Below are 144,179 nucleotides of genomic sequence, written 5' to 3' on the forward strand. Positions count from 1 at the left end.
TCCACACAACCCCACACAAGAAATAGCTCTGTAAGGACTTCTGTATAGGGATGCTCTGTTGAGCCATCACCTAAAGCTTCCCATGATAAGCATCACTAGCAAGAATGGCCACTTCCAGATGTCAGTGCCATTCCTCATTGTTTTCTTTTAAACTTCCTCTTGCTTCACTCTTTCTGGATCCACCCTGAGTTGACCATAATGTGATCAAAAATAAATAAATAGCCATCCCCAAATTTCTCCTATTAATTATCGTATTGCTATGTCATGCATTATTCTTTGAGGAATATATATCTGTGCATAATGCATATGTGGTGCCCTCAGAGGCCAGAAGAAGGTGTCAGATTCCCTGGTACTGGAAATACAAAGAGTTGTGATCTGAAATGTGGGTGCTGGGAACCAAGCCAGCATTCCTTGGGGGAGCAACCAGCGCTCTTAACACTGAGTCATCTCTCCCGCCCCTTGCTCTGATGTTTAAAAGCTGATGCACCTAACCTAAGGTCAATGCATTATGTATATTTGCCTCATCTGCAATTCAAGAAACAAATAAAGTCTAGTAACCATAGGTCCCTGGCATCCCGATCCTACTTCATAACACAGTATGGCTCCTATTCTTCCCTGTTGTGGTGTAAGCTGTTCTGTCCCTCAGAGCTATGTTGAAATCTTACTCCGTGTGTGTGTGTGTGTGTGTGTGTGTGTGTGTGTGTGTGTGTGTGTATACATATAAGACCTCTTATAAAATAGGGTCTTTGCAGACATTGTATCCCTAAGATGACATACATACAAGATTGGAGTTGAACTTAATCCATAGCTGGTGCTCTAAGGAGAGAAAAGGCTGGGTTATGGCAGAAGCAGACAGCACAGTGATGCATCCACAAGCCATGGAATGACAGAGTCCTCAAGCCACAACAAACAGTAAGAGAAGAAGGGACACTAGAGGTGTCACACAGAGCACTGGATTACCACTTGATTCGGATGCTTTGGCCTTCCAGGGTTCTGTCAGCCATGGAGAACAAATATTGGTTGGCTTTCATTTCATCTTCCATTTTACTCATTTTAATCTCTGACATTTTCCACGTTTAACTTTTACAGTATTTTCCGTCAAGGTTTGAAGGCTGCACTTTTACTTTAAAAGTTTCTGAAAATTGCCATTTCCTTTGATGTATTTGGGGTGGAATGTGATAGAGGAAGGGAAAAGAGAGTGAGTGCTTGTTTACGTCTGTTAATAGATTGCTCCTGGCAAAAACCAAATGACGCTTGCCCGCCTGGTGACAGTGCAGCACAACCACAGCAGGACATGTGCAGGCTGAGCTCTCCTGCAGCAGCAGCACCACAGGGTGAATGGATCTGGCTCTAATGTATAGAACTGTCTGCCCACCTCCCCTCCATGAACCTCCTTGCCAGTGACTTATAGGAGGAACCCTGAGCATTTATATAGGTAGGTGCTGGTGCATTAATAAGGCAGAAGCCAGTAGACTTGAGACCTCCTCATAAACTGTCTTATCTCTTAGGGTTGCAGAGAGAATGAACGGTGTAATATAAGCTAAGGGTTTCCCAATAGAAGAAACTGTTATTCGCTGCAAAAAATTCTTTATGTTTACTTCTAACGCATTTTTTACTTCCTCGTGAAAAGGAGCAAACTTGAGAAATATACAGGAAGCATATCTGAAGGGGAAAGTTACTTTGTCCAGAACACTTAAAATCTCTCGATACTCTGTGCCCTGTCTACAGATCTGTGCCCCCATCCCCTGCCGCTGGGCGTGTGCTTCTCCTGATAAGTACCACCACTAGGTATCAAGTCTCTTCTTGGCAACCTGTTGTCCTTCCTCTGAGTGCCACCAGGTCTCCCCCTCCAGGGGACATGGTCAAATGTGAGGCACCAGAGTACGTGAGAAAGTCATATCCCACTCTCCACTCAACTGTGGAGAATGTTCTGACCATTGGCTAGATCTGGGTAGGGGTTTAAAGTTTACCGCCTGTATTGTCCTTGGCTGGTGCCTTAGTTTGAGTGGGACCCCTGGGCCCAAATCTGCCTATCATAATGTTCTACTTGTAGGTTTCTAGGACCCTCTGGATCCTTCTACTTTGCTGTTCTCCCATGCTTGATACCCTACGAGCATATACAGGGGGAGGTAATCCCCCTCACGAACAGTCATAGGGGAGGGGAATAATGGAAAAATGGGAGGGAGGGAAGAATGGGAGAATACAAGGGATGGGATAAACATTGAGATGTAACAAGAATAAATTAATTTTTAAAAAATTTTTTAAAGAAAAAAAAAGAAAATGACTAATCAAAAATTTTCCATTTTAAAATCACAATATTAGTATTTTTGGAATATTGTTATGCACATTAGATATTTTCCCTTTATTTGGTAGATGATGTGGCTATACTTTCTCCAATTCTATTGGTGGCCTTTCATTTTGTTTACTGTTGCGTCTGTCATGTAGACACTTTTCACTTCTTAGTTGGCTCATTTTTTATTTTAGATTTTATTTCTTTTACCTTTAATTATATCTAACAATCCATTCCCAAAACCAATCCCAAGAGCCTTAGAAAATGTAAAATAATTTAGGAGTCCACGTGTTCTTCAGATCAGTCCTGTAAGACTTCAGTGTTTTTGTTGTGATTAAAATTTTGTCTAAATATTAAAAAAAAAAAAAAAGTACCACCACTGTTCTTCCTGGCTTACATGGATGCTCCCAGCCTTAGCTGCCGGCCTACTGACGATGACCGGGATCCTGTGTCTGCCTCACAGAAACAAACAATTCAGAGAGCCTATCATCGCAAGCCATAGAAGCACACCAATATGAATTTTAGCTATGCACACTCTTTTTGGTCATCATATTAATGCTGATGCCTATAGAGGTTAAATTTTACTATAATCTGATGTCAAATTTAAAAAGGAAGTCACAAGACTAGTACAAACTATACCCAACATATCCTATGATTCATCACACTTCTCAATTCAATATAAGTTATCAATTACTTATTTTATCCTATTTGTATTCTTATAATTCTCTGCATGTGTGCAGGGGTGTGTATAACAACTCTTCCACATCTGTGGGTTCTACAGCTGTGGATTCAATCAAAGTCAGATCCAAGATATTGATTTTAAAGGTGTCATTATTAAACATTACAGACCTTTTGTGATCTTGCTATTGTTCTTGATATGACAACCTTTTCTGTGGCATTTACACTGTATACCATGTAATACAATACAAGCCATACAAAGGTGACTTAAATTATAAAGAAACATATATTTTGTATGCAATTGCTATACTGCTGTATCTAAGTGTGGTTGTTTAAATAGGAATGACCCCATATACTCATGGTTTGAATGCTTGGCCATAGGGAGTGGCACTATTAGAAGGGGTGGCCTTGTTGGAGCAAATGTGGCCTTGTGTGTCACATAGAGGTGAGCTTTGAAGTCTCATATGACCGAGCTACACTTGGTGTGGCACACAGTTGCCTTCTGCTGCCTACAGATCAAGACAGAGAGCTCTCAGCTCCTTCTCCAGGACCTGAGTGCCTGCATGCCGCTGTGACAATGATGGACTAAACCTCTGAAACTGTAAGGCAGCCCCAATTCAAGGTTTTCCTTTGTAAGAGTTGCCATGGTCATGGCATCTCTTCACAGCACTAAAACCCAAACTAAGGCAATAAGAATATATAAGGAACCTGAGCATCGCAGGTTTGGGTTTTGGTGGGGATAAGATGAAGCACGTAACCAATTTCCAGGGATGTCAAGGAATCATTCTATAAATTTCTCATGCATATGTACACACACATCCATATTTTTTTAACCATTTGAGAGGAACTATGCTTATTCTAGACCAACATGTACGTGTATGTGTGCCTGTGCATGTGTGTTTGTGTGTGCGTGTGTGTGCATGTGTGTGTTTGTTTGTTTTGTCACCTACTCCTTATTAAAGCATCTTGTATGTTCTATGTTACAAATTTATGATAACTTCTGTGCTCCTGCCCTCAGATTGGAATGAAAGAAGCAAGCTCATTAAAAAAAAAAAAAAGGAGTCAAGGGTCTTAAATAAGCAACTTCCAAATCTCAACTCTCAGCATCACAATGGCAGTACATTCAGAGTCTCCACACCAGGGAGCAGGAGAAAGAGTCAGCAAGAGACCAAAGGTGAGCTTCAGCAGCATTGTGATGCGGCTTGGGGAGATTCTCAGTCAACTCAGGGCACCATGGGATGGGAAGGACACAAGCCCTTAGGGAAATGTAGAAAGAAGTTGACACTTCTTCGCGCTTAAAACCTAAATTCCCATTCTCCTCTGGAAGCATTAAGTTGGTGAGATTTTTTTTTTCTCCACTCATTAAAACAAAGATGAAGAAGAAGAAGAAGAAGAAGAAGAAGAAGAAGAAGAAGAAGAAGAGGAGGAGGAGGAGGAGGAGGAGGAGGAGGAGGAGGAGGAGGAGGAGGAAGAAGAAAGAGAGGAAGAAGAGGAAGAGAAGAGGAGCGGAAGAAGAAGAAGAGGAAGAGAGAGAAAGAGGAAGAAGAGAAGAAGCGAAGAGGAAGAGGACAGAAGAAGAAGAAGAAGAAGAAGAAGAAGAAGAAGAAGAAGAAGAAGAAGAAGAAGAAGAAAAGTTAACAGATTTATTCTTAGCCTCTCATCCCCCCTTAGACTTTAAGGAAGAGTGATCCTGTGGATGAAGGATCTGGTTCTAGTGCAGTTCTTTTTCTCTTAGGATGGCAGTTCTTAGGAGCTTTCATGCCTACAGTATAGTATTTATCATAATACAGATAAATTACACCTCCATTATGTGTAGGCCTCAAAACAATTGGGAGCTTAGCCCTGCAAAGATAACCCATCTGTGAGTAATGACATAAAAAGGGGATAGTCAGGCCCCATTCAACGGAAAAATCCCAACACATTGCCTTGGGGACCTTGCAGATGGTCTTAAATCTAACTCTGCTGGGTATGGATCTTCCACCCGAACAAGGGGAAAACAGCACCCCACATTCACACACATGCTGACAGACTTGAAAGGGAAATCAATTATACTCATAATCACCTGGTTTAATCTTGGGGGCATGGTTAGACTGAACAGATAAGGGAGGCCAAACATTTCCTCACCTCCCTCGGAACAAAGCAAGCTCTCTCCTTTTTGCAAAAGACATTCATTTTATGCCTTGGTTAAGCACCATCACCCACATCTCTCCACTTACTAAAGAATTTCCCTTCTACTAAAATCAGAGTCAGGTAGAGGGCTTGGGGAGAGGCCGGCAGCCACACAAATCATATGGTCTAAACTCCCCACACATAACCTTGTGCTCTTTGGATATGTGGTGATTTTTAGAGCTAATTCAGAAATAAATGTGTTAGTAAGTGGAAATTTAGCCTTCATAGAATATACCTTAAAGGGGTCTCCCGGCACACAAAAGGAGTCTGATAAAGTGTGTTCCTGGCCAAAGCTTTAAATTAAGTATTTGAGAATGTCATCCAAAAGAAAGAAAGGAAACCAAATTGTTGACAAAAACGCAGCTGAATGGTGAAACCATACCCGAGCTGCCAAGTCTCAAAGACTACTCTTAGGTACAATTTACTAAACCAACTACATAAAGGGCAGCCATAAATTACAGATGAATGCCGGTGTTGGTGCTAGAGCTACCACTAAGCCTATTAAAACCTTAACCACTCCGATGCCTGATAACCCGAGAGGCTGAAAATACAGTGGCAGCGACCAGTGTGTGTGAGGGTATTTTGTGTGGTGTGTGTATGGGGGAACTGGGGGTGCAGGGAGATTCTTCCTGCTGCTGGGTGCAGACTCCATTGGGTGCCTACCTACTCCATTCTCCTGGCCCTACAACTACACCTCCAAAACCAAAATAAAATGCCTTTGGAAATCGTTGCATGGTGCCAGGAGAAAATGTAAACCTCCATAAGAGCGAAGTTGCCAACAGGGCTGCTCATGTCTCAATGCCTCCCCTGCCACTGTTGTGTTGGCAGCTTTCTTTAGATCCGATTCCTTTAAGCCAACGTGCATTTAACCTTCTGCTGAAGAATAGTCTCCGGAGTCAGGCAGAATTCCAACTCCACCGCTTACTGGTACCTTGAACCCTGTAATTGTTTAACCAATACTAGGTGATCAGCAACACCAAATGGACGCAGTGGGTTACATTTATATATTTATATGCATGTGTAAATGTAACGATAAGAATTAAATATAAAAAAATAAAAATAAAAAATAAATAAATAAAATAAATAAAAAGAATTAAATATAAAAAACAATAGAACTATAAAAAAATAGAGATAGACTAAATCGCAAAACAAACAGGCTGTAGTGAACAGAGAAGGGCCAAGTCATAAGCAGAAGAGAGCCATTCTAATCATGACAACAGTGAAGAGGAAAATCTACATGAAGCTAAGCACATGATAGGCTCTTGCTCAGGAGGGTGACAACTGCTTGAGGTAGATCCGTGGAAAGGGAAGGGTTGAATCAATGCAGAAAAGAGAGAACACTGAGAAGCGTTTTCTACAAGTAGCCTTTTCATTCAATTTTCCACATTGCCGTGTAGCTTATCTCTCACTTTAAATAAATCTACTGCTCTAGGTCTACACCATTAATAAATCAGGACAGTAATTTATTCTGCTCAGTCAAAAGTCTCAAACATAACACTGCATGGTAGACAGTGACAAATTATGTTATTGCAACCTAACTCCAGTAGACATTCATAATCCAAAAGCAAGAAAATTAAGTTATGAGGTCAGGGCACCAGTAAATCCTCCCATGTGGTATAGGTTAAGAGGGGGCACTGAGAACCAGGGATTAGAAGTGGGCTGCAAAAACACTGTGGATCAAGACCAGGAACCTCTTTCCAAGGATGCTGCATAAACCCCTTGTTTCTATAGGGGTGAGTGTGTGTGTGTGTGTGTGTGTGTGTGTGTGTGTGTGTGTGTGTGTGTGTGTGTGCTTTATTCAAGTGAGACTTTTTCCCTTGTGAAAGCCATTCACATCGTATAATGGACTTCATTTTAAAAAATAGAATTAATTTGAATTCATCATTCATTAATCTTTTCATCTCTACATCTTAAATAGTCCAGTGTTGGACGCTGGAGAGAGAGATCATTGAGTGACAGTAGTTTCCACCAAGCCTGATGACCTGAGCTCAATCCTTGGGATACACATGGTAGAAAGAGAGAACTGACTCCTGCAAGGTTTCCTTTTAATTCCATACAGATGCTGCAGTAAGCTCATACCCATACTCACACCCACAACCACCCCATCCGAAAATGAATAAATGCTATAATAACAACAATTTTTTAAAAACATGCTCTAGTCACAGGAAGAAATGTTTGTCTCTCTTAAGATCACCAAGACACATAACGAAGAGGATGACAAGTGAAAAAAAAGAAAAAAACTAATGACGTAGTATGAAAAGTAACAGGTTTTAATGCAATAATGGTTAGTATCACTTGTTCTGTCTTGCTCTTGAACTGTCTCTATAAAGCTACCTTAAAAATTCTAATTTGTCTGAGTAAAAGAGCAAAACTATAAGCTGAGATTCTTCATACTTTCCAAAAAACCAACCAAACAAACAAAAACTACAGCAAGTCCAAGTTGCTTCTATTCCACGAATACTTCTCAAGGCCATGGGTAATTTACTAAGTCCATAGGAATTTACCTACTATAAAATATCTATGTTGCTTTCAAGGTCTGTTCACTGAATGGTTCCAGTGGGCAACCCAGTTTTTCTTCACTGATTTAAGATGAAATTAGATCATTTACTTAAGGAAATGACTAGACTTTCCCCCCTTCTGTGGTTAAGAAACATGACACTTGTAGGTAGTCACAAGTCAGGCAATAGAAGGATCAGACAAGGTACATGAAAGGTGTAGGACCAGAGCGAGCTTTTCGCGGGCCTTCAAGACTTGAGTGGCTCTAGATTGGCAGAGAGTGAGGAAAAAAATGGCAGTTTGGATGTCAACAGTAAATGTGATGTGTTGGGTGGGATCTTTCCTTCCACACTAGCTGGGTACCAGCCTGCCTGAACAGTGCATGCATGGTAGAGAGCAATGCAGACACAAGTAGAGAGATGACAGTCACCACATACCAGATGGCTTTCTGGGATACCCCATACTTTTTTCTCTTGACAATATGAATCCTTCAAGCATCTCCCCATATTTGAATATCACATAAGGCCAGGAATATGAAGAAATGTATTGGAAAAAATGAGAGAGAATTTTCTGAAATAAGTACATTGTTTTCTCACTGGTGTTAAGATGTCTTGTGTGAGCAAGAACGGGCCTGGTTTGTACATAGGAAGACACATCACACGCAAAATCATGTCTGACAGTAAAACTACAAGAGAAATCATATCTAAGGGAGATAGATACAGAGTTGAATAGAGTAGCTAGCAAAGTTTCAGAAAACTCCCACAGTGCCACTCCAGGAGATGCTTCAGATTCAGCACCATTCTTGCCCCAGCCAAGGAGCTCCTGGAAGAATATCAAAAAAGGAACCTTTTACTCTGAGTTCTCCGAGAGCCCAGTGTGAAGCACCTTTCTCCCAACCCACATAGACATGTCTTACATGAAGAATAAAAGTGTATATTACACCACTGAGGCTTCAGAGTTATTAGTGCATCTAAACCTCATCTTTCCCAACTAAACCAAATGTGAAAAGTTTAAAAGCAAATACACACGAAGAATAAGACTCCTCAACACAGGTGCTGGAGAGATGGTTCAGGGGTTAAGAGCACTGGCTACTCCTCCAGAGGACCCAGGTTCCGTTCCCAGCACCCACACAACCACTCACAGTCTTTCATAACTCTATTTCTATCCTCTTTTAGCCTTGAAGGACACAACACACATATAGCAGTACATTTACATACATGCAAGCAAAATACCCACACAAATAAATTAAGAAAATAAATCTTACAAAATGAATCTTTGACATATGTGATAAGTATCTTAGTTCCTTTTTCTGTTAATTATAAAATACCCCAATGAAAGCAACTCCAGGGTTGACTTTGGTTTACAGTTCCTAGGGAAGAGAACGCAGCAGGGCTGAAGAGACTTTGCAACAAGCAAAGGAGGGATGACAGCAGGAGACTAGTTGGTCACATTGCATCCAATTTCAGGAAATGAAGAGTAAACAGGAAGTTGAGACCAGACTTTAAAGCCTCAAGGCCAGCCTCTAGTGATCTCTGCCTCCTAAAAGTTCTAGAACTTTCCTAACAGCCCACCAGTTGAACAGAGTATGTTTAAATGTGTGGGCCTGTGGAGGACATTTCTATTCAATCTGCAAGAAGAAAGGTTAAGCCCTACCATTTAAATCAATAATTTTCTTTATGTGGGAGACAATTGTGTACCACCATCTAGCTTATCCCCCCATCCCCCAACACACACACTCAAAATAACACATCAAACGAGGTAGGATACTGCTATCTTATAAGCAATGTATGGTACCCAGCCAATGGTGCTCTTTGAGGAAGTAAAGAACTTCTATAGTCATGGGGTGGCCTACTAGATGATGAGACAGGCTTTGAATGAAGTATTCCTCTCTATTTATCTGCTTGCTCTGTGCTTCAGATAGCCTCTCTGTCTCCCATTCCTGCCCAGGAGGAACAGCCTGCCATGGTGTGCTGAAATCCCTGAATCCGTGAGCTGGCATAAAACTTCCCTCCCTTTCCCATGGTCACGTGCTCTGTCTCAGCGACAACAAAGGTATCTAATAGGTAGGTTAGTCATGCGTGAGATAGAATTCTTCTCCAGACACTCCAGCAGCCTGTGGAGCTCATTAGCCACTACAACTCAGAGAGAATGACGTCACACGGCTGCTGAGTGATAGAGTTGAGATGAATATGGGGTACGGCTCAGAGTTCATTTGCCTGAGCAATAGTCTATTCTGCATGTCCTGTCCGCTTTTCCAAAGTAAAGAAATGTTACATGATTCTCCAGTAATCACAAAGCTATAATATTCAACAACTACTACCGGCTAGGTTTTTGTTCTTCTGTCTCCACGGCTCTGCTGTGCATCAGCCTCTCCCTTCGGTCTCTGGCTCTTGTCTGCAAAGCTCACCTTGCTCTGCCTCCATCCAGGACTCCTGTCAGTATCTGGAGAGAGGTATACAGAGTACCATCATGTCTGTGGTAGCAGCACTGATGGGCTGGCTGACTGAGAAGCTGGTTGTCCCCATGAGACATTTAGAGATTCCCGGACTGTGCTTGCCTTTGCCATTTAGGAATATGGCAATATGGCAATATGCTTTAGTTTCCCAGTGCTTCGGAAGGATGGCCAAAATCGAGGGCATCGCCCCCTCACCCCATCCCCTTGCCCCCACCCCTGCTGCCAAGTAAGTAAACCCTGAGGAGTAAAAGCTGGAACATCCTGTTCCCTAGACCCCCTCCAGTGTGGAGCCTTCACTCTTGACACCCATTGAGAAGGACACAGCTTGCTTTTACTGAGGAGAATTCACCTCAGGACCGTAGAGGGCTGTCCCGTGAAGAACTGACCATATCCTGCTCTCCTGTTTTTGCTGCTGGGTTATGTCCTCTCAGATTGGAATAGAAGTCTAAGCAGGCGGAGGGGGAAGATTGAAAATACACGTCTATTTGCAAGAGAAGCCAGAAGCCCTGAGAAAGCCAGATAGGGAGACATTTTGGTCCCCACACTTCTCTGCTCATACAGCCATCCTACCCCGGATGGATTCCTGCGTGGTCTTCCCCTACAGAGCTGTGCGGTGGCAAGGAGGTGCTGACTTCTCAAGAAGGAAAAAGAAAGATGGCAGGACTTGGCCTCAGGAGACTGGTGGAGACTTTACAGGCTGTTTGCAAAATGAGAGCTAAATTCATGACACTGATCTGGGAAGAACTGGTGAAAATAAGAAAAGTGGGAGGAGAGTGGCAGAAAGAAACAAGCATAGCTTTCTTTCTGTCTTTAGATTCCCTGCAGCTCTCTGCTACATGGTTCTCCCTCCTCCCTCCCCCACCCTTACCCCCTTCTCCTGTAATTTGTCTATCTGAGCCAAGCTTTCTCTCTTCCTTCCCTGGAGAGAACAAGAAAAAGGGTCTGTGTCCTGCATTTGAAAACATCTGGTGGGACCATCAGGAGAGAAATGCAAGAGCTATAATTTAACTTACCTTTTGGAATAGGTTTTATTGCATTTACTTTCTTGGATGCAAAAAAAAAAAAAAAAAAGTTTGGCATTTCCCCATTAGTTAATGAGTTCGGAATTTTATTAATCAATGTCGAAACGTTCATAAACTAGTGCCACCTTTTATAAGCGGGGGCAGGAACTGTTTCCAAATGCTTCCAGTCAGAAGGAGTAATATTAAAATGCAGGTTGCTTGTGTGCTAAAAACCAGTCTTCGGGGAGTGGAGCATAAGCTCTCAATTATCTCAATCACATCCAGAGTCACAGACCAGGGCCAGAAACACAGCCCAGACGAAAGAGAATCCCCAGGACTCAACCTAAAGGATTCTCACTGGAGCCCAGGCTGAACCCTTCACTTCCCTCCATCCCATATTACCATGAGTGGACCACTGTGCAGCCTTCGCACCTGCCCCCAGAGACTCCAGAGAAGATGACTACTCATCACACTTCTCTAGACAGGAGGCTCTAGGAACCCACGGTCCCTCTCGATGGATGCTGCATACTGTGGTACTGTCACCTGGATCTCAGTCTGAACTCCCCTGGGATTCCCTGGTGTTGTAATCTCCTGTAAATGAATTCAAGCAAGATGAACAAAGAGAGTGTGGAAGACAGGTAGTTTATTACAAAGAAGAGCAGAGAGCACTCTACAGAGGTAAAAGTGGACAACTGCCAAAAAGACCATTGTGTTAATTGACATTTTGGCACACTTTTTACTAGTTCTAAAACTAAAAAAAAAAAAAAAAGAAGAAGAAGAAAAGAAAGAGAAAAGAATAAAAGAGAAAAGAAAATATACAAATAACAACTGTTCTTGGGGCTCATTTTCCTATCCAGGCAATTGATGGAACCATTTGGATCGATTTAGGACAGGGGACAATGATACGTCCTTGTTCTTAGTCAGGAAGCCTCTGGTAGGTATCAACCTCCTAGGTGTAGATAGTTATCCACTATTGACTTACTGAGCATTCTAGAATTCCGTATCTCTACTCTGGGTCAGAAATGTGACTCAAATATAGGTCTTTTGAAGAATGTGAGTCCTGAGATTTCAGTTCTTAGTCTCATGGCTGTGACCCAGCATTCGCCCTTTCTTGCTTCCCAGCCTACCAAAACCCAAGCCAACGCCTTCATGGTCCTGTTCTTACAGACAAGAGCTATTCTGGCTGCCAACATGTCACTTCCATAGCAGACTGTATCCTTAACCCATGAGGCAAAACGAGCCCTTCTTCCCTTAGACTCCTTCTTGCCAGGTATTTGGACATGGGCATGCGAGGGGTAACCAGCACACTCGGCCCTCCCACTGCCAGGCAAACACGGAAGAGAAGGGAGTGTGTTCTCAACCTGTAAATATCATAACCACAAAGTTCATATCAGATCTGTTCATAGCAACTCCAAACTCTAAACACCCAAATGCTCACTAGAGCAGAGCAGATAAAGCAAAATATTTTTGTGCAGTAGATGCTAGACACACATACACACACACACACACACACACACACACACACACACACACACACACACATACACCAAAAGTGAAAACTGTATCCACTTAACAGAATATTAAGCAAAGAAAGCCGCCCCTTAAAAGTGTGACTACATTCACATGAAAGTTCAGAATAGACAGAACAAATTCAGAGTGGTGCAACTCCTCCAGGGAGATGGGTGGTAGCAACTGGGAGCAGACAGCAGGGTGCTGTTGACTGGAGTGGGTCCAAAACAGCTGGCGGCGGGATAGGGTGCACTAGAAACCTGTGTCCTGGGCTAGAATGCCACAGATACCCAATTGCTCCAAGAATGGCCACTGTGGGAAAATTACAGTTGAGGGTCAATTAACTGCCCTCTAGGAAGCAAGCCTCTTGGCAGCAATGGCGTCTCCTTGTTTACTCAACCCAAGACGCAACCCCCAGCAGCACCTTCTCACCCTCAGCCCTCATTCCTTACTCCCGAGACTTGTAACAGGCCCCCAGATTTTTAGCACAACTGACGTCATGTTACAAGCACCATTCTGACCTTAAAACCCACCACAGGGAACCCAACATCTGCCAAAACAGACCAAGTCCATCAAAGATTCACTCCAAAGTTCCAGGATTTGAGAAAGTTCCTTAAATGTATGAACCTTGCTTTTTGACCTTGTGTAGTTCTGCATCTTGCTAACTGGTCTTAATAACTAAAGAGCCTCAACCAGGTTGTCTGTTTGTGCATCAAAGACCAAGAACTGTGAGGGTCAGGCTGTATGTGGGCAGGTTCCCTGTGCAGTCGGCTTTAAGGGTGTTGGTGTGTGTTCTCTAGTGGATTTGCCTCATAACTCCTGAGGACAGCTGTTGCCTGATGAATGACTCACCTCCTTAGGCTACCTTCCCCTCAAGTCAGTTTCTTCTCTTTCTTTTCCATGCTCTCCCACATACCAGGACTTGATATTTCAGCCATATTTAACATCTCCCCTTCCTTCCACTATCTTCTCTACAAGCAAAAGCTCATCTGTTTCTCCTCATAACACTTACAAAATATCTGAGTGTTTCTCCCGACTGCAAGCACTATTCTTGCAAGCTATCCATCCCTCAGGTGGGTATCTGGAGAGTCAGTGTTCTGACATTGAAGCTCAGAAGTTGGCTCAAATCCCATAGATCAAAGGCTTAGCCTCACCAGACCAGCCTCATTTCAGCCACAAGTCAAAAGTCCAGGCTACCTCAGCTCCCCCCTCCTCCAGGTCAATAATTTGCTAGAATGGCTCATACAGATCAAGAAAACTTCAATACTACTGGTTTGTTACAAAAGTCACACTCCATGAGGAGTACAGTGGACAAGATACCTGGGGCAAGGCGTGAGATGGGAATTTGAGCCCTGTATCCCTTTAAGAGCCCTGCCATCACACTGATGCATTCGCTGACCTGGATGTCTGTGGAACCCTATTATTTGGGGCTTATAGAGATCGATTCCAAAGGTATCATTGACTCAATCACTGGCCAGTGGAGACTGACTCCACCATTAGGCCTTGTTCTTTCCCATGACTAGCCCCTATCCTGGAACTGCCTAGAGACCCAAGGAACCAATAATTTTATCCATAAACTCAGGTATGGCTGCAGGCACTTTCCAATATCAGGAACTGTTCTTTTTATCGCACCATTTAGGAAATCCCAAGGGGTTTTGGAACTGAGTCTGATCCTAAAAACAAGGTTGAAAATGAAAGATTACTTTTTTATGACATCACAGTTTCAACCCATCTTAGACATCTGTTCTCTCCTTACACTCTTATGAGCCTAGCTCATACCTAGTTTCCTCAGCCTGGAATATCCTCCAGAAATCTTCCAACTATCTTCCTTCCTAAAGTGCTTGTTGAGTCATGACTTTCGCTGATTTTCAACCATCAAAGGCCTTCCATTGCCTACTACATAAATATTATACTGGTTGGCCTGGCACTAAGGGTCTTCTGCAAACAGGCCCCCTAACAGCTCTTTACCTCCTATTCCCTCCCCCATACATCCTTCTCTTAGGCCAAACAAAGCATGGGAGTTTCCCTATTCTATGTCCATTTTCCACCCCCGCCTTACTTTCTCCTAGTGATGCTTTTTTTCTCTTGTCTCCCTGTATCCATGCTGTAACACTTTCTGCTGAGGTCCTAACTCTCCTTTTCCAAAGCCTCTGCTTGCACATGACCATCCTCATTGGGGAAACATCTCTTTCTGCTGTCAGTTTACTTTCTCCCTGTTTTGTATTATTCTTAGGGCATGTGGTCATGCCTCCTTATCGTGTCTTAAGTTCCCATTTAAATTGTAAGTCATTTAGGACGCAACACAGATCTTATTCCTTTTGGAATTCACCTTGCATCTACCTCAGATGTTCATAAAATGCATGTAGATTAAAAGAATAAATGCAGGAAGAAAAGGAAGCTAACTACTAGATAGTAGTTATATTGAATAAAACTAGATGAATTAATTCACATTCAAGTTAAGTTACAGAATAAGAGACTAACTATGTGGCTATTTTGATTATAACTGGGAAAAGCACATTTACCAAAAATTACTCTAAAATGATGAAACCTCACAAATATCATGTTGAACTTTCCTCCTCAGATCAGACTACCATTGGACCTCCATTTCTGTGGGCTCCATGGTCAAGGATTCAAGCAACCACAAATAAAAAAAGCATTCAACAAAATGTTATGTCACTACTAAGCATGCCCAGACTTCTCTTGCCACTATTCTCTAAACAATATGGTACAATAACTATTCTCACAGTATGTAGATTCCTTCAGGGGTTGTAGGGAGTCTGTAATTTAATACATCTGGAAAATATGTATGGGTCACACACAAACATTATGCCATTTAATATAAGGGACTTGGATGTTGGTGCTACCAGAGCAGAGTCTTGGAATTCCAAAAGAGGGCTCTACTCTTGTTTGACTAAAACCAGCCTGAAGAACTGGCTAAGCCTGACTCTCTGAATTCCCAGTACATATCTACTTCTTGTGCTGCCAGCCACAGCCTTTCAGTTCCATTCAGTTTACTCAAAACTAACTATAGCCAACTCTACCCTTCATGGCAATCCGTGGCACTTGGAGAAAGCAGCCAACTTCTCAGAGGCTCCATTGCTTCTTGAAGTGGGACCAACAGACCACTTTTGTAGGTCCTCCTGAGGGATAGTGACTATGAAAGCATAAGCAGGAGATGCTGACTTCAGCATGAAAATCTCTGCTGTGCTTTCTACCTTCCACCCAGGTATGCTCGGGCTTTTGTCTGGCTCCAGATGGCTCTGGCAGGAAAAAAAAAAAAAAAAAAGGACTGTGCCTCTCTTCCTCACTGGGCACTGAAGAGAGACGTTCTAATTATTCTTTCCAGGCTTTGTGGGAAGTTCTAACAGGAGGCAATTTGAGGGCGGCCCCTCACATTCATATGAATTCCTCCCACCTCTGAGTTAGCTAAGACCAAAGGAGCTTTTTTCCAGACAGGAGAGAAACATTCCAGTCTGTTAGCAGCGAGAGGCCCATGGGATCATCCAGGGGAGATCCTGAAGAGGATGAAGACTGGGGACTGCATGGCGGAGGCTTTGGGAGAACACAAGGTCTTGGGGTCGAGCATGTAAAGTTGGGAAGAGAAGCAAGTGCGCCTGCCAGCTCCTTTAGCTGGAGACACGCCTTGGTCGCTAAGCGCCAACACTCATGCATGCTCTTCTATCTTCCCAAAGGCAAAGGCAAAATTTTCCCTTGGAAAGAAAATTGCAGACACTGGCAGGCAATTCTGAAGGGAGATGTGAGGGACTGGGCCTGCCTGGTCCATTTATGATCAGACACTGTCTCTTTACACACGAACGCTACTGTTCATTGCTGGGCCAAGCCTTCGGATCTCTCTGCTTTTCCTAAGTGATGACCCACGTCGCTGCCAGTTGGCAGTGGATCTGAGCAAATCGCCAGGGTCCCACCTGCTTCTGATGAATGCACGTGCATCTCTCAGACTCAAGGCATATGCGTATTGGCCTGGCTCACGAAGAAGCTGAAGATGACCTGCTCGCTCACACCAATGGACCCTAAGTCTCAAGACCAGCCACTCTGAGAGGACCAAATAAAAGAGACCCCTCTCCCTCCCAATCCTCTGTGGAAAGACTCTACCCAAAGTATCAAAGGCATTTTTGTGGAGAGACGCTGGTAAGACTGAAAAGCGCCTCTGCCTCCAAAATCAACAACGGAACATAAATCTACGTCCTAAAGAACTTAGTCCTAAAGAACTTAGCCCCTAAAAGCTGTTAGTTAAATCTCTGAGACCATTATCAAGCACTTTCTGCTCAGGAGCCCCTGAGCCATAAGGAACAAGTCAGACCCAGCTGGAAAGGCTGAGGAAGGGAAACCCAAGACACCAGTTGGGAGATTGGTTCTATATTCATTCTTCTTTGCCTCCGTTTTCTCTCTCTCTCTCTCTCTCTCTCTCTCTCTCTCTCTCTCTCTCTCTCTCTCTCTCTCTCTCTCTCTCTCTCCCTCTCCCTTGACAAACTCCTGCTTTCTCACACTCTCTCCCAGATGCCATGTCATGCAAACTCTTCAAAATGATGGGTCTTCTATCTGGAAATAACATTCGTCCCCTCCAACTGTTAAAGATGTGATGGGCTGCTAATTGCTGTGTGAATATGTGTGAGTTGAGCCAGTCCGGGGGCAGCTCGGTAAGATATCAACAAATGTCTGAGGCAAGCCCTGCTCTGGAGCTGGGAAATGATAGCGCACAGAAACCAGCCTGCTTGTGCCCAGCGCTCATGAAGGGCCATCCATGTAAAGGAAATTGCTCTGGGGGACTGTGCAACTTTCTCCAGCCTCTATAAAAGCTCGTGTGGCTGAGGCTAAGCTGGACGGTCGAGGGGCCAGTGGGGCAAAGGAGACAGAGTCAGGCAGAAGACCCATTAGTTCCAAATGCAGTCAAGGAAGTGGTGGGAGAACAGAGAAAAACACGAAGGTCAAAGAACAGAGGACCGTCTGTAAATCCTACCTCAGATCTCACTTCCCTCGTGGGATCCCTGAACACAGCCACACGATGCCATCTGATGAGCCCACAGAGTCCGGGAGCCTTGTACCTGATCTTGTACCCATCTCTAGCTCAGCAGGCACCCCCCATTAGCATAACCCATTCAGCTTCTGCTCCGCAGCCCACAAGTTCTCTCCTCACTCCGTCCAGACATAGTGTCCTAGGGAGGAAGGAAGAAAGTCACAGCAGGCGCAGCTAGGCAGCGCCTGAAAGGAAGCCAGTGAAAGCAAGCTGTGGGTGCTTTGCTACCTTCCGTGAACCAGAACTCAGGCCACCAGATGAGAACCATAGGAAGCCAGTGAGGCAGCCAGAAAGATACCTGAAGCTCTCTCTGCTTCTCAACCCCCATCTCTTGGTCTGGAATAAGGAAGAGGAGGATACACAGAGACAGGCACCCAGGGCCCTGTTCTCTACATCCACTGTATCGGGCAGCAGTGCTGACCTTCCTATCAGTAACTCTAAGGTCCTGTGCGGTCAACAGTCACTTCCAATTCCAAGTGGGACAAGGTCAAGACAGGCGGTAGCCAATCCATGCCCCTCACATAGACTTTCTAAAGGTAAACAAAAGTGAAGCGTATCTTTGTTTTTGCTTTCTTCTTGTATCAAATTTTGAAGAGAAGCACATAGCACATCTGTAGGAAGTCTCCTCAGCCAGCTACACTCTAGAATCCTCTGCACTCCACTTCTAATCTAAATCTGACAGACAGTGAACAGAAACGGTCACCTTTAAAGCTGCTTGGGAGGAAAAATAGTAAGAGCCACTTGATGGAACAGGTCAGTGCTCACCCTGCATATGCCACAAGGCTACCTCTAAGGACCCATCCTACAGAGACGAGGAAAGATGGATGAGTAAAGGCAGAGATTGTTCAGCTTGTTTTTATACAAGAGCAGAGGGATTAAGTATTAAATAGTGAAACTGTACTTGAGTGAGTTACAGAAACAAGGACTACTCCTAAACCAAATAACTACATATGACATTTTATAGCCAAGCACTGTTTATAATATCTGATGGAAATCAAAAACAATTAAAATCCAGATGGTCCCATTTTCGTGAAATAAAAGGGGAGGAAGTAAAAACGGAAGGAAAGAAAAGAGAGCCTAAGAACATGCTAGCATGCTTACAGGGAGTCTCTGCACGGCAGCTTTACTGTGCTTCATGATTTTGACATTGCATGGGCTTTTCTCACCCTTTATATTACTTTTTAATCAAATGAAACATGACAGAAGGGAAAAAGAGGGGAGGGGGGAGGAAGAGTACAATTGATAAAGAGAGAGAGAGGGTCTCTAAGATGGGATTCCTGTTTACTAGGTGCCTGCTACACAGGGACCATGGTGGATGTGCCCCACCATTCTCGGCCTTGAAAAATGTCCTGTGGTCTTCCCAAGGTCCCAGGAAACCATAAGCACCCAGTAGGAACATAAGGAGAAGACATGAGGGGCAGAACAAGAGTATGCCTCATTCTGTACATCCTCCTGTTAACGCATCCAGCAAATGAATCAAACTAGAGCCCTTATTACAGCATAATTGTGTTTTCTGAGTCACAGACACTGATTCCACAGGAAAAGGAGGAAGCCCTGAGGAGCCAGGCTTCTCTGTGGGGGCTAGCTCAATCCATTTCCTTAAAGTCCTAGGTAGAGGAGTTTAAATGATTCTCCCTGTGAAGCACCAGGGAACATGTGCTGCCCAAATGGTGGCTGTGTCCTTAAGTATCTCAGGGCTGGCCAGCCGCTGAGAGGGCTGAGTGCAGGTCCTGTCCAGCGCTAGCTACCCCCGCTGCATTCCCCTTGCCCGTTTCCTCATCTATAAAGTGGGTAAAGGAGTACCTACTCACAGCCTGCATGTCACCCCATGCTTTTCACACGTCACTAGGGATGCTTCGTGGTTTGTGCTCGGAGTGTGGGAAGGCATCAAACAAGAGGCAAGGGAGATGCCAGATGAGCCCTGCCTTGGATCCTCACCCCAAGATAACAAGAGCAGCCCACATCTGTCTCTCCTATATACTGAAGGGACAGAGGTAACATCTGGAAAATGAACTCTTAAGTTAGAAGGTTGGGAACCAGCCAGCTGTGACTCTGGCTGCAGCATGCTCTGCAACACCATGTCATCTCTAAGCGTAGTAGACTTTTCCTGGTTTTTGTCACTCGAGGCAGGCATAGATGACCTGTACTCTTTTTCTGTTTTTCAGTGTGACTGTATTTGATTCACACAGAGCAAGGTTGTCATCCTGTACTGTCTCGGCAATATAAGTCACTAAAGATGTGTTATTAAGTCACCGTTCCAAAAAAAAAAAAAAAAAAAAAATTGAGAGACCCATGGAATTGGCCTGTCTACAAGGCACCTGGCACCAATTAGCCCTGGCACTGTCTGAGTGGCTCTATGCAAGAGGGGTTGAAAGTGAAGTGCAGCTATTTGGGGCTCTTTGCTTGGGTTCTGTTGGATTTTTTTTCCATATGAGGAAATGGATCACTGCTGTGTCTTTGGCAATGCCCACTATGTAGCTGTGTGAATCTGACACTCATGCGTCTGTGCCCTTTTGTAGCAGGCACCTGCATTTAGAAGTACACAGTGGTGAGAGGGTGCTATGTGGCTTCTCACTTAATAGCACCCTTGAGGAAATTCAAAGCTATCTGGTTAAACAAGACTGAAAATTCTCCCTATTCCTGGAAATAAGGAGAAAGAGGAGAGGGTAGCAGTAAGAGAAAGGGGGAAAGAAGACAGAAGAAAAATGAAAATTCACTCTATAGCAAGCTTTACACCCTGGGTATGAGAAATTCCCAGTCTGGCTGAGCTAAGGAATCCTTGGCCTGTGACATCATCATAAACTTGGTTCTACTCTTTGTTTCATTTTTATGTTTTGGGGCAGAATCTCACCATGTGGCCCAGGCTGACCTTGAACTTGAGATCCACTATTCCATCCTCCCTCATAGTAAGATTATATATACACCTGTGCCACCACATGGGGCTGGGTCCCCATGGGCTTGAAAAGCAAAACCGTCTACAGGAAAGGCTTCTACAGAGACCCACCCGGGTGCGCTGCAGACAGTGTGTGCTTCTCTCTTCTGTAGCCTTGGTGGGGCTCTCGAGAGGTAGGAAAGTCTTGTCGGCAGAATCCAGGGCAATCCAGCCAAAACCAATCAGAAAGAGGATGAGACACTAAGGTGGCTAACAGCTCACGTTCACGTGGAAGAACCTCATCTCCACGCCCTCCCCTCTCCTCACCCAGGCAGGTATCGGGGAAGCTCTGAGAGCCTTTAGTCACCATGAGATTATTTGGCCTTCAAAAGCACAGCACACAGACACCTGATCTCCAAGCCCCTGGGGGGAAAAATGTGGGTTAAAAAAAAAAAACCAGATGGGTCAACAGTCTTAAAGTTTCAGGCTGGGAAGTAAGATTTAGCTATCAGTGCACTGTGAACACTTAATAATGTATTGCAAATTCCAAAATTGATGTAGATTTTATGACAAGCTTACAACACAAAAACAATAAGCTAGGGAGGTGATGGATATGTTGATGATCCTGACTGGCTCCAATTTCACTCCATAAATATACACAATTATGGTGTATCAAAAAAAAATTAAACACAAGCATGTAATGAGACCAAGGCATTTCCCGCAGCCTACAGAAGACACACACTGGAATGTAAGTTGACTCGTCTGCATGTTGCCAATGGGGGAAAAAACTGAAATTCTTTCATTGTGAAGCATCTTAATGTGCACATAGAATGGCTTTGAAAGCTACCAGCAGATGTTATAACACCGTTTTTAAAAATGAAGAGGTGATTTGGGGATAGTTTGTACTTGTGTTTCAATAAACATAGGGAGACGATGTCTGTGGTTTCCACAAGGTACCTGATGTCAGTGACCATAAGCTAAGACATATCAATGACCCATACCTAAAAACATCTCTAAACTTTTTACATTAGCCAATGTGCTTCATTCTCACAGGCTCCCAGAGTGGTAGGTCCTGCTGTTAGCATCACTTGACCTGTGACATGGAGTGGACTGCCCAAGCACTCAGCCAGGAAATGAGAAGAAAGCTGTGAACAGAGCACTGTGGTGTCAGCACTTAGGATTCCAACCAGCACATGTTTAGAAAATGAATGCTCCAATTTGAAGAAGCACATGATCAGTTGGGGGATGGAAGGAATGAACCTACTTAGGGATGCTACTAGGTCAGTGTCCCAGCTGTGTGGCTCAGTGGAGCTGGCTCAGTGGAGCATCACAGAATATATGTTCAGTTAGTTCTTGGAACTGAACTACTTCACATGGCTGTCTTATTTAATTGATTAATTAATAGGCATATATGTATGTATATATTTAATAGAAATGAAATTATATAGATGATAGATAGATAGATGTCCAATAAAACATTCACATCTCCTATTATAAATGCATCAGAACTTGTCCTGACTTTCTAATAAGTGTTCCACCATAAGAGGTATCCATCAGAGAATATCTATAATGTGAAAACTCTTTTCCCTAATTTGGCTTTTACTTAGCCAAGACTACTCCTATTCCTGTGTTTTCAGCTGTCTGTATGACATTGGTGACATCATCCTGCCATTCTGGAAGAGACCCTGTACTTTGACTTCCATCTTCCATCAGAAAAATGATTAAACATCCGTCTGTTGTTCAATTGCGCAGCTGTAGAGGTCAATACGGTGCTTCATCTCAATACCATCCATTTTACTGTCCCAGGCTGGGTGGGACTCCGAAGGAAGCCAAGCAGGTCAGCTAAGACCTAGACTGAAAATTCTCTGAGTTGAATTGGAACTGAGTTAGTGGGAGAATGGGTGTGGAAAGTCTGAGAACAGGGTGGGAAGGGGAGGCCTAGGAAACAGGGCAAGTTTGTGGTACCCATTCGTCTGATGACTTAGTATTGGATACTTCTGCTCTTCAAGAACAATGAGATAAAACCATGAACAGACATGGGTGCCCTTGACATGCTATGGATTTATTTTCCTTTTGGAGGTGTCTTTGTTGGAAATAGCAGACGAACTAAGAAGATGGTTTCATTACAGAAAACATAACAGTTTCTAACTGCCACAGTGATTCATTCCTAGAAGAGGAGAAAAGGTTAAAATATGATTGCAGGGATGAATGTGACACAATTTAGCTTCATCTGCCTAAATGTGGATCTAGATTAGATAACAGAGTAAATGCGGCCCTCTGTGAATCACAGCAGGCTGCCACAGAATATTCAATCATGACCTTGATCCCAAGACCTACAGACAAGGTTAGAATTTACTGAATAGCAATAAATTCATAAGGTATAGTGGCTCCAATGTAGCCGTTTTCCAGATAATTCCATATGACTTGGTAATCTAGCTGAATTGAATGTGTTTTTATCCCAGTATTAATTATTAATATTAACTCTACTATCATCCATCACACAACAGCTCTCTTTCCATATGTGTGTGTGCACATGTGAGCGTGTGTGTGTGTGTGTGTGTGTGTGTGTGTGTGTGTGTGTGTGTGTACACACTACAGTAGAGTTCAAGAGGTTACAGCAGTAGGATGATAGAAATGCAAACAGGGTTTTTGCTGATAAAATGAGGAACCAAATTGTCCATAGAAAAGGAGCTATGAAAACAAAGTTATGGAGAGCCACAAAGACAGTGGGGTAAACACACCATGCCTATTTGGTACAGCACTGCAACAGAAAAGAAAATGAAGGTTGCCTTTCAACACATTTAAGTGTCAAAGAAATAAGCTATTAACAGCTATGGGGTCTTTCGATGAGAACTAGAAAGACTGCCTGCCATACAATGGCAGTACATCGGAAGTGTCCCTCAAAGGCTCGGGTGTTAAATGCTTGGTCACCAGCCTGCCCTGCTATTGGGAATGATGAGACATTTGGGATCTATGGATTCCAGGGAGGGAGTAAGGCCACTGGGACCTTTTGAAGGAGACACAAGGATCCTAACTCTTTCACGTCTTTCTCTTTGTTTCCCAAGCTGCCATGGACAGCAGACGCCCTCAGCAACTCACTTCCGCTCTGGCATAATGTGCCACAGAGGCTCAAACTACACAGCCAAGAAAGTAAAACACTGAAGGTAAGAGACAGGAAACTGACAAACACAAGGTCCTTGGCTACCATCACTAGAGACCACAGAGAAGCAGTGCTTATATAATAGCAGCCACCTTATGAAGAGAAAATTAAAAAGAATATTTCAGATATTTAAATGACGGGACACTTTCCCTATGCTGAGAAACTACATCTCAAAGAAAACGCTGTGGATTGGTCCTGTCTGACATAAGGGAAATGTGCTTGGTCTATGGATTCTAATTAGGTAACTACTGGCCATGTATGGCTTCAGGGCACTTAAAGGATGATTACAAAGCACTTTAAATGTACCTAAATCATTTAAATAATTTCACATGCCCAGTGACAACCCAAACAGACTATTCAGCTATGGAGTGTCATTAAAAAAAATCTTGTATTAGTTACTTTTCTGTCACTATGATAAAACACTATGACCAACAGAATCTTATGGAAGAAGGCATTTATTTTGGCCTACAGTTCTAAAGGGACAAGAATCCACATGGCAGGAAATCATGGCAGCATGTGGCAGGGATGGCAGCCGGACCAAGAAGCTGAGAGCACATAGCCTCACCTCCAAGCACAAGGCCGACTGGAAGTGGCTTGGGATTTTAAACTCTCAACAACCATGTCCAGTGACAGAGTACCCACAACAAGACCCACAAACAGTATTACTCTATGGGAAGCTAGTGTTCTCTGAACCTGCAGAGGACATTTCTCACTGAAACCAACACACACACACACACACACACACACACACACACACACACACACACACACAAAGTTCTCAGGCACAAAAGTCTTCACTAAAGAAAGGGTGAGAAAAACTCAGAGACACATCAAAAGCTAGAGCTACAGGGTTTACCGGGCAGCCTGCATGTGGGGTTCCCACTGATCACAAAGTAGTAGAGTCTAAAGTCCTCTGCTGTCATATCATCCCTAAATCACTTTAGTATCAATATTATAATCATTGAGGGGGAAAAAAAAAAAGAACAAACCCAACAATAGACGCCAATGCTGTATACAGGTTCTTATTTGTAATTTATGTGCTTTAGAGTTTATTGTTCAGTGTATACGTTTCCTGGGAATCAGATTGAATATTCAACATGACTCTCTCAGGCCTGATTCCCACACACTGAGTGATTGTTTTGGCTCCCGGGGGATGGCAGCATGAATACCTGGGTTTTACATCATCGTTGGAAGGCTCAGAAGGGAGTGAAGACCCATTCTTGCTCCTTACAGCTTCATTCTCCACCTTTCCTGCCCTTTAATAGCTGAGGTGGATGAAATGGACAGTGAGAAATAAACGCGTCAAGCTTTGCAGCAGCATTGAGCTTGACTCCATCTTTGTGCGTTTCACTCAAAAGACCCTTCATGGTAAATTGCTCACTTGCTATCAGACAGTGAGCACAACTTGGAGATTCATCAAAATGACAAAACTGACTCTCTGGGGGCAGGCAAAGGTCAGCTAGACTGTGTGGGGAGCTTAGCTTGCATGAGTCCGTCACAAAAGCTCTTGAGATGGGCGTGCCTTTGTTCCTCTCTATCCTGGTGGAAATGATTTGGTGAATGCCCTGCACCTTCCTTTCCCTCCAGTGCCACCCTTGACCCCTCACCCCACCCTTTCACATTAGATCTTTGTGCTTCACCGGCCTTTCCGGATGAGGAAGAGTCTCGCCAAATTAAGACTAGACCTTTTTGAGAAGAGGTCAGTCAGTCCTGCGGAGTGATGAGAATGAAGCTGCCCTCTCCACTTTGACCATTGATTGAAACACTATTCACGAGCTCCAGGATGTTAGGGAGGCAACTCTCTGGGAACTGCTGAGGAACATCAGGTTCCATTCCCATAACCCATGCCCAGTCACCCCAAAGAATCGGCCACTAGCCATAGCTCCCTCCCACCCAGCTACATGGTAACCCAAACAAGTTCCTTCTATGTACATTTTCTGTAGCGTGTAATCGCCGACTGGTGACAGAGAAGAATGGGAAGGAAACGCATTAAGGGAGCTTTGACAGAATTATTGTCACAAGGGCCCCAATCCTACATGCCAAGAGCAAACTCCATGCATGACATGGCAATGCCTAGAGGAAGGACTGTGCCCTGAGTTATTCTATAAAGAACTCATCACTCTCACCAATGCCACTTAACACCACACACATCAGTGTGTGTCTCCTAAAAGCACAGGCTCTCACAGTCACAAGACTGGCAAGAGCCTTAGAGCCATGTACTTTCTGCCGTGAGAATTCCCTTTTCAAATCCTCCACAGAGGACTACACAGGAGTAGGGAATCTGCTGGTTCCCTAAAATGGATCCGAATTAAACCAAATCTTCTAGGACAGCTACAATGCTTTCCATATCTTATCATTTCCTCGGTTCTTTCTACAGTGCCTACTGTGACATGATTCTGGGGTCCTCTCCTGTCCTGGTTAGTATCACAGTCAAAGTCAGTGAAGAAATGAAAGCTCAGCCTCATCTACACAGAAACTGCTTATGATTCTCACTACACAATCAAAGAAGAGATCATCACAGAGATCAACGGTTTGCCTAATAAGTGGCAAATCGTTTCAAAAGCAAGAACTTCTAAGAGCCTAATTCTGCTGGTCACATCTTAGAATGGCACACCATCTCAAACCCAGGTGTGTTTCATGTCAACCTTTTAGGTTTTTCTAGTCACCCTGGTTTGCTCAATGCATCTTAGCTCAGATCATTATCCATTGTGACCTTTAGTTCCGGTCTCATTCTTCCAGACATGTGTGTTCTGCACTTGGATAGCTTCCTGATGCCACCAGCCAGCTCTGTGCAAGTTCTTCCCTCACTGTTATATGTGAACACACTTCTCAACCTCTTCCAGGGACAAGGTGAGACCTCCTGAGTCAGGCATCATAACTGTGGGTGATCAGAGTCAGCTCTTGTGAGTCTAAGCCTCAAGATGCCATTAGATGAGCTTTTAGTTTTCCAAATTCTCCTGCTAAAAGGCCCCCAGGTGTGTGTGTGTGTGTGTGTGTGTGTGTGTGTGTGTGTGTACACATTTGTATGTATCTGCGTGCATGCATGTGTATGGGAGTGTATGTGTGTACTTATATGTATGTGTACATGTGAATGTGTTTATATGTGTGTATGTGTGAATGCATGTATATGAGCATATAAGTGTGTATTTGCTTGTTTGTGTGTGTGTGTGTGTGTGTGTGCGTGTGTGTGTGTTCGTGCACATGTGAAGATCAGAGGACCACTTGCAGAGGGTCTCTCCTTCCTCATGGATGTGGGGTCTAGGAATCAAATTCCGGTCATCAGGCTTGGCAGCAAGTGCCGTCTTGTTAGGGTCCAGTTGTTTAAATGTTAAGTAGGATGGCGTTCAACAAATGTCTTCTAGATGTGTCAGGACCACTGCACCCAGGAACTCGCAGCAGATGGGGCTGCTTGTGCAAGACCTGTATATAACAATCCAGTTAGCATTCTAGCACATGATGGCAGGGCTTCCTGAGCCTCCACCAATAACTGTGGAGCTATGGACAGTTGATGGCTTCTGGGTGTAAGAAAGTCCTATGTGTGTGACTACAGGTAGGTTGACCATGCACCAATGGACGGCCCCACATCCCCATAGGCAGACGTGTATGGGCAGCATGAATTAGAGTAGACAAGCTGAGAAAGAGAAAGGGACAGGGGAAACAGAAAGGGCCCTGGAAGGAGCTGGGCGTGAACACGGCCACAATGCCTTGCATGGGATTCTCAAAGGATTCATTTAAAATGGGGGAAGACGCTATTCGGCATGGCGCACGTCCTGTTGGGAAGCTTCCGCCATCTCCCCAGGGACCTTTGGTAAGCTACCCTGTTTCTAACACAGCAGCCGTCAGGAGTCCTCGGAGCACTCACTTTAGTGCTCCCCCGTGACTGAAGGTCCCTGCGGTACTAAAGAGCTCGCTGCACTTCTAACAGCTGCTTATAAACAAGAGCCTGATGCTCAGCTCCGGGAAGCCAGAGCAGCCAAGCAAATCCACCCCAGCAGTTATTTTTTTTTTTTAAGAGTGAAAAGCAGTGCTATCTTTTTTGACATCTCATAGAAGGTGTCAAAGGACAACCAACTTATAACCTACGGTGAACTTTCTTTAAAACTCTTCTTTTCCATTACTTTCTCTCTCACCATGTCATAATCCTAATGCCTTCCAACCTTCCCTGTATTCCACAGACTCAAGGGGCTTGGAAGGGGTCTGATAGCCTAGCAAAAGGCTGCTCAGCTCAAATGTAAAATATCCTTGAAATATATTTACTAATTTTTTGTTTACATTTTTACATTCTCCCTACAAAGCCAATGTCTACTGTTACTTAAAAAATAATAAGTAATAAATTCACAAGGCAACCCAATAGAAGGAAAAGAGTTCCAAAAGCTGGCAAAAGAGTCAAAGATATACTTGCTTCCAGAGTTAGGAGTCTTACCAAAGCACAGCGCTAATGGCCATAGCATATACACAGAGGACTTGTCGCATACCCACACAGGCCCCATGCCTGCTATTTCAGTCTCTGTGAGCCCATGTGAGCCCTCCTTAGTTGATTCTGTCGGCGGGCCATGTTCTCCTGGGGTCCTATACTCTCTGACTCCTATAGTCTTTCCTCCTCTTCTTTTGTGGGATTCTCCTGTCTCTCCCTTTCTGCATAAAGTCTGGTTGTAGCTCTCTGCACCCACACTCATCTGCTGCTGGAGGAAGTCTCTCTGATGAAGACTGAACACAGCAAGAGCCTAGGTCTCCCTTAGTGTATCTTGTTTTCTCCTATTTGGCTGTTGTCTCTTGGAGGCCTGCTCCTTTCTGAAGAGGAAACAGAGGGGGAGTGGATCTGGGAGAGAAGAGAAGTGCAGGAAGCTAGGAGAAGTAAAGAAAGAGGAAACTGTGGTTGGGAGGTATTGTATGAGAGAAAATTCTGTTTTCAATAAAAAAAAATAATAATTGAATTGCCTAGGAGACTTCCAACTGAATAAAATAGATGAAACAATATACTCAGTTACAACCCAAATGGCCACCAGATATTTCAAGTGTTCTTATTCTACAAGTACAAAGTGATCATGACAACAAAAAATGTCAAATAAGCCAGCATATGTAGAGGGCAGTGATTAATACCAATTAATATAGCAAAGCAGAGAGAATGGAGACCTAAGGTGTCTTAGGAGGGCATACTCAGCAAACAAATGCAAGTCAGAGAGATCTGGGCATACAACATCTGGGGCATGGCTAAGAGTGGATGCACCCATGCCTAAAAGCAGAACTGACAACTGATGGGGGAAAAGGACTAAGGCTCAGAGGTTAAGAGCACTGTCTGCTCTTCCAAAGGTCCTGAGTTCAATTTCCAGCAACCTCATGGTAGCTCACAACCACCTATAATGAGATCTGGTGTTCTCTACTGGGCATGCAGGCATACACGCAGGGCAGGCAAAATATTATATATGCAGTAAAATAAATAAATCTTTTAAAAAAGAAAAAAAAAGATCCTTAGAGCCCCAGAATCTTCTGCCACCTATGTTTCTGGATGGATGACCCCAAGTTGCAAGGAAAAGAGGGAAAGAAGACAAAAAGAAGGGAAGAAGGGAAGGAAGGAAGGAAAGAAGGGAGGGAGGGACGGAGGAAGGGAGGAAGGGAGGGAGGAAGGGAAGGAAGAAGGGAGGGAGGGAGGAAGGAAGGGAGGGAGGAAGGGAGGGAGGGAGGGAGGAAGGAAGGGAGGGAGGAAGGGAGGGAGGAAAGAAGGGAGGGAGGGAGGAAAGAAGGGAGGAAGGAAGGGAGGGAGGAAGGAAGGAAGGGAGGGAGGGAGGGAGGGAAGAAAGAAAGGAGGGAGGGAGGGAGGAAAAGAAACACACACAAAAACCTATGTGAACCTTAAATTAACAACAGAACCAACAAAATGTGGTAGCAACATTCCACATCCAAACCAGGAGAATTAAGGGAACCCAGAAATGCAGACATACAAAGAGAACTGTTTTCTCTTCCTTCCTTATGTCTTGTGCTCTCTCTTCCTTATGGTTTCAAATACCAGAAGGCCACACCCTCCAGGAAAAATCCACTGCTGGGGATTAATTACTGCCCTTACTGAAGTGGCAAAACAGCTGACAAAGCACCATAAGGAAGAGAGATTTTCTTTTTGCTCCTTGTTCCAAGGTCCAGTCCATCAAAGCAGAAAAGTCGCGGCGGCAGGACTCTGAGGCAGATTGTCACGCTGTATCTGCAGAGGGGAAACAGAAGATGGAAGAACGCTAGTGCACAACCCACTTGGCTCTGTTTCACTCGGGCTAAGAACATAGCTCCTAGCCCATTGAATGGTACAGTCTCCCTTCGGGGTAGCTCTTCCTACCTTAATTAACCCAGCCGAGTATCTCCCTCACAGACTGCCAAGAGAATTGTCCTGGTGATTCTATACCCTGCCAAACTGTTTGTTGATATTAACCATCAGGGTCTTGGACCAAGGACTAACAAAGGTGCCATCCGAGGAGTGCCTATGGGGAGCTGTGTGTACCCTTTTATCCCATGTTCCTATGAACAAAGTGGGGAGCTATGAATCCAGAATTTTGTGTGTGTGTGTATGTGTGTGTGTGTGTGTGTGTGTGTGTGTGTGTGTGTGTGTGTGTGTGTGTGGCGGCGGGAGGAGGGCACAAAAATTGCCTACAAAGAACTCAAAACCAGTATCTAAGCAGACTAGAATTGCTTTCCTTTTAGTTGTCTCATGTGCAGCCACAGTTCTAGATAAGTTTGAGATAGGGCTATCCACTCCCGGAAAGACAGAAGCTCCAAGCAGCCACAAGAGCAACCATACCGCAATAATAAAGAAAATCAAAGCCATACATTTTAATTTTCTAAGTGAAATTTCCTTGGAAAACTCAAAAATGTAGTTAGCTTCCCAATAGCACAAACTCGGCTAAGGATAGTCCCTTCAAGATGGAGCACAAAGGTTCAAACCCCCTGCCCCCCCCTTAGCCTCAGCCAGGTCTGCCTGTGCTACGCAATGCCTATCGTAGGACAGAGTTCTGTGTTAAAATAGTAGATGGCAAACACCACCACCATTTGACCCCACAATGCATTTAAAAATAAATAACCAGTTTAAAAAAAAAAAAAAAAAGGAATCCTTTGGGACATTCATGGTCATTTTGTGCCACTACTTGAATGGCTACATTTTCTTAAAACTTTGAAGCAGTGATGCAAAGCACCATGGGGAATAGTCCAGCAGTTCTGTTTGTAATTACAAAATTTACTCTACACACAAAATACTTGGCTTAGTTTGAGTGACATTTTTAAAATGAGATTTACCAGTGTTACTGGTTTTGAATCCAAAGACTTAAGAAAAATTATTATCTTATTTTTATCACTAATATTTAAAATATTCTGATTAGTATATGCATTATAAATATGTGTGTTATGAGTATCTAGGTAAGATGACCTAATGTACTAAATATGCCTCTCATTGGAAGCCTACTGAATTCATCAGATATGGGAAATACAGAGACTGAAATTAAAATACAAACCAAACTCAGATGAAACTTAGAGGAAAACAAAACATAAAGCCTAAACTCTAGAAGATACAAGCAAAAATTGACCCCACTGATTGGAAATATAGGTGTATGGGAAGCACTAAGAAAATGTTTTAGCTAAAAGAAAAGAAATAGCATTGTCCCTTATTTGGGTCCATAAGGTCTCTAAGAGCGAGATAAAACCTGGCATCTCTAACCTTTGTGCATCCTTTATTCTGGGGTATCCATCCCCCTTCCCCCCCACCCCCCGACACATACTCACCTTTGCACATAGGTAAGTTAACCAGTTGAGGAGTATCTGTCTGACCCTCTCCATCCCTTTAAGTCTGAAGACACAAAAATAGGAACAACTAAAGCATGCTCCTATCTGCTCTTACAGCGTTCTTTTCCAGGCACCCCTAAATACGGTAAAATTCTCCAATCACCCTCCTAAAGCTGCTGTAGCCTTGGAGTCCATGAACAAGAGAGCTTCTCAGGACAGACCACACCCCAGGTAAGATAGGTTTCTACGAGTGAGAAAATGCACCTTGGAAAAACACACACCTCCACCCCACCCCACCCTACCCCACCCCCACCCCACCCCATCCCACCCCTTCCCAAGCTATAATGAACTCCCTAGATTGCCAAGCAGAACCAAAGACTGAGGCAACAGTCAGCCAGACCACACCTTGGGCAGACCACTTAATTATGCAAGTCCCTCCCTCCAGGACTTCGTTCAACTTCTGTTTAAACTGAAAGCTCATGTCAGTGCCCAGAAAACAGAGTCACTGGCTCTCTTTCACGGTTCTGTTCCCGATGTACACACTGATTAAATCTCTTTCCTCTGCTTTTAACCACTACTCATCTCCTTGATTGACAGACTGGGACAGGCGGCCAAGACTCAGCTGTTGGGGGCCAGAGCTGGTGGGTCTTGTTTTTTGTTTTTGTTTTGTTTTTTGGGTTTTTTTGTTTTGTTTTGTTTTGCTCCCAAACTCTGTTTACAAGGCAAGAAAACTAGGATGATGTTTTGAAAAGATGTTTCTAGACAAGAGAGAGTGCTCAGAATTTAAAATAAAGTGCAAAACATCAAAGTGAGGACAAAGAAGGTAGAATTGACATCATCTTCAAAGCAGGGGGACAAAAATTATAATAAAATGTAAAATGGGAAATAAAATATTCTTAACAGAGTATCAGCTCAGAAGATCTGACCTCTGACTAACTGAAGTTCCAGAAAGAAACCCAAATAAACAAGTGGAACAAAAGGAGGGAAAAAGAAAAACACATGATATAGGAAACATTCCCAGAACTAAAAACCATGATTTTCCAAGTTGAACCCCCCACCATGTGCTCAGGACACCAAGTGAAAAGCAAGCCACATACAGCAAATCAATATGAAGTTTCTGAATATTAACAATAGAGACAAAATCCCAGAAAGAAAGAAAAAGAGAATATACCAGCTGGCAGGAGTAAGCATTTTTTTTTTCTAAAATATATTGAAAAATAGAATATGCTGGTGCCAAGAGAGCCATGGTCCAATTTTGAAAACATTCCCAATCTAGAATAGACCACAAAGTTAAGTGTATAGTAACTGTACAAAAACACCATATGGGCACAGTTTTACAAACTGTACCTTTTGTGGCAGAAAGCTCTGTACGAGCATGCTTCACAAAACAAGATGACGAACAGAGGTAAAGGAAGGCAAGCCATACAAAAATGGGCAAATAGTGTCATTGAAGAGTTGTGACAAGAATTCTATCATCCTGAGTGAGGTAACCCAGACCCAGAAAGACATGCATGGTATATATTCACTTATACGTGGATATTAGCCCAACATAAATGTCCTCTGGGAGACTCCACCCAGCAAGGGATCGGGACAGATTCTGGAACTCACTGCTGGACTCTGGGTGGAGCGCTGAGAGTAGTATGGAAGAACAGAGGGATGGAAAGATCCAGAGGGTTCAGCAGCCACACAAGGAGACCATCAAAGCTGGCGGATCTGGACCCAGGACAGGGGGGCTGCACAAACTGTTGTACCAACCAAGGATAATGCATGCAGCAAACCTAGACCCCCTGTTCAGATCTAGCCAATGGACTGTGAGGAAGAGCGAGGACTACCTCTGACCTGAACTCTGGTGTCTCTGATTTGATCACTTCTCCTTTGTTGGAGAGGTCCGAGGGGCACACAGAGGAAGGGAAAGCAAGCTATCTGGATGAGACCTGATAGGCTCTGGTCATATGGTGGGGGAGGATGTCTCCACCTATCAGCTGTCTAGGGGAGGGGAATAGGGTGTAAGAGGGAGGGAGGGTGGGAATAGGAATATACCAGAAGGAGATAATACTTGAGATGTAATCAGAATAAATTATAATATATTAAAATTTTTAAAAAAACAATACTCCCATCAGCACCTATCCAGGGTCCTTGAACTTCCTCAACCATAGAACAGGGAAGTGCAATGCATCAGAGACAAGTATCACCAAGAAAATAAAATGGAGCAGATTCTCAGATTGTGCATCCTATAGGATGGGGAAAGTAATTAGTGTCAGGATGAAATACCGGACAGATGTTTTAAAAGACAAGCGCAGGTTGAGCTCTAGGAAAGAGAAAAGGCTGTACCAGGAAGGACATGTAATCATAAGGAGCTAGGAATGGTATGAGCGATGTAAGCATCCACTGTGGATTTAGCAAATAACTGAACACTGGAGAGATGGCTGATGGGAGATGACTACACATAGCAGGAATTAAGTTCCCAGCTTCTATAACAACACCAAGAATCACCAGAAGAAGTGACAATACCCTGCGGCCATTAAGAATATGGAGCAGGATGAGAAACAACAGCGGCTACCTCTGGGGTCTATGACTTTGGTGTGGGAAAGAAAAGAGCTGTGATTTTGTTTTAAGTCTTTCCTAATATTTGGCTTTTACAACTTTGTAAACACAGTGCTTTGCGCAACATGTTTCAAAGGGAGAAGCAAAGCAGAAAACCAGAATTTTATTGGAAGCTCCGAGGTTTAATATGGATTGAAAAATCAATGTATGAAAGTTCAATTCTGAACTTCATATGGAAAAACAAAAAAACCAGAATAGCTAAAACAATATGTACAATAAAAGGTGCTCCGGAAGAATCTCCATACCTGATCTCAAACTGTACTATAAAGCAATAGTAATTAAAACAGCATGGTACTGGCACAGCAACAGGCTGGTTGATCAGTGGAATCGAATCGAAGACCCAGATATGAATCTACACACATATGGTCACTTGATTTTTGACAAAGAAGCCAAATCCATTCAATGGAAAAAGGATAGCATCTTCAACAAATGGTGCTGGTCTAACTGGAGGTCTATGTGTAAAAAAAAAAGGGCAACTGGACCCATATTTGTCACCTTGCACAAAACTCAAATCCAAGTGGATTAAAGACCTCAACATAAAACCAGAGACACTAAGCCACTTAGAGGAAAAAGTGGGGAAGAGCCTGGAACATATTGGCACAGGAGACAACTTCCTGAACAGAACACCAACGGCCCAGGCCTTAATGTCAACCATTAATAAATGGGACCTCATGAGGCTGAGAAGCTTCTGTAAGGCAGGAGACACTGTCAAGAGAACAAAGCAACAGCCTACAGACTGGGAAAAAATCTTCACCAACCCTACATCTGACAAAGGTCTAATATCCAAAATATATAAAGAACTCAAGAAATTAAACACCACCAGACCGAATAACCCGATTGAGAAATGGGGCTTGGAACTAAACAGAGAATTCTCAACAGAGGAGTATCAAATGGCTGAGAAACACTTAAAGAAATGCTCAACCTCCTTAGTCATCAGGGAAATACAAATCAAAACAACTCTGAGATTCCATCTTACACCCATCAGAATGGCTAAGATCAAAAATTCAAGCGACACCACATACTGGCGAGGATGTGGGGAGAGAGGAACATTCCTTCATTGCTGGTGGGAATGCAAACTAGTACAGCCACTTTGGAAATCTATCTGGTGCTATCTCAGAAAAATGGGAATAGGGCTTCCTCAAGACCCAGCTATTCCACTCCTTGGAATATACCCAGAAGATGCTCCAGCACACAACAAGAAAATTTGCTCAACCATGTTCATAGCAGCCTTATTCATAATAGCCAGAACATGGAAACAGCCTAAGTGTCCATCACTAGAAGAGTGGATAAAGAAACTGTGGTACATATACACTATGGAATACTACTCAGCTATTAAAAACAAGGAATTCCCGAAATTTGTGGATAAATGGATTGAGCTAGAAATGATCATAATGAGTGAGTTAACCCAGAAGCAGAAAGAATCAAACGGTATATACTCACTTATATCTGCATACTAGCCCAAGGGGCATGTCCCACGAAAGCCTTCACTTACCAGGAAACTGGGACAGAGGGGAGGGCATCCTATTGGGACTCTAAATGAGAGACGCATGGGAGAATAGCAAAATAAAAGGATCCAGAGGGTCCTAGAAATCTACAAGTAGAACAATATGATAGGCAGATTTGGGCCCAGGGGTCCCACTCAAACTAAGGCACCAGCCAAGGACAATACAGGAGGTAAACTTTAAACCCCTTCCCAGATCTAGCCAATGGTCAGAATATTCTCCACAGTTGAGTGGAGAGTGTGATATGACTTTCTCACATACTCTGGTGCCTCACATTTGACCATGTCCCCTGGAGGGGGAGACCTGGTGGCATTCAGAGGAAGGACAGCAGGTAGCCAAGAAGAGACTTGATACCCTATGAGCATATACAGGGGGAGGTAATCCCCCTCAGGAACAGTCATAGGGAGGGGAATAATGGGAAAATGAGGGGGAGGGAGGAATGGGAGGATACAAGGGATGGGATAACCATTGAGATGTAACAAGAATAAATTAATAAAAAAAAAGAAAGAAAGAAAGAAAAATCAATGTAATATTAAAATATAGAAAGGAGGAACATCTGAGAATTCAAACATGGTCCTTTACCAGTTGGCATCTGTATGCCAGGTCAGATGTCAGGCCACACGCAAACAACGCTCTTGAAAGATGGGAAGGGATGTTGACTGGGCATCTAGTGCACACCAACACTGTCACAGAAGGTTGATGGAAAATATTGTGGCTGGCCCTCCTCACGATCCAGGGAAATGGAGCGAGCTGTATTCTAGATAAAGTAGGAGTCTCTTAAAGTTGAACAACTTCCTGGCAAGCCCTTGTTTTAACTTCTAGTGCGAGAGTCCAAAGGACAGGGCAGGTCCAGTCTGATCACTCATCCTTGTACAACTCAGTGAGGCCCATCATGCTCAAGTAGCTTGACGTCATTCAACCAGAGGTTGGAAGAGCTCCACTGCAGCTGTGCCTCCTTCTAAAGAACTCTCTATGGCCTGCGCCTTTGCGGAGTGCAAACCACATTTGGACCCTCAGCACTAACCTTGTATGGCATACAGAAAATGCTCACTCAGAGTACATCAGCTGACATGACGGAGGATTCAAAATAAAGTTTACTTGGTTCATCAATGGGCAGGAAGTCTAGTTCCTCAGTCCACTCTCTCTCTCTCTCTCTCTCTCTCTCTCTCTCTCTCTCTCTCTCTCTCTCTCTCTCTCTAAATGCTATGCAGGAGACCTGGGTGAGGCTTGCCTGGATGCAGCTTCTCCAGATAAATGGCCCAGAAGCATTGTGATGATTCGAACACAACATGCTGCCCCCATCCCGGCCATGAGTGCTGTTTGGGAGCTTGTGGAACCTCTAGGAGGTGAGGCTTAACGAGAAGAAATGGGTTGCTGAGTGCCTCTGTAAGGTATACACTTTCTTTCTCTCTGCTTCCTGACAGCCATGAGGTGAGAGGCACCTATCAAGTGTTTCTGCTATTGTGATGATGTTCTGCCTCATCAGAGGCCCAGGACCACAGCACCCAGAGAGCACAGGATGAACCTGCAGAAATCATAAGCCAATAGAAGTTATTCTTCCCTTGAGGTGTCTCTGTCACACACCTCATCACATCAAGACGAGAGTAAGAGGCGCTGGTCCCTCCTTTAAAAACAATAAGGGACTATACAGGTCCCTCTCATGCAACCTAAGGGGCCAGCTTATAGCTGCGCTCAGACCTTCATCCTGAAATACCACAGCCTTTAAATAGCAGAACAATAGCAATTTTTAATCTCAAAACAAAAACAAAACAACAAAATTAAACCTTCAATGCAAAAAAAACAAAAAACAAAAAACAAACAAACAAACAAACAAAAAAAAACCTAGAAAGAAAGAAATAGAAAAAAAAAAAAACTCTGTGGAAACAATTTTGGAGTCCCACGGAACTTTTGAAAATGTCATTAACAAACTGTAAAATCAGGAAGATAAAAATCAAACAGCCCAAGGGAAATAACAGTGTCCCCAGCATAGGCCCCTCATCTTGAGTCACCAAGAGACCAGTTTCCATGCTCTGGCCCAGGAAGCAGGGGGGACAGAGCTGATGCATGCCTCCTGCTGGCAGGGACTTCCAGGATGATCCCAGAAAGGAAGGAGTGAAGCTGGACCAACTGAAAACAAAGGGGGCAAAACCAGGACAGCTTGCACCCTGAGAGGAGGTCCTGAGGATTCAGGGAGACCTTCAAACAGCTTTGGGAGAGTAAGCCCCGGCCCCTGGCAGGCTCCGTACCTCTCTGTTCAGCAGACACAATAACAGATCCATCCCTGAAGTTTCTGCAGTAATACATTTAAAACATCCCCCCAGGGAAAGGTCTTGTTAAGATAAACTGTTGTGGGGCACTCAAAACAAGGTAGGATGGAAAATACCATCCAAAGATTTCCTGTACCATCGTGATGACATTAGCTGGCTTCGTGTCTGCTCGTAATCACGAAAAATTCAAAGACGGTTACTACCCACAGCGCTGCTTTTACAGGACAAGGCAGAGTGAAACAGTTGATAGAGAGACGTACCAGACCCTAACTAGGCACACAAGAGTGCGCCCCAGGATGTGAGCCCCCGGTTCACGGCAAATACGTGTGAGCGTAAAGAAGCTGCAACCCTGGCACGCAGGAAACACAGATCGCAAGCCTGTGAGAGCCAGTAGTTCCCCTCAGAGATGCTAGTATGAAAACGGTTCATTCCAAGCGCAGTGTTTTACATGCGCATTTCTAGTGTTTCATTGATCTGCCCTGTAATAGAAATGGAGACGGAGGAAGCCTTCCTGGGGGGACGCTTGGCAGGCCTGCCAGTGCTCGGTGCCCGGAGCTAGAATTACAAGAGCGGTTCTGTTAGTAGAGGGTTTTTGTTTTTGGTTTTGGGTTTTTTTTTTTTTTTCAACACTGTTCTCAGAAAGCAGATGCGCCCCAAAAGTGATGCTCCAGAAGGCTCGTGAAATTTCACTCAGAAATCCCAAGAGCTGTTGGCCAGGAACAACAAAAGGTTTTGCTGCTGAGAGTTAGATCCGTGATGTTGAGGATGAAGTCCTGCACATTGCGTTCTTTTTGCTGTACCCCTATGTCCTGTAGTTTCAGGACTGTACGATGAGCAAGTTGTGACGTCTGTCTTTCCTGATCTTGAGCCTCATAGGGAAAGGCCAGACTGAGTGGCTGGACAGGAGTCTAGCAGGATGCTCCAGCCTTCTGTCCCATGGAGCCCTCAAGACCCTGCAGGGATCCATAAGCTACCTCAGTTTACTCTTTATCCAAATTCTGGTGGTGTGGCCACCCGTCATCAGGGCAGAAACACTGGGCTTTTGATAGTGGTTTGTCTTCTCGGCCTTAACACTGTGGTGGGAGAAGAGGGTCACTGTGCCTGGCAGATACCGTGAAAGACGGTCACTCCTTGTGCCATCTGTAGGCCAATGGCCACAGGGCGCATTCTGGCTTCGAGTTCAAATGATATCCAGAACAGATTTTTCATCCCCCAAATCAGAAATGCAGAACCTTTCTTGGGTACTGTCCAAGGTCATATTAGAATCCTGTGCCCTGTTCTAGAATCTTCCCATGCAAGATCTTTGGACATGTAAAAGTCAGTGATACAAAGATAATGGGATCAAAGTTTGGACAATGCTATAAATGATGCTCTGGTGTTCTTATGTTATCATAAAATTCTGAAAGTGGGTGTTCCTGGGTTGGCATTTAATTTCCAGCAACTACTCTGTAGTAACTTAGGATGTTGCTAAGATGCCATGTCAGCAATCCTTGCCTGTAGTTGTTATAAGAGAAGTAAAGCGGACATTATCCCATGTTCCACAAGTAAGACATTAGTTTGATTACTTATTGGGCATGCATGTACAATGTGAAGATCTGTTCTACCAATAAAAGGCATGTTACAGGGCTGAGAATATAGCACTGTTGGAAAAGTGTAAGGACCTGTGTTCAATGCCTAGAACACACAGATACATAGACACACACAGAGGTACACCATATGCACACACACACCACACATATAGACATACACACACACACACACAGACACTCATGCACAGAGACACACACACCACACCACGCACAGAGAGACACACAAAAGCCAGGTATATGCTTATAATCCCAGCACGAGTGGTGGGGGGCGGGAGGATGGGGCGGTGGATCAGTAGAAATAGGTGGATTCCTTGGGCTCACTGGCCAGACTAGCCTATTTGTTGAGTTCCAGGCCAATGAGAGATCCTGTCTCAAACAAACAAACCTATGAGATCAAGATGGTACTTAAGGAATCATCCTGAGACTAACCTTTGGCCTTCCCATGCAATGCCACATACATGCACACGCAGGAGCATCTGAACACACACAAACATGCTCACATATACACAGCCATGAAAAGAGGAGGGCCACCAATTATGTTTTTGTTGGCATGAAATATGCACACAAGTCAGTAGCGGGAAGAAAAATGGTCCACAATACAAGATGTAGCATGACCAAGTTTATAATAATATGCATATGCTGTATAGGCCGTTCATTCACCCATTCACCCATTCTGCGTTTATGCTGTTCTAGGCACTGAGGAGTCAAGAACTACCCAGATCTTATAATCTAGAAGGCTGGAGGACAAATAAGCAAGTGAAGAATGAGCATCATCAGGAACGGTGAAGAACCAGGCTGTGCAGGAGAGGACTATCATTGAATATAGTCATGTGTATGACAATTCTTTTGCGGGGGGGGGGGGGCGATTTTGGGCAAAGTCCACAAGGAATGATTTGCTCCTATCCATACGGCACCAAGCCCAGAGGCTGGGAGAAGCTGAAATGGGTGGAAGGTCTGATGCCACGCTTGTGGGTGATGAAATGAGTAGTTACTATCCATCCAAAGCTACAAGGAGAAAGACCATTAACCCAAAACATCAAGACAGAATTCATTAAAGCAAGCAATTAATTAAAGCAAGTTTTTTAATATATGTGTACGTACATGGGCTGCCTCCCCCTAAGGTGAGGTTCAAGAGAACAGCATTAAACATGGGCAAGACAAGGGTTTTTATAGCTCAGCGATAGGGGGGTTTTGAATGGGAGATTTCACAGGCAAATAGGCAGGGATACGTGAGCAGCATAGCAAGGTGGTCATAACAAGGTAGTCATAACAACAGGTGGTTATAACAACTTTTTTGAAATAAAGACATAGTTGCCATTTCCTGGAACAGGAAGTATAGAACCATCTATAGTTAAGCTTACAGGTGGGACATAGGCCAATCCTTGAGAAACAGAGGTTTAATCAAACAGGAATAAACTTAACTTGTCTTTACCATGAGATGGCTTCAAGCCTAAGATGGAGGCACACTGGCTCATCAGTTATCAAGGGTCTTGGTCTTCTGTGAGCTCTTGGAGGATTTTAAGCAGCAAAGAGGCTTCTCTGTGGGAAATAGTCTGTGGGTAGAAGCAGAAAAGCTGGTTCAGAAGGGCTTTTTTAACTGAGGCTGAGGGTGGATGGCTGAAGGTGATAGATAATTAAAATCTGGAGAAATCAAGTCAAGAGGATTACCTAATACACCGAATTGAAAAATGACTCTTTTTGTTTTCCTTAACCTAAAAAAAATTTTTTTAAGTAGCATGCCATTTATTTTTATATAAAATAATCACGTCGAAACTGTTAGAATGGGGCATCCAAAGGATCTGCAAGGAAGAGTGTGATGATACCAGCAGCTAATGCTCACCTAAAGTGTACACTCTGGGGTGGCGGCTGCTGAAACAGGTCCAGAATTATGTGCTTTCACTGAACTACCTCAATAATTATGAGAGGCAGGTCTCTTGTTGCATCAAGGATTGTGGCTGGCCCTTGACTAACTAGCCCAACTTTCTTTGCAATGACTCTGCATGACCTTCAGAATAAAATATAGGGCTCTCTGTGATGAACCCGGTGAGAAAAGGTAGCATTGGTAAATGTTAGTACTTAGTATCTGGCAATTTCTCAACTTAGGTGGGTATGAGGTTGTTTCACACTTGTCCTTTAGTTCATCTGTGCTGCAGTTTTGATTCTGTTGCTGTGATAGAAAAAATATACCTTGACAAAAGCCACACAAGGGCAAAGGGCTGTATCTTAGCTTATAGATCCCTGTTACAGTCTGCTCACCACTGCTGGAAAGCCAAGGAATACAAATTTGAAGCAGCGGGTCACATCACAGCCACGGTTGAGAGCAGAGGGACATGACCTGATGAAAGCATGCTTACTCCTGTTCAGGGCCCTCTCTGTACTGCGATGGTCCAGGACTCAACCCCAGGCAATGCTACTGCCCATGGCGGCAGGCCTTCCCCCCTCAGTTAATCTGATCAAGAAAAAGCCTCACAGAAGCTGCCAGCAAGCTTGGCTTTTGGTCGATCCCAGATGCAGCCAAATTGACTATCACAATCCATCCATTATTACCATTTTTTTTTTTTAATCCTTCCAGGCCAGGTAACTTCGCATGAGAGCACTCAGTAGTGTTGCAGCCACAGGGCCTTGATGACTGCACTTTAGTTTCAACCTATTATGCTCTGGGCTTTTTAAATCTCTGGGATACAAACAAAAGAGGAGGGGATATTAAAAGGGTGTGTGAAACTTGTTGTAATTTCTTTTAGAGAATTATACAAATGGGTTACTTTTTAAACTAGGATGCCTGCTAAACCTAGCCTGTTACTTACAGCATATCCCAGATAAATAAGTGTGACTGGAGCCCTCACACATAGCTGAAGTCCTCATTACGTAAGGCATGTATGTATGTATACATTTCTGCATACACATATTTACTTTATATTTTTACATTTAATTTTATATTTACATTTTATAAGTGAAAGATCTCATGTACCTTTTTTTCTCTCCGGTAACTAAATTTAACCACAGCAGCTGTGGCTTTGTCCAAGAGTTTCCATTTATGTACATTCACTCGGTGACGGAATGAAAGCAGGGGTAATTAAGGTGCCCGGCAATGGATGACCAGAGTGACATTTGGGGCAGAAGCCTATCTAGTCATCATACTGACATTCTCTTGACTAGAGGATGGTGGAGCTCTTCCTGCCATGAACTCCGCTGATGCAAAGTGAACCGTGCTGTGCCCTGCTGTTGTCCGATATTTTCATGATGCTTAAGTGCAATGGGGCTGATCACATCTTATTTAAGATGAGAGGTCAGACCGGAATCGCTACTCCATCACACATCTCTGCTAACATTTAGTAACCTGCCAGTGCTGGGATCACACCAAAGGCAGTGCCCATTCTGTTCCTATAACTCCAAACAAAATATCTATTTTTATTTTCTTTTACAAGTGTGGAGAGGAATTCGATCATAACACGGATTTTATTAAGTGGGATTGTATGTGCCTTGGATCAAATCGAGTCTTTTGAATCATGAACGCTGGAAATTGAAAGGAATTAGCCATTACATAGTCCAACTTTGCCACTTAATAGATGAGGAAAATAGATGCTCAGAGAACACAATGGACCTGCCCAAGACCACACAGGACTAAGGACCAGAATCCAGCTCCTTAGCCTAAGCACTGAGTTCGTTCTATGTACTAGACCATATCACCCGGCCAAGGCCGTAGCTGATATTCTCAGCTGGCCATACAATAGTCCTAGGAGCTGCCTGAGGAGCTGACAGAGCATGAATGTCCATTTGCCTCACACGCACCACAGTACAAACCAGTTGTCCAGAACTAGAGGAGCCCAATTCTGCCAAGAAACCTGTAGGATGTGCTTCAGGCCAGAATGCATGCCAGCATTGGCCTCTGCCCTAGATTCCAACCTGGAGATTATGAAAGGGAACATGGAAGGACTAAAGCAAGAAGAGAAGAAAAAGGAGGGGAGGAGCGATCAAAGCATACTCTCAGACGTGTACAGAAATAGATCAGAGGCACTTAAGAATCGAGCCTTTACCTTTCAGGAGTGATTTTCAATGACAGCTGTTTACCAAAGCGCTTCCACTATCTTCATGAATGCTTGCTTAAGTCCAAAACAGGCTCAAGTTTAGAACACGGTTCTTCTTACCAGACACCTTCCCTTGAACCCCGAGTGCAGTCACTCAGCAAGTCAGCCAGTGATGCGACCCCCGCTCACACTACAACCAGCTGCCAGCTCACTATAGGAACCATTTTCTAAAAATGCAGCTGGCATCCCAGTCAACTCTGTAGCAGCCGTGAGACATATGTGATTACCACTGAGAGCACACTCAACTGTGGAAACAGAATCTATACCGGATGCCAACTGCACATAATGGCACTTTCCTGCCAGGGGCCATTTGCCAATGATCAATCATGTATTTTTATATACACAGCAAGGTACTGTGACTATGTTGCATTTTCTGTTTTTAAAATGCTTTGCCTTCTGTTCTGATGAAGAGATTGACAGTTTCCAGGTAGCTAATCTCGGGAAGGCCTTCACCAGGGCAACAGGGAGTGAGATGCTGTGCCGGTTACACAGTGATACTTCCGGATCCAGAGTGCTGCTTCTTGTGCATTTTTGAATGACAGGTATGTATTTTTCAGGTTTCCCTTAGTTGCAATGACAGAATCCCAGATGAAGCAAAGAAATCTGATGATAGACAACTGAAGTATCAGAGGAACATCTGGCCCTTAGTTTCCCCCAAAGAACAGAGGAAACATTAGCAACTATGTTTCTTTGATCATACTGATTTCTTGGCTCTGTCTCCCATAGGATACTGGCTCTATTCTGACCTTTTGATGAAGATGGACTTCTTCCTCCTCCTCCTCCTCCTCCTCCTCTTCCTTTCTTCTTCTTCTCCTCCTCCTCCTCCTTCTCCTCTTCCTCCCCCTCCTTCTCCTCCTCCTCTCTCCCTCCCTCCCTCCCTCCATCCCTCTTTCCTTCTCTGTCTTGGTCTCTGTCTCTGTCCCTGTCTCTCTGTGTGTGCACGTGTGTATGAGAGAGAGAAGATACGTTCAAGTGTATATGTTTATATGGCTGAGACAACATGGCTTCAGGCAGATCCCAGCTTATCCAATTACTCTTTAACAACCCGACCTAGAATCAGGAGAGAACTTGGGACATAATACACTAGTACAATTCATGTAAACACAAGCTAATCCTGCTTTCAAGCCAATATGTGGCAACACAACTAACTGGTGGTTCAAAAAGGCACTGTCTCTGGCTATCCCATGAAGGACTTTGATTTCTTGTCCCAACAGAATGCTACGAATCACCCCAGACTCCAAAACCACATGCAAGAGAGGGGAGCAGTTTCTTGAGGAAAATGAGATGCCAGTAACAGAAAAGGAGACAAGACCCTGGGCAATCCCTCAATCTATACCAAAGAAGCCCCTTCATACAGCAGATGAGAACACAGACAAGTGGATGAAGTGCTAGGACTTCAGAGTACTCAGTCCTAAATGGGACATCTTCATCAAACTCCTCTCCTCAAGGCTCAGGGAGCTATGTGGAAAAGAAGGCAGAAAGACTGGAAAACCCAGAGGTGATAAGTGACTCCAAGGAAACAGTGTCTTCCAGACTCAATGAAACTGATGCACATAGGAATTCACTGAAACTGTAGAAGGACACACAAGACACGTCAGACAGGGGCCCAGCACTGGGACATGGGGTCCTACCTCTAACCAAGAAGCTATCTGCAATTGATGTCTACTGTCAAAGGGGGAAAATCTGTTTTCTCCAATGACGTGTCACTGAGTAAATCAACCACACTCCACGCAACCAAGGCAGTCTCCATGTGCAAGAGTAGGGAGCCAACACAAACAAACTCAAGGGTATTTTTTTGACTTTCGTTTTGTTTTTGCTTTGTTTTGGCTTTTTTTTTTTTTTTTTTTTTTTTTTTTTTTTTTGGTCTTATTGGTCTTTTGCCTGTTTTTTATTTTTGTTTCTGTGGAGTTTTTTTTGTGTGTATTTCTTTTTTCTTTCTTTCTTTCTTTTTTTTTTTTTTTTTTTTTTTTTTTTTCTTTTTTTTTTTTTTTTTTTTTTTTTACTTTGCTTTTGAAAGAGAGAAAAAACAAAATTGGTTCAGTAGGGAGGTGGGGAAGATCTGGGAGGAGTGCAAAGAGGGGAAATACATATCAAAGTCTATTGTATTAAAATTTGTAATTAATTAATTTTTAAAAGAACATGGGTAAACAAAAACCATAGATGTCAATGACATTCCGAAGGATTACTGAGGAGAATAGGGTTTTAAGAGAACCCAAAACACATGTGCACAAAGGGGAGAGGCATAAGTGACAACAAAACCGTCTTGCAAACCAGTTTTGTGCAGTGGCAGTCATGAAGCCTGTATGGCTTACCTCAATAAAGAGTAATAAGTCCATCTAGGTGTGGACATCGGGTGGAAACATCTGTACACACAGTGGTAACAAGACACACGTGACCCGTGGTTGTGGCCAAGTATCTTTCCCACTTCTTCCACAATAACACAGGCTTTCAGCTGTCAGCTGAGCACACAACAGCCCATCTTGTAGCTAGAAGTAGCCATGTGTCTCAGTACGAGCCAGTGAGGGAGCATCTAAGTGTTTTAATGTGTTGTGAAAACCTTTGCTTGTTTTTTTTTTTTTCCTTTATCATTCTTTATCCCTGCTAGCTAGGATGGGCACATGCTGACTCCCTGCTCTATTCTAATTGGAGCTAAAGCAGAACACAACATCAGGACTCACCTAAGTCATCCAGGACTCATGAGCTATACTGCATCAACCTTCTCCTAAAAAAATGTTTCTATATTGCTTAAGCTGTTTAATATTTGGGTCCCCTAGTGCTTAGAATCAAAACAAGTATTAACTGAGCCTAAATCGAAAATGCTATTTAAGCATGCCAGGGTCCACGAGTGGTAAATGTCAAGGGTTGAGCCTCCCAGTAGCCAGACCCCATTAGATGTCTGAGCCACATTATTGCCTTGTCTCACGCACCAACTCCCCAGATGCCTCAGCTCACTCATCTACAGCCAAAGGAGAAGAAAGTTAGGCATAGGTTGAGCACCATTGCACCCAAAGTCCAAAGTCTGGTGCCAGAAGCATTTGGATTTGGGAAGATTTTACTTTTTATTTTATTTTATTTTTGGGGGGAGGAGGATTTTAGATTGGAAAAAAAGATTTTTTGATACCAAGTATGACCAGTAAACCCTATTTAAACATTCCAGCATTCAAAAGAATTCTGAAACACTTCTGATCTCAAGTATTTAGGGTAAAGGAACCTCCATCATGTGCAGGAAATCTCTTCCCTAAGATCATGACTGCTAGGAAGTGACCGGACACAGGATCTGAGCTCCATCTTATCAATGGCTGAGACACAAAAGTTGCCCAAGTAGCAGCCTTACCAATCCACTGAAAATCTTGTTAGAAGGTTCCTTAAGGAGCCTCCAGGAGGCTTGCCCTCTACAGAGGACTGGCTTGCTGTGTGACAATCTACTTTCACCCTGGGAGAGAAGGAAGCACTGTGACCCTGAACACTGACAGAAGTGGTGATTGAAGTTTAGAGCTGAAAGCCCATGGCCCTGGACACAGAGCACAAGGTGCCACCACCAGGCTGAGAGCTTTGCACGCCAGACTTGCTTCTTACAAGACTTACCTCCTGTCCCAAAGTCTGTGGGCCCTTCAGAAAACTGTGAGTTCAATGCCAGAACTTGGTCAACCATTATTACTGAGCTGACAGATTCCTGGCTCTTCTGAGCTCTTTCTCTTTTTTCCTCTCTCGAGTGAATAAGTAGGGCCTAGTTCAGTTTATTGCAGGAACAAATGCTCTTCTGCAAAACTAATTCTTTTGAATGGCTGAAATGAAAAGTAATACCTCACCCCACCCTTCGGAGGCCACTCGGACTTAAGCACATGAAAAACGCTAGTGTTTCTCAACCCAAGGCCTTATTTGGGATGAGGACTATGAAGAACCTTTTCTAACCGTTGTGACAGGGAAGGAATGCACAGGTCTCTCAAGAGGAGATTGCAAGGGTCATGCTGAACTGATTTATGGATCTTCCACCAGGAATAAACCTCCATGGACGTAGCCCTTACTCAATGACTATTTGATACTTTATATACTCTGTACATATTTGGAAATATTTTTAAATTGAGATTTTTAAACTATCTGTAGGAGAAAATGCATTCCTTTTCACCATTAACTTCTGGGCAGCTGCAGCAAAAAGGACTCCTCCCACACAGAAGGCTATCCATAACTGTGGGCCAGCACACAGTCACATGACCATCAGCAAGCCTAAGGACGGAGTACCCTGTCAGTCAGTGACTGTGGTACTGAATCCAGCATTGGCTTTTTGGTGTTTGCAACAAGCACGTGGAGAAACTTCCTTAAGGATTCCACTCACTTTGCCTATCTGTGGTCTTCAGTAGACACTGAAAGCAGAACCCTGACTTCAGTGCGCGCGCACACACACACACACACACACACACACACATGAACACATGTGTGTCCCATGGGAAAGAGGACAGGCATGTGGTGGTGACCAACAACCTGGACAGAAGAAAGTCCCGAGTGTTTGGAATGTGTTTTGTAAGAGCTGATGCCATTGGTACACTGCAGCTCTCTAGGGTTCCTGTGCTAAGTTTATTTTCCAGGATGTTAGTCCATCTAGGACACATGGACAGACACACAGACACACACAGACGGGGGGGGGGGAGGAAGATGAAGTATCTCCCCACAAATAAGAGTCAGTGTCTCACAGGTCTACAGCAGCCTGCTGTTTATCTGCATTTATTTTCTATGGCTATGAAACATTGCCACAGACTCAGAGCTTAAAACCAACAGATATGTCCACTCTGGCAAAGCTGGAGGCCAGACACTGAAATCAAAGCGTCAGCATGCCTGTCTCCTTCTGGAGACTCTCAAGGGGATCTGCAGCATGCCTCTCACTTCAGAGCACTGCCCTCAATCTCGGTTTTTCTTGGCTCGTGAACGCAGCACCCCAGTCTATTGCTTCTGCACATGGCCTTCCCTTCTGAAGCACTGTGTGTATTTTTTTTTCCATCTCTGAAAGATGCCTCTCTACAAATTCAGGACTCTTCTGATCCAAGGTGGTTTAGAATGTTGGAGTGCCCTGCTCTGTCTGTCTTCTCCCTCTGAGACAAGGTCTCTTACTGAACTTGGAGCTATGCTGGCAGCCAGCAAGTCCTAGCAATCCTCCTGGCTCCCTCCACCCTCGAGAGCATTGGGATTAAAAGCATGCGCACAGCCACACCTGACTTCTAACTTGGGTGTTGAGGATTTGAACTCAGATCCTTATGCTTGTAGAACAAGCTCTTATGTCATCTTCTCAGGCCCTCAAGACCTTTTTTATTCCTAGTAAGGGTGTAGTGATAATTTCAGGTGCACAAGCTTTCCAAAGGGCCCATATCCACTCACTGTAGTAAAAATGGTGTTAGGGCTACCAATTTCTGAAGTTCATAATCTTGGCTTCATTTCCACTCTTTCCTTTTGTCCCTTTTTTCTGATCTTCTCTCTTTCTTGTCTCCTATAGCAGACATATCTCCCTGACCGCATAACATGACCACGCCCAACCCGTTACAACATTGGTTAACCAGGGGAGAGTGTACATCAGTGAAAACAAACACTGCTGGAATCTTGTTGACCTATTTTCAACTCATCTTAAGTAGTCAGAACATAGAACTATGCTGGACATTCCTCAACACAAAATTCTCACGAAGTCATAAAATAACCAAAAAAATTAACTAATTAAAAAAAAAAAAACTAAAATACCACAAAAGCAAAAATGCAGTACAACTCAGATGTATTTACTCCAAAGAGCTTTTATTGTGCCTCTTTTATGTGACACATTCTGTTAAAACGTGCCAGGGGCACAACGATGAATCAAACAGACAAAGTAGCCTGTTTTGTGGTTTACATTTATATAGCTCAGTATATCATTAATTCTATTGGAACAGACCACACAACATTACTATTCACAGAGCGAATCTACAGCACTGACTGTTGCTAGGCAACACTGAGGACGTAGGAGCCACTCCCTGATAGGCAGACAGATAGGGAGAGGAATCATGGCTAGATAATAAAGATGGGGAGTTCCTAAGCTGGCTGGCTTCTTTCTCACCTTCCTGACCTACCACAAAGGTCTGCTAGCTTTTCATCCTGCCTGTGGACCATCTGACACATCCCAGGCCAGATCTTGACCTTGTTTCTTGTGTATCTATCGGCCTTTCTTTGCCCAAATTGACCAATCCTAAACTGGGGGAAGAAGATCCCTCAAAGACCCTGAAACCCTGCCCTTGAGGAAGGACAAGGTTTCAACTTCCTGGTCCCCTTCTTGTGTCTGCAGAGTGGCTTCTTCTGTGTGTGTGTGTGTGTGTGTGTGTGTGTGTGTGTGTGTGTGTGTGTGTGTATTTCCTTGTCCCCAGCGAAAGCCTTCTTCACTGGCCAATGTTGTCTGCTGTGTCTCAGATATCCTTCACCACTACCTACTGTACTGGAGACTTCTCTTGCCTCTTAGTTCTTTAGCTAGCAGGAAAAGAAAAAGAACCCCATCAAGACCCCTTGAGCTCAGCATACCTGTACCACTGCTCACATGATCAGCTGTCTGTACAGCTTTTTTCTCTGCTCTAGCAACTATGCTCCAACACCATGAGCTCCAAATCATTTGACATCTGCCTTATTTACAACAAATTCAACAGTTTTGTTTCTCATTGATTCTTTATTTGGTTTTGTTTTGTTTTGTTTTTGTTTCGTTTTGCTTTGTTTGAGACAGGGTTTCTCTGTGTTACCTTGGTTATCCTAGACTTGTTTTGTAGACCAGACTGGCCTCGAACTCACAACGATCTGCCTGCCTCTGCCTCCCAGGTGCTCTTAATAATTAAAAAAATGCAGTGGTCTCCATTCTCTCACATTGCAAAGAAATATGCCAGTGTTGTTAAATTTCCTTTTGAGAATAAACTTCATTACACATGTCCTTGAAACTGGCTAAAATAATTTGGCGTGAGCACCATGAGGGCCTGTTTGCTTGCTTGTTTGTTTGCTTGCTTGGTCTGTGTCCCAGAATACACTAGCCCAAGATTCTGTTGTATATTATCATATCCTTAACTCCTAAAATGTTCTAGGGAAAAAATGTCTTGTGTTACCCTAACATTCATAAGTGGACCCCTTGTCTCTTCTTTCCAGTATGTGTTAATAAATGGCCTACAGAAAATATATTTTCCATATTTCAATTGACATTACACTACTTAGGCTTAGCTGTTAATGCCAGACCCCAAACATCTCAGAACCAACACAATGCAACTTTTCTGTGGGAAAGTGAGAGAGATGGGGAGGGAGAGATTTCGATCCAAGCCTATCATTATTACTTTTAGAATACCATTTTAGAATTATTTCAAAATCATGTGGGACAATTTTGTTCCTTGGGAATTCTCATTTCAGACTCCTGGATAGTCTTCAGCTAACAGCAATGGGTGAGGAGCGGTATTATAATTTTCATATTAAGAGTGGGTGACAGCAGCCAGGCACACTTATCAGCATTTTAAAGTTAAGAGCCACCATTTTGGGGATTATGTGATACCAACTCTCAACCACAAACACAAAGGAAACACAGCAGGGTTCACACGGCAGGGTTCAGTTACAATGTAGTTGTCCAAATGATTAGAAAGAAAGGGCACGATGAGGCTGGAGCTGGTCTGGGCTATTCGTCTAGCATGTGTGAGGTCCAGGGAGGTTAAGCCTCACCACAGAATGTAAGAAAGAAATGAAGGAAGGAGAGAAGAGGCAGCATTTCAGTGTCTTAGGAAGAACTCACTAGGCTCTGAGAAGACAAACCCCACACCCAGATCTATGTAACAGATATGGTGACCTACATATCGAAAGCTATCACACACCTCAGAGTCCCTTGGCTTTCTGCTGGTGTCCCAGTTATGCTCATCCCCTTGCCTCTTGTCCTTGCCTCACAGTGACATTGTTGCCCCCTACCTTGTTTGGCATCCACTCTGACCCACTCCTGAACATCTTTGTTGCACTGTGTACCGAGTGCTATGTGAAGTCCTAGGAATACAGAGGTGATGAGTACAGGCTTTCTTGTGTTATCAAGAAGTGTTTTTTGCCACCAACCTCTGAGCTCATCTCCTCCACTATTTTCTGTCCCTCCTTCCCTCCTTCCCTCCTAATCTTTTCAGCTCTTCAAACTAGTTATGTCCCTTCACATCTCCTCTGGCTCATCTTTTGGATCCCACTCCTAAAAGAGCCTCTGGTAGCTCACCTAGCTACAAAGTAGGCCTTGACTTCTCCAAGTTATGATATGAATTCTCGGGAAGCAAATACATTCTCCCTTATTCTTCAGCATCGAAGTGAGTTCATGGCTTCACAGTTCCAGCTGAAAATTAACCCCTATTAGTTTCAGAAGACACATGGTTTTTCTCCTGGAGCCCAGAACATTTGACACAAGTCCAAGAGAGATCCACTTAGATCAAAGTCTGAAATTAGAAGCCATCCCTCCTAGACAGCTGAGCTGGGTTTCCTGTGTTCCGCAAAGCCTAAATGCTAACTGACAACAAACTTTTCAGAGCTCCTGCCTCTCCCCAGAAGTTGCTGAGTGGAAGACTCGAAGCCAGCGAATTGTCACTTCCCTTTTAAGTTTGGTCAACCTTTCCACAGGGCCTCAACCTGAGTCATATTTTTAGTTATCTCCGCTCTGGCCCTTCTGTCCTCTTATATCCGCATTTTAGCATCTAAGAGGAAGAATGGGCCAGGTTTCACATAGCTGCCCAGTGTGAGTCAAGAGATCTGTAACATCCACAATGTGCATAAAGGAAAGAGGTCAAGGCCATCTAAATTAGCTAACAAAGTAATGCATGAATGACCCATGAACTTCCAGCAAAAGAATGCACAAAGACAAAAAGAAGTTGTCCATAGTTTAGATCTTGAGTGTTCCCCCAAAGGCCCACCTGCTCAGGGCTTGGGCTCTATACTGTGACCCAAATTGGGAGGTGGTGGGACAGTTAGAAGGCAGAATCCAGTGGGAAAGAGTTAGGTCAATTAGTGAGGGCCTCTGAAGGAGACACTGGAATCTAGACCCTGACCCCTTTCTTTCCATTTCGCAGTTGCTATGATATGAACTGGCTGCTCTGCCACCAGCTCCTGCCATGTTGAACTATGCCCAAAGCTCCAAACAATAGGCAGAGGTAGGAGAATTGTGTATTCAAAATCATCCTGGGCTACTTACAAATTCAAGGCCACACCTAAGTCCTGGAACACTTGAGTGTGGATCTAGCTGGCCAGAATAATGTCTTTCAGGTGGCTATAGGTGAGCTCCCCATGACACTCAACCCTCAAGGCCTTAAACAACAGGGCCCGGTGTATTGTGGGCTGAAGTCTATGAAACCATGAGTCAAAACCAAAACCAAGAGGCAAACCCCCTTACCCTTTTATCCTTATAATATGATTATCTCAGTTATCTAAATACAATGAAGAAGGCTGGCTGACACAGAGATCTACTTAGTTAACATACCACATTCTAAATATCATTGTCCAAGTTGGCTAGTTCCAGGATAGATTGTGTGCACATAATAGCAGCAAACAGGCTAAAAGTAGGGATGATGACGATGACGACAATGATGCAGCACTTTGTGAATGATATGGAGATGAGTCACTGGGATCACTCATCTGCCCAGAACTTGCCTCCAGCTGTGAGGTTGATGCTCCTCAAGCAGCCTTCAGCTTCTTCAAGGTTGGTCACCAGCAGCAGAACTGCTTTACTCAGGGCCATGCTTTTCTTCCAAGAAGGCAGCATCAGAGGAGTGAGTCTGGTAAGGGATGGCCTGGCCACTGCAGCCTGGCCCCAGACAACACTGATGAACAGTGTTCACTCCACTGGGTGAATTCCTGCCTTGTGAGGCCCATATCACAGTCTGAATTCTGGCGTGTTCCTTTTACAGTGCTGGTTTACAGTACCCTCCTGCAGAGCCCAACTTAGAGCACACGTGTCACACAGGGAGGAGAGAGGCGATGCATCTGCGAGTCAGCCTGCTTGCCTGCTCCACAGGTCAGGCTCCTGAAACATTTTGCTATTCTGTAGGTAAGGGGTGCTGGTCTCCTCCCCGCTAAAGCCTCCATCTCCCTTAACATACTTAACCTTCAGGGCTGTGAACCAGGAACTAAGAAAATTCCCTCCTGCCCCTTCTATGGTCTCTTTTCATATTATTCTACCCAGATCCATTGCTGTGTGTTTCTGAGGGCTTTCTTTTAAGAGCCAGCTCAGTCAGGCCATATCAAGAAAGATCAATCAATCAATGCATCAATCAATAAGTAAAACTGATTGCAGAGAGAATGCCTGGGCGAGTTCTCGAAACAGAATTATTTTGATTATCTCATCTTAGAAAACGGGAGAATGAGAATGCTTTCGGCATGCTCAGGTCTACATCCTGGATATGCTGTCTAGTGTGCTGACTTACCTAGACAGAAAGACAATGGGTCAAAAAAAAAAAAAAAAAAAAAAAAAAGTCTTCATTCATCACTGAGACTCCATACACTCTCCTGAAAACCTAAAGCAGTCAACACAATATTAATGGTGTCATTAATATTTGCTCTGAAAGCCTATCTCCTTTGCTTTTTTTCTTCAGCTGTTATCAGGCCTGTAGCCAATCAGCTGTCAATCCTTCTCCCTCTTCTCATAACCTCCCTGTACAGACTATTCCTCAGAGAACCTTGAAAAGTGAGCTCACCAGCTGCATTTTGAGTGCCGCTCCCAGCCTTCCCTTCACAGACTTCTGAGTTGAGGAGAGCCCCCCACCCCACCCCACCCCAGCCTGAAAGCACTGTGACAGAGTTATTTCAGAGCCCTGGTAGTTAGTTTTTCTTTCTTCAAGCCAGGTTTCTCTTTTTCAAAGTTACCCTTACACTCTCTCTATTTATTTACTTTGGCCTTGGTGGACGAGACCACGGCTAAAACTTTATGGACCTAATAAAATTCCCAACATTCTCAGACACGGGTCGTGATGTTTGTGTGCTGGGCAGAAAACAAAGGCGTATTATGAAGAGTGTGGACACACTTGCTCTGAGTGAGCCTTGGGCAGGCCTGTAGAGCCAGGCTGCAGCTAACCTGTGTCACAGGCAAGGCATGCAGACCTCACTTTCCATACATGACCTCCTCTGTCCTCTCCTCACCATGACCCTCAGTGGATGGCTTGCATCCTGGCCTCACTTCAGAAATGTCCTCCATGTTTCTTTCCTTTCTCTTTGAACAGCTCTCTTCGGAGAATAGTTGGTTAACTTGATGGAGCAATTTAGTTTGTCATCTCTACTCAGAAGATGCTTTCTGAAGGCAACTTCATAGTTGAAGACCTGAGAAAAGCTCTTGGGACCATGGAAATGATGTCACACTGGCAGCTGCCCAGTACATACACACACACACACACACACACACACACACACACACACACACACACACACACACACACACACACGCAGCCCACGAAGCTGGGAGAGTCCACATTGTCTTAGCTCACCATGGTTCTGCCAGTCAGTGCCATCGGCGTGGCGCCCTGTATCTCTGTGCTGATCATTTCTTGGTCCTGTTTTCTGAGTTGGTACTCACAGCATGTCTTGTTAGCTAAAACAAGGCTCCTTCTTTCTTTCCTCTTTTCCATAGCAAACTCACGTTCTCTTGCAGAAATTAAGGAAGAGCAGGTCTGACACTGGCCATGTAAGGGCTGCATCAGTTAAAGCAGTCTGTAGATGACCGATGTGAAAAACATTAATGAGCAGTGTTTCTTAGTGCCCTGCAAAGCATTAGTGATTTTTATAATTTGGGTAAGAACTGCTGTTCATTAAGGAAAGCATAAATCCTCTGATGGTCAGAAGGTCAGCTGTTTCGTTATTTAAGTTTTGGAAACTCAGTGGGAATATGTTACAAGATTAATTATGCCTAGAGCAAGTAAACACTGCTGCCAATCTTGAGATAAGATTAGGGTTGGCTTTTTTCCTCCAAAAATATTTCATTTATGTACTTTCTATCATGCATGATGTTTTAAAAACCCACTTTTGCACTAACATCTTGCCACACTTCCTGCCCTGGCATTTTCCCCCTTGCTTACTAGATCTGCACAAGTTTTCAATTTAGATTGCATTTCCAGCAGATGCTGTACCTTTCTGAGTGCCCCTTCTCCTTCATTAAAAATGATATGCAATTCATTTTTGTGTTGTGAGAGAAAATAGCCAAAATGAACATGTTCAGAAATCCTGCGTTACTGAAGGCAATGGAGAGGGGAGGCGAGGAGAGGAGAGGAGAGGAGAGGAGGGAGAGGAGAGGAAAGAAGAGGAGAGGGAGGAGAGGAGGGAGAGGAGAGGAGAGGAGAGGGAGGAGAGGGAGGAGAGGAGAGGAGAGGGGAGGAGAGGAGGGAGACGAGAGGAGAGGAGAGGAGGGAGAGGAGAGGAGAGAAGAGGAGAGGAGGAGAGAGAGAGAGGCGAGAGAGGAAGAGGAGGAGAGAAGAGAGAGAGGGGAGAGAGAGCGGAGAGGAGAGCGGAGGAGGAGAGGAGAGAGCGGAGAGGAGAGGAGAGGAGAGAAGAGGCGAGGGAGAGGAGAGGAGAGAAGAGGAGAGGAGAGGAGAGAGAGGAGAGGAGAGAGAGGAGAGGTGAGGAGAGGAGAGGTAAGAGAGGAGAGGAGAGGAGGGAGAGGAGAGGAGAGAGAGGAGAGGAGAGAAGAGGAGAGAAGAGAAGAGGAGAGGAGAGAGAGGAGAGGAGAGAGAGGAGAGGAGAGAAGAGGAGAGGAGAGAGAGGAGAGGAGAGGAGAGGAGAGGAGAGGAGAAAAGAGAGAGGAGAGGAGAGAGAGGAGAGGAGAGAGACAGGAACAGGGAGAGAGAGAGACAGGGAGGGGAGAGAGAGAGGAGAGAGGGAGAGAGAGAGAGAGAGACGGGGGTGGGGGGGAGGGATATGGGTAGAGTGTCTGGGAAGAGAATTAAAGAGAAGAAATGTTTTGTTTGCAAATTCCAAGGGAGCCAAGGCCATCCTTCACCAGGTCCTAAAAAGGGAAGATGGATGAACAGATTATCCCACAGGAGAAGCTCAGCCAGCACTCCCTGCGCCCAGAACCATTCTATGTAGACACAGGCCTATTTACATTTCCTGGTGCATTCCCTAGTGCTCCGGATAAACATGGGGTCAAGGGGCTCACGAATCTAAAGGGGGATTTTACAGGTGCAGAAACCTACATTTCACTGTCTTAGCACAAACAGCAGCTCTTTGCAGTGGACTTATATAGCCCTTGAGCTAAGCTCACAGTGCACCCCAAACTCCTCTTGTTCTTCCCTGAGTAGGAAGCGTTCATTTGAACTATCAGTACTTCTCAGCCCTCCGCTCCCTCTTTCTCCCAAAAGGCACCGCCCCAGTTCAGTTATTAACACTCTTTTTGGATTTATGTCTGTGTTATCTCTTCGAGATCATTTGGGGTTTCTAAGGACACTAAAATATGCAATGACCTCAGTCTCCATTTTATGAGTCCTAGATGTGTGTAGTCCAGCAGGGAGGTGGGGGTGGCGAGGAAGGAAAGCACTTCTGAGGTCACCTAGCAGCAAGGCTGACCTTGTTAACTGTAACACAAACAGCAGAGACCACTGAGCAACATCAAAGTCTCCTGGCACTGCCGTGTAGGTACAGGACTCTGAGAGCCCATGAAACTAATGCGGAGCTGCACACAGCTTCTCAACTCTGCTGAACAGAGAGGCCATTTTTTGGATGCATCTTTTAGACCCTGTCTTGTTATGCTCTCATAGGTCTTCAAAAATCGGATAATATGAGCCTTTATTCATCCTTCCTCTCCCTGAGTTTAGCAGAGCAAAAAGAGTTGACAGCCAATTAATATCTGATGCTTGGATGAGTGAGTGAGTGAGTGAGTGAGTGAGTGAGTGAGTGAGTGAGTGACAGGAGGTAGCAGGAGCAGGACTAAATAGTTGAAGGCTTTCCCAAAAGTCCTGATGACCACTGATGACCTTGGGACTCAATGGTGAGTCAGCTTCAATCACCTGACTGTCCTTGAGAACTACACAGAGCCGACTGGATCTGCCCAGCAAAGGTTGATGCACTTTCTGAACAGTGTCCATCCCAGCTAGGGTAGTCAAGATAAAGAAACTGCTCCTCTAGAATGCCACATTGAGGTCTGAGATTTTCTGTTACATACAGGAAGCTTCACTTAGCCACTGACTCAGTCTCCTTAGCCCTTCATGCAGAATGTCACAAGCACTGACAATGTCACATCATGGGGGTGGACAATTTGTACCCAAACATTTTAGATTGCAACCTCACTCGGAGATCACCTGAACGAAATGAATCTTTTCCTTCCCTAAATACCTCCAACCAAATCAGTCAGTAACAAAAATGGATCTGCTCAGTAGTACAATTTGTCTTAAATTACAGGATCCACCCATGGTCCCTACTTGCCAGCAAAGACAAATGGTTGGTATTGGGTCAACGGTTCTCAACCTGTGGGTTGGATGACTCTTTCACAGGGGTCACCCAAGACCATCACAGACCATAGATATTTACATTACGGTTTATAACAGCAGCAATATTACAGTTATGAAGTAGCAACAAAAAAATAATAATTTTATGGTCAGGGCTCACTACAGCATGAGGAACTGCATTAAAGGGTCCCAGCATTAGGAAGTTTGAAAGCTGCTGTATTTGGCACTTTCCTGATATCCCACAGAGTATATGAGGAGAGGCCCTACAGAATCAGAGTTGAAGACAGAAATACTAAGAGGAGATTGAACCAATGAAATACCAAGAGATCTGGGGCATGAAGGGGGCCCTGCTCACCACCACGTCAGCTGAGGAAGCTGCAGTGGAAATATGACAGTATCTGAGCATTCCTTCTTCCCTGAAACTCCTGCTAGTGACCGTCACCAACCACAGCCAGCTGCTGGACAATCGAAGTGTACTTTCTCTTCAGCTGGCCCCGCATCAGCCATCCTGCCCATGCCACACCTCGCGTGGAAGGACTATGCCCATGAGAGCCCTCCAAGGGAGCCAAGGTGGACCCTATGAGATGTCTTGAGGTCCCAACCACATCTCTGTGGGCTTTGTCTCTGGTCACATCTAATTTCAGGGCTCAGAATTCCAAAGATTATCAAAGAGATGTTTCCCCTGCCCAGAATTCTGTGCCCCATCCAGAGACCTACCACCCCGCCTGCATGCTTGGTCTTGTAATATCTATGTCCTCTATGGTCTCTCTGGCTTCTCTCTTATGCTTCCAAGTGTCCAAAAAAACAGAAACAAAGGAAAGATCAGTGATTGCTCTCAAAGAAGAAAGGGAAATGTATTTTTCATAAAGGGTTTGATGGTTGGCTTGATTTGAGGAGAACTGCTCCTCGTTACTTTATCTTGAAATTCTTATGTTTAAATTGACCGTTAATGGATGGTAGAGACGGCAGCTTTGTTTACTTATATGTCACAACCAATTTACTTAATTAAAAATTAATTTGTTTTGACAAAAATGTCTAAAAGATGTATAGCAACATTTTTCCTGGTGATGCGTCCTTGTGTTACAGCAAGCCATCTTGCTGATCCCACTGAATCAAAGCGAGCGCGTAGAGATTACAGAGTTATTCAAATTTACCTTCCTCCATTTGCAAGCACCATTGCTCTGCTTCTAACCAAACACTCAGAGCCATGATGAGGAAATGGACCTATAACATTTCAAAAGGAGAAAAAAAAAAAAAAAAAAAAAAAAACCTTTAAAGATGAAAACTGAGCAGAAACAAAAACAACATGATTTCTAATTATACATTTATATCTAAGCAAAATTCTGACATATGGCCTTTGATGGCCACACAAATAAAAATCATCTTTCAATGTAATGTTTTCCTTTTTCTTCTCATGTTAGCCACAGTGGAGTGTATTTTTTAGACTGCCCTCTGGCTGACCTTGTGGATTCTATGACTATGTGATAGCTAACCTACCTCTCACACCTCAGCAGAGTCTTCTTCAGTGAGGGGCCCCAACTGAAATCTACTCTGTGGAAGTGACATCAACGTTCAAATATAGGATGGTGGAGGTGGAAAAGAACACAAATGGATGCACTCTTACGTGGCCCCAGGAAACGGAGTTCGGATATGTGTCTCCCTAATTTCTCTAATGATGAAAATACTGATTTATGTCTTCACATGGTGCATATAGCTATAGTATATACCTCCAAGTTTGCACAATGGTCTTTACATGTTACTAGTTAACATATATGTTAATTCATGCTTCTGTCACTTATAGGGAGTATGTCCTCCTGAGGGTTCTGTATGTGCCTTTTCTCATCTCCATACTTTCATGGTATGATAGTCATCAAGTTTTGCCTTCCTTAGAAATTGCTCTGTTTCTTATTAGCAATCCTAAGCACTCTTATCTGGAGCATTTTGTGAATTTGTAGCCCAATTGGCACCCAGAAGAGAAGTAGAAAGGGGAGAGGTAAAAGTGAACAAGCCCTCGGGGACCTTTAGATATACCTATATGTGTCTAGTCAACCCCTGCCTGTATCTAGTCAATACCTGCATGTGTCAACACCTACATGTGTCTAGTCAATACCTGCATGTGTCTAGTCAACACCTGTATGTATCTAGTCAACACCTGCATATATCTAGTCAATACCTGCATGTATCTAGTCAACACCTGCATGTGTCTAGTCAACACCTGCATGTATCTAGTCAACACCTGCATGTGTCTAGTCAACACCTGCATGTATCTAGTCAACACCTGCATGTGTCTAGTCAACACCTGCATGTGTCTAGTCAATATCTGCATGTGTCTAGTCAGCACCTGCATGTGTCTAGTCAATATCTGCATGTGTCTAGTCAGCACCTGCATGTGTCTAGTCAATATCTGCATGTATCTAGTCAACACCTGCATGTATCTAGTCAACACCTGCATGTGTCTAGTCAGCACCTGCATGTGTCTAGTCAATATCTGCATGTGTCTAGTCAGCACCTGCATGTGTCTAGTCAATATCTGCATGTGTCTAGTCAGCACCTGCATGTGTCTAGTCAATATCTGCATGTGTCTAGTCAACACCTGCATGTGTCTAGTCAATATCTGCATGTGTCTAGTCAATACCTGCATGTGTCTAGTCAATATCTGCATGTGTCTAGTCAACACCTGCATGTGTCTAGTCAACACCTGCATGTGTGTCTAGTCAATATCTGCATGTGTCTAGTCAGCACCTGCATGTGTCTAGTCAATATCTGCATGTGTCTAGTCAACACCTGCATGTGTCTAGTCAACACCTGCATGTGTCTAGTCAGTTCAGGTCCTGGAAACAAAGGAAGCAAGAAAAATGGGGAGGCATCTGCCTCAAGAAGTATTAGCCAAATATTTTCCAAATTTGATAAAAATGCAAACATTTACAGGCTTGGTGCTCTGTGGATATCTATTCTTGTATGAGTACAGAGGAGGAGAATCATAAAACAAATGAACAACAACAACAAAAAGACATGGAAAAGGGAGTTGTAGAGAAGACAGCGGATGACAGGAACCGGAGGGAGACAACAAAGTGTAGTGGGTAAAACTAATCAGAACAAATACGGAGAACTGCCAGATAAAATATTTAATCTATAAAATTAAGCAGAATCAGTATTAACTGTTATGTATAAATAAAAGTTTTAAGATAAAAATGTCTTACTAAGAAGGTATGTGCTTTAGAAAGCACTAAAGAACTGGAGTGTCTGTCCTGAGAGACCCTGGATGTCAGTTTAGAGGAAGAAAGACAAGGAAATGTTGTTTTTGCACAAGGAAACTAAAAATGCCCTAAACCTCTGTGGACTGTAGGATTTTAGAGCAGAAGCTAGCACCTTCACTTAGGATGACATAGGAGAGTTTGCAATGGGAAGGGCTACATGGATTTTGACATTCATGCCACAAAAGAAGATGAAAATTAAGAGGGATGGAGAAAGAGATTTCAGAATTCCAGTGATTACCCAGCATGGACCAAAGGAATGTCTAAGGTCTCTGTGACTAGTTTGACTTGAGAATCAACTAGCTAATGTGTGGAGACTAAGAGTGTGCTAGCTCATGGAGGTGAGCTGGGAGTGTGTTAACACGGGGAGGTGAGCTGGGAGTGTGCTAGATCATGGAGGTGAGCTGGGAGTGTGCAAGATCATGGAGGTGAGCTAGGAGTGTGCTAACAGAGGGAGGTGAGCTGGGAGTGTACTAGCTCAGGGAGGTGAGCTGGGAGTGTGCTAACACAGGGAGGTGAGCTGGGAGTGTGCTAGCTCAGGGAGGTGAGCTGGGAGTGTGCTAGCTCAGGGAGGTGAGCTGGGAGTGTGCTAGCTCAGGGAGGTGAGCTGGGAGTGTGCTAACACAGGGAGGTGAGCTGGGAGTGTGCTAAACAGGGAGGCTGAGCTGGGAGTGTGCTAGCTCAGGGAGGTGAGCTGGGAGTTTGCTAGCTCAGGGAGTGAGCTGGAGTGTGCTAGCTCAGGGAGGTGAGCTGGGAGTGTGCTAGCTCAGGGAGGTGAGCTGGGAGTGTACTAGCTCAGGGAGGTGAGCTGGGAGTGTGCTAACACAGGGAGGTGAGCTGGGAGTGTGCTAACACAGGGAGGTGAGCTGGGAGTGTGCTAGCTCAGGGAGGTGAGCTGGGAGTGTGCTAGCTCAGGGAGGTGAGCTGGGAGTGTGCTAACACAGGGAGGTGAGCTGGGAGTGTGCTAGCTCAGGGAGGTGAGCTGGGAGTGTGCTAACACAGGGAGGTGAGCTGGGAGTGTGCTAGCTCAGGGAGGTGAGCTGGGAGTGTGCTAGCTCAGGGAGGTGAGCTGGGAGTGTGCTAGCTCAGGGAGGTGAGCTGGGAGTGTGCTAGCTCAGGGAGGTGAGCTGGGAGTGTGCTAACACAGGGAGGTGAGCTGGGAGTGTGCTAGCTCAGGGAGGTGAGCTGGGAAGATGGAGGCTGCAGGTCCTCTAGTCCACACTTGCAGTCAGTAGCAGGCTTTCAAGAGCAGACATACACATCAAGACGAGCATGCACTGGGAAGGTGAGTCAGACAGTGTTGAACAGGGGGCTGCTGAGGTCTTGATCCCACTCAGATAGGACTCAGACAGGAAGTCGAAACAGGGAAGATGAAAGGGAACATCATTTACTAAAATACGCATCTGTTTTGGTCCAGGTTCTACGCCAACAAACACAATGTCGCTTGCTGTATAATAAATAGAAAAGAGACAAATCTCTTGCCTGTTTGGAGAAGTTGAACAGGTTTAAATGAAACATCAAGCAACCATACCCCAGAAGACAGAAGAGCAGGTTTGGGTTAAAGCAGTCTATGAGCCAGCCTTTTGGAAGGGAGTGGTGGCATTCACTGACGCAGGGTGGCAGGGAATGACTGCACTACAATATTCACATAATCACTGAAGGGAATATAGAAGGGCGCACATGAACCCCAATGTCCACAACTAATCAGTGTGTCTGGGGAGCAGAGAAAAGTGGATCACTCTAATCAAAGGCAGGAAGAAGGAAAGTAACCAAAAGGAAATCAATTCCCAGTTCAGAAAATATGAGTAAATGACATGCATGAGGCAGAAAACCCAGGCATGATTATTCCCTGGGCTCTCACAGGAAGGTGAATGGCAGCATCTAAAGCTGAAAGCAGCCCTCATGTCTAGTAGTTCAGGCATTTCCCTGAGGACTACCATAAACCATCCACGCATGAGACCACCACAGATCATCCAGGCCCAGGAAAACGCAGGGATAAAGCTGGAGGCGACAGAAGCAAGCTTTCTTCCCTGCTAGGAATGAACGTGTCAACCCAAAGTTAACAAATCTACTGACAGAGATAAAAAAAAGATGTCCATGTAGCATTTCAAAGGCAAAGTGAAGGAATTAAAAGTAGAAATGATTAAAGTGATAAGAGTCTGTTGGAAACCTCTAGATTTAGTATTTAGATTTCTGGGATTTCAAACGTCCTGCTAAGTGACTGTGTTTCAGCAGTGGGTGTCTTGTAATGCATGAGATCACCTAGAATGTACAGTGAGGAGCTACCAAGCTTTGATGAAGTGCAGGGGCTGGGGCTGGACAGAGGAGGAAGAATCAACAAAGAAAAAAGGTATGGTCATGAGCAAAGAATATCCAAGGCAGGGTACTATCATGAAGGCTGAGCATGTGTTCAGAAGGAAAGACTGGCTTTCAGTACAGTCCAACAGAGAGGGGCTACAGATGGTCAGGGACAGGGGCTGTGAGCTTAGATGGCTGGTGGTCATCAGTGACTCTGACTTAAAGCCATTTCAGCAGAGTGGCGTGTTGAGGGTGAGAATGAGACATCAGGAAGTAGAAACAAAGTGAGTAAAAGAACCAGAAGTGAAAAACAAAACAAAACAAACAAAAACAAAAAACAAACAAAAAATGCAGTGGTAGAATAAAAAAAAAGATTTAAAATCTTTTGTTTTATTTTATGTATATGAGTGTTTGCCTGCATGCATGTCTGAGCACTACATGCAAGCCCGGTGTTCACAGAAGCTAGAAGAGGACATTGGGTCCCCTGGAACTTGGGTCGCAGATGGCTGTATCCCATCATGTGGCTGCTGGGAACTGAACCCATATCCTCCGCAAGAGCAGCAAGTACTCTAAACCCCTAAGCCATGTCTCCAGCCTCTTCAAAAAGACATGAGAAGAAAATTCAGAGGCAGGTCCATGCCAGAACTCCAGAGAAGTAAAGGTAAGACACTGAGCAGAAGTTGAAAAGCCAGGGCCATATGGAAGAACATCAATTTCTGTCCCACTTGTTAAACCACTCGGCAGTTTCTTTTTGTGAAACTATTTGGCACGATGCTCTTTAAACTCAGAATGCATAGGCACCCATCCACAAGAGGGTCAGAGAGAAGCATCTGGGTTTGGGTTTTATTGCCTGTGCCTTGAACATGGTGTTTGTTAAAGGGCGCTGGGTTCCCAGCCGTTGCCCTGGCAGTACCATTCACACTCAGAACCTGTGGTTATTCCTGGAGCCCAAGTCTCAAATTTTTTTCAAAAGGAGACCTTAGAAACCTGCTTTGAATTACAGCACAGCAAGGCAATATTTTTCTTAGCCAGTGGGGTTTTCTCTTTATTGTGCTTTGGAACACATTGGGAGAGAAGGCCATCGGAACCTTGGAAGCTAAGGAAGCCTCTCGTGTTCCCGGCTCCAAGCTTAGTAACTTGAGTATATTCTGGTTAAGTCATCTTCAATAACTTGTATCCACTTGGACTGTGATCCTTATTTTCTATAAAGCCATTTTCCAAATTTTAAACTCCTCGCGATGCAATGACCCTCAGAACAATGAGCTTGAGTTTTGTGATTGTCAGCGAGCTTTCGTCACCTCCGGGTTCACCAGCTCCAAGATAGAACCATGAATAAAAGCAGAATTATGAACTGCAGCACTGAGGCAGGAGCTGGAGATGTTTGAAGCCAGCATGGCCTACATAGGAGGAGCCTGTCTCAGAAAAAAATATACATATATATATACATGCATACATATATATGAATATATATACCTTCTGTAACCTCTTTCCTTCATAGTTGTACAAGGTATTTATCTAGAAGTCCTGGGTGAAGTCCAGGCTCTAAACAGACAGACAGACAAACAGAAGAGGGGCAAAATGAGTGGATGAGTAAGCGATCAGTAACATGAAAGAAGCCAAGACCCAATGAAAAATTTAAGTGATGGCAGGTTCCCAACAAGCCCCATTTACACAGAGTGCTAAATATGGCCTCCACGAGCACAGAATCCTTATCTGACTTTCCCTCCTATGTCCTCGGACTTACAATATTGCTTAGAAAGAGTTAGGGTTCAATATGCCAAGTGCAAAAAAATGAAATGGAACTACCATTTGATGCTTTAGACAAAGTTGAGAAACAAACAGTAAATCCACATGGACCGTCAAAATGCTGTCTCTTTTTCTTTCTATTTCATATTATATATTTTCATACTGCTTATAATCAGAAAGAAATTGGCAAAGAGTGAAGTATGAATAGACGCACCATGCTTCTCCATTATATAATATGAGAACTCTTATTGCATGTTAATCTTGAGTAATTGTGATATGTACTGACTACAAATTCCATTGTTTTTCATATACTCCCTCAAGACGCACATGCATGAAAATGTTATTTCTGATATAACCAGCTTGCTCAAGATAGATCTTTACTAAAATCTGGTATTTTCAATTCTTGTAACATTTATAAACAACATTTTTTCTTTCCACTTTTTAAAATAATATTTTTATTCTTTGAAAATGTTATTCATGTATATGATGCATCTTAATTATACCCATGCCCTGCTCATCCCCTCTAACCTTTTCTTGGATTCCCCTCTCTAATATCTCTCTCTTTTTTGTTATAACTGAGTCCAATTAACGCTGTCCATATTCACAGGATGGGGGTGGGACATCCATTGGGACTTGAGGAACCTACCAGTGGCCAAACCGCCAAAGAAAAATGACTCTCCAGCAGCCATCAAATAGCTCCTCTGCTAGGAGTAGGGCCTCAGTATACCCTCTCCCATCCATGTGGCAATTTTAACTGGCTTCATCTTGTGAAGGTCTTGTACAGATAACCAAGACCATTACTACGTTCATTGTACAATAACCATGTTCTATCCAGAAGACATTTTACAGACTTCCCTCACATCCTCTGGCTCTTTTCTTCCTTCCTGTCTTCTGTGATGTTTCCTGGACATTGGTGAAAAGGGCTGGGAATTCATATAGATGTCCTGTCCGTAGCTGAACATTTACAGTCACTTGTTACCAGCAATTTGAACAGTTGTCTCTGCACTAACCACTTCCCCCTTCAAAAAGAAGCTTCTCCAATCAATGTTGAAAGCCACACAAATCTTTTAAGTATGAAAATAAAAACTTGGACAACAGTCCAACAACTCAGTCATTTATCAAAACAACACCACCATCACCCAGTCATACCTCCGGCAGATCACCTCTCTATCCATAGGTTCTTGACAAGGTTTATAGCACCAGATATGCACTCCCTTTTGTGAAGCAGACTTCAAATTCATCCGGAAGCAGATAACAACCCTGTAACTGTCATGCAATGATCGCTCTGATGGGAACATCTTGGGTAGCAGTACAGTCAGTATCTTGTAGCATACAGAATCCAACATGACGTAAGACCGTTGACATCTCTGCTCTCCCAGTAGACTGATAGCACCCCCAACATTCTGAAATCCAGGCAGCAGGGAAAGAGTTTCTTGATCCGTTTGAGATTGATTTCTTTATGACCTACACCCAAAGCATGTGGCATCTACCAACCATCTAGTCTAGTTACAATGGGCAAGGATGAGCCATGACAATAGCCTGTGCTATTTTGGCCCCTCTGGAGCCTCCTGACTAATAACTCACAGGAATCTAACACATGCTCAGCACTAAGATTTTCATCTCACAACTCATGTATTCTGGGGACAGCACCTCTGCTAAATTCCTTTTTAAATCATAATTTTAATTAGCCTAAGAACTAATTTTCATAATGCTTCTTCATCATCCTTATTTTTCATTAGCCTGTGTCCTTCTCTTTCCTTTCTTTCTAGCTTTATTGAAGTATAAATGGCAAGTGAAAATTGCAAACATTACGATACACAGCATAGTTTATATACCCACTATGAAGTGAGTGCTACAGTGCAGATTAATTAATATGACATTACTAGACATGAGTACATTTTCTTTTTGTTTTATTGAGACTATTTAAGATCCATTCTCTTTGTATTTCAAGCCCACGAACAGCACTGTTCATCGGCTCCACCATACAGTGTATTAGATCTCTTAATTGGTTCATCCTGAAAACCTAAAACTTTCTGCATTTGCCCGCCATTCCCCAATGTCCCCTCTCTGCTCCCAGTCTACTCCCTGCCTCTGTGAATGCAATATTTTTAGATTTTATATAAATAAATATATATATATATTGCAATATTTGTCCCTCTATGTCTGCATTATTTGGCTCAGCACCTCTCAGTTCAACTGTAGTGCTTTAGATGGTATAATTTCTTCCTTCATTATGACTCAATAGTATTCTGTGAAGTGTATGGATCATTTCTCTTTGAAAACTCATCTCTCAGTGAACATTCATGTTGTTTGCATCTCTGACCTATGTGAGTGAGAGTGCAGATCTTTCTGAGATGCTGTTTCCTTCACTATGGTTCACTATACCTGCTCTGAAATTATACTCCCAGGTTTATAGCCAATCTGTCGCACCTCACTGAGAGAGCTTCGTTGGTGTCATACCTCAGGCTCTTCTGTTCATGATGACTTTAGGATCCTGAAGCAAATTACTTAATAGTTAAGATCTTTTCTTGATATTTTTTCGGAAAAATGATACTAGAAGATGCTGGATTCCAGAAGCAATACAATCTTACAAATGTTTCCATTGTTTGGTTTTTTTTTTTTTCATCTTATTTCATTTTATTTTACGTGTTTGGTTGTTTTGTCTTCAAGTATGTATGTGCACAGCATGAATTCCTGGTGCCCTCAAGGGCAGAAGAGGGTGACAGATCTCCTGAAACTAGAGAAAGATATATATATGGGTGCCAGGAATTGAACCCAGGCCCTTTGGGAAAAGCAGCCTGCACTCTTACCTGCTAAATCTTCCCTCCCACACTTCCACTGTTCAGTTTGTAATAAAACATACCAAGGTGCCCACAAGAAGAAGGGTAAAGCAGAAAAATCCCTTGAGAGAAGAGATTTCTATTCAACTTCGCCTTCCAAAGTATTCCAATCAGGAAATTCTGATGTGTGTGAGTCTGCCAGATTCCACATGTCCACACACGGGTTTTCCGTGTGGCTCTGAGGAGATTCCGACAGAGAGCTTGAATGCTGACACTATTTTCATTGTTCAAGAAAAGCAGATCTTTATCCTGACATGATAATGATCCTGGGACATGGCTCACAAGTAAAATATACAGCGTTTCTTTGCCAGCCTTCCCACAGCTCAGCTCCCACATTCCCCAGAGTCCTCTGCTTTCCCAGCTGACAACAGCTTCGGGCTTTCGTTCAGAAGAGTTCATTGCTGTCACAATTAGGATTTATCATCTCATTGTTTCTTCCTGGGTAATGTGGATAATCACTGACATGGAAATACGGGGTGGTGCAGAGCCAAGCAGTACCATATGGTCCATCAAAACATACACTCACCAACTCTAAGAAACAGAGATCGGCCTGTGTCTCAGCAGGCCAACTTCACAACCGGCTGACGGCAAACGTTCAGACTCTCTTCACCATAAGACGGTTCTTCTTTGTTGCTGAAATAGGCAGTGTTTTCCATTGTTTAACTGTGTGTGTGTGTGTGTGTGTGTGTGTGTGTGTGTGTGTGTGTGTGTGTGTTTAATACAATTCCCTTGCCTTCAAGAAGATTTGCATTTCTATTACAAAGTCCAAGATCTCTTGAATTTGATTTTTTTTTTCTGAGAAATGTATGAAAAAAAATATAACATTTACTGACTATCTAATATCTCTGGACGTTTTAGAAATTATTGTCATATTGGTATCTGTAAGAAGCCTGCATGAACTGGGGGTGATGGCATGTGCTTAAAAGATGGGTATTGTTATTAGCGTAGCATAGATGAAGAGAGCAGGAGTTACTTTAGGATCTCACTCATACATGACAATATAGGGATAGAAAGACAACACCTGAGAACAAAGCTAGTGACCTTTGCACCTCACCGCCCTGTCTCAACCCAGGCCTGTTTCTACCAGAGATGTACAAAACAGAAAACCTACACCTACAACATAGTAAATAGCACCATAAGAGAGAGACTGTACATAATATTGATGACAAGAAGAATCTTGAACCTAGCTCGTGCTTTCCCCTGGATATGCACCACTGTCCTGGTGCCTTAAGGGGTGAACAAAAGTCTGTTTAAACTAACAGCTGGCCTACATGATTAGATGACACAGAGAGATGTTGTGTGAAGTCATTGGAATTGTGAGTAACAGATCTGAGTGAGAACAACTCGGCCTCTCCACTTAGCATTTTTGATTTGCACGGGGTTCTTTGTTGTCTAGAGTTTTTCTATTTAGAAAGTCAATTACTTGATACTAGCAATGCTGTCCAGTTTCTTGTCATTGCTGATTTGAGGCCATTTGCCCTGTGATGTGTGAAAGCACCATAAGCCAGCACGTCCCCACTCGCTCTCTCTTGAAGCAGCCATAGAGGCCACATGTCCCAGATGCTAACTGGACAGCAGAGCACTGCTCCTGAATGAGAAAGAAGCCACCGCTGTGGGAAACCACTGAGATCTCAGGACTGAACTGCTATGGCAGCTCAAGTTATTAACCCAAATGGCACAGAGATAAGAGCGACTGCCACATCTCAGGACATGACTGTGACACAGAGTAAGAATGGTGAGACTAATACTTGTCAAACTTAGCCTTCCATTGACCACTAGATTATATTTTATATGTTTTGAAGAAATATGATTTATTACCATAAGGTTTTTGCAGTATAAAGATTATATAAAATTATTATCATTATTTTCAGTTATTTATAAAATGAAAAGATGTTCCTGGTCTGCTAAAAATATTATCTTTTCTAAAAACAAACAAACAAACTACTTCACCTTATGTTTGTTATTTGTTTTCTGCCGAGTTTCCATGGGCAGCCCAAGCACAGGCTCATGACTAAACTTTAAATAAACTAATAGCCATACCCGAGTACTTAATTAACAAGGCTTCTCTGCAGGTTTCGCCCTAGGAAATGACTTTTTCTTGGTGGTGTATGCCGGAGAACAAAGGAGAGTTGGTACAATCACTGGCTTAGCCAGTAGCCTCGGGACACATGACGACTGCGTGGAAAGGCGCCTGGCTTTCATCTCACTGTTTCTCAGAAAAACAAGGGACCAAGACCTGTAGACTCGAATTTAGAATTGAGGACGAGATTGGAGTCAGAGACTGTTAGTCACTTTCCAGCTCTGTGACCAATGCTGAGTTCATCAAATTTTTAGGGAAGGAAAGGGGATATTTTTGCTCAGAGTTTTAGAGGTCTCAGTTGCTTGGCCCCCGGGTCTTTGGGGCTGTGGCCAGGCAGCATACCTGGCAAGGACATGCAAGCTGCTTCTCCCATGATATCTGGGAAACAAAGAGAGTGTGTTCCCATATCCCCTTCGAGGATGCATTAGTCACTTTCCCCATTGCTGTGACAAATACCTAACAGAGACAACATCAGGAAGGAAGGGTTTATTTGGCTCACAGCTTGAGAGTGTGGTCAATCACGGCCAGGAAGTCATGCAAACAGGAGCAACAGGTGGGGGCCACATTGTGTTTATAGTCATGGAGCAGAGAGTGGGGAGTGCTAGGGCTCGGCTCTCTTTCTCCTTTGTATTTGGTCCATGACTATAGCTATGGAACTTCGCTGTCCACAGTTAAGATGACTCTTTCCACCTCAATTAGCCTAATGTAGATAATCCCTCACAGGTGTGCCCAAAGGCCGGTCTTCTAGATGAGTGTAGAGCCTGAAAGCCAATATTAACTATCACAAGGGCATTGTCACAATGACCTACCTTCTTTCTACTAGGTCCAATTCCTAAAGGTCCACTGCGTCCCAGTAGCACAAAGCCTCGAGCCTCAGAAAGATGCTGACCCAAAGCATGACATGATGATGACTAACAGTCTCTACGCCTGATCTGACTTTCAACTCTAAATTGAAGCCTAAAGGCCTCGGACATTTGTTTTTTCTGACCAATAATTGGTAGTATGAAAACCAGACATGCTCCCATGTGATGCGCATGGAGTCATTTGTCCTGTGGCTCTTGGTTTCATGATTTATGAAATAGGTTTGCCTGGGGTACATGCCTTTGAGGGGAAAAGTACAAATAAAGAAGGCGGAGACAAACAATATGAACCAAAAACCCCTAAAGAAGCTCCGCTGACTCAAAAGCTCTCTCCTTTAGTTCTGAAAAGAAATGAGGGTTTGGTCTTATGGGAAAAGCCCACCTACGTGGAGTTATTTCTTTTCCATATGTCAGTGATTGGCTCCTACAACAGGCACATAGGGAAGGGAGTGGACTCAGGCGATGCACTGCAGTCATCATTATTTTGCTTGTCCCCCTACACACAGGCAGTAACTTAATCTTCAAAGTCATGTCAATGGCACTGAATCGACAGTTGATCCAACTTTAGTGTTTAGAGTTTGACCCTAAAGGAGGTGATTAAATCGGTATTCCCCTGATTGAACCCTGGTGACCATTCAGAGAGAGGAAGGTATGGTCACAATCCCCCTAGTGTAGAATGCAGACAAGGGTAGCCCTTTCTGAAGTAGAAAGTATGCTGTTTAGACTACTGCATATATGTCTTCTAAAGGTATCACCTTTTAATATAAAGTAGTGAGTCTCGAGTACTTGTTGTGTTGGATAGTTTTATGTCAACTGGACACAGGCTAAGGTCATCTGAGAGGAAGGGGATGCTATAAGATTGGGAGGGAAGAATGGGAGGATACAAGGGATGGGATAACCATTGAGATGTAACAAGAATAAATTAATAAAAATTAATAAAAAAAGAAAATTAGTAAATGGAAAAAAAAAAAAGATTGAGCTGTAAGCAAGCCTGCAAGGCATTTTCTTAATTAGTGATTGACGGCACGATGGGCGGTGTCATCCCTGGAGTGGTGGTCTTAGAGCCTGCAAAAAGGTAGGCTGAGAAAAGCTATGAAGAACAAGCACCCTCAATGACCTCTGCATCAGCTCCTGATTCTGGGTTCCTGCTCTGTGTAAATCCCTGCCTTCACTGTTTTTAATGATTAACTCTTACATGGAACTGTATGGAGAAAAAAAAAAAAACCCTGTCCTCCTCAAGTGGCTTTGGTCATGGTGTTTCATCACAGCAATTGAGACACTAAATAAGACAAGTTGGGACCAGGAGTGGGCCATTGCTGTGATAGGTCTAACTGTGCTATTGCTTGGAGGAATGTGGATTTAGGGATTTAGGGTTAGAAAAGCAGTTGCATGCTTTAAGTGTGGCTTAATGGGCCATAGTAGTAAGTAAGAGGATGGCACGCAGTGGTGCTGAGGGTGATTTGGACTGTGGGGTCTAGCTCAAGAGGTTTCAGAGGAGAATTTTAGTATGCGGCTTAGAGGCCATTCTTGTAATATTTTGTTGAATAATATGGCTACTTCCCCCTTGTCAAAAAAGAAAGAAAAGAAGGAAGTGTAAGTACCAGACAAACTCTATTTTGAAAAATAAATTCTTTTTTGTGTTAAACCTAGCCAAGGGCTGAACCCAGATTCCAGAAAAAAACACAAACTAGTCTAAACAGAAAAATATTCCCTAGCAACACAATCAGCTCACCCTGGCAAAGTCCAAATATACTCTTTGCTGGTCAAGCTGACCAGGTGGTCTGGCACATAGCAACAACCAATTAGGAGAAACCAGGCCAAAATTCCTAATGCCCCCATTGGCTACTTCAACCAATCTTTTCTATAGGCCAACTTGCCCCTTCACCTATTACCCAACCATGAAATGCCAAAGCTCGTAACACCCTGCTTGCAGCTTTTCTGCCCAAATGCCACCCAATCATGCACTGTAAAACCTACTTCTTTGTCTAAAACCTATAAAAACTCCTCTCAATTGAGACCCGGGGCTGCTTCCCTGCATCTGCTGTGTCAGAGCATAGGAGGGTGGCCCGGGTTAGAACCTACAATAAAGACTTCCTTGCCATTGCATTTGGACTCAGCTCTTGGATGGTCTGCTCAGGGAGTCTCAAAATTTGGGCATAACAGGAGGAAGGAAGGAAGGCAGGCAGGCTAAATTGAAGAGTTATAGATTAACAGCTCTGGCAGAGATTTCCAGACGGTCTAGTATTGACTGTATTGCTTGGTTATTAATGGCCACACTTACACAGATCTATAGTGGAAAAGAACATCTTTTCCCCCTGGATCCTTCATAGCCTTGTGCCTGTCCAGGTTTGAGCCTGAAATGAACATACTGATCCATTAGCATCACCTGGACATACGCCCCACCCACCACTCCCTTGCTCACCCCTTCACACAGCAGATTTACTGTCACTTGCACAGACATGCCCAGCCTGCTCCAGTCCTGTGTGACTGAGAACGGCAAGTGGTGCCACTGAGCAGTGGTTTGTCACTCTCCCAGGCCAGTTACTGTGATGCTCATAGCCATGTGGCTGCAAGGGCAGACATGCATCCAGCTGATTCTATGCCTACTATTCTTAGCTGACAAAGACACTGAAGACAAAAGAAAGCAGTGGAACTAGGGGAAGAGATTCCAGCCGAGTTGCCTGGATGGCACCCAGATGTAGTGTTGGAAAATCTTCAGGAAATAAACCGGGGCTGTATATACACACTGTGTACACATAACTGGGTGCAGCTATGCTACAAGGAGGAAAAACACTCATTTTGGTAGTGAAGAAAGAAGAAATTTAGGAGAACAGAAGCACAGGAGAATGGAAGATTTGTTCTAAAAAATTCACATGCCACTTAGGGAGCACTCCCTGCCCAGTGTAAATGCCACTGGGTCTGAAATGCTTCAGGTCTGAACAAAGACTTAAAGAGAGATCCACAGAAAATTCAATCTACTTTCACTGACAGACCATGTTAAGGGGGATGATGGAGGGAGGGAGGGAGGGAGGGAGAGAAGGAGGGAGAAAAGGAGGGAGGGAGAAGAACATGCTAGTGGTACTGGGGAAATCCTAAATCCTCTTGTTATTCTGCTAGCAGTGTCAGGAAGCCATTTTCAAAAGAACCCTACTGAATATCTATGGCTACATACAATGCAATGCAGAGCAACTACCACAGGGTTATTGTTAAGTTATGGAGACGATATACATTAAAATAACAAACGTTACTTCAAATTTTCATCACAGTAGTAGCTATTTAAAAGATGTAGCCAGGTGCAGTGACACACACCTGTAATCCTAGCACTCAGGGAGGAACAGACAGGCAGATCTCTATGAGTTCAAGGCCAGCCTGTTCTACAAAGCAAGACCAAGAGAGCCAAGGCTACACAGAGAAAAACAAAAATAAAACTAAAAAAGGTGCAAAGATATGAAAAAATAAAAATGGTCCAATTGTATTTTGAAATATAGAATATAAAAATATATGTGGATATTATTCTAAATATCCTAAAGTCTCCACATGAGTAGGTATCATGTTTATGATAAGAAAAATAAAATATTACTTGTTTAAAAGACAGTAATGAAATAAAATAAAATAAGACAGTAATAGACAACCTACCTACAGAAGCCCAGGATATGACCCTGCTACTTCATTACCCTAAAAATGGCCATGGGGTTAATCAAAATTGTAATGCAAAATAAATAGAAAAAAGGGCAAATTTCATAATGTCTAAGAAGAAAAGTGCCAAAGTGCCCCAGAAATGTTTCCAGATCGAAGTGCCTGTCTCGGCACACACCAATGTTACACAGAGCAGGGCCATTCTTCTCCTATATTGACACCTGTCTTCTCCTTCTGTTTAACTGTCTGAGGCTACCATACCTTCAGCAGCACTAGGAATTATGGCTCTGTCAAGATCACCCCTAAGTGACATAATAGAAAATAAAATGGCAGTAACATTGGTAAACTTCTGTACACACATCTAACCATAGTGGCTACCCAATCCATCAAATGCGAATGGCATAGCTCTGTCCTAGAAAAACGTGTCCTCCTTTTTTTTTTCAAGCAAGTGAAAGCTATCACTGTAAAATATAATTTTACATTTGTGTTGTATTTGTAATCCCTGAACCCATGCTACTTAGTTTTGTGCGGTCTCTGTGACAACTTTGGCTAGTCTTATTTCTAAAGTGGGGTGGGAAAGAATTTTTTGGACATCTGTGTTGCCCATGAAAGATCAGTATAGCTAAGATCACAGCTGAAACAATGGTGTCTGAAAATCTGTAAGTAGTAGGCATCTTTGTGAATCAGAAAATTCTTTCTCTGCTGCTAAAGTTTGTCCAGTAACTACAGTAGCAGAATAATCCCTTCTAGCATATTATTAACTCATAGTCTGGGGAGAATCAACCCTTAAGTGTCCATGTGAGCATATGTGCACATTTCTATTAAAGTTGAATTGGGTGTCGGTGGTGGTTTGAACAAGAGTGGTCCCCATAGGCTTGAATGCTTTGTCCCCAGTTGGTAAAACTACTTGGGGAAGGACTGGGGAGGTGTAGTCTTGCTGGTGGAGAAGACTCACTGGAGAGGAGCTTTAAGGTTCTAATAGCTCATACCATTCCTAGTTATCTCATCTCTCTCTGCCTCCTGCTTATGGCTAAGGATGCAAGCTCTCAGCTACTGCTCCATCTCCATGCCTGCCTGACTGCTGATCTGTTATGATGGTTTATAAGTCCATCCTCTGAAACTGTAAGCCCTCAATGAGCACTTCCTTCTATAAGCTGCCTTCATCATAGTGTCTTCTCATGGCAATAAAATTATATATATATATATATATATATATATATATATTTTTTTTTTTTTTTTTTTTTTTAAGGCAGCAGAAGTTAGCACAATCTTTATATTCTCATATGAGAGTGGGAGACAGCAGCCAGCCTGACTGGTTGGAACTCCCACCAGACTGTTCAGTAGCTAATGCAAACAAGAATTTGACTCTGTGGCTAACGTAAACAATTGGTTGCTTTTTGTTATTTGTTTGTTTGTTTGCTTTTATGCTAAATATCCAGATAGCCAAAACAAAAGTCAAAGAGGAAAATCATTCCTATTTCCTACCATACTACTAGCAGGAGAAAAATGGGCTTTTCAGACTTACTGAAATACAAGGATTTTAATCTTCCAAATGGGGAACTTAAAATAAGTAGGGCCAGTTTAGTCAGCAAGCAATGTATTCTCAGGAAACTATCACAAAGAGCCTGTCTTTAAGATTGCTTAAACTAAAGCTGACACTTACCTGAAAGGAATCTCCCAGAAGAGAGGAGGAAATTATAACCCTATGAGTTATAGACCTGAAATTGCGCTCCCTGACAGGGAAGGCCCTTCAGTGACCCCTCCCCAGGGTGCTGAGGGCACTATTTGTGTCCCCACAGCCTTTTCCAGTTCTTGACCAGAAGGATGTCCTTCCTGGATACATTCAGCGGTTTTAACTGTGCTCAGTGCCAGACTGCCTGACCCCAGCCATCTGACAGCCATTCGAGAAAATAATCTTGAATATTCAGAACCGGGGAGTTAACCAAAAACATAAGCTACGTCAGGCCCACCCCATACTATTCAGATACATAAAAAACGTACGTATTTGCCTAATATTATATGCTATAAGATTTTCAAGCCTGTGGCCATATGGACAAGTTAGTTTTAAGAGGGAATCCACCTGCGTATGTATTCAAGCTTTGTTCTTTACTGTTAAATACAGGAGCAAGACTAACTCATTGAATGTGCGTGGCCTATAGACAGTTCAGCATTGACTAGCTCTCAATCGTGTGCTCATCTAATTTTAAAACAGCAATACTTTGTTCCGGAATGTCTCCTCAGAAGTGCGTCAACGTCACTGTAATCTTAGCCACTATCTTGTTGCTGCTGAGAGACGGTAGAAGCTTTAAGAGGTGGGGTCGGATGGGAGGTCTTCCGGTCACTAGGGGTCTACCCTCGAAAGAGTTAGCAGATTTCTCGGCCCTTCCTGTCTGTTTTTGTACCCAAACCATGAAGTGAGCAGCTTTGTTTTGTCACAGGCTGCTTGCTTGTTATGACTCCTGCTGTCTCCCCACAGGTACAAAAACAGTAGAGGCAGTCATCCACAGACTGAAATCCCCAAGCCACAGCAGAAACAAACCTTTCTTTATAGGTTAATTGATTGGGGTATCTTTTATTATGGCAGTAAGCTGACTGACACAAACCGCATCATTTATATTTTTAAATACACCTATATACCACCTGGTGATCAACAACAGATTATCTATGTCGGAGCTCCATGACATTATAGTGGGGTTGAAAACCATCTGACCAGTGAGTATGTTGATGACGGTGCTTGTAATTTGTTTAAAAGAAAATGGCCGCCATAGGCTCATAGGGAGTCGCATAATTAGGAGGTGTGGCCTTGTTAGAGTAGGTGTGGCCTTGTTGGAGGAAGTGCGTCACTGTGGAGGGTGGGCTTGAGGTCTTATATGCCCAAGCTAGGCCCTCGTGTGGCATTTGTTTCTGCTACCTACAGATCCGGATGGAGAACTCTCAGCTCCTTCTCCAACACCATGTCTGCCTGTGTGCTGCCTTGCTTCCTTCCCGCCATGACAATAAAGGACTAAACCTCTGAGACTGTAAGGCAGCCCCAATTATATGTTTTCCTTTATCAAACTTGCCATCCACAGCACCAGAAACCCTAACTAAGATAGTGATGTTGCGGGGGGGGGGAACGTTTGACAGAGAGGGATGGATGGACACGTACTGAGTTTCTGGGACTATGGAAGCATACTACATCATTATTTACAGTATCTAAAATTTGACCATAATAACAATGCCACTTACTTATATCTTACTGTATTGTATTTCTTGTTATTTATAATAAATTCCTACTTATTAAAAAATGTTTACTATAAAATAGTGTGACACATTCCAGTGGCTACCATCATCAACTGTCTTTTTTCTTTTTTTTTTTTTTTTTTTTTTCTGTCTTGTCAACAGGCATCAATTTCATAATCCTCCTGTATCTGCTTCCTCAGTTCTAGAATTTGCAAATATGAGTTATCCTGCTGGCCTTAACCACTGCACCAAGAGGCCCTCGAGGGTGAGTGCCATTAGCCTCCTATGGGCTAAATCACTGTAGGGGTCTCATACAAAAATGAAATCATATGATGGCAAATAGCTCAGGATTGTTATTAAGGACATGTGACCCTACCTAATTATAGGTGTTTTACAAAACTGTTTCCTCTAACCTTCCTGAAATAAGTTTTGTGAAACTCAAGTGTAATAGACAAAAATAGAAGAATATACAATAGACAAAAATCTCCACAGGTATGCAGAGAGAACAAGGCTAGAGGAGGGGACAGGAGGAAAGGAGAGGGAACAGAGGAGAGGGGAGGGGAGAGGAGGGGAGGGGAAGGGAAAAAGTGGAAGGGAGGGGTAGAAGGGGAGGGGAGGGGAGGGGAGGAGAGGGGAAGGATTCTCTGGCCAGGTGTAGAGGGCATAAGGTCCTTGTGCTCACAGGTAGCACTAGGGAAACCGGGAATGTTAAGCATGAGAGACTGTCCCCTCAGCAGAAAGGATTTATCCCAGTTTCCACGAAGAAAGCTGGGATGGGTGTAGTTAAAACCCTGTGGTCTTTGCTATCTGTGGGACCAGGCCTCATCTAAATCCTCCAGACCAGCAATGTTTATCCCAGACCCTTCTCAGACTCCTCAGTGTTGTTTGTCAGTCAATAGAACCCATTTTTACAGAAGAGGTCACAGATACTTTGTACACTGAGTTTACCGTCATGCTTATCTCAAAGCCTTCTTCCCTCACCCTTATCCTGACCTCTGCTCCTCAGTCACTGTTCCGCATAGCCAAGGTACCTTCAAAAGTGCTTACCGTGAAGCTTGCCTGGAGAATTCACACAGCAGGTGAGACCTTCTGCAGCATCGCAGCAGTATGCTTATAGTTCTTAAAACATGGCTAAGCCCGTGTTGCTTGAGCATCATACAAAATGGGGAGCAGGAGGAACTTAAGGGAACTTCAGGGAGCAGTTTAGTAGACCAGCTTCTCCTGAGATGAATTCTGCAGAGGAACACCTGTGCATGCCTATGCCGAGTGTGCACAGACCAAGAGCCTACTGCCCTTGAGCAAGAGACTAACGCCCTGAAGTGAATACATCAGAACCCCAGGTCTTTTCTCTTTGGCAGCCTGGCCGTTGACCCCTCCCCTTCTCCCAGTCAGAGACCTTTTAAGCTTTCCTTTTATTTTTGTTGTGGCTTCACTGCTTCCATTCCTTCTGACTCTAGCATGGCTGGGATGGTTTTTGAATAGAGGGGAGTGCTCCTGGGACTCAATATTAAACCACAGTCATGTTTTTATGGCGCACTACCATCCCAGCAGCTTTTCCCACACAAGTTCTTGTGACCTATTATTTAATCTGTCAACATTGAAAGATGTTCGAAGGACCCAAAGAAATAGTCCATAAGACACAGTCCAGCCATAGAAGAAAATATAGACTTGAACAAATATAATTTGAGTCCATCCCTTTATACACACACACACACACACACACACACACGCAACTGAAGAACATCAGAGATCCATTGACACCAAAACAGAAAAAAAAAGCTTCATAATATGAAATAATTGAGATCTATGAATTTTAACAGAGAACAAAAAATAACTGTTGTCTTCACTACCTTCTGACATAAATTTCGTGCTTCCCTTAATAATTGCTCAGTAATAGAAAGCTCAAAGATTTCCACATTTCTCAAAATGTAGTTTTTGCTTGTCACTACTTTGAACTTGGGGTAATTGCTGCATCTTTTGCTAAACATTATCAGATGCCTAGACAAAATGGGGAAGTCACAGAAAGTACAGACTTTGTTTTAGAAAGATTTGAATAATACTCTTTCAAAACAACTTCATCCTTTTGATGGTTATCTGTTTGCCTGTGTGAGTTTTAAATTTTGGTTTGAGAAGGGGTTTGCCAGACTACCAAAGAGTATTGGGCCAACATGCACACATAGAACCAAGAAACCTTAGGAGTCAAGATATTTGACCACTGCTTGTGTTTTGATAAAGTGAGAAAAGCTGCTTATTGTCACTTTCTATCTTTCTTTTCAAGATCTGTTCAGTACTCCATTCAAGTCACAATATCCCTCCTTTTCTGATGGACTTCAGAAACAAAAGAAACATTTTTGTTTCCAGTGTTGGTGAGCAATAGTTTCCTGGAAAAAAAAAAAAAAACAGAGAGGACCGAAGCACCCTCTTGCTCTGGCTGTCACCTTACAAAGCATATCCTTCCTGTGTGCATTTGGGCTTAAAGAGCAGAGCCAGACAGCTCTCACCTAGAGCTAACTGTCCTGGTTTCCCCTGGTTCATATCGCTGAAGACACTTTGCTGGGCATACAGTCACAGAAAGATGGTTAGAATTGGCCCTCTCACAGGAAGCAGATTTTTCCCACATGGGCGCAGGCTCACAATGAACAGTCATAAAGCCCATGGCTCCTTCAGTTCTAGGGTAAAGTAGCAGCTTACTCCTTCCTTGAGCAGACTTATAAATGTGGAAAGTGTGGCTCTTGGAAACCTCGGAGTCAATTAGTCCTCTAAGTCAAATGAATTCTGTCTCCAGCTCTCTCCCAGAGAGGCTAGGAGCAAACTTGAGTCAGCACTGAGAATCACTCCGTTCCAGAGTCCATTCAAGCTGGAGGCTCTTCTTGCGCAAGGTTGCTGAGGGAAGCATCCAACTGTGAGGTTTTCACCATTCTGTTCCCAGTGCGTTCTCTCTCTGTCTCTCTCTCTGTCTCTCTCTCTCTCTCTGTCTGTCTCTCTCTGTCTCTGTGTCTCTCTGTCTCTGTCTCTCTCTCTGTCTCTGTCTCTCTCTGTCTCTCTCTGTCTCTGTCTCTGTGTCTCTCTCTCTCTCTCTCTCTCTCTCTCTCTCTCTCTCTCTCTCTCTCTCTGTCTCTCTCTCCTGTTTCTCCTTCTCCCAGGATGTCTAGTGACCATCACTTTGCCCACAATCTCAGCCAATCTCATTATTTTCATGGTTGAGGATCACAATGTTCAGCCTTAACAGGCCTCTTCATCCCCACAGAGGGGTTTCTGTGTTCAGAACAGGCACCCTCCAACCCAAAGCCATCCTGGCTCTCCTACCAGCTAATCTACTCTTTGCTCATGAAGCAAACCTACTACCTCAAATTCCTTTCTCCTTCAGCATCTCCCACACAATCCTCCCCGTGAGCTAAGCCCAGCTCTGAGAAGCCAGTGATGGGCTGCACACTTGTCATGAGAATGCCTGGCAACCTCAAGGTTTGACTTGCAACTCCCAAACCTACAAGCTGAGGGAGCACAAATGCCTGGCTACAATTATGGGAATAAAAGTTAAAACCTACAGCCATGGAAGTAAATGCAAATAAACATTCTCATCAAATGCCCTGCATATAAAAATTAGGGACCTGGGCTAGAGATCTTTCTAGAAAAAACAATCCTGTGTAGGTATGAATGTATAGTTGTAAGCAGATGAGCTTTGTATGGCTAAGTTTGGGCTTTGTGTTGATTCATCCTTAATTACACACACACACACACACACACACACACACACACACACACACTACACAGTTTAGACTTTACCAACCCTTAGAGGAAAGCTCAAAAGAAATGCAGTTAGCTGTCCTCACTTGCCGTTATTTCACTGAATCTCCCGAAGAATGTGTGTGAAGCACCAAAATATCACACTGGGTAGCTAAACAGCTGCTTTAAAACAAAAGACCACAACTACAACCCGCAGGGAGCCACACAAGCCACACCACACCTCCTCACCTCCGTGGCCAGACCAGGTGGGTTTCTCAGCTGCATCCCATCCACAGGGGAAAACATATTCAGGCTCTTATGGTCATTACTCACTCTTACAAGATTAATTTAGCACAAATGAACACCCACCACAGTAATGAATGCCATTCACTGAGACATGGCTTGAGAAAGCTAGCCACACTGGAAAACATTACTTTTTTAAATTAATGTCAGAGCTGAAGATTATTTTCAGATTTGGTCAGCATTTTTTTTAGAAGTAATGATTACCCAGGGTGGGAAAAATCCAGATTAGTATTAAGCTTTTGCATGTTATGAGGGAGAATTAGCTAAGCCCAGGACTGGGGCTTATTATTTACCTCCTCACCAGCTACTTTACTAGCCAAAAGGGACATGCAAGGTCACGCTGTGCTGTAAAACTGAGGGGATTAATGGAGCTGCCTCAGAAGGTCCCAGATACACAGATCCATCACACACAAGACCTAATAATGACAGTTTACATAGTAAGCTTAGAGCTCTCTACACGGAGCCACTGGGGAAACTGCTTTGCATGTTTGATCGCATGTGGCCACATAGCTCCCACAGCAAGGGGGCTGTTGTTACAGTATCGTTGTTGGTGGCATTGGTTACAACTAATCTCATTTTACAAATAAAGGTATTTAGGAGCAGAGGTGTTTAGTAATTTTCCCTGCACACAGCTGGTACAGAGTGGATCCAAGACTTGATTCTGGGCAATGAGACTGCACAGCCCATGCACTTAACCACACTCAATGCTGTGGTAAGGACAAAGCACACAACTTCGGATTCTTACATTCATACGGAACTCCTTGCACATGCCCCGCATGCTAGGTGACAGATCACTTTCGCGATCATTACAGTCAGTCTCCATCTAGGAATGGGGAGGGTCGGTATCATAGCCACCAACAATAGCCAACCTCCACACTACAGTGACAACAGGCATTTACTATGTCCTCGCTTTGCATAAAAGGAAGCCGAGGCAGGGGAGAAGACAAATTACTTGTACTCAACCATTAGGAAACAGAAGAGCCAAAACTGGAAGCCAATGACTCTTCATACCAATCTGATGAGATAGGTGATGCTATGGTTATTTCATACCCAAAGCCAAATGAGTGATATTGGAGGTAATCTGTCTCAGAAAGGTACTGCCAATCTGTAATCATTATAAAACCTCAAATAAACAGTGCAACTTATAACTGTACATAGATGCTTTATTTTCCGACTTTGTTGTAGGACCAATTAATGCCTAAATACACCGGCAGACACATCCACACATTTACATCCTTACATTCTGAAGCCTCAGCCCCTCCTGGTCTCAACCAAATACTCATCTTTCTTCAAGGCCGGGCTCAAAGTTCCCTCTCTTAGAGACGTCGAGGCTTACTGGGCTGTGCTCTGGGATCTGTCATTCACCCCACGCTAAAAAGCCATTGCTGTGTTGTGGGTATTAAAATGGCTTTGCCAACATCACAAAAGGTGCCTTGAGAGAGTGACTACCTGAAATAACTTTTCATATGTCAACGCTGACAAAACCCAGAGTCCTTGAAATGGGGGAGAGACTGGAAGGATGGTTTGCAAGTAAAAAAGTTCAGCTATCCAGTCACATATCCAAAAGTCAGGGAGCAAAAAAGTCCCTCGCCTCATGAAGTATTCAACAGTATTCGTGTATCTGTGGTTTCGCAGAACATGAAGCTTTTAAAAAAAAGAATCTCAAAAACAGTGTGTTGTGGCACACACCTGTGCTTGGAAGACTGAGACAATAGGGTCAAGCTCTAGAGCATCCAGAGACACATAGTGAGATCAGCCCCCATCTCAAAAATACAAAAAAAAATCTTGGGAGAACTGTAAAGGGTACCCACATGTGTTGGTCATCTTTAAACCATTGTCACAAAATAGTTTAAATAGCTTTAGAAGATGAAATTTTTGTCTCATAGTTTTAGACAATTTAGTCCGTTATCAGTTGGTCTCCCTGCTTTTTGGCCTGTGGAAAGTCAGCCAGTCATGGCAATCAGTGCCTGGTAGAAGAGGGTGTTCACCCCTTGCTAAACAGGAATCAAAGATAGAGGAGAAAGAGGAGCAAGGGCTCAATGCCTGCTTTAAGGACACATTCACAATAACTCAACTTCCTTTCACTGAACCTCATTCTTAGCGAGTCCACCAAAGCCTAGGTACCAAGCCTTCAACATATGGACCTAGGGCAAGAAGAGTATTTCATATCTGAAGTATAGTCCCCTGCATATTTACCATGGTTAAACATGCACTGGCCAATATATGTAGCATCCTCTTAACCCTCTACTTCTCATTGGCAAGCAAAGAAGGCGGGAGGGAGGAAGGAGGCATGGGGGAAGTAGTAAGAGCAGTGTGGAACAAAAGAGAGAGGGAGGGGAAGGAAGAAGAGGGGAGGGGAGGGAGGTATAGGGAAAGGAGGAGGAGGGATGGAAAGGGGGCAGAATGGAAGGAGAACAGGAAAGAGGGGAGGAGGGAGGAATGAAGAAAAAGAGTGCAGTAGAAAGGAATTCTAATGTACTGCGATGTGAGTAGACATAACAGACTGTTTTAAGGAAATTGTCAGCCTGTATGTTACTATGGAAGCAAGAAAGGTACAGTACTGTGAAGCTGGTATTAGCATAACAAGTACAAATGAACATTTCACAACATGAAGATCAAGATTCACATACTCCTTTTCCATTCAGATCCATGGGAAAGGGCGAACGTCCTCTAGCCATCAGCCAAGTCTGGATAGCATACAACTTAACAAATTAGATGAAGATGGTTGACATTTTTCTTATGGAATAAATAGTGATGATACAAAGCAGAATACTGTATCCCGGATGTGCATCGGTTTTACAGACTTAGCACAAGAAAGAGAGGGGAGGCTGTGTCCTTCTTGCTCTTGATATTTTAAGGACTAAAATCCTGGTGGTGATACAGGCTGTCTCTGGCACATCTACAAGGATGAGAAAAGGGGTAATAGCTCTGCCATTTTCTCTTGCTATTTAAGACATTCTTCTGTCCTAGATTGCTTGTTTCATTTTGATTCTGTAGTTGCCTGGAATAAAGTTTGAATGTCTGCAAAATATTTGTAGGGATTCTGAGTTCACAGGAAGACATTTTGAAGAGACCATAGGAGACAAGAGGGTGTGACCAGCACTCCTCTCAAAGGTCTCTGAAACTGAACTTTCAAGGAACACTAGAGACATGGGCTTAGCACAGGCTAGCCTTCTACCAAGTCACAGTGTATAAATTGGGGTTACTAGGTTATCACGAGTCATACAAAATATTAAAATTCCAAGAAAAAAAGAAATATGGAAGAATTCTCAGTCTTATCTTAATAATGTTGACGATGTAAAATTCTTTGTTAGAGAAAACAATTGTTGCCTACATTGTAGCATGTCAGGCAGCTGCCTGGCTTCTGTCTTCCATTATGACAAGGCCATGATTTTGTCATACCTTGAAAAAAGAGGATGCGGTGTAGAGAGGAAGGGAAATCTCAGAAGTCTAAGTGGAGAGTTACGGAAGGAAGATCAGCAATAAAAATGCAATCTAATTCTCCAAATGCCTCTCCAAAAACCAAAAACAAACAAATGAAAAACACAGCTTCGTTTATTATGTATAAAATAATTTTATAAACACCTGGTAACGTCTGCTCAAGAGATAAACAGAACGCACCTGGTAATACAACATGGCAAGTGAAGCAAGGTACCCATTGAAAGAAGAAGTCTCTTGAACAGGAACCTGGAAAATTTGCACTGGGCTCTCTCCTTACACAAATGAGTCCTTGACAGGTTGGGCCATCGCTGTTACAAATGTCTAGACTGTGCAACTGTATCCAAGGACAGGACTACAATATCACTGTAATTTCAGCCAAAACCCTGAGTTCCCATCCTCCTTAGAATAACATCATCAAATGGAAGCTAGGGAGCTCGCTCCCTAGAGTCCCTGGAAACAGCTGAGCAGAGAAAAATAGGAAGCCAAGCTGTGGGAAGCCGACAACAAGCTCTTTGCTCTGTGGCATTGAACAAACTTGGCCCTGACTTCTGTGTCTGAGGATGCTTGCCGTAAGGACTTAGTGTCCAGTGGGTTTCACAACAGACCCTGCAAACAAAGAAACGCACACTGCCCAGGCTTCCATACTGCATGGAGTGGAATTTGGGGGCCTTGCCCTAAAGGATTTTTCCAAAAGTTCAGAACAACTTAAGGTTGCAATAAGATCTTACTCTTTCTACATTTTTACACTCTCTCCCCACCTGGCCAGCTGTTCCACAGCTTTCAAAACATCCCGATAATATATACTACACATATAAAACCACGTATTTTTATTGGGCTCTTTCAGTATACAAGGCTTGGTTCAGAGCTCTTGTGTTTTCGTTGTTTGGGTTAAGATTTTACATTTATGAGGTGCTGGGGCCGAAGAAGGAGTATGTTATGTTTTCATTTTGTTTTTATTTTAATTGCCACACACTCTTCTAACCCTTCCCCTGGTGTTGACCCCTCCAAAGAGATGATAATCTCATTTCCTGCCACTTAAGAGAAATTCTTAGCAGGTCAAGGCTCATAATAAGATTTGAATGGTTTTTAAGCCTTGGTTTTCCTATCAATGACGTTGAAGCATGAGACAAGTCAAGTGTGATGTCACTCTCATTCAGACATGCTTTATTTGGGCCTTGGTTTTTCCTCTTTATGGAATAACACTTTCCAGAGAATGATGGCATTCTGATATTCTTTTTTATTTAATTTTATTTTTAGACATTCTATTCATATTTTTAAAAGGGCTTTTCATCAGTTAAACTTTAAAAAGTACAAAATTAACTTGAAAGCAGATGTCTTGAACAATAGCTATGTGGACTATTGTACTCTACCCTCTAAGGCCACAAGTCACAGGACCAAGAGCACAGATAAGACACAATGAACATCATCCTAAGTCTAGCAAAATGCAGACATAATAAAAAGCTTTTGCAAAGCCACTTGCTTCCAGGCCCAGATGGGCACTTGCCTTCTGGTTCTATTCTGAAGCTGCAGCAAAGGACTGGCTTAATTGTGCAATCTCCTCCTCTGCCCTTGTGGTTGGGTCTGAACCATGTGCCGTGAGAGAAAACAGAACAGTAGTTTTCTTTATTCTTGGAACACCTGTTAAGAGGTTATGGGGGGTTTTATGTACAGCAAGTCCTCACTCTCTAGGAAGAGGGGGGGAAAGGCCTCATTAAAACATATCCTTTGCTAAAGTTTCATTGCTCAAAAGAGGGAATGTAACATTGAACCCTCAGGCGTTCTGCAAATTGTGCTCTCAACGTTTCCAAGAACCTTCTTGTAAATTCTGAGCTTAACTATATTCCCATCGCTTTCTACACTCAAGTGCTTTCTGAAGTAGTATACATTTAACCACAATAGTGACTAAATAAGTTATTTCTTAATTAGCCAATACATTATACACATAGCTTTCCTTCACTGTAGAAATAATAAAACATATGTATGTATACCTATATCTTGTAAGTGCAACTGAAAAGTTAGAATAATGAAATCTTCACAAAGTCAAAAAGCAATCTATACATATAAAGCAAAGTAATAAAGATATTACATATTCAATAGTGGAAATTTATAATGAACATAGAACCTAAATTAACACACAAAATACTTCTGTTCTATACCAAAAACACCCCACACTACTATATTTAGCAAAGCTATCAATCAACAATAGACAGAGAAAAAAATCCAAGATGAAACAAAATTTTAGCAGTATCTGTATACAAATCCAGCTGTATATGAGGCACTAGAAGAAAAATTTCATTATGAAAAGGTTAAACACAACCAAGAAAACAAAAGGAATAAATAATCTCAGGCCAGCCAAAGAGGTGGGGAAACCTACACTATACCAAAATAACAGGAATCGATAAACGTTGCTCATTGATAATGTTCAACATTAGTGGTACTAATACCCCAACAAAAAGACACAGGCTAACAGATTGGATTTGAAAACAGGATCTATCCTTCTTCCTCATCCAAAAACACACATTAACATCAAGGACAGACATCACCTCAGGGTAAAAAGATGGAAAAAGATATTTCAAGCCAGTGGGCACAAGAAGCAGGCCAATGCATCCATATTATTACCTAGCAAAATAGACTTTAAACCAAAACTAATCAGAAGAAGCAGGAAAGGACACTACACATACTCAACAAAGGGGAAAAATCCACCAAGAACTTTGCAATTCCTAACATTTATTAACCAAACACAAGAGCCCTCGAGCTCAAAAAGAAACACTACTACAGAGTGAATTACATATTGACTCTAACCAGGGATAGTGGGTGAATTCAATACCCCCACTCTTGCCAATGGACAGGTAACTCAGACAAAAACCAAAAAGAGAAAATGATAGAGTTAAATAACGTCATAAATCAAATGGACCCAGCAGACATTTACAGAACATTTTACCCAAATACAGAAAAATGTATCTTTGTCTCAGCACATCATAAAGTCTCTCCAAAACTGACCACATACTTGGATGCAAAGCGAGTCTCAGCAGATACAAGAAAACTGAAGAAATAGCTACATCCTCTCTGACCACATGCATTAATGCTGGATATCAACAACAACAGAGACAAACAGTCTACAGACTCACAGGGACCGGACGACTCACTACTAGATGAAAAATGGGTCAAGACAGAAGTTAGAAAGGAAATGAAAAATATTTTAGAATGGGATGAAAATGAAGACACAACATACCCAAACCTATGGGAACCAAAGAAAATGATTTAAGAGGCAAGTTCTTAGCACTAAGTACCTATATTTTTTAAAAAAAGTGGAGAGATCTCATATTAGCAAGTTAATGGCAAAACTGAAAGCTCTAGAATAAAAAGAAAAATAGCACCCAAAAGGAATAGATGAGAAGAAATAATCAAACTCGGGTTTTAATCAATAAAATAGAAAACAAAAACAAAAAAAACTGAAAAGAATTAATAAAATAAAGAATATTTGGTTTTTTGAGTACATCAGTAAGATTAGTAAACCCTCAGCCAAACTAACTAAAAAGCAGAAGGGTAACATTCAAATTAATAAAATTAAAGTTAAAGAAAACAAACTAAAGAACCATAAGGACACACTTTAAAAATCTGTACTTCCGTGTGTGTGCGTGTGTGTGCGCGTGCGTGCGTGTGTGTGTGTGTGTGTGTGTGTGTGTGTGTGTGTGTGTGTGTGTGTGTGTGTGTAGAGGCCCTAGGTCTAGTCCATGCCTGGTCCTTGGTTGGTGCTTCAGTCTCTGTAAGCCGCTCTGGGCCCAGGTTAGTAGGGACTGTTGGTCTTCTTATGGAGCTCCTGTGCAACTCTGGGTCATTCATCTTTCTCCATACTCTCCTACAAGGCTCCCTGTGTTCCACCTAATGTTTGGCTGTAAGTTTTGGTTTCTGCTTCCATGCATTGCTAGGCAGAGCCTCTCAGAGGACGGCCATGCTAGGTTCCCATCTACAAGCACAGTAGAGCATCATCAATATCATCAAGGGTTGGTGCTCTCCCATGGAATGGGTCTCAGGTTGGGCTGGGCTACACACACACACACACACACACACACACACACACACACACACACATATATGTCTATATATATATATGTGTGTGTGTATATATATATGTGTGTGTGTATATATATACACATACACCCAATGGGCAGCTTAGCCTACATTTGGGCCCCCAAGAAGGGGGAGGATGGCTGTTTCTAACATGGGTCTAAGTTGGATGCCTTTGGATCACTTCACCCTAATGTGACTGCCTTATCAGGACACTGGGAAAGTGCACAGTCCTCGTGAGACTGGAAGTGCTGGGGCAGGTTTATGTGTGGGGGTGTCTCTCCTTCTCTGAGGGACAAGGGAGGGAGTATAGGAGGATGATGGAGAGACATAAGGAAGGGACTGGGAGGAGAAGAAGGAGGGGGCTAGGATTGAGATGTAAAGTGAATAAATAATAAATAAATAAATCTGTACTTCACCAAACTGGAAAACCTAAATGAAATGGATAAATAGTTTTATATATATTACTGACCAAAGTTAAATCTAGATAAGATAAGCAATTTAAATAGACTTAGAACTCCTAATGAGTTATAAACTGTAATTAAAGGTCTCCCAGACAAAAACATATGTCCCATAGCTAGATGGATTCATTACAGAATTTGACTACACATTCAAGAAGCATTAATACTCTTCAAATTATTCTGCAAAATAGAAACAAAATAAGCATTTCCTAAGTCTTTTTATGAGGACACAATTACCCAAACCATACAAAGACCCAAGAAAGAAAGAAAATTACACACCCATGTCCCTTATTAACATAGATGAAAAAAAATTCTCAATAAAACACATGCAAACCAAATCCAAGAACACTACAAAAAGATTATCCACTCTGATCAAAGATGCAGGGATGCTTCCACATACATAAATCAATAAATGTAATTCCCCACATAAACAGGCTGAAAGACAAAAACTAAACAATCGTCTCATTAGACTCAGAAAGGCCTTTGACAAAAGCCAACAGCACTTTAAGATAACAGTCTTGGAAAGACAAGGGGTAAAATGGGGCGTACCTTACTATAACAAAGGTGGCTTACAGCAAGCCCTTAGCTGGTCAACTTAAATGAAGAAAAGCTCCTCTAAAGTGGGGGTTTCCTCTAAAGTTTAAAGAGGATAAAGCCTTTTCTCTAAAGTTTGGAACAAGACAAAGAGGCCTACTTTCTCCATACCTGTTCAATACAGTACTGGAAATCTTCGCTGGCTCCATAAGACAACTAAAGGAGAGCAAGGGGATTCAAATAGGAAAGAAAGATGTAAAGTGTGATATAATTTTATGCATAAATGACCCTAAAAACTCTACCAAGAAATCTCTACAGCTGATGGTCACTTTCCAGAATGTAGCAGGATACAAAATTAACACATTAAAAACCAGTAGCCCTCCTGTATACAGATGACACACGGACTGAGAAAGAAAGCAGGAAAACAAGACCTTTCACAACAGCCTCAGAAACGTAGCTTGAGGGTAGCTCTAACCAAGCAAGTGAAAGACACGTGTACTAAAACTTTATTGAAGAAGATAACAGAAGATGGAAAGATCTCCCATGCTTACAAATTTATAGGATCAATATAGGAAAAAAAAAAAAAAAAAAAAAAAAAAAAACAGGCCATCCTGCCTAGATCAATCCACATATTCCATGGAATTTTCATTACAATTTCAACACAGTTCTTTACAGACCTTGAAGGATAATTTTCAGTCTTCTTATAGAAACATTAAAAATCCAGGAAAGTTAAAACAATCCTGAATAATAAAAGAACTACTGAAAGTATCACCATCCTTGCTCTCAAATTATACTACAGAACTATAGTAATAAATACAGCATGGTATTGTCATTTTTAAAACGCCATGTTGATCAATGGAATCAAACAGAAGACCCAGACATATCAGTGGACACCCGATTTTTTACAAAGGAGCCAGAAATTCACCCTGGGAGAGGGGAACATCTTCAACAAATGGCGCTGTTCAAAGTGGATGGCTGCATGTAGAGACTACAACTAAATCTATATTTATCACTGTGCACAAAACTCAACTAAATGGATTAAGAATCTCAACATAAAGTCAAATACCCTGAATATGATAGAAGAAAAAGTGGGCAATACTCTTGAATGCATTGGCACAGGAAAAGGTTCTGAACAGGACACCAATAGCAGGCACAAAAACAGCAATTAAGAAATTGGACCTCATAAAACTGAACGGCTTCTGTATGGCAAAGGATGCCGTCAGTCAGACAAATCAGCAGGCCACAGAGTGGGAAAAGTTCCTTACCAATTGCACATATGATAGAGGCCCTAGTATCTAAAATACATAAAGAACTCAAAAAAATTGACATCCAAAAACAACCTAACTTTAAAATAGGATAGAGAATTAAAGAGAGATTTCTCAAAATATGAACCACAAAATGTTCAATATCCTTAGTTTTCAGGGAGATGCAAATGAAAAAAAAAAAAAACTACCTTTACATTTCATCTTACACCAATCAGAATGTCCAAGATAAAAAAAAATTAAAAAATAAGATAAATAAAAATTTAAAAAGATAGCTCATGCTGGTGGGGATGTGGAAAGAGGGGAACACTTATCAGTTGTTGGTGGGACTGCAAACTTATGCAGCTCCTATGGAAATCAATATGGCAGTTCCTCAGAAAGATAGGAATAGATCTACCACAAGACTCTTGTGCCTACATCCAAAGAACTGTACATCCTAATTCAAAGACACTTGCTCATCTATCTTCATTGCTGCTCTCCTCATACTATGCAGAAAGTAAACCAGCTTAGATATGCTGTAATAAATGAATGGATAGCTAAAAGGTGGTACCTTTATACAAGGGAGTATTACTCCCTTTTATTACTGTTAAAAATGAAATTTGCAGATAGAGAGATGGAGCCACAAAAAAAAAAAAAAAAAAAAAAAAAAAAAAAAAAAAAAAAAAAAATCTTGAGTGAGAACAAGGCAAAAATGTGTTCTAGTATATGTGATGCCAGTACGTTTTAAACCTTGGATGGATAGTGGGAGAGGTTAGGTACAAAGTGAGGGGTTAGTTGGGAGAGAAGGCTCTCCCAAGGAAGAGGAATAAAATATGTAGTTATAGGGAGGTGGGTGGTGGGTAAGGGAGCCCGGATTTGAATGGTTAAATGGAGAAGGGGTGAGAAGAAGTGGTCAAGAGAGAGAACATAGGAAGAGACGATTAACACTAAGGGCCATTTGAGAGGCCATATGGACACTAACTGCTACAGTAGATGCTTCCTAAAGTGAATCCATCTATAAAAGAAATCTAAATGAAATTTAAAAAAAAAATATCAGGGGAGAGAAAGCCTTGACTAGACTCCTCTCACCACCAAGTAAAACCTCCAGTGCCAGGAATGGGTTAAATCTAATTTAGTTCTTGGCCAAAGAAGCCCCCATGGAATCCCACAGACAACTCAGGCTATTGTCACGGGTACCGGCTCCTCTCCACAAAATGATGGTAAGGTCCTAGTGCTTAAGACAACGTGTACACAACTCATTGAACACGGAGAGATCAAGCTGGTCTCCAAAGGCAGCCTTCATCCACTACTGTTTATGGTAGTGTTCATAGCCCTGGAAGGTAGCCTACACACAACCAAAGGAGAAAGAAAACCAACAACCCAGCTACAAATCCCTTTATCTACAATGGTGACCTGCTCACATAATACCTGGTGCTAGTGCAATGGTGGTACAGCAGCAGTGAACACCCGCTATCTTAGTGGACTTAAGGCCCATTTCATGAAATGGAAACCATACTTGACACTATCAGACGGCCAAGAACTTGGGACTAGATAGGGCATGAAACTAGAAGGAAACTAAATACTATTTTCTGCTGAAGGAATGTAGCAATAAAAGGATATTCTGCTATATAATCTAATGGCGTTCTGCTATGCTCATAGATCAGGACTCACTCAGCCACCAGCAGAGAAGCTTCCTCTCGCAGTAGATGGGAACTAACGCAGAGACCCACAACCGTACCGTGTGGAGAGAACAAAGGACCTTGAAATAGTCCTAAATGTGATGTTTATTTTTTTTAATCAAACCCCTCCCTTCAGGAAGAGGATACAGGAAAATTGCAAGAGCAAGTAGGGATGGAAGATATAAACAAAACAGTGCCTTAACAGACACAATAGGACTAATGCTCATATGATTTCCCAGAGAATATGGCAGCATGCACAGGGCCTGCACAGCTCTAAGCTAGATTGGGGTCTCAGCTCTGAGAGAAACTGGACACACAGTCTCATCCCTAACCACCCAGAAGTTATTTCCAATTGACAACTTCTTGCTAAGGTAAAAGCTTATTTTTCCCAATGGAGACTCATTTGGTACATAAAACACACTCTTAAGGGCAGGCTCCATGCCCAGCAGTAAAAGGCCAACACAAAGCTAACTCCATGGTTATTTCTGGAGGTGTTTTGCCTCATAATTTTGGGGGGGGGCATATTTTTATCTTACAGGTCTTTTGATTACATATTATGATTTCCAATTTTATAGGGGTTTTATAGGGTTTGTGTATGTGTGTATATTTGTTTCCTGTGTTTTTCTTTGTTTTTTATGTTTGTCTAGTTTTTTTTATCCTGTTTTCACTTTTTATTTACATGTTTATTATATAAAGAGAGAGAAGGAAGACATTGTGTTGGATAGACAGAGAAGTGAGAATCCAGGAGGAGATTAGGGAGGAAAAATGGCAATCAGAATATGTTGTATGGAAAAAAACATTTTCAATAGTTAAAGGGGGAAGAGAAAACACTGAAATAGTAGGGTGCGGGTAATGTGGCATAAATGCAGTTTGAATTCATCTGTCTGACCCAAATGAGCAATTGATCACCTACTAAAATGCTCTATTCTGAAAACTGTGTTACTTCATATGCTTGAAATCAGGAACTATGTGGTGGTGCAGCCCTTTTCCTCAGGCTGGAGAGAGTGTATTGAGAAGAATTTTTTAAATGCAACTTACTGTCACTTTTTGGAAACTTCCAGACTGTACGTTTTACCTGCTGTGAGCTTGCTTTCATCCTCCTTTGGAGATCTGGGAGAAGAATTTTGGTCCCTCACTTTCTTTTTCAAATAAAATTATCCATTTGTTATGCTTTTTCCAAGTATGGTGAACCTCCACACACTTTATTTCATGTGATAAAAATTAAGCAGTTCCCTCTTCCCCTTGTTTCTGGGAATCTTCAAAGTAAAAAGAAATTCCTTGAACAGAGCCAGGGTTGCTGTTCCTAAAGATGTCATCTCTCTCACCCTGGGTGGGCTGCTAAAATAACACGCCATAGCCTGGATGACTTAGCAAGAGAAACTTTCTTCTAGGAGCTGAAAAGATGTTGGCCAATCGGAGAGCTTTCTTGCAGTGAGGTACCCTCCTGAGGTAGCTTCACACGCTGAGCAGTCCCTTCACAAGAGTATTGTACTAGACTTTTCACCACTGCCACAAAATACCTCATGCAAGCAACCTACAGGACAGGGATTCTGTTGGCAGAGGCCACTTGTCTCATGATGGACAGAAAGTAAATAGAGAAGAAAGAACTGGGTACCAATTATAATGATGCAAGGACAGGCCCCACTGTCTGCCACACTCCCTGAAGTTTCCACTGTGTCCCAAGACAGCACTGCCACAAGCTTATGGGGTTGCATTTCATACTCCAAAGATAATAGGTCCTAATCTTATTACAGGGTTCCCATCCTCAGGGCCTCATCAAAACCTAATAATCTCCCAAGAACCTCATTCCTGATACTGTGACCTTGGGGTTTTAAGGCTTATGCATAAGGGAAACACAGCATTCAGTTAGAACATTATCCTGTCTACCTGGGTCAGGACCTATGTTTTGACCCTACCATGTGCCTTAGCTTGGACAGTGACCATCAGTCTATGAATTTGTTACCTGGGGGCGGGGTGGGGGGGAGACAATAACATTTTGCCCAAAATTGCTTCTGGAAAAATTAAATGACAATCTCAGCAGGTTTTACCTGCCTTTCAAATAGGTTATCTTGGATTATAAAATTTACATCCATGAATCACAAACTACACCCAAAAACAATCAAACGCGTATGAATACTTTCTCGTCATCTGTCCTCAAAAGCCGAGTGAGGTTGGCCACTGCAGAATAGGACATTCAAGAAAATTGCGAAAACTCCAGAAAGTGCTTCATAATATCTCATTATCAACTTTCTCATTAAAATATCAAAGGGCATTTGATTTTCATGGCTTGAGAAGAAAACGCAAGCATACAGCAGAACATTGAGTTATGCTGTTTCCCAGGAAAGTAACTTAGTGACAAAATGTTCTGTCCCTATCATTATTTTCAATTCTGAGACAAATATAACAATGAATAAAGAGCAAAAGATAAAAGTTCTATGAGAGTAACTAGCACAAAATGAATATTCAACATAGTAGGCAATGTGGAAAGAGAGAATCCATTAAGCAACTAGGATGAGATTATAAAAACAAATTTCCATTATGCTTTCTTGAAATAAGATAAAACATACTAAGCATGCACTTGTATGTATGAATAAACAGGCTCAATTAAACCTCTTAGTCTTGATCAAAAAAAAAAAAATCATTTGTTTTCCTGAATGCTAATTAATGGTGAATATATGTCTTAATTTAAATGTGCCAAAAAATGCTCACAATAGAAAGAGTCCACAAGAGGAAATAAAGAAATCCCATAAGAGAGGAGATTGGGTACCAAAGGAGAATACCTGTGAAAGCAGAAGAGAAGATACATGGTGGGACAGGAAACAAGCAAGAGGGTGAGGGGAATAAGAGAGAGAGTATCAGGAGGAGGGATGAACAGGAACAATGATGGAGAGATGGCTCAGGAGTTAAGTCTGCTCTTCCAAGGCACCTTAGCTCATTCCCAGCATCCACAAGACAGTTCACAACCATCTATAACAGTGATTCTCAACCTGTGGGTCAGGACCCCTTTGGGGATCAAAAGACCTTTACACAGAGGCCACATATCAGGTATCCTGCATATCAGATATTTACATTATGGTTCATAACAGTAGCAGAATTGTGGTTATGAAGTAGCAACAAAAATAATTTTATGGTTGGGGTTGCCGCAACATGTATTAAAGGGTCACAGCATTAGGAACGTTGAAAAACATTGATTTTCAACTACAGTTCCAGGGATTCTGATGGTTTCTTCTGACCCCCACAGGCACCACATGTACCTGGTGTACACGCGTATAGTCAGACAAAATAATAAATAATAATTTTGCACATAAAAAAATAATAAATAGATAAATAAATATTTTAAAAGAGCAAAATATGACAAATATATGATAATGTCATAATGAATCTCCTTACTGCATGTGTGTGAAAGATGAAACATATAACAAAATATTTAAAATATAAATAATATAACATATATATAATAAGTATATATGCATGAATTTTTAAATAAAAATTTAGATATCAAAGTTTATTGGTAAGGGTTACTAATGCTATGATGAAACACCATGACCAAAAGCAAGTTGAGGAGGAAAAGATTTATTGGGTTTAAACTTCCACATCATAGTTAATAGCTGATAGAAGTCAAAGCAGGAACCTGGAGACAAGAGCTGATGCAGAGGCCATGGAGGGTGTCTGTTTACTGGCTTGCTCCTTCTGGCTTGCTTAGTCTGCTTCCTTATAGAACCCAAGACCACCAGCCCAGCATGGCACCACCCACAATAAGCTGGGCCTTCCCCTATTGACCACTAATTAGAAAAATGCCTTATAGCCAGATTGGACAAAAGTATTTTTTTTTCATTTGTGGGTCCCTCCCTTCAGATGACACTAGCTGTGTCAAGTTGACATAAAATGCATGTTCAAAGTTTCCCTATACAAAAATAATAATAATAATAATAATAATAATAATAATAATAATAATAATAATAATAATAATAAGGCATGAGCCCTTACTCATGCTCCTGTAAAGAACCCTCATGAAGCTCACTGGGTCATAAAGCATCCTAAAGACATTCAGAGTGAATGAGGGGGTAGCTATGAAGATGAAGGGATTTCCAGGAGGGAGGCGGGACCAAGAGAGGGTAATGGTGATAAAGATGATCAAAATACATTATATAGAGGTTTTGAAATGTCGTAATGAAACCCATTCGTTTCTAACTAGTATAGGTTAATGACTTTTTAAAGGCAGGGACAGGATAAAGGAATAAGGCTGAATTATGATGAGTGAATGAAGATACTCATTTCCTCTCTTGACCACATGCTTACTCCAGTGAGTTTACTTTCCATCTGATGTAAGGGGCCTTCCTCTTGGGACTGCCTTGAGCAGCCACACCTCACCCTCACAGGTAGTCCTCAAGAAATGGCATAGATTAATTTCATCCATGGTGAGGCTTGACATTTTCCATTTGACTCTACACACACACACACACACACACACACACACACACACACACACACACGTTGAGTTGTGTCCCTTGCCAAAATCTTGGCTGATAATGATCTGAATTCTGCCGACCAAGACAGATGATTCAGTTACACAGATAACTCGCCTTCAAAAGACAAACTACACACTCTCAAGAACGATGTCTGTGGCGTTGCAGTCACTATATACACATTTCTGGACATAAAGTCCCAGCATATCTAAGAGCAGAAACAAAGCCATTCAAGCATCCTGTCTCCAAAAGTGACTACTTTAATGGGAGCTTTATTCATTCTTAAAATTCTCGACATTTGGGTTTCTTTAATGTCTCTTGGTTTTATTATCTATTCATCACCTCTCATAAGAAAGAAAAAAACGTACTTTGTGATTTCTGAACACATACCCAAGTGTTTGAAGTACACAGGTCCAGATAGTAAAAGCAGCACATGGCACATTACACAGAGGGAGAGAAATATACTTGAAGACTGACTTGCCATCAGCGAGGTACTGGAAAGACATAGACGGTTTCCAGAGCACACATTTCATCAAACAGACATATGTAAAATTGTTTTCATGTTGTGAGAAGTAAATTGTCTATGATTTTAGTCGTAAAGTATGCATGTGCTTGAAGAGCCATTTATTTCCTTAAACTGTCCAAGAACCAGGCTTTTGTTTTGGTTTAATTTTTCTTTCTTTTTCTTTTCTTTTTTTTTTTTAATATTAGTATTTAAGACAAAAGCTTGAAACCTGAGCTGGTGGCTGGTTTCCTAGTTATTTAATTTCATAAAGCTGGTGTTAAGTTTGGCTTTTCTCCCCTTCTGTACATAATGTACTATGTTGAGCTCTTGTTGTGGCTTGAAAAATACATGTCAAACATTTTAAACATTCTAGTGTTTTTAATTTAGATTTGCACAATCATAGAAATTAAAGATGGAAAAACTAGGATTCTTCTTCTTAATATGAACCGTAGTCCTTGGTCCAGACTTGGCTCTCCTTTCTAATTAATGAGGTTAAAGAAGAGCTCCTTTAACTCCCTCTGGGCAGTTGCTTCCTGTGTCTTGGGACAGAAGGACTGTCCACATCTCTTCCGTGAATTGCAGTCACAGTGGTTCCCCCTAGAGTTTCTACAGTTCTGTGTCTTTCTCTTGGCAGTGTGTTATTATTACCTGTTGATTGAAAGAGGCTGTGTCCCTATCAGGTGTAGTGTTTAAACAAAAAGCCATGCTTGATGCTGGGTAGGCCAGTCATAGGAATAGCGTGAACTGGAAACCATTCACTACGTATGGGCATGAAAAAAAAAATCACCACCACCACCAACAACAACAAACCTCCGGCTTATTGTTTAGTCCTGTGTTACTCAATGGTGAAAGACTGACTAAAATAGCACTGCACTTGTTAATTTTCGATGATAATCTACATAGAACCTCTTTAATCTGCCCAATACCTTAGTGCTTCAATTTATCCCCTGAGAAGTGAACTAGCCATTTAAACAGCATATTCCTGCAAATGTTGGTATTGCCCCTTTCACAGAAGTCTGGGCCATTACTAAACTCACAACGCTGAAAGTAAGTTTGTAAACCATCTCATTTCTCTTATGAGGACGTGGAACCCACAGTGTTATATGGATGGTGTTACCCCTTTGCATTTTTCTTTTAATACTTCAGTAGCACGATTTTAAAAAGGCATACTAAACTTCAGAGAATAACATTTGGAAAAGAATATGACTTGTTCCCAGTAATGAGTCCAGATTATTTTAAAAGACAATTGTAAATGCTACTAGAACATTTTCTTTATTTCAAATTATTTCTCTCAAAACCAAACTCGTCGTTGAGGTTCCCTTACTTTACCATGAACAGAGCAGACTAAGATTGTTTTGGCCCCCGTCACCTGCTATATTAAGTAGATCTACATTTTCATATACCTTTCTCATCAGCCTTGAGTTTTTCTTCCTAGTAGCCTACGCCTCCATTTCCCATGCAGCCAAATGGATTAACTGGTGGAGGCTGCCAGCAACCTGAACCCCACTGCTCCCTGTTCCAATTGATTGAGAGGGCAGGCCAACGCTGGCTTGAGAAGAAATAAATTAGCAATTCTTTTGCTTTATTAGTAAACCAAAGTATAAGTTCATTGATCTTAAGGGAAAGAACTCAAGAAATATCTGATGAAAATTTAACAGAGATTAAAAACAAATACAGGATTGGAACATTGGCTGCCTGTCAGGCTCTTTGATGGGTCAGAACTGTCCTGGGGCATGTTCAGCCTAAGGTTCGCTAACACTTTACAAACAAGGAGTACAAGGCACATGGTCCATGCCTACTTCAGCTCAGCCTATCAACTCAGAAGCAAAGTCGGCTCTGTCTTTGGCTTATAAAACTGCAAAAGGGTGGGCCTAGTAGAATGTATTAATTGTCCATTATAAATTCCTCATGTTTACAGCCATTTGACATTTATTCTTCTGCCTTTTCTCTTAAGCCAACAGCGGTTTCTATCATAAGAGCTTCAATTTGTCTAAAGTATTAATTAGTTAAACCTAAAAATGCTTTCTCTGCCTTCTTTCCTGACATCCCCCTGGAAAGAATTTTTAACCAACAGGAAAATATTCAAGTTTCTACTGGAGAATATTGTCTTGAGTCCATTTGGCCAGGTTAGTAGGGTTGGAATTTGGCAGTGCCTGTAAATTTTTATTTAATTTCACTTTACTTTGAAATTTTGCTGAATGAACAGAGCTGAAGGAATGATTGATTATAGGAATCTTTTCAAATATTACCTAATATTTAGAAGAAGGGACATCAGAGGGTAGGAGAATGAGGAAAGATAAAGGAGCCATGGGCAGGCCAGCCAGAGTCTTAAGTAAAATATGCAAAATGAAGAAAGACAGCCCCAAAGGATCAGCTTGGTTTTCATGGATATGACTGATATTTCTTCCCTACAGAATGTAATCAATATTTATATGTACTTTACTGGAGGATTAAGTACATAGGATTCTACAGGATTCGCAACATAAATTGGGATTGAAAACAGCGATAACTTTGAAGGGTTTACAAAATTATCACACTCTGATTACAAACGAACATAACTTCTTGTAATAAGATGTTAGCCCGTTTCCAGTCTTGATGGGTATCTCCATTTACAAGGTTAGCCTCCTGAGGAAATCTTGAGAAATAACAGTTTTCACAAACTGTAAGAGTCTAGGGACAAGGTGGCCTATTGGGGGGAAAATGCCCATTTGGTCACATGAACATTGGCTAAATAACTAGTCCAACACAGAACACCCAGGTGAAGCCAGGCTCTGGCAGACTGAGTGATTGCGACCTGAGTGTCCCTCTAGACACCTCTGGAGCAGGTGCCTGCCAAGAGTGGAAAGGGGTCCTGCTAAGTCACAGCTGTTCAGTAGAGGAAGTCTCTGTTTTAGTGAGAGACAGCTAGCTGTCGGAGACCACAGCAAGCAGCAAAAGAGCCTGTGGACTACACACACACACACACACACACACACACACACACACACACACACACACTGCCATTTAATCACTGGCCAAAGATGGGAAGCCCACACAGAAGTAGAGGACAAAGATTTTTTTTTCCAGAGAAACTTTGGATCGAAAGGGTAGACAGTTCAAACTGAAAATCTGTCCCTGCGGGGCAGTCAACATTAGCATAATTGAAACACACACTCTATTTGAGCTCAGCAAACCCATTTTTTGAGCCCTTCTATGTAGTGTGTGTGTGTGTGTGTGTGTGTGTGTGTGTGTGTAAAATAATTTTCTTAACGAGCTAGAGAGATGGGTGTGGTGGTAAAAAAACACTTGCTGCTCTTTAAGAGAATGAGTTGTCAGCATTCATGAAAAAAGACAGCTCACAACTGCCTATAACTTCAGCTCCAAAGCATCTAATGATGCTACCTCCTCTTCTGGTTTCTGCAGGTGCAGGTTTCTGCACCCATACTCTCATATTCACATGCACAGACATATACGCAGATACACATAGTAAATAGTAAAGGCAGAAAAGGTGTGTTTTTTTTAAACTTCAGGCTCTGAATGCATCTAGAGTTGGTGATTCCCAGGAAGGCTACAAGACCCGGTGTGCCAATGAGACCAGGTGTGTTTCCTTGTCATTTTCTGTTTCACCACCACTCAACAACAGGTGTTCCTACAGAAAATGTGTGTTCAGTGGGATCATGTCCCTTCCATTGTAGCTGAAGAAGACAGAAGTCAGGAGACAGGAACAAAGTGATGTGCATCCAGACATTAGTGTGTGGCCTTCTTTGTGCTTCCTGGGAGCACAGAGATGTTGTTCAGAGTCAGGGCAGGTCTCTGCCATGTACTCATCTGCCTGTCCAGCCTCCTGGTTTCTTCTCGGTGGACAACTTTGCATTCAGAGTCAGTTTCCCAGAAAAGGTGGTTTGTTCCAAGAAAAGATGTTGAAATCAGACAAAACACGGCCTTCCCTGTTCCAGTCTTTCAAGGAAGATTGTCTGCTAAGCATGCCATGTTTGAGACTCAGAAATGACGCATCTGCCCTTCGGCCGGGACCTTTTGGACCAGGCTCCAGCAATGTTATTCCACTGGTCACAAAACCACAGTATTTCCAGGGCTTTGATAAGACCAAAAAGAATGTCCCCAAAACTATGCCCGGAAACTTCCTGGAGAATGGTGAGGACTCTTTGAATGTGTAATGAGCAAAAAGGAGGCATGAAATCAGTAAGATGCTTTCAAATATTCTTACCATCCTGGACTGAGGAAAGCACATTTGACAGTGTAACTCATGACATTTATGTGTCAAATTAATTCAGTGTGGCTCAGATATGAACGCAGCTACATGTGTGGAAAACGTATCAATAAGCAGCAAGACAAAGAGATGGGGGAGAGGTAGTTTGAGCAGAGATGAAATTGTAGCTCTTAAGCTGCCACAAAGTCTTGGGTTTGCTGTACTTGCTTTGCTGCAGGACCTGGGCCTCCTGTCTCTGTAGACTATGTAGTATATTCATAGGCCAACCTCAAGCAACTAAACCCATAGCCAAAGGCAGGTAAGGCCTTCTTCAGATCCCAAAGGACACTGATATTATTTCAGTTTCTTTGCGCATCACTAGGAGCCCCAAGGGGAGAAGCAGCTACATTGTGGATGCTGAAAGCTTCTCAGGAAAGGCAGACCTTGACTCACTTATTGAGAAGCAGGGAGAACTCATAAGGTGAACAGTGGCAGGAAGCACATTCCAGGCAGAAGCGTGACCGCATGTGGAGACAAGTGAGTAGGGAGAGCATGGGATTCTTGGAGAACATTAAACAGCAGATGTGATGGCAGATAGAGTAGAGGAGATAGCAGAAGCTAGGTTATCAAAACTCTCCATTAAATGCAAAGCGTACCTGTAGGCATCAGGTCATTGTATAATTCAAGTGCTGATTTCTATACCCCTCCATAACTGGTTGCAATCCTTGTTCTGAGAATCTCCTATCTCAATGTTGTGTAAACATTGCTCCCCAATTGGCCCCTGATTACAGACAATAACTGTGTTTTGATCCCCCAGACACTATATAATTTCCTGTGGTCATCTGTGGAGCCACAACAAGTGGCAGAAATTTTGAGTCCCTGACATGGATGTGACAACTGAACCCAAATACTCTGCTTTCTGGTCTCAGTTCTCGTAGTAGAAACAAGATGTTTCCCTATCTAGTTAGTGCCATATTTCCATGTATTTGTGCTCTGGTTGATGATTTTGCTCTTTAACATGTATAGTACTGAAATGCTATCTTTAGTCCACAAGCACCACAACATTGTGATATGCTGTACTGAACGGACTGTCCATAACCATGATAAAATCCCTAACAGAACAATTTGAGGGGAGGGGAGGTTTTCTTTTTTTCATTTATTTGTTTGTTTGTTTGTTTTGTTTTGTTTTTTGAGACAAGATTTCTCTATGTAGCCTTGGCTGTCCTGGACTCACTTTGTAGACCAGGCTGGCCTCAAACTCACAGCGATCTGCCTGCCTCTGCCTCCCTGAGTGCTGGGATTAAAGGCGAGCGCCACCACACCTGGCTGAGGGGAGATTTTCACTAGTTCACACTGTGAGAGGTCTCACTTTGCTTCTGTGGGGTGGAGTGGTAGAGCAGCAGCTCAGATTGTGGCAACCAGGAAGTAGAGAGAGAGTGCCTGTGTCAGCAGGCTCTTTCTCTATTCCTTTGATTATGCCTGGGACTCTGGCTAAAGGGATGGTGCCAACCACATTCTCAGCAGATCTTTCCCCCTTAGTTACCCCTGTCTGAAAAAATCACCCCACAAATATACCCCAAAGTGTGCCTCATCTGTCTCCCAAGCACTGCTCAGTCTAACCAAGCTGACAATCAAAATTAACCATCACATGTGGTTTCAAGCAATGCATGAAAGAGAGGCTTCCTTTGGGCATGAACTAGACTACTCTTGGTCCTAAGCCCAACGCCAATAATCATATGCATACCCTAAATAAGGCGTCTCTACATAGAAACATGCATAAAGATGCGTACGTTGTGACTGGACTCTTCCAAGGGCTGATCCTGGGCTTTTCTCCACCAGCAATGCCCAGGATCTATGGCAACATTACAGAGAACAAGCACAGCAAGTAAGGAGAATGGTCACAGTAGGTAGGTAAAGGCTGCAACAAGCCGAGAGCCACGTTACATCTAAGCGGAAGTCTAACTTCCTCAACATCCTCTTTTACAAGTACATAAGGACTAAAAGAAAGAGTTTTCATTAAGGTTCCTTGGGCCAAAAAAGAATTTATGTATGTATGTATGTATGTATGTATATACATAAATATATTGTTCTTTTTTAAAATGTTTTTGAGAACACCATACATGAGCACTGTGTTTATAGCACCCCTGCTCCTCCCTTGCATTCCCTCCAACTCTTCCTGAGGGAGGGAGGGAGCGAGGGAGGGAGGGAGGGAGGAAGAACAATCTACTAAGTTCACCTAGCACTGCTCTTATGTGCATGTGTCCACAGTTCACCACTTGGTATTGGGCAACCCACACAGGAAGTTACCTCTGAAGAAAACTGATTTACATCTCTCAGTAGCCCTTGACCACCTGTAGCTCTTCATGTAGGTACTGGACCTTTCGAAGTGTCCCCTGTCCTTGTCGGTATGACAACCGGTGTTACTACGCCAGTATGTTCAGACAAGCATAGTGCTAAGATTTCCTGAGAGTTTATTTTTCCCTGCCATGTCTAAAATGTCTAAAGGATGCTGTTGAGTAGCAGGTATCCCACTCCTCTGGCTCCTACAATCTTTTTGCCCCTCCTATGCAATATTCTCTGATCCTTGGGTCCAGGGGTTGCATTACAAGTCTATCTGAATTAAGCATCCAGCAATCACTTATTCTCTGTACTCTGACCCACTGTGTATCTCTGGAATAGTCTCCATCTGCTGAAAAAAAGAAGCTTCTCTGATGATGGGTGAGTGCTACACCTACCTGTGGGCATAAGTATTGATAATACAGTTAGAAATTCAATTCGTTTATGAAATAGCCGTTGTAAGCTCTCTTTTACGGTCTATGACCTCTCCAACCATAGGCAGTGGGCTAGGTTTACAGAACCAGTTCCAAGTTCCCTCACACTGAGCAGGCCCTAAGTCCAATTAGACAGCTGTGGGCTACCCTCAAGACAAACGCGCACTGTTGCACTGTTAGGGATATCTTGTGGGAATCATAGCTGCAGTTCATAGGCCTCACAGCTGGGTAGAGAACTCCTGATTGGTCCTCTCTCTTTACAGCTTGCATAGCGCCTTCGGATACTGTGAGAGCCAGTCCTGAGGGAGGAAGAGACTTCCAGATCAGCTCTAGTTCAGTTCCTCCAAGTTCCCTGCCCAAATGGTGTGTAGCGACCTTAGCAGTAAGGTCCGAGTTCTAGAAGGCAACCAAGGGCGATGCCAATGATATTATTTTGTTCATCTCTTGTACTTCCTGCATCTAACATCTCAAGGGGCGGTTTCCTTTGCCTAGCACTGGAATTATTGCTAGACAGTACAAAGCTCTTCAGGAAAGCACCATCACCACCATATAGCATAACTTTAAATACGTACACACATTGTCCTAGTTAGCGTCTATGTTACTGTGATAAAATACCAACCAAAAACAACTTGGCAAGGAAAGGGTTTAGTTCATCTTACAACTTACAGTCCACCCAGGGAAGCCTAGGGAGAATGTCGCCAAGCAGGAACCTGGAAACAGGAGCTGAGGCAGAGGCCACAGTGGCAAGCTTGTTTTTCATGGCTTGCCCAGTTTGCTTTGTTATACATCCCAGAACTACCTCAGCAGGAGTGAGAGATACTGCCCATGGGAAGGGCTCTCCTCCATGAGTCACTTGTCAAGAAAATGCCCCATGAGTATAGTATGCCCACGGGCCAATCGGATGGAGGCAGCTCTTCACTGAGGTTCCTTTCCAAGGTGTCTCTAGCTTGTGTCAAGTTGAAAAAAAAAAATCAAATCCTTTCCCCAACACACACACACACACACACACACACACACACACACACACACACACGCATGCACGCAAGTTTTATTTTTATTAAATATATATTTTTTACATATGTATGTGCATGTTTTAAGTAAGCATATAAAATAATGTTTCCCAGTGGGTTTTTTTTTTTCAGACAGGGTTTCTCTGTGCATCCTTAGCTGTCCTGGACTTGAGACCAGGCTGCCCTCAAACTCACAGAGATCTGCCTGCCTCTTCCTCCCCAAGTGCTGAGATTACAGGAGTGTACCACTGCACCTGGTTCCCTGTGGTTTTTTTAATAAATATCCTCAGAGTTATTTGTCTGTTTCCTCCCCTTCCCTCAGTTAAGCCACCTCCCCCCATTTTTCCCCCCACTATCCCTCCTGCTACACTACCTCCCAGCTTGAGCGTCTCTCCCAACCCCATAATCCTTTTCTTCTTCTTTACTTCTTCAGTTATTTCATGTAACATACCCAAATCTAAAAATTTGGAGCTAGGACCCACACCTAAGAGAGAACAGATGGCGTTTGTCTTTCTGGGATCTCAGTCATCTCACTTAGTCTATCTTTCAGTTCTATCCATTTACCTGTGGAGTTCATGGCTTCACTTTTCTGTATAGCTGAATAGAATTCCATTGTGTGTGTGTGAACCATATTTTCACTATTCACTCATCAGCTGGAGGACACTGAGGTTGTTCCCATATCCTAGCTATGGTGAATACAATAGTAATGAAGATGGATGGCTGAGCAAATACTTGTGGAAGAGGACAAGTACTTTGGGCATATGTCAAGGAGTGATATAGCTGGATCATATGGTAAATCTGCTTTTTGCCATTTTTGAGAAAGCTCCACTCTGATTTCCATGGTGGCTGCACCAATTTACAATCCCATCCACAATGGATAAGGTTCCCTTCTTCCCAAACCTTCAATAGGACTTACTGTAATTAATTTCTTGACATTAGTTATCTGACTAGGGTAAGATGAAATTTCAGAGTAGTTTTAATCTGTTTTTCTAATTGCTAAGGATGTTGAACACATTTAAACATATTTCTTAGTCATTTTTATTTCTTTTTCAGAGCTCTCTTTTAATGTTTCAAATTTCTTCTTTTGTGAGCCCATTTTTAATGGGGTCATTTGTTTTCTTGACTCTTTATGCTTTGAGAATTAGAGTTATACTGGCATGACAGAAGGAGTTGAGAAGTGCTCCTTGCTCGTTTCTTTCTCTTTCTTCCTTCCTTCCTTTATTCTCTTTTTCCTTTCTTCCTTCCTTTTAAAAAATTAACTTAAAGTATTGTTTTTAAATCTTTAAGATCTTGGTAAGATTCTGCTGTAAATTCATCTGAACTTGGTTCTTGTTTTTTATTAATTTTTTTAATTCCCAAGTTTTTTTTTAATTACTGTTTCAATCTCCCTAGTTTTTATGGGTCTCTTTGAGTTATTGATCCCTTCTTGGTTTAATGTTTGTGCTTTCAATTAATCTAGAAATCTATTCATTTCTTTCTGATCTTCTAACTTAATTAAATATAGGCTTTTAGAATATTCATTTATAATATTCTGAAATTCTTTGGCAACTATTACAATGCCTCTTGTTCATTTCTGATTTGGTTAATTTGGGTAATCTCTTTCTTTTGGTTAATTGATCCAAGGGTCTGTCTATCTTGCTTACCTTCTCAAAGAATCGTCCTCAGATTTACTATTTGCATTGTATTTTGTTGTTTGTTTGTTTCTGTTTCATTGATTTCTGCTCTGATTTTTGTTATTCCTTCTTGTCCACAAGATTTGGGTTTAGGTTGCTCTTGATTTTCCAAATTCTTGAGTTGCACTGTTAAGTCGTTTGCTTGTGCTCTTTCTTATTTTTTAATGCAGGCATTTAGAGTTATAAATTTTCCTCCTAGGGCTGCTTTTAATATGTCCCAGAAGTTTTATGGGTTGTATTTTCATTTTCATTTCATTCCAGACATTTTTTTTATTTCTTTGGTGATTTCTTTTTTGACCCATTCATCACTCAGTAACGAGCTGCTGAGTCTCTATCGTTTTGTGTAGTTAGTAAAGGTTCTTTTGCCCTTCGCTTATTAGCTTTATTGCATTCTGTTCAGATAAGATTTAAGGTTCTTATTTGTTAAGTTCTGTGTTCTGTCCCAGGATTGCTCTATTTTAGAGAAATGTCCATTGGCTACTGAGTAGAAGTAATATTTTCTGTAGATATATTAGGTTCATTTGGTATTTGGTGTCATTTAATAACGACACTTCTCTGTTCAGATGACCCATCTATTAAAGAATATGGATGCTGAAATCACCTACAATTACTGAGTTGGGGTTAATCTGTGTCTTGAAATCCAGTTGCATGCTTTCTACAAAATCGTTTGGTGCATTATGTTCAGAATTGAAATGGCTCTTGGTTAATTGTTCCCTTCATCATAATGAATTGTTCTTTTTATCTCTTCTCATTAGTTTTAGTTGAAAGCTATTTTGGCAGATATTAGAATGCCTGTGGCTGCTCCTCCACTTGATTAAAATACTTATGTCCATCTTTTCACTCTAACATAGTGCTTAGCCTTGAAGGTAAGATCTTATAGAACACAAAAGGATGGATTTTTGTTTGTTCATCCAGTCTTTCAATCACGGAGTAGAGGCTGTTAATATTTAAAGTTACTACTGAATGGTGTGTGTTCATTTTGGTTTGGTTTGGTTTGGTTTTTCTGTTTTTTATTTGTGGTGTTTGTCCTTAGTCCTATTTTGTGTTTTAGTAATTATATTTTAATTTATTTTCTTGCCATAATCCTTTGTCTATATATATATATTCTCTCTTTAGTCTAAAGTATTGCTTTCATTATTTTCTGTAGGGTTGGTTTCATGGACATGAATTTTTTTTTGCCTTTTTATAGCATGTGAAGTTTTTCTTTCTCCTTCAACTATGGCTGCAGTTTTGCTGGGTAAAGCCATCTAGTTTGGTGTCTGTGGTTAAACTTTGAATATATTGCTCTGTCCCCTTCTGGATTTTAAAACTTCAACTGAGAAGCCAGATATTCTTCCAGCAGGGGAGTGGGTCTTCATGTGTGACTTGCAATGTTTCTTTTGGAACTTCCAGTGCCCTGTCTTTGTTCTGTTTACTCTTGGTTTAAGTACAATGTTCTATATGTAGTTTGTTTTCCAATTCCATCGGTTTTATGTTCTATTTGCTTCTTGTTTCTGCATGGGAGGTCTTTCTTTAATCCAGGGATGTTTTCTTCTATGTCCTCTTGAATATCTGGTCTACGTCACTGGCTTGAAATTCTCCTCCTTCTTCTATGCCACATCCACAGATGTGATCTTTCCATGCTTTCTCAAATGTCCTGTATCATCATCCTTTCACATGTCATTTTCAATTTATCATAAACTTTGAGTGGTCCAGGTTCTTTACTGTGTCTTCCAAGCCTGAGATGTGAATTGTTTATTGTTCTTTGGAATTCTGTTCCAGAGAACAATAGCCTAGGATTCACCTGGGTAATTCTCACTGGAGAACAATCCTGTAGGACTGGTGGGTTTGGGGGAGCATACTTTTTTCCTTTCATATTAGTTATGATTTATATGTGGTGACTTGGGCGTCTGAACATCTTACATTGGTTATGCATTTGATGCTATGCTTGCCTCTGTTGGGTTGGAGTTGTTCTTGTTGTTGCTCAAGCTTGGCTGACTTCAGATCAGGTATGAAGAGTAGGTAGGTCAGTCCTTCAGGTACTCAGTGTTGCTTTGGGTTGGAAGGCTAAGGGGGTGTCTAATTCAGTGGCAATCAATAAATAATGTGAATGGGATTTCTTGCTGCGTCTGCCTGGGCTGGTGTACAAGCTGTGCTACTTGAACTATGTCTGGGAGTGTGAGAACAGCTCTGGTAGCCCAGGCTCTAGCATGTTTACACTCACCAGGTTTACCCAGAACATCAGCTGCCACGGAGTCTTTCTTTCACTGACTACATTCCAGAAACTGAAAAGACCCTTCTAGTTCCTTTCCAAAGCACTGTGGAGTCAGCGTCATAGACTGCCATATACTTGTTCTATAACTTTGTAGAAGCATTTCTCTTCTCTACATCCTTTTTACGTACAAAGTGAGACAGGGGCACTACTGGGAGCTGGTGTCAGATCCCCATCCACGCTGGCAGTCCAGGATTCTGAAGCCAGTCCTAAGGCAAGGGTTAGTCTGCCATAAGTTGTGGCTTTTGAACAACATGAGGCTCATGAAAAACCATTTACATTCCTTGTGTTTGCAGAAAGGCATGAAGACAGGTTAGCCGGGGTGTGGAGTTAAGGGTTCTGGGAGATTGGCTCATAGGGAGAGATAGTTATCTTGTCCGTCACGGTTATACAACATCATTAAGTTCTACCCGGGGCCAGGAACCTATAATCACAGCCCCTTAGGGGGCTGAAACAGGAAGATTGCAAGTTCAAGGCCAGCTTGGGCAACTTAGTAAGACCCTGTCTTACTTAGTACAGGGCCAGCATGAGCTCAGTGGATAAAAATGCCTACCAAGACTGGCCAATCAACTGTGGAGAATGTTCTGACCATTGGCTAGATCTGGGTATCTGCATACTAGCCCAAGGGGCGTGTCCCACGAAAGCCCTCACTTACCAGGAAACTGGGACAGAGGGGAGGACATCCTATTGGGACTCTAGATGAGAGAAGCATGGGAGAATGGCAAAGTAGAAAGATACAGAGGGTCCTAGAAACCTACAAGTAGAACATTATGATAGGCAGATTTGGGCCCAGGGGTCCCACTCAAACTAAGGCACCAGCCAAGGACAATACAGGAGATAAACTTTAAACCCCTTCCCAGATCTAGCCAATGGTCAGAACAGTCTCCACAGTTGAGTGGAGAGTGGGATGTGTCTTTCTCACATACTCTGGTGCCTCACATTTGACCATGTCCCCTGGAGGGGGAGACCTGGTGGCACTCAGAGGAAGGACAGCAGGTAGCCAAGAAGAGACTTGATACCCTATGAGAATATACAGGGGGAGGTAATCCCCCTCAGGAACAGTCATAGGGGAGGGGAATAATGGGAAAATGGGAGGGAGGGAAGAATGGGAGGATACAAGGGATGGGATAAACATTGAGATGTAACAAGAATAAATTAAAAAAAAAAAAAAAAAAAAAAAAAAAGACTGGCCAATCATCTGAGTTCAATGCCCAGGAGCCACATGATCAGAAGAGGAAACCAACTTCTACAGGGTCTTCTCTGCCTTCCATACGCATACTGTGGCATATGCACACCCACATACACAGGCACACAAAAGATATGCAAATGAATGTAATAAGATGGATTTTTGTAAATAGAAAGTGCAACGAAAGGACTGAGGCTATGGGTAAGAGACGAAGCACTTTCCTAGCATGTACAAAGCTTAGGGTTCAGTTCTCTGTACCTCAAATAAAAAAAGCAGAATGTCCTTCAGCAAATGGAGTGAGAACAGCTTACAATTATCTGTGATTTATTTTCTGAATAACTCCATGCACAAATTAATGATGAGGAGATAGAAACATTGTCTGATTTAATCAGTGCACATTGTATGCATGTATAGAAGTATCACTCTGTACCCTATAAATATGCACAATTATCATCCATTAGTCCACAAACTCCAAGGAGAGGGGAATGCTAACTCCCTTGATTTGATCAGTGCACATTGTATACATATGTCAAATATGACACTATACCTCATAAAATGGTACAATTAAAATAACAAATTCATGAAAATATAAAAGGAGAGGCCTCTAGGACTCTCGAGAGTTCAACAATAGGAATCACCCCCAAAGGAAAACTGTAAAACAGACAGGAAAGCACCCTCAATTATTTCAAACTTAATGGAATTAAAAATGGAAATGAGCAACACATTAAAAAAAAAAAAAGAGTGATGAGCTGTGATTATTTAAAGCAAATGGCTTGAGCAATCCAATCTGAGCCAACCAATGTGCATGCCAGGCTGCTATGAGGCCCTAGTGGTGTCCTTTTAGTCTCTGCAGAGGACCTCGGTGTCTCTTACCAACAATTGCGTGTTCCGTTAAGCACTTGGCAAAGTCCTTAGACATGTGGGACCCAGCCTTTTCCATGGAAAGTTTTCTTCTCCCAGATGGAGTCCTCATCTTAAGAATGTGTGCAGGATTAAGATGTAATCCATCGTTTCAAAAGGCTACAACGATGCATGCAAGAAATGCTCAAGCTGACTTTTTGTATTAAAAAAAAAAAGTCTTTAACTGTGCAGGAGACATTAATAGTCAGAAGCCTCGACCTAAGGAAAGGCATCTTTCTGTCATCTACACTGGGATATGGACGCTCTAGTAATGGGAAATCTTGGGGAAAGGCATGCACACAGGCACATGCACAACCGCCTTTCTCTGTTTCTTCCCTTAGCCAGTGAGGAAGTTGCCATGGCTACATGCAGGCTATACCTAGTATCTCCGGAGAGCTGGGTACCTTCTCTCCATTTCCATCTCCATCCTACACGTGGCCCTGGCAGAAGTCTCCTCCTACCCATGAGTATGTGTTGCAGCACAGTGAGTAGCCAACTCCTACTGAAGAAACCCTTATGAGATCTTCCTCTGGGGCCAGGGTTCCTGGGCTAAGAAGTTTGAGGTCTTGGGTCCTCAAGATTCAATTCAGGAGCAGAATAGAGGCTCTGGGTGGGCCTCTGTCTTGATTCCTCAGGCTCCTCCTATACGAGGAGGGACAGAGCGGAATCAGCATGTGTGTCTCTGCCTCAGGATGCTGGTTTATTGTTTTCCACATAGGATAACGTATCCATCAGTGCACGGATTCCCTTTCTCTCTACATGCCTCAGCACATCAAGAGTTGTCCTTCTAGAGGGTTGAGAGCACAACAACATGTTGTAATGATCATCGTGCACCCGTGAATTTATGACAATGTACTAAACTGGAGTTTGGGAAAGAATAAAACATTTCCTATAAGTAATTAACAGGAACTTTTAAAATTGAAATTAAAAAATTGATGTTACAATAAAAACAGCTACATATGCTTATTCACATTTATACAATATAAAAAATGCACAATTGTTCTGATCCCCCTCCCACCCCTTAATAAATCCCTGTTGAAGTATGAAACCCTTGTGACTATATGACTTCTGTCTGTCTTGGACACCTTGCCCAGTGCCTGCCTTCTAGCAGATGATCGATAAATATTTGTTGAATAAAATTCAACTCATTCTTTTCATCTGCACAGCTTCAGTGCCTCTGCTCTAAACAATTGTTTTAATTGCAAAAACCCACATAATAAGCCAGAGCCATGTTCCGTATCCCATGTTTCTTTCTGTGACCACAAGTGTTTCTAATCGTCAGAAATGCATGTAGCCACATAGCAGGGCATTGTCTGCTCCGCTCTTCTGCACTCCGAGGACCTAATTTTCTTATAGAGTATGCTTCAAAGAGTTATGCCAGGCTTCAGCTCTCACTTCAGACCACAGGGTGCACTCCGGTGGCAGCAGCTGTCTCGGCAAGGCAGGCATTACACAGGAAGAAGGCAGAAGGGTGAAGGCGCGGTCATCACCAGTCCCCGGACCGGCATCATGACACAGTGCACTGAGGTGTCCTGCAGCACTGGCTGAGAAGAACCCAAGCCATAGCCTTTTACATTTGACTCATCTGTCATTGTCTCTTCTCTCCCCCTCCACTTAAAGCAAGCCTTGCTGGGGCAGAGAAGAGAAGACCTTCTACCTGCTAAGACCCAGGGGACAATTGAAAGGTAGGATCATTTCATTTGTTTTGCCCAAGATATGAAACATTAAAAGGATTTAGATACCTTCGTTGATACATGTAATCCTATAACGAAAAAGCTAATAAAAAGCTATTTTTGACATCTCAAAGTTAGGTAAAATACACATGATAATGCGGGTGTGTTGTGTGAGGTAAAGGAGGTTTTGCACTATGCATATGGAACACCCAGGGCTGGTGGTCAGCCGTGGTGCATGAATCAGCCAACCTGGACTGGTGCGGGTACACGATTGCTCAATGGGCCCGGCCCCTTCTCTGGGTTTCCTCGCCATCCTTATCATCATCAAAGGGCTGTGGTGGGTTAGCGGCTTCATATACAGATCCTTTGATTTTGCTAGTAGCACCAGGGAGTATGAGCCTAATTTCTGTAACTGGGAGGTGTGTGAGAAGACGTCAAAATGTGTAACAGCGACTTATGGGAAATATATTGAGAGTGGTTGTACAGAGATGTTGAGGGTCAGAGCTAAGAGTCATTTCTATTTTGTTCTTCGTGTTCCTGCCACAGCTTCCTAGTCTAAGCACGTGTTACCTTCATGGTCTGCAAAAAGAGGAGCACGTGCATTATCTACTGAGCAGAAGACCCCGCCCCCCGAGAGGAAAATAAACCGTCCCACTAGTCATCCATTCCTAGCTGATTTCTGGTAGCAACTTACTAAATCTGTTATGTGCTAAAATCAATAAACAGGTCTCGGGTGCCTACTTTGAACATGGCACACAGAATACCAGGTTACATGAAGCACAACCTCTATGAAAGAGCTCACCACAGAGTTAAGACATGTGACCTACAGTGCATGCATGTGCGCGCGCACGCGCGCACACACACACACACACACACACTCCTCACAGCTCTAATCTTTTTTTTTTTCTTATATATAAATTAGAAATCACTTGGACTTCACTGCCCTCCATGTATTACTTGTGCAGCCACAGGCCAGCCAGCGACACTCTAAGCTCGATTTTCCTACTCCAAAGACTGAGTGAACAGGTGACATGCTGAGCCCCTCACATGGAGCCCGCAGTGGGGATGGGGTTCCCAGCTTCTTGATGGTGGCCGTGCTGAAGGCAGGAGCGCGGCACTGACAGGGGTCTCGCGCAGCCCTGCACACCACTCGCCTTCCTCTGTCTGCCTTTTCTCAACTCTGTGTGGGCAAAGCGGTAACTCCACATCTTTACATGCTGCTGCTGTGTAATGCACACATGTTTACATGCTGCTGCTGTGTAATGCACACATCTTTACTAACCCATATTTGCTCCCTCTTGGGAGAACCTGCCTCTGTTTTTTAGTCCCTATAATCCCATCCTGTGTGCGTGTCTGTGTCTGTGTGTGTGTGTGTGTGTGTGTGTGTGTATAAGTGCCTGTGCATGCTCTGCACATCTTCATATGCATATGTGTGTACATGTATGTATGTTTGTATGTGTGTTTGTGTATCTGTGCACATGCATGTATGGATGTATATGTGTATGCATGTATACATGTGTCTGTGTGCATGTATGTGTGCATGTGTACCTGTATGTATGTACAAATATGTATGTGTGTGTTTGTGTGTGTACGTGTGTATGTTTTGTGTGTTTGTATATATATTCACATGTGTACATGTGTGTGTGATACATATATGTATGTGTGCATATATGATTGCATGTGTGTATGTGTGTTTGTGTGCATGTATGTACATTTGTGTATATGTGTGTATGTTTGTATGTGGAAACATGGTGTGCATGTTTGTACACATGTGTGTGCATGTGTAAGTGATACTACCAGAACAAGTAATAAAGCTGAATGGACTCATAGTCCCAGTGATTGAAAATATCCTCAGAATCCAGGGGCATGGGGAAAGTCAACCACAAATAGTTCTACAGGACAATCGAACCGCCTAAACTTTGGAGCTCAAGCCCACAGTGACGACTTCTCTGCAGCCAACCAAAGCCCCTCAGAGAGGAGGAAGCAAGGCGTCCCAGTCTTGCCAAGAAATGAGATGATGCCTTAATAGTGAGTCTCAAAGTTGGCAGGAGGTAGCTTTGAAGGTGACACGCAGAAGGCAGGGCCCTTTCCAGGGATCACCCACCCCAACATGGAGGCTTCAGGGTATTTGTAAGCCAGTCTTGCTCTTCTCAGAGTCCTCAGAGGAGCATGCAGCACACATTCTACACAGATTTCTGGAATTCAGCCTTTGCCTAGTGGGATGACAAAGGTCAACTGTCTTCTGTGTCCCAAAGGGAAATGGAAGTTTGTGGTGTCAAAGCACATGTGTTAGCTTCTTCCTTGCATTTGGATCTGAAGCCGTCAAGTCAGGAGACAGTTATAGTCCTGAGTGTCATGGCCAGTCATTCAACAACTGGAGTCTACTCTGACTTGACCGAGCAAGCCTGGCAAGTCACCGCTTAGAGCAGTGAGCACATCCTTCTTGCTTTTTCCTCTCCACTTCAAGCAAAAATGCAAACACCATTATGTATCTAAGAGAAAGAAAACCATTTTAAGTATCTGGCCCCAGAACCAAATGCATTTTAAATTCAATTTTGAAGCAATGTTGTTTCCTCTTGAACCTCCCTAAAATGAGAACCGAACTGAGTTTTCTAATCAGGGACTAAATTTATTTTTTTAATTGAAGAAAAAAAAAAAAAAAAAAAAACAATTCTCTGAATAAAATGTGCCAAAGCCCAACTCTTGATGTCACTTGAGCAAAGCAGTTGTGAAACATCTTCATGTCACATGCTTCTTTTGGAACAGACTAGGGCATAAAGGTCTGAAAATAATTTGATATTACTTGTGTGAAAAGTTCAAAGCAGTAGAAGATGAAATTTAAGGCCGTTAGTCAAAAGTTGAGTCAAGGTCTAGACTAGATCAGACTAGAGCTCACGGTAGCATTACACACAAGCTGAATATGTTAGACCAAGTCCCCGACCAATAGCAGGTAGGCAGGTCACCTCAGGCCAGACAGAGGCCAGCAATGGGCCAGGCAAGCAGGGGGTTAACCAGGAGAATCACGCAGAGGGCCAGCTGAGAAGGGCTCAGAGGTCTGGGTCCATATCCTGGAGGTTGGTGGGGGGGGGGGGCGGGGGAGAACATGAACAGGAAAGAACAGTATCGAAATGACACTTATAATACTAAAAGGTTATAGAAATGACTGATCTGGACTGGCTAACCTGGGCCAAAATAGTCAGGAGGTGGCATCCACAGTTCCCTAAAGGCTAGACTGATCCACCAAGACTTCCAGGGTCTAGGTGGATTCTGCATATAGCACACACGGCTAAGATATTCAGCGGCTGGATTGATTGACAGGTGTACGACTGAGTGGATGAGTAAGTGAGTTACTGTATGTGTGTACGGGATGTGTGTTTGCTCTTAACACGTCAGTATGTATTTAGGATGTAAAGATAAGTTCTGAAAAGACAACTTGGTATTAACCTTTCTTCCCTCCCTCCCACCCCACCCCCCACCCCGAACTCTAATATTCAGGCACATTCCATCTGGTGTGTCTTTTCCATGGCCCTGAAGGTGTCCTTTAACTATAAACTTGACACAAATGGCCCAGTGATGTTTGCAGGACAATATGCCATCCACCAGGCAGCCAGGAACAACGCGCACTCCTAGGGCCCCAATTCCTTTGTAGCTCATTCCTCCTCAGGAGCAGCTAAAGGAACACGTGGTGGTGTCACGCGCATTCCTGTCCCCCAAAGCCTTGTCTGTCCTAAAGCAATCATCGAATTTCTTGCAAGTCAGAAATGAGGCTATGCTCTCCCACAGCCAATTAGATAACAGCACTACTGTAGGAACCAGGCCCCACTGGGCTGCCTGCCTGTCTTGCTGTTTCATATCCTGTTTCTAGAAGCTTCCATGTCTGTGTTTATCTTGGTTAGCTAGTCATGTTTATTGCTCTGGGAACTCGCCCCTCCCTTCCTCGAGACTTTTCCTCCTGTGTGCAATCACCTCTTGAGGGATTTCACCTGGGAGGAGGATTCTTGTTTTGCTGCCTGTAAGAAGTCTCTTTGGAACTCTGAAGGAGAAGAATAAACTGCTGCCGTGGCTGCTGCTGTGGCTGCTGATCTCTTAGCACGAAGGACCTGCTGTGTTACTGTGTGTGCGCGCGCATGTGTGCGTGTGCATGAGTTAAATCCGCAGTCCCTCGCCCTCGACTCGGTACCGAGGTGGTGCAGACGCCACATACTGCTCTAGAATGCCTCTGGTCTTCTCACCCCACACCACATAGCTTTCCTACTGGCCAAGCAGAGTTACCGCTCTCTGTCCCCATGCCTCACTCACTCATACGCCTTTCTGCTTTTCTCAAGCTGTTCTCTGGCGTGGAGAGTCGTTTCCCATGTATCTTCAATAGGTCTAAACTCTACCCTTGTCTGGCCTCAGATGACCTTTCCTGGTTATTTTTCTGACATTACTCAACCAAGGCACACTGCTGCTTTGCACCCCTACTCTAATTTATTCCAGGCCCCTGGCTGAGCCTTGACCAGTGGGGTTTCATTTTCATCTTTCCACTACTTTCCTTTAAACATCTTTATCCAAGTAATATCAAATTATTTCAGACCTCCGCGCTTTGCCCTCCTCCACAGGCTGCAAGCCTGACTCTGGAATGTCACTAGGTTCAAGCAACCTAAGGCCCTTATGTGGTTAGAGGCGCTGCCCTGGTGGATTGGCTGAACCCCATCTCCTGGCACAGATGAGCATAAGCAGCCCAACTCCATTTGGTTTGCAAGAAATTTGCATTTGTGCGGTTCTCAGAAAGAACTTGGTATATGAGCAAATAGCCAAGAGGAGTAGGAAAGAGAACACACTTTATAACAACACAAATAGAGGACCCGAGGACATGCTTCCGCATGGAAGTCCAAAGGAAGGACCTTAGGACATGCTTCCACATGGAAGTCCAAAGGGAGGACTAGGAGACATGGCTCCCTACAAAAACATATTATGGTTCCCACCCAGATGGAGGCAGTGCCTGGTTGAAATGAAACAACACAAGAGAATTCTGGGGTGAGAAGACTGTTCTGTAATCTGAGACACAAATTCAGAAATGTGTTAAGATACGTAGAAATGACAGTGAACATTTTAAGCAATTGTATTGCATGAGTTTTTAAATTTTTAAGTTTGTTTTTGGTTTATTGTAGAGGACAAGTCAGCCTCCACTTCCTTAGTGCTGGGACCATAGGTATATGGTGCCACCTTAAAAAAAAAAAAAAACAAATTACACCCAACAATTTTTAAAGTATTTTACCAAACAAGTCAACTATACATGAATGATAAGTCATTATTTTTCTAAAAATAGCCATCAGTAAGAGTCTGATCAATGACTTACGCTTTGTTTTGTTTTTTTTGTTTGTTTGTTTGTTTGTTTCATTTACTCAGCTCTAAGGAGGAAAAGCAGTATCAATTATATGTTGGGGAGACGGAGGATGGAAAAAATGTTTTATTTTGAACGAGAGCATTGTCCTTCCGTAAGAGCAACACCAGGCTTAATTTGCAACTTCCTCTCTTCTGTATATTAAAACAAGGCCCTAATACAAACACAGCATACAGAAAACTTTCTTCAACTAATGCACTCCTGCACATTGATTTCCGTGTATTGTTTCTTATCTCATTAGTTCAGTTATTTCAACTAACCCTGGCTGCAGGTAATGCAGGCAGTTTGCTTAAGAGCCATAAAACTGTGTGTGCTTCTATTGTTATGTTTCCAAAGCATGCAATCATTTCATCGTTTGACATACTTTGTCAGGTTCATAATTCATTTCTGTACTTTTTAGGAATTGCGTGGCTACATGAAAACCTGCCTACGTGGCTCCTACCTTTCCTTCCATGGTAATTCCCACAGAGTGTCTTTACATCTATTAGGTTTCCATCCTCACTGGCTTCTGTCCTAATAGAAAGAAACCCAGGCGCAAGTGAGAAAGGACTTAAGTGAGTTCCTAATGGGAGCCAGAGACCGCCAGATTTAAAAGCTGCCTAATTTCGATTCAGGTTATGAAAGTCTTGCAGCGCGGAGAAGGCACGGAGGGTATCTTTGACAGCAGAGCTCACAGAGGGCAGCGGTAGCCCAGCCACGTGTTGCTGTTTTGAGGTCTTGGCTTGGGTGTTTTCCACCCGATCATGCAAAAACGAACAGGGCATAAAAACTCTCCCCTTGTTACTGTTCTGAAAAGCCTTGCTCCGCAGCCAGGTTACACGCACTGCATTTTCACAGTGTGTCTCTAGTTTGCATAACAATAATTGGTATATGTAATCAACAGCAAAAATGACTGAAATGTGGGGCGGGGGAAACTCTTAGCCAAGTGTTCACGCTACATTAGTGTCCATTCCGAACCAATGTACTCTCTGCAGAGGCTCTCACAGAGGTAAGAGACTAAGCCTTGTTTTTAAAGAAGAAAAAGAAAAAGAAAAGGCCTCTGGGGATGGAGAGACAGCTCCGTGATTTAGAGCACTTGCTGCTCTTGCAGACGACCCAGGTTAGATTTCCAAACTCCCCCCCCCCCCCCCCCATGGTAGTTTACAACTATCTGTAACTCCATTTCCAGTGCATCCGGTGCCCTCTCTCACCTCCCCCAGTACCAGGCACACAAACTTACATGCAGGCAAAACACCTGTATACATAAAAAATAAATAAGTAAATCTCTCTCCGTTTTTTTTTTTTTTGTTTTTTTTTGTTTGTTTGTTTGTTTTTTTTTTTAACTTTCTGTGAAAGATAAAATTGTTTCCTCAATTCTCTGCTTTAATGGGAGGAGTGGCATGACTGGTGAAATTTACTGGTGCCTAGACTAAAATCAAAAGGAAAGACAGTCTCCAAGCCCTCCTGTCTATGCTCCCTTCTTTTTAAAAGCACTTCACCATTTTCTTTCATGTTCACTCATATGCGGTTTTCTTTTTTTTCCCTCTTGGAAGAAATTTTGATTGTTAGGGGCAAGAAGCTTCTCCAACAATGAGCCATGAAATCTTTCCAGGATTCTCTTACCAATTTTCTCTGAAAAATCTTAAGTCAAACGTTTAAAGAAAGCTTTGCTCAGAAACAAATATCACCCCGGAAACCAGAAGGTCAGAGGCCTTCAGTACTTGCCACGGGCAAGTGAGAGCGCTCTGCTGAGAAGAGGCAGTCCGGTAGGACGTGGGAGTAAAACATAAGTATGGAGTAAGGGAGAAAGGCAGGCAGCGCCACTACTCAGGATAACTGCAAACAAGGCTACTCCACCCAGACAGGCTTTAGGCCGGCGTCCACCGTCTCCTCGCACATAAGCCGGCTCCTGCTTTCTGAAACCCTTTCCCACGATGCTCAGATCTGCTAGGTGGAAGTGCTTTGAGTGAAAACTGGACCGCGTTTTGTGAGGTCGGGTAGCTCTGTGCTTGGCAGGAGGAGAAGCGGAACGCGTACCTGGTCTCCTGTGCTGACTTTCTGCACAGAGACAAACAGCTCAGGAAATGTCCATCCCGTAAGTGTGAACGCTCACCTTCTCCAGATTCTGAGTGTGTCCTAGTCAGGCTGGGTCAGTGACCTACGAACAGTCACCGCCTGCCCGCCGTGTGGGAAAGGGGACAACTCCGCCGTGTTGCATTGCTATTACAAGTTAACCGCGCTCTCTACCTTTAAGACCCAGAAAGGGGGGGAAACCAGTATCGATTTAGGCTTTACTCTCACAACAGGCAGCCTCCAGGTCAAGTAGAAAGTGATCTTATTTTTGAAGAATTTAATCCCATCCCCAGTGGACAGGGCGGTGCCTTCCTGCCTCGTGTGGCTTTGTTTTCTTGCTAGCGTACATCAGCCACAGCCTGACAAAGCTTCTCAGTCCTTGAGGTTATGAGTTCATTGAAGTCACCAAATGCCACCCTTCCTGAATGCTGCGTCAGCCTTCCTCACCACATTGAGAGAGCCTTCTTCCTCCGCGCCCCCCTTCAGCTTTGGGGACCCTTCTTACTAGCTGCCCCTTCCTAAATGGTGGGACTGAGAACAGCACCCCAGTTCCCTGGCTCCTGTGATTTTTCTCCCCAGTTCCTCTTAGTTTTAGAATTTCATGTCCATTTTGGTGCGCCCCTGAGGCCCCAGCTACGTTATTAAACTATTATTGCCGAACAACATTCCCATTAATCACCGTGACAGATGGAAAGCAGCCCCCACTCATGGTCTCTGAACTCAACGTCAAATACTCCCAGCGCTAATGGAGATGACGTCAGCCAGGAATTGGCCCTAAGAGCTTCTGTTTCAGCTCCGCCTACTCCCTATTACTCTTCACTGCAGTGCCTTTTTTCCTTTTCTTGTCACAAGACTCTATACTACTTCTCTACAGAGAAATTCCTCACGGAATTCTGGGAAATGGTTTTCTGTTGACAGACACCATATAATGATGGACAAGCCAGCCTCCTAAAAGCGTTATTCCCTGAGCAGCCAACGTGGAGCACTTCCCCATTAACACAACCACAAGCTGCAGACCTGGAAAAAAATTCCCTATTCAACCTCCTCTCAGAGATTAGGGGAAAGAAGTGATACTAAACAGAAAATGTAAATCACCTGTGAGGTAATGTGCCCCAAATGACGCTGTGGGAGTGTTGAAGGCACTTAAGTAGTTTCTCTACAGAAGAGCTTTGTTTTCACTGAACTGTGGAGGGGGTGTTGGTCCTGTTTGCTTTCCCTGAATAAGTTACAGCTTGAAGAAGGAGCTCCTCACAGCAGTGAAAGCCTCCCTCTGAAAACATGGAAACTGGAAGCTGGGGCACGCAGTGCTGTTCTCTAAGTTAAAGCCATTTGCTCCCCCCTTTCATACTCCAAAAAAGTAACTGTGTGGTGTGTGTGTGTGTGTGTGTGTGTGTGTGTGTGTGTGTGTGTGTGTGTGTGTGTGTGTGTGTGTTTTAATTGAGAAAAAGCTTTTTCATACAATATATTCTGATCATGGTTTCCTCTCCCCCAATCCTGCCTCCTCCCTCCATGTCCTTTCTTTCTCTCTCTATTTAGAAAGCAAACAGGCAATATACATTCACAAAAAAACACCCCCCCCCAAAAATTCACAACATCAGGACCATAAAGTACTGACAAAAGACCAGGAAGACAAAAACAAACGAACAAAGCAATAGGAGACCAAAAGTCTACAAATCACCACTGCGTTCATTTTGTGTTGGCCATCTACTGCTTGGCATGGGGCCTAAGCCTGAGTGTGGCTAATATACCCAATGAAACGCCACTGGAGAAAACGAATTATTCCTTAGCAAACAGGTGTCAATTGCAAATAGTTTCCTGGTTAGATGTGGGAACCTGTGTTCCCCATCTCAGTGCCAGGCCCCCCAACTGCTTGATGTTTTGTAGGCCCAGTGCATTCTCCTCTCCAAGCTCATGTGTGCCTCAGTCCTGATGTACTGGCATACCAAGTACCACAGTTCCTAGTTGAAGGAAAAGGCAATATTTAAACAGGAAAGTTGGTTAAACCTTCTCTGCCACGTCACTGAAAGAAAGATGCTTTTCAGAAGATGGTCCATCATCAGCTTGTTCAATGAGCAAGTTCTACTCCACCGATACCACTATAAGAGAGAGACCAGAGGGGGGCGGATGGAGAATCAGAAAGGAAATGTATCAGACAGCAGAGTAGCCCTGAGCCCAGCTCGGTACCATAGTCTCACAATACAGCATTGGGGAAGCTGAGGTGGGAGGGGCTCCACTTGGAAGCCATTCTGAGTTACACAGGGTCTTCCAGGCCAACTTGAGTTACACAGTGAGACTCTGTCTCAAAAGATCCGAAGAAGAAAGAAAGAAGGGAAGGAAGGTGGCTGGGCAGGGAGAGGGAAGAGAAGAGAAAGCGCACGCCTTTAATCCCAGCACTCGGGAGGCAGAGGCAGGCGGATCGCTGTGAGTTCGAGGCCAGCCTGGTCTACACAGTGAGTCCAGGATGGCCAAGGCTACACAGAGAAACCCTGTCTCGAAAAACCAAAAAAAAAAAAGAAAGAAAGAAAGAAAGAAAGAATGAAAGAATGAAAGAAAGAAAAGAAAATTTTAAAAGAAACCCAAAAGGCAGCTCTTCAGCTAACACTTTCTACCTCTCACATTTGTTTTTTACCAAAAGCCAAATGAGCCTTGAGGTTTAACATGATAGTCATTGGCTACATGTAATAGTTCTGATTTTAAATTGCTTAAAAGTAGATGAAACAAAAGAGTTGATTTGTTCAGTCAGCAGCCTTACTTCAAGGGTTCGGTGGGCACAGGGCACAAGTGATGGGCATTTTGAAACATGTAAGTGGCAGGGAGCTCTCATTGATCTGCTTGGGCAGCACCCACATAGAGAAGCTGTTCATTAGTACAATCATGGAAACAAGCTCCGGGAACTCCAGGACTTTATATCACTAAAGTTACGATGTACTGAGTCATTCATTGTCTGGCCACAGAATGGAGGCAAAACACAAATCAAGAGCATCAGAAATGTTACCCACTAGACAAACATTTGTTTTTGTTTTTGTTTTTGTTTTGTCTTGTTTTAAGCAACAGTGGAACTTGCTAAAAGCACAGTAAAATGTACAATTCCCAGTTTGAAATTCCAGGAGTGTAAAGTACAGAAAAAGGTAGTTTTGGGGGAGAAAGCATCCATTGCTAATAACCCTAAAATAAAACACCCATGCAAAACAAGCAAGCAACATAAACTAACCCACCTTCCACTACTAAACACTTGACCAGAGTCATTCTGGTTCCCAATGCTGAAATCCTGAGGTCTGAGCAGAAAGATCAAATCGCTGCTCCTCCCAAGTTAGTATTTTCCATGGAAGATGTGGTTTTAGCCATTGTCAGTCCCAGCTCCCACTGGAACGCACTTCCCTAGTCCCCTAGCCTGCTGTCAACAAGCTGCCCAAGCTGCCCTTCCCTTCCCACCGTGCTGTTCCTAGTGTTATTTTGCAATAAGTCAGAAATAGCTCACTTTGCCACTACCTCTGCTCAAAAAAAAAAAAAAAAAGTAAACTTCATTTCCCCTCTGTTTTGGAAAAGAAAAGTTTTTCAAAATAACAGAGTCATCAGATCAAAGGAGTCTGATTGTGTATACAACAAGCCCAAGGCCTCTCTCCACTGACTCAGAGTCATGAGGGAGCAGCAGCTGCACGTTCCCTTTCCTGGGGTCGCACGGAATGCGATAGAATCATGGCTACTGAGACACGAAGGAGGGGTGGATGAGAGAGAAAAGTCCAGTGTCCAGTGAGCCCTTCCAACTTCTGTAATCTCTAAGTTGTCTACTCTTTTCATTTGCGCTTGAGAGACTGTGGCATAAAAGAGACTCAGAGATAGAGAATACGGCTCTGTGTAACGCTAAGAGAAGTCAACATCTGAGTCAACGCACTTTCCTGAGCATCCCTGCAAGAATCAACCCTAGTATCAAGTGCAAAACCCCATCCCATCCTTGCACGAATCTCTCTGACACTCATGTCCTTACCAGCCTGGCCCTCAAGCAAGTGTGCCTGGCATCCCCAGATTCTGTGTCCCAACTGGCAGATTCTGATTCGCTCTCGCTCTCTCTTGGTTTGAGACAGAGTTTCTCTGTGTAGTACTTAGTCCTGGCTGACCTTTCTATAGACCAGGCTGGCCTTGAACTCAGAGATCCTCTTGCCTCTGCCTCCTGAGTACTGGGATGAAAGGCGTGTGCCACCACCGGCTCCTGGCAGAGTCTCTTTCATCCTTGCTTTGTGTTCAGACTCCCCCCTGGATAAATACTTCATTGTCCATCCCATGTAATTTTAAAGAAAATTCACTCGGCACCTTCAATAATCATTGACTGTGTTATGTGCCAGCGTTTCGGTGAGACGATAGTCTACAGGGAAATAGATGGCAACGTACAAAGAATGAGAACAAGCTATGCAATGTGAGGCACAAAATGTGCAAGTCAGTGATTTGTTACTACTGGGTGGACTCTGGCACCTCCAGTGTCAAGATCAGCTGGTCAAGAACTTCCAACCAGAGAAAGAACAAGGGCTTGGCGGTGCTTAATTTCTTGAGCTCTTTATATATTTTGGATACTAACCCTTTGTCAGACGTAGGGTTGGTGAAGATCCTTTCCCAGTCTGTAGGCTGTCGTTTTGTTCTGTTACAGTATCCTTTGCCTTACAGAAGATTTTCTGTGTCATGAGGTCCCATTTATTAATTGTTGACCTTAGAGCCTGAGCTACTGGTAGTCTGTTCAGGAAGTTCTCTCCTGAGCCAATGAGTTGTAGGCTCTTTCCTGCTTTTTCTTCTAACAGATTTAGTATATCTGGTTTTATGTTAAGGTCTTTAAAGCACTTGGACTTTATGTTTGTGCAGAGAGATTAAGGATGTCTATATGTAGACATCCAGTTAGTCCAGCACCATATGTTGAAGATGCTAGCTTTTTTCCATTGTATGATTTTGGCTTCTTTGTCAAAAATCAAGTGTCCGTAGGCATGTGGGCTTTACTTCTAGGTCTTCAATTCAATTCCATTAGTCAACCAGTCTATTTCTATGCCATTTCCATGCCATTTTTATTACTTTTAAGATCAGGGATGGAGATTCTTCCAGAAGATCTTTTATTATACAGTATTGATTTTGCTATTCTAGTGTTTGTTTGTTTGTTTGTTTGGTTTTCCATATGAAGTTGAAAAAAAATTAAACACCACCAAACCCAATAATTTAAAAATGGGGTACAGAGCTAAACAGAGAATTCTCAACAGAGGAATATCGAGTGGCTGAGAAACACTTAAAGAAATGCTCAATGTCCTTAGTCATCAGGAAAATGCAAATCAAAATGACCCTGAGATCCTACCTTATATCTATCAAAATAGCTAAGATCAAAAACTCAAGTGACAGCACATGCTGGCAAGGATGTAGAGAAAGGGGAACACTCCTCCATTGCTGTGGGAGTGTGAACTTGTACAACCACTTTGGAAATCAATCTGGCACTTTCTCAGAAAATTGGGAATAGTGCTACCTCAGGACCCAGCTATACCTCTCCTGAGCATATACCCAAAAGATGCTCCACCATACAACAAGGACATATTTCAACTATGTTCATAGCAGCTTTAATCATAATAGCCAGATCTGAAGCAGCCTAGATGTCCATCAACCAAAGAATAGATAAAGAAACTATGGTACATTTACACAATGGAATACTATTTAGCTGTCAAAGACAAGGAAATCTTAAAATCTGCAGGCAAATGGATGGAACTAGAAAGGATCATTCTGAGTGAGGTAACCCAGACCCAGAAAGACATGCATAGTATACACTCACTTATAAGTAGATATTATCCCAACATAGAAGTCCTCTGACAAACTCCACCTAGCGGGGGTTGAGGGTAGATACTGGGACTTGCAGCACCTTGGGAAAAGAGCTGAGAGTTGTATGGAAGAGGGAGGTGGGAGGAAGGACTCAGAGGTGGTCAGGAGCTCCACAGGGAGACCACCAAAGCCAGCAGATCTGGACCCAGGGGGCCTGCACAAACTGATGCACCAACCAAGAGAGTGCAGATACCTAGACTCCCTCTTCAGATGTAGCTGATGGACAGCTCATGCTCCATGTGTATTGGGAGGAGGCAAAGAGGGCACAGCCTCTGATATGAACTCAGGTGCCTGTGATTTGATCACCACTCCTTGGCGGGGCAGCCTTGGGAACACACAGAAGAAGAGGATGCAGGCTACCCTGATGAGACCTGATGGACTGTGATCAAATGGTGGGAGAAGAGGCCTCTCCCATCAGAGGTCTAGGGGAGGGAAAGGGAGGGAGGGTGGGAACTGGAAGAGCGAGGGGATAACAATCGGAGTGTAATGTGAATAAATTATAAATAAATAAATCAGTGAGGGCATTCCAGAGTGCAGAAGCAGCATGAGCTCCTAATGAAACGCCAGTGAGGGGATACATGTCCAAGAAGGATAGAAGCCAGTGTAAGAAACGGAGTAGTGTAGACCAAGAGATTTAGGGACAGAAGACTATCAAGAGACATGAGGCCAAAAGGCTGCTGGGGCCGGTGAGGAAGAGGAGCTTGAATGTGTTTTCAAGTTTGTGATGGGCATGTTGAGTTTGAATAGAGGTATTTATTTTAAAAGGCAAAAGAGGAAGCTGATACTTTGAAAGTTGTCTTCATGGAGATGGTGACAGATGACAGAGCAGAAGTGAGCGTCCACTGGTTGAGTGTCGGGTCACAAGCAACTGCTGTACTTCCCGATGCGTTTTAACTATGCTTTCCCTACTTAATTTTAAAATAAATATAACCTAAAAAGAGGGGGTGAGTTGAGAACAGACATTGTGGAGGGCTGGAGTTCGTAAAAGAAAGGCCAGTGAAAGGAAGGAAAAAAATTAGAGGAAATATAAATGTGAGACAACAATTTCAAAAAGCAACAACAAAAACAAAAGAAGTCTGAAAATGGGCCCAAAACATTCAGCCGTTAATTCAACAAATATTTATCAACACCTCCATATGTAAAAAATGATTCTGGCTAGTGAAGTTAGCAGGGGGGGGTGGTTAGGGGGAGTGGAAGCACGCACACACACACACACAAGCAAGAGCCACACTCTCACAGACTCACTTCCTGATGACAAGTGGCAATGCCAGATGTCCACCACCTTTGGAGACACTCGAGAAAATGAGAGCACGAGTTACATGGATTGAGCAACTACAGCCTCCAGGTGCTGGTCCAGGGACCTCGAGAAGATATTTTAGTGGGCCAGTGGCTGCGGAAGTCACCATGCATGTCTGTTTTTGCTATGCATGTCTGTTTTTCCCATAAACTCTCCGCTGCTGCCCACATACAATAGCTAGTAAACACTGGCCAGCTGTACTTATGAATGAGTGACAAGGGTTTAGGGAACAAGTGTTTGGTGAAGCAGCCCAGAATGAAACCTTAAACCAGTCGATTCATTCACTGGATGTTTGTTAAATAGAAGGCTGTAAGTTGCACTGGTCGGGGTTTGGCTGCTTTTTTTTTTTTTTTTTTTAAGAATTAATTTATGTTAGGCAGGGCTTTAACTGAAAAGCAATGTAGAATAAAAGGATTAGTATAGGCACCGGCTTTATGCAACTATAGAACTGGCAAAGAACTTGGCAGAAGACTATGCCTCCCATGTTTCGGTGAAGGTCTGAAGTTTGCCAGAAGTCTGAACACTCAGACAAAGAGTAGGTGTATGTGACGTAGGGAACCTGTGAGGACCACTCGGAAGCTGTGTCTTGCTCCCACCATTCCAACCTCAACTGGATACACAAAAAGAGACTGGCATCCTTTGCTAGGAAGTTGACCTGAGATTCAAAGAAACCAAGTGGGGAGACTCAATAGGCAATGGGGAGGAGTGAAGTCTGTCTTGCCAAGGAGACGTAACAACAAGGCAGCTTCCGGGCAGGATGGCAGCAGCGGTGCCTTCTGCTAGCCTTCGGAGCCTATCACCTACTGCATCACCCCACCTTCCAAACCATAGACATCTGCTTGTAGCAAACCCTGCCTTCACCCTAACCCCAAGCCACAGACAGGGACCTGTGTTATAAAAAATAAAACAAAGCAGTGACCAAGTCATGCCTCTGTATAACTGCCCTCAACTGTCATCAAATAGAGTCAGGGGGTGACTTTACTTTATCTATCATGGATGACCTAATTAAGTGACAGTCCGACTTTTGGCATTCTGTAACTTAACTATTGTGATAAATGCTAGGGAAATAGAAGGAGGAAAGAATATTCAAGTAGGAAAGAAATACTAATGATGACACAAATCTATGTACTGCGACTAGTCATGTGGTCGTAGTTGAGATTTATAACTTCCTTCTTCCATTACTAATCCCACATCCCCTGGGTCCCCCAGCATGCACTTCAGCTCAGATGTATTCCTTACTGCACCTGTTGTTTAGCAAGTCTCAATAAACCAGACTTAACCAGTTGAATATTTCCTGCCTCCATCCCGTGGCCACAATTGCTTATTGATACTCTGGCATGAGAAAGTCAAGTTTCCAGAGGGCAATACAAGGGCCAGCTTCATAGAAGCATTCCTGCCCACCTCTCCATGGGACAAGTCATCAAAACAGCAGAATTCAAAGTCACTCAGGCAGGAGACAAGGATTTCAGGATTAAAGTGAATGGAATCATTCCTGTTTCCTTTCCTTCATCCCTTGGATACTGGGATGCTAGGTAGGAGAACAAAAACACTATAGACATCATCAGCATCAGCATCATGACTCTAAGGACCTTGCTTCAGCCATGCCTGGTGTTCTCACCCAGCTGGCCCTCCACCTGAATCGCAAAAGACCATTCCACCATTCCTTCTGGCTAGCTGCTTCAGAGTGCTGGGGAAATGCTGGGGACCAGTGGACTCCATGAGCAGGAACCTCCTGCCACGCTTCACTGGCTATAAAATAAGTCCGTTGGTCAGAAGCATACTAAAAAAGAACAAGCCATCCCAAGAGCTCACAGATGGTGATTTTGGCAGAAACAAGGAAGCTGACTCCAAAGTAAGCATGAGCGTAAGTGTCACCTCTTCCACAGCCAACGTGGTCCAATGTCATCAATCCACCAATGGTCGCCGGCCAGTTCCCCTGAGAGGCAATGAAATAGTAAAGCCTGAGTCTTGACCTTTACTGTTGGCAGGTTGGGAAGCCAGCTATGCTGCAGCCCCTTTCCCTCTGGTGCACAGAATCTGGCGCTGCCTACACATGACCTCTTGCCCTACTGCTGTGGTCACTTGGTGCATGGACCCATTTAGCAAGGGCAAACGCTAGTGGGGACAGCAAGAGGATTCTACAGAGTGATCCCTTGTATCATGAATATTTACATCATCCTCTCTGATGCCACTCTTTGGTTAGCATTCACATGGGATACACTCACGCTCTCCCTATTCTGTGAGGTTGATTCCATCCATCTCAGCCTCAGACTTCCTTGTCACTGATGACCAAGGGTGGTCCTTATAAATCTTTTAAGAGTCTGGCCAAATCATTAGACCTTGTCTCTGGATCAGGCCATCTGGTTCTGCAAGCCCAGCAAGCAGCTGTTCTGTGCACAGTGGTCAGCATCCTTCCCATTGGAATAATTCTTTAGCCACTGCCCATCCAAGCCAACCATGAGTGGGATCATGTGCTGTCGCCACCCATGTTCAGGTGATGCCAGCCCGTGGTACAGAACCCTTAAACACTAGAAGCCCACGTCTTAGCCAGTGTAAGGAGAAATAGAATTTTTTTATGACAAGTTATAAAATGGCTTGCCAAATAAAAGGGAAGTTTGAAAAGACAGACTCAAAGCTCAGCTTCCAGGAATGACTTCCAAAGCCATAACAGAATCAGGCCACCAAGGAAGCTTCTGGCTTTACCATGACCAAGGTGCAATAAAACCAGGAAGCCCATAGATTAAATCGGAAGCCATAAACCTGCTAAAAAGAAAACATGGGCCTCCGTGGCTATCATGTCATGTCAGGCTGGTTTCACAATATTTTATTGTATTTAATTTTATTCCAAATCTCATGAAGATTCCTCCTAATGAAAGAATTAAATTACATTCAAGTTTGTGACTACAGAGGTACTCTGGGAAATGTAGTTCCAGCCTCCCGAAGTCTATAGGACAGAAAGGGAATAATGAGGGGGTTGGTACTCAGGTTTTGCAAGCCCACTGTGTTCTACAAAAGCTGATGGTTTCAAAGTAGCTTCTCCCTTTAGAAGTAACATGAATGTGTCTCTAGGCAAAGAGGGAAATATACAGGGGATGATGTGATAAGGGATTGGGAGAGAACTGACAAAGCAAGGCATAAAAAGGAGAGAAAGGAGTCAGGTCAACACATAGGTAGAAGGTAAAGCTTTATAGCAAAAAGAAAATTTGTGCCACAGAATAATGAGAGAGCCATAGAACTATTGAAGGGGAACAAAGGCATCCTCTTGAATGGCTCGCCATCTTCAGGGAAGATGGAAGAAGAGCGTCTGCCACTGTTGAACAATGAGGGTAAGCGCAGTAGGAGCTGAATCAAGAATGCACCACTGAGAAGTGGAAGGCGTCACCCACGTGTAGCAAATGTACAGCGTGTGCCCTGAACTCAGGTGTTTCGTTAAGGCCAAAATGCTGAGGCTTTTGCTGGCCTCCCCTGTAACCAATAAGGTTGAACAGTGGGTTCCTCCACCAAAGCTGTCTGTACCTCACTGTGTTGCAGCACACCAGGATGGCTTAGAGCACTTTCTCCTCTCCTGTGAGTAGGTGAGATTTTAGCAGGGAACAAACCTCTGACTACACCCTAATAAAGCTAGTGTGACACATGAGAGAAACCCTGTGTGCTAAAACTAACTGGAGATAGGGCTGGAGGGGGGTAGGCGGTGGCTTAGTGGTTAAGAGCACTGGCTGTTGCCCTTCCACAGGGTCTGGGTTCAATACCCAGCACCCACATCACAGCTCACAACCATCTGTAACTCCAAATCCTGGAGATCTGATGTCTTCTTCTGGTCTTCTTGGGCACTGCATGCATATGGTGCACAGACATACATGAAGGCAAAACACCCATACACATCAAAGATTTTTGTGATTTGTTTTTGTTTTTACTTCTTGGTTTGGTTTGAAGATAGAATAGAAAATATCAGGATCATTTTCAATTCCACAGTAAAATGTGGAGTCAAGATTCAATGATGGGCCTGGAGAGATGGCTCCAAGGTAAGAGTTCTTGCTGTTCTTCCAGAGGACCCAAGTTTGATTGCTAACCCCTACTTCAGGCAGCACACAACCACATTTAACTGTGGCTTCAAGGATCTGACACTCTCCTTTGGCTTTTACGAGCGCCTTCATTAATGTGCTCAAATAGACACATGTACACATAAATAAAAACAAAATAAATCCTCAGAATTACTCAGTGGTATCTCCCTTAAGCAACTTCATTTCTACTTGTCAGCAGCAAGTTGGCCACAATCTGCAAGTTCGTGTGTGCAGGCACCCGGCTGTGTCCAGAATACACTGACTGGTTCCTTGCATTCATCCACAACCTCTGATTCTCGCTCATTCTGCCTTCACTCCTCAACATTCTCTGAGCCTTTGGATAAAAGGTGCAATATACATGTTCCATTTTGGCCTGAGCATCCTTCAGTCTCTGTTTGTTTGAGTCAGGGTACCGCTCTGTAGCCTCAGGTGGCCTAGAACTCACGCCGCTGCACGTCTCTGCTTCCCAAGCATCTCAGTCTTTTCTTCTTGTACTTCTATGGTTAGTTGAGTACCGGTCTTTTCTTCCCTGAACTGTTAACTCCTGAAGGGTTACATAACACACACAAGGACCCTCAAAGACTAAGTGCTTCTTGAATTGAACCTAAAGTAAGTTTACTGAATAAGAGAAAAATTGAGAGTGGGGATGGAGGGAGAGACCTGGCTTTGTCAAAGCTGTGTTCTCTCAATGTGTGATGGAGTCCCTCTACAATGGTGCATTTGTTACTCTTAGCTCGGGAGGTTCTTGGAAAGGAGAAAGTGGTAGGGCTTTAAATTATTCCCATATTTTTTTGTCATTGAAGAAGCTACATCTTACACACCCTTTGGATGAAACCTTAGTGCTCTAGAGAGAGCTGCTTGGATTTACTCAAATGCTGTAATGCTCCCAAGCATGAATGGATGCCAAGCTCATAGCAGGTACATGGGGAGTGGTGATTGAATTAAACACAAATGAACTAAGTACCTAACAAAGATTTCATAATTGTTTCTATTGTATCCTTTGCTCTCTGCTCTTCCACACCTGAAAGCTTCATGGACTAGCCCATCATTATCACATGGGTCCTAGTTAAAAACACACACTAGGAGATCCACATTCACTGCACTAATAGAATTCTCCAGAGAAACAGGACCAATGGGATAATGTAGAGCCATCAAACCAAAACTCCATATGGAAAGCTAGCAGACTAGAAATTAAAGAAAGTTGACTTTAAAGCATGGTTCTAGCAGGCAGGAAAATCAGGCAGGGTATCCATGTTGCATTCAGGAGGTCAAATTTCTTCTCTTCCTCAAACCTCAGATCTTGCTCCAGAAGGCCTAATCAGATGGATCTGTCTGGACCAGTGCAGCTGTCCACATCATGGAAAGTCTGCTTACTCACAGTCTACTGATCGAAGGGTTGACCAAGTCTAAAAATATCTTCACAGCAGAATCTGCAGATGGTCTCCAATTTGTAATGGTTTCTGTTTTTGTTTTGTTCTGTTTCTTTTACTTCAAAACGATGTGAGGTGGTTGCATTCCGTAGAAGGGAAACATTTTGATCATTTCCTAAGCTAGCATGCATAGATAACTTCTGGATGCTACATTGCAACACTGGGATAATAAACGTATAAAAAGAAAAGGGTTGTGTCTGTCTCTTGGATTTGAAGGTGGGCCTGTGGTGAGATAGCCTACCATGGGAGGAAAGTATGGCCGGGGAAAAAAAGGAGGTAGGGCGGAAGGGGGCTTGGCACATCAACAAGGATACAAGAGTGAAGAGGAAGAGAAGGTAGGGTCCCATTCCTCACTTCCAAGTCATGTCTTCAGTGACCTAAGGATCTCCCACCAGGCTCCAACTCCACAGGGTTTCCCTCGGTGCTACCCCAGGGACCAATCCTTTAATGCAGGCATCTTGGTGGGCCTGTAAGATCCAAACTACAGCACAATACAATACTGTCACACACTTCTAGGCAGATGCCAAATACAAGAAGCTACAGCCGCCTGATCACAAGGCAGCGTTCAGTACTCTACATGTGCTTTGTGGCTAAGCTATGAAGAATAGTAGATAAGGTCTATTGGATAAATGCTTTCTAGCTCACTACAGTCTGACTGCGATAGAATTCCATTATAAATGGAGGAGCATCTGTAGAGGGCTGTTTGTCCAAACAACTTGTCACCATGGTCTGGCCAAGTCAGCACACCACTGGGCCTACAAGATAGTTCCATGGGTAAAAGTACTTGTAGCAAGCCTAACCACCCAAGTTCAATCCCTGGAACTCACATCAAGGCAGAAGGAGAGAACCAGCTCCTTGGATGTCTATATGTGAGCCATGTGCCTACATACACACCTCACACTACACATTACATACATGATAGATAGATAGATAGATAGATAGATAGATGGATAGATAGATAGATGGATAGATAGATAGATGGATAGATAGATAGATAGATAGATAGATGGATAGATAGATAGATAGATGGATAGATAGATGGATAGATAGATAGATAGATGGATAGATAGATAGATAGATGGATAGATAGATAGATAGATAGATGGATGGATAGATAGATGGATAAGTGGCTGGTAAGAGAGCCCAATGGATGAAGATGTTTGCCTGATTGTCTGAGTTTAATCTTAAACCCACAAAAAGATGAAAGAAGAGAACCAGTTCCTAATGTTATCCTGTGACCTCTACACACAATCTGTGGCATGGGCACACACACACACACACACACACACACACACACACACACACATACATAATTAGAAATTATTTTTAAAAGAAAAAAATTAACCATCATCAATCAGAGAAACTCATCTGAAAAGAATGTCTAAAATGCAGTAAATCTTGAAGTGGGACCCAGGAATACGCCTTTAAAAAAAAAATTGCTGGGTTTTTTTAAGCCTTAGCATGAAGTGGGGTTCACACATTTTCTTGGTGGTTTTTAAAGCACCTATTAACTGTATTCTAGAGTTTGCAGGTTATGGCATGTGCGGCATGACAGAAAGACATCAGAAGTGAATGCACTGGTTGCCTTTTTTTTTAACAGAGGGAAGTTAATATAGAAATTCTCTAAACAGATCTGAAAAGGCCAAGGAGAGCCCTGAGGTAACAGTTACCAAAGGAGGCAGCCACCACACCTCAGGTTGCAGGAATGCAGAAAGGTGACTTGGGTTGTTAGAATTAGAGCCTGGAAGCCTGGAATAGAGACACCACAGAGTGAAGAAGACCCAGCCACCTGGATACTGCTGATGTGGCTCGCACTAGGAGGAAGGAGGCCTTTGAAGGTAGACACCGTGGTTTTTTTTTTGAGAGAAAAAGCACCTGCTGCCTGGAAATACAATATAGCCCTGAAAAAAAAAGAAAAGAAAAATGTCATGAAACTGATTCTGACAGCAGAAGAAGACACTGCCAGCACAAATAATCACTTCCACTTCTGGGGCAACATTTCTAGGAACAAGAGACTGGAAGTATATCACTGACAGGAAGGAACAAGTCTCTTACTTCTCCATTCCCTGCAGACCCCTTCTACTGCCCCCTACTCATAGATTCTAGCAAAGGACCAACAGGAAAAGCTGTCCATGGCTCAAAAAATAAGATGCTGGTGTCAATAATGGCATGCATCGCCAGCACAGTCCAGAAGAACAGCAGCAGCCAAAGGAGAACAGACAGCCTGGACCATCTCTCCTGCTTAGATGATGGATCTCCTGTTTTCACACATTTACTGCCAGATCTTCAGAACAGTGGTCCAGAGCCCAGATCAACTTCTCATAATAAAAAAAATATATATATATGGTTTATTTAAATAAATGTGTGTATACTATGCTCTGAATGGAGGCATGGTAAAGCCTGGAAACATACTGAAACAGCTGGTTTTTCAGACTGTGTTCCCAGACAGGTAGCATCCATACAACCTAGGAATCTGCTTTCCCAAGCCTACTGAATCAGAAACTCCACAGCACAGCCTAGCAGCCAGTTCTGAGAAGGCCCTCCCTGTGGCCACCTCCTTATCAGGAGCATAATTTGCCTGATCTCTGAGATGAGTCTTCCTTACTGCAAGGTTCTTACATGTATCTTCTCTGGTTTTCATGTACACCCATCCTTATCCTGCCACAAACACATGACTAATCGCCATAGGCAACAGAGAGAAAATTATAAAAGCATTCTCTTTCCTTTGGCCCATGTAGCCATCTTCTCTGCTTGTATGTGTAATTATTTTTCAGGCCTGTCCTATGGTACAAGGATCCATTTTTTTTTTAAGTTACTGTTATTTACTCTATTTTTATTAATAAAAAGGGGGTTAAATCCTTCATGGTTTCCAGAGCAATGCAACATTTCAGAAAACTTTTAAATGAACAACAAAAAAATTCCATGATTACATGTGGACCCAAGAGAATCAGCTTACTAAAATTAAAGTCCTGGCAGGTCGCAGCCCTTAACCTGATTTGGGAAGACTAAACACATTACTGTCTCTTTCTCCAGCTCTCCACGTTATTTTCCATGTTAACATTTGCTCTCTGTGGCTCTTCAAAAGGGACAGAATTGAAGGATGAAAGTAAATCTAGCCCTTAAAAGAGATATTGTAAAGTAGACATGGCCAAGGACAAGACACTGTTTTATTTGGTTGGTTTTTTTTCAGCCCAAAGAATTAATGCAATAATTTCTCTATTTCTTCACTGTTTGCAGGGGAGTGGAAAGGAGTAAAAATAAAAGCTTGCATTTCCTGCAATATCTATGAAAGTTTTTATTACAGTGTTAAGAATTCTTTGGGTCTTGGATTTCATGTTTTTTATTTATTTATTGCATAATATATTTGTCGATTCTCTAAGGATTGCATATTATGTATTTTGATCATATTCATCATCTACTCTTCCCTCTAACTCCTCAGAGATCCGTGTCTACCACTTTACTCCTCTTTTTTAAAACCTTTAGCCCCAATTTATGGTACCCGCATGCCTGGGTTTGAGGCCATGCTCTAAAGTATAGCCAACCTCGCCTTTAAAAAACTGGCTTTCCCTCCCTAGAAGCCATTAACTGTCAATAGTTCCATAGTTAGGAATGCAAGCCCATGAGCTTCTCCCCACTCCCTACTAGATGTTGATTTGTCTTTAATTTTGTCTGACATTTCAAAATTGAAATTTTTCACATAAAAATCCAGATTCCAGATGGCTCCGGTTTGTTTGTTGTTTTGTTTTGTTTTGTTTTGTTTCATCCAGGAATACTAGGTTTGCATCTTCTCATGATAAACATGTCTGGAGCCAAAGAGCAACTATCCATTTAGAAGGACATGGACTTAGCAGGCTTCTGTAGCCCCTGCCCATCACCCTTCACTGGCACCACGGCATGTGATGCCTGCCTCATACTCTGACTGAAGGGTTCCCAAGCTTGAAGGAGAGTGTCTCTTTTATCCCAAATGGGCCACGAAACAAAATGTAGCTCTGGAAGCCACGTGCACCCCAGCCTACTTTCCTAGGTAACTCCCACCCTCTGTGAATGACCAGCTTCATCATTTGAATCTTTGGCGATTTGCAGCCAGCAGCCAGCAGCCAGCAGCCAGCAGCCAGCAGCCAGCCTGCCTCTACCATTTTGCCTCCACTTATTCTCTGGACACTTACTAGTCAGTTGCAGTACAGCTACTGTGTCCTGCACTCCAGTGAAACTGTTTAGCTGATGACAAAAAATGGCCCCTTACTACCAAATCTAATGGGCATTGTTTTGGTTTGGTTTGGTTTGGTTTGGTTTTGGTCTGGGCCCTATCAGACTTCTGGAACTTTGCTCATCTTTCAAACGTCAGCTTGGACTTCATTGTCTGCTCTGAACATTCCTGGGAGTCTTGTTGAGTAGTAATCTTTCATACAATCTTTGCATGCCATCCTGTTCTTGTCCCCACCACACACAGCATCTCAACTCCCACTCATGAATCCATCTTTACCAGTGACAAGATTCGGTCTCCTTTGGGCACACAGAGTGCACCACTGCAGTGGCTGGTCCACCATGGGCATTTTATAAATACTAAGGAAATGGATGGATGACCAAGTGTGTGAACCAACAATTAGCTTTTAACGTTGAGGGAACAGAAGCAACCAAAAGGCTTACAAAAGTCTATTTGTCTGTCTGTTTGGTCCCCAAATGTTAACTTTATCCATTATTACATCATGAAGATTATATGAGACTGGGGAAAATATATCCTCTCTCTCTCTCTCATTGGATGCTTCCAGGTGTTGGCATTAATAATGCCCTTCAGCGTTTACTGGCATTTTAAAAGGGATAGTCCCCGACTGTTTTACAGCTCCAAGTACACAATGGTGGAAGGACTAAGAAAGGCTCCATATTTCAAATAGAAGGAAAGCCCTCTAGTTATCAGGGCAAGAGAGACAGCCTAAAGGAATAGTAAGATAACAATGAAACATGTGTGTACCCAAAGCCCTTTCAGGGGTCATTTGTGGGATCACAGAAGCAACAATACAGAGTGGCCAAGCATGGACATTGCTTTGCTGTCTCTTCTCCACCTCTCTGGGCATTTCTGGGTGGTTCCATAGCTGATGATAAACATTTGCTGGGCACCCTATTCAGGGTACTATCTCCTCCCTCTACCTTCAGTGTGGCTTTCTACCACAGTAACGACATTTCAGTTGGATCCTAATACAAGAAAATAGCGTTCAGAGAGCCAGAGTTTAATTTCCACTATGTCTTAGCTACTATCGGAGAGTGCTTAAATATTCGCTAGGTTTTTATTCTGTAGCTTAGGTAGAAACTAGTATGGCATTCAATATCCTGCTAAAGGCTACAAGAAGACTGTCCTGAGGGAAGCTCATTTGTCAGTGAGCTCCAGAGCTGGCTAAAGCTCCAAATGCTACCCAACCCAGCTGCCTCAGCATCCAGTTCTAAGCATGCAACTGCCTCTTTGAGTGCCCCCCCCCCAAAGCCACGCCCCCTCCTCAACACACTCAGAGGCAGAGAATGGGGAAATTAACAGAGTTCACAGGAGATTCTGCAAACTTGGGTGCTGGCAACTGCTCCAGCCCCACTCTCCTCTGGTCCAGGTGTCACTTCATCTGCAGAGTGCTAGGAGGTCACCCAACATTGCCACAACTCCTCCACGATGTCGTTTTCTCGGAGTAACGTACACTATCTCTGCAGCACACACTTGCATTGGGAATTTTCTGGATGCAATTACCTTTTCCGACTAATAAAATAAGATGTAATTATAGATGTACTGTGAGCAGTGCCACTATACATTTAGGGTGATATGTTTGTGGCTGTCTGGAATTCCAGATCTGAGTACTGTTTATTGCTTTAACCCGCATGTGTTATTTCTGGAGATGGTGTGGCTCACAGAGAGACGTCTGGGGCAGGCAGCCCGATCACACTCCTTCAGGGGCCCCTCTGCCTTTTTTGGGCTTGGAGCTCTGAGCTGCACTTTTGACCTTCTCCTGAACAGCTTGCACCACACAATTCAACCCAGCCAGGGCAGAGGGGTGGGGGGGGGGGGGGTGGGGGAGAGGTCCCCCCTAGTTGCTTCTCTGAATGCAAGCTCTGTGGCCTGACTTTACATGTCAGTTTAGTGTCTGCTGATCTGAACGAGGTGCAGAGACTCCCGTGAAGGGAACTTAATAAACAAATGTTCAGGAAAGAGCGCTCTAAGACTTGCAGATGACAGAGGCCTCTGCAGGACCTGTCTACGTTCTCTACAATGGCCGTGTACTGTTAACAACCCAAAAAGAAGCATGGGGTGGCTGAGAAGCAGAAAGAAACCAGCAGGAGTGAGGGGATAAGAGAGAGAGGCGAGGGGGGGGGATATGATCAGAATATATTGTGTACATAATAAAACCCATTATTATGTCATTGGCTAAGCCTGGAAATGGTTAAGATGTATGAATGAAAACAGCCAGGAAGAGAAAGAAAATTCATAGAGAATCTTCTAGGGTACTCCTCAGCCTAAAGAATCTCAGGGACAAAGCAGGGTATGGGGCAGTTAGCGTGCTGTCTCTAAGAATCATGGAGATGACCAGCTGTCATCAAGAAGGCAGGTGACATGTGGCTGGGTACCATGTGGTCAACGAGAGACTTGAGGGTCGGGGCTGTTGAAAACATGGAGACCAGAGGTGGCCATCCAATAGAAAGTTTTAGAAAGGTTACAATTAGGGACATGAACTTGGAGAAAAGTTCAGGGTTAAGAACACCAGTCCTGGCCTCAGACAGCCTCTGGCTGTTCCCACACTCTAGGGCATGCCATGCTCACGTGCCCTGATTTCCTCCTATATACAACAGAGTTATAACAGTAGTTGTCACAGAGAGTGTTTTGACAATTAAATGGACTTATTCAGATGGCCTGCGCCTCTCAGTACACAACATGAGACAAGAAGCCAGCTGTCAGAACTACAATGTGCTTCTGATTATTTTTCAAGCAGATTAAAAATATCAAGCAGTATGGAAGTTAACTCAGACAAACTTTAGAGGGAAAATTACAAAAGTGAAGAGACTTATAGGTGAGAGGAAGGACTCAGGGAAGGTGTCAAAATCAGGAATCAAGAGATCCTTTTGATTTTCATCTCCCAGAATGCTTTGCAAGCTGTCCTGACAGATGACAAGGCTACAGAAGGGGACTGCAGACAAGGATCCTTAAATGACTAGAAGGCAATTGACACCCCACAGGCAGAAGAGACAGCTTCTAGGTAATCAATGTGACTACCTTGCTTTGCCAAATATGAATACATTCCACATCTACCACATGCCAAACATTGAGAAATGCTCACAATATGAAGTAATTTAAATATACACAGCCCCTGCCCAGAGGAGAGTTCAGTGCAATAACGGATGAATCAACACAGGCAAAAAGATTCAGTCATCCGTAACCATGTGGGGAGTGGGAAACAAACTTGACTGAGACGGCTGAAGTTTGTTTCTCATACATATTTGCAGGGCCAGAGGAGAGGAACACCCACAGAACTCAGGGGCCAAGGCTCACAGATATCCCCCAGCTCAACAAATTGCAAACCAAAATCCAACTTCAACAATCTCATCTTCAAGGAAAACCACTTCTTACTCCAGCAAAGTTTGGGGTTAGCATGAAGATGATGGCTTAGGTCAGTTTCTTGCTATCACATAACTCCTCGAGGTAAACCCTGGTACCACTCATACAGAAACCTCCAAAGAAGACAGTGAGCCCCATTTGAGGTGCATATACTATCACCTCCCTACTAACCAAGCACAGCTGCCATGACAACCTCATAACTCTTACCTTGGGAACACAGGGGATTTGCATAGCCACCCTGTTAAAAAGGCCCCTCACTTTCCTGGCCTGAGGAGGAGAATGGACAGACCCCGAAGAATGGAGTTTCCTCTGCTTCTCCCTCTCACGGGAAGGCTGTGCATTCCCTGGCAGAGGCTGAGAGGCATGGTAGACTATTTTATCCCCAAGGCATCTTCCAGATCATTCTTCTTCCCTACTCTGCCACAGCACTTCCATCTTTTCCCAGTTGCATCCTAGTTGCTCCCCTCATTTATCTAAAAGTTTAGCTTTTGCCTTCCTATCCGAGGCCTAACATCATGCTGAGGGAGTCTCAAAGCTCTGCTCTATTCTCTCAGATTTTTCATGTGCCTCTTCTATAAGAACGAAGTGACTCCAAGGTGGTAAGGGATTTTCCTGAACAGTTTGGGTATGATCATCAGCTAAAAAATTATATCCATTTGGGATCATTCTACCTCTGAAACATTTCATTTAAATTTCTACCATCTTCCCATAATCCCCTTCTATCACTGCATCATCTCCAACATGCCCACCAGCCCCAGGTGTCCTGCCCTACACCCAACTTCTATCCTCCGTATGACCATTCATTCTCTTGCTAATATCTTTACCCCTTTTATCCAGCTGACTTGTTTTGCCTCTCTCTGGGGAGCCCAGCTCTGTGCACAATCACTTTTCCTCCTTTTCCACACTATACGTGTCCTGAGTAACGCAGGCAAGTACCAAACAGGTAAACCGGTGTGATGACACTAAGGAAAGCACAGTGGTAATATCGCCTACTAGGTCTACCAGCCACTACATGTTTTAGCTTGATTCTTTGCTGCTGTGATAAACTCCATGACCCAAAATAACTTGGTGAGGAAACGCTTTACTTCAGCTTAGGGTTTATAGCCACACCGAAGGAAGCCAAGGCGGGAACCAGGAGATAGGAACTGAAGCAGTGGCCGTTGAGGAATGCAGCCTCCTGGCTTGTTCTCCACGGTCTGCTCAGTGTGGTTTCCTGTACCACTCAGGACCACCTGCCTAGAGGTAGCACTGCCCACAGTGGGCGGGTTGTCTCAAAGTTATTTAGCCTGTCTTCTTCATCTTTGCACATCCTAAGAACCCATACATCTGAGTGTAACAGCTTTATCCCTGGCAGGTATTAACTGAACGGGTGCACATTTCCAAAATCACCTTCAATTATCTCAAATATTTCTTTGAGAAACTAAGGAATGTGTGTGTGTGTGTGTGTGTGTGTGTGTGTGTGTGTGTGTGTGTGTGTTAGATACATAATTATTTAATATGTATGTATATGCATACAAATTATATGTAATTATGTAATATGCATATGTATTATTAATATATTCCTGTTTCCTCTCATGTCTTTTTCAGTAAAGTAATAGTATAGAATAAAATTATTTCCTTAGATTCTCCAAGCGTTAATCTCCTAACAGCAATTCTTACCATTTTTAAATCCATCAGATTAACTAATAAGAATATTTTCCCTAAAGATAGCTCTCAAAAAAGAATTTATATAAATGGACACTAAATACACTGAAAGATGCCAAAACATACTGGTAATGCAAACTAGAGTGATGCAGATAAGCCCTACATTTCAATACCATCTCCCAACCTGTAGCTGGTTTAATGAAAAAGACAAATAATAACAAGTGTTGGCAAGTACGCTGGTTACTTTTCTGTTGTGGTGTGAGGGGGAGTCCATACCAAAAGAAGGGCAACAAGCAGACAAAGCAGAGAGCTGAGAGATCAAGTCTCTGGCCACAAACACATAGCAAAGCGCAATCTGCAAGTGGAGCAAGGCTACAGACACCCAACAGGGACCAAGTGTTCCAATGTCTGAGCTTCTGCGAGACATTTCTCATTCAAACCACCACAGCATTGTGAAGAAAGTAGAGCCCTTTCTTTACCCTATAGGCCCTACAGGTCTATAGAATGATGCCAGTATTTATAAACAGTGTAGATCGATACTTCAAAAACCACGAAGCTGTCATTTGACCTAGCAATTCTGTTTTCCTGTCTGTATCCAATTTTATATATATATATACACACACACACAGCAACAAAAAACATATATAACCATTCATTCATGCCTATGTTATGTAGTCAACATCTGATGGATGAATAAAAGAATTATGTTATATATAAACAATGAGATATTAAACATCCATTAAAATAAGTACTGACACCTGTTGCAGCATGGCAATACTAAAACTTACACTAACTGAAAACAAAACCATGCACAATAGACCACACACTGTATTGTGCCTTTTAGATGAAACATTCAGAAAATCTGAATCTACAAAAGCGGAAAGGAGATGGATGGCTTCTGAAGGGAGAGGATGATGGGGAAAGGCACCAGGCTTCTTCTGAGGACACTGGTATAATGACTGCACAATGTGTGATTATGCTTAAACCACTAAAGTACCTGTTTG

General features: G+C 43.1%; 1 long non-coding RNA gene across 1 annotated transcript; it reads right to left on the reverse strand.

The window, feature by feature from the left end:
- Positions 1-29,752: 29,752 nt before the first annotated feature.
- LOC127199355 (uncharacterized) lies at positions 29,753-99,765 on the reverse strand. The gene is made up of 4 exons (XR_007831930.1): positions 99,636-99,765; positions 73,235-73,307; positions 40,815-40,935; positions 29,753-29,858 (listed from the first exon to the last, which is right to left on the reverse strand). It is a non-coding gene; the product is annotated as an uncharacterized LOC127199355 (long non-coding RNA).
- Between the last annotated feature and the right edge of the window lie 44,414 nt (positions 99,766-144,179).

This window comes from Acomys russatus, chromosome 15 (genome assembly GCF_903995435.1).
Source record: "Acomys russatus chromosome 15, mAcoRus1.1, whole genome shotgun sequence".
In the NCBI taxonomy this organism is placed as follows: Eukaryota; Metazoa; Chordata; class Mammalia; order Rodentia; family Muridae; genus Acomys; species Acomys russatus.